Source organism: Phyllopteryx taeniolatus, chromosome 13 (assembly GCF_024500385.1).
Source record: "Phyllopteryx taeniolatus isolate TA_2022b chromosome 13, UOR_Ptae_1.2, whole genome shotgun sequence".
Classification (NCBI taxonomy): Eukaryota; Metazoa; Chordata; class Actinopteri; order Syngnathiformes; family Syngnathidae; genus Phyllopteryx; species Phyllopteryx taeniolatus.
Window position 1 is genome coordinate 21246795 of NC_084514.1, and position 104157 is coordinate 21350951.

The 104157-nt window shown below is 41.5% G+C and overlaps 1 protein-coding gene across 3 annotated transcripts; it reads left to right on the forward strand.

The window, feature by feature from the left end:
• Positions 1-32081: 32081 nt before the first annotated feature.
• Positions 32082-96862, forward strand: lingo2b (leucine rich repeat and Ig domain containing 2b). 3 transcript variants are annotated; one of them, XR_009791603.1, is made up of 4 exons: positions 32082-32335; positions 32415-32780; positions 36235-36534; positions 42860-43357. XR_009791603.1 is itself a non-coding variant. In XM_061795967.1 (4 exons), exon 4 carries the CDS (start codon positions 93693-93695, stop codon positions 95556-95558), a length of 1866 nt encoding a protein of 621 aa, XP_061651951.1. In that variant the 5' UTR covers positions 32082-32335; positions 32415-32780; positions 36235-36534; positions 93650-93692; the 3' UTR covers positions 95559-96862. The 3 variants fall into 3 exon arrangements, 2 of the variants coding, with proteins under 2 accessions (XP_061651951.1, XP_061651952.1); XM_061795967.1 differs by lacking the exon at positions 42860-43357 and adding an exon at positions 93650-96862; XM_061795968.1 differs by lacking the exons at positions 32082-32335; positions 32415-32780; positions 36235-36534; positions 42860-43357 and adding exons at positions 37607-37744; positions 93650-96862.
• The last annotated feature ends 7295 nt before the right edge of the window (positions 96863-104157 follow it).

Genomic DNA, 104157 nt, shown 5'->3' on the forward strand with positions numbered 1-104157 from the left:
AGCCGTTTATGTCTTTAACGTTATGCACATTTATTTTTCCCATTATGCAAGAACTGTATTTCAGCCACCATCATTTGTTCTGTCAATAAGGATTGGCTCCACCTCACCTGCGACCCGAGTGAGGATAAGCGGTACCGAAAATGGATGCCTGGATGGAACACAATTGACTTAGCATATTGCCGTGGTGCTGGACAATCATTTAACTGACCCCTTTGTAAAATTAATTTCCCATCTAGATTGTACAATTGTCCAATTACAGTACTTCTTTACATAGTGAAATTGCCAACTATAGGTGGATTAAACTGTATTATAGCAGTTTTAGTTATTTTTGGCTGTTCCATATGAACAGAATTGTTTGGACAAATTGAAGAGACAAGAAACACAATGCAGTGAAGCTGGATGCGTGAGTATTTTATACTCCTACTGTTCCTCAGCACAGGTCTGATGTTGGAGATGTTTGAGTCAGTGAGGAAAAAACATCACTGACCAAATGACTCATTCCCTCCATGACGCTCTGCAGCACCAACGTCCTTCGCTGCAGTTATTCATTCATTCCATTTTGTATACAATAGCATATATTGCTCAACAGCTCTCCACCGTTTGTGAGATGAGCTCACAACGCTATCTGTCCATATGCAATACATTGCATTATGTTAACCTGTACCTCAGATACAGCACCAAATCCATATTTGTGACACTATTGTAACTATGAGATTGACACTGTGGCACAATAAACCCCAGTATTCAATGGTTTTACAAACACAACTGACTGTGTGTCTATCCAAACTAAAAGTGCATTCGGCAAGCAGCTAGGATCAATGTGGCAATAGGAGACAATCCAATGGAATGGAGAAATAAATGAAGACAGGCACAACAACAGCAGTCGTGTGTAGTTACAGCACAGTGATATATACAGTAGAATACAGTGTTTCCCGACCTTTTCGGAGCCACGGCACCCATTTTAAATTCAGAAAATATCACGGCACACCACCAAACTCAAATCTTACAAAGAGTATGAATACTGAAGTCATGGCGATTTCACCTCAATTTACTCACAAATTGACTTACTCAATATGTAAAATGTGTCTGTTTAATTGAACATAAAGCAGATATACTTGCAGGGACTCATTTTGTATGAATGGCAACAGGTGGATGGAAGTTTATTGTACCTTCTGCCAGTGAATGGAATTAGGTGCCTTTAATTGTCCTGTCTGTCACTATACATTGCTGACATAGGTGAAAAAAAAGATTATTTGTAAATGATAAATAACAATTGTCTGGCCATATATATATACAGGGGTGCTTGAGAGGAGGGTCCGTCGGCAAGCTGAATCTCAGATTCAGGAGGAGCAGTGTGGATTTCATCCTGGCCGTGGAACAGTGGACCAGCTCTACACCCTTGGCAGGGTCCTCGAGGGTGCATGGGAGTTCCCTGTACGACCGATGCCAGAGTTTGGGCCGCATTGCCGGCAGTAAGTCGGACTCGTTTCCGGTGAGGGTTGGACTCCGCCAAGGCTGCCCTTTGTCACCGATTTTGTTCATAACTTTTATGGACAAAATTTCTAGGTAGAGGGGGTCCGGTTTGGTGGCCTGCTTTTTGCAGATGATGTGGTTCTGTTGGCTTCATCAAGCCGTGATCTCCAACTCTCACTGGAACGGTTCGCAGCCGAGTGTGAAGTGGCTGGGATGAACATCAGCACTTCCAAATCTGAGACCATGGTTCTCAGTCGGAAAAGGGTGGCGTGCCCTCTCCAAGTCGGGGATGTGATCCTGCCCCAAGTGGAGTTCAAGTATCTTGGGGTCTTGATCACAAGTGAGGGAAAAATGGAACAGGTGATCGACAGGCGGATCGGTGCAGCGTCTGCAGTGAAGCGGCTTTTGTATCGGTCCGTTGTGGTAAAGAAGGAGCTAAGCCGAAAGTCAAACCTCAATTTACCGGTCGATCTACGTTCCTACTCTCACCTATAGTCAGGAGGTGTGAGTCGCGACCGAAACAACAAGATGGCGGATACAAGTGGCTGAAATGAGTTTACTCAGCAGGATGTCCGGGCTCTCCTTTAGAGATAGGGTGAGAAGCTTGCTCATCCGGGAGGGGCTCAGAGTAGAGCCGCTGCTCGTCCACATTGAGAGGAGCCAGATGAGGTGGCTGGGGTATCTGATTCAGATGCCTCCCTGGTGAGGTGTTCCGGGCACGTCCCACCTGGAGGAGACCCCGGGGACGACCCAGGACATACTGGAGAGACTACGTCTCACGGCTGGCCTGGGAACGCCTCGGGAACCCCTTGGAAGAGCTGGATAAAGTGGCTGGGGAGAGGGAAGTCTGGGCATCCCTGCTAAAGCTACTGCCCCCGCGAGCCAACCTAAGATAAGCGGAAGAAGATGGATGGATGGATATTATTATTATTATTATTATTATGCGGTTGCTGGGTTCCCCAAAATGATCCAAGCGATCCATTTACTTACTGTAACTCAGTAATATGTTTGTTTGCAGCGTACACTCACACATACAATCCAACCACAGAGCTACCTGAAAATGTATCTATTTGGATATAGTCATTCACTGCGTGGCAATCGGCAGATACAATCACAGTTGCGCCCAGTTCGTTGTCCGTTTCCACGTTACTGCGATCAAGCCAGCCCCCCAAAAGATTGTCAATATCTGTTTATATGCTGCATTACAGTAGTAACACGCTGCCAATGCACAGCCAACACACTACAACTGCTAAATTCAAAATATAAGCCTAAAAACAAATAGAAGGTAAGAAAGTAAGTAAGTCAGTCAGTCACTAAGTTTGTTAGTTAGTCATCTGTTTGTGTGTGCAATCACGTTTGCGCCCATTTTTGCATGTGTAAACCTTTAATAAATCTAGCAGCACGTCACATTGGTGAACACAGTACTCTTGACACTACTGAGGTATTCGCTTGGTTATTGGGGGTCGAGAAATATGTTAAAAATTCTGATTTCAATCGATGCTTTTTGCTGTGTATGTAAATCTAAGTTCAACTTGCCTCTCACCCATTTCAAATGATATCAGACACTGAAATATCACGCTATGAAACCTTAAATTTAAGTTCCTATTTGGCCATTTTCCACATGGGTACTCATGGACATACTGACATTTTACGTGTAGTGTCTGAATTAAGATGGGAATTAGTTGCGTAAAATAGAATGAGCCTTAATCCTGTCCTCAGGGCTGAGTGTGCCTCTGCTAGTCTGTCTTACTACATGTCTGGTTAATTGCTTTTAATTAAATTCTGGTGTCTTATATAGCACTTGTTACACATTTTATTACTCCTCCTGGATAAGAACCATGCACAGTGTGAATGTTTATGTTACCATGTGCTTCCCTGCAACTTTCAGCTTTGTGATGTTCCATGTTGCTTGCACTCACACTCACATACAATGATGTCCTGCATTTAACCAGGGCTTTACGTTAAAACCCGCCAACTAGCCATTTGCGGCTAGATTTCAGCAGTGGCCGGTAAAACTACCTCTCTCACTAGCGGGTTAAATTGTATGAGTGATTTTGAGGCATACTATGTCATTCAGACGAAACAAAAGCATGGTGGTTTTGATGAAGATGAATTTTACTTTTAGAAGAAATATCTAATATGCGTCACCAGATAGCACAAGTGAGCGACAATGAGGCATCTCATTAACCACAACACAATTTGAATGTGATGTAACGTGTTGTAATGCATGTGTTTGTTGTGATCAATTTAAAAACGGCGATACCAAAATGCATATGATAACAGGTTTGTCCAAGTGGACCTGCCAGAAATAGCTGCTGCACATGTGCACAAAGGATCCACTAGTCTGCGCCGAATCCAAACAAGCATAGGGCACTAACAATAGAGTACATCACTATTCGCTACAAACTTTGGGAAACTAGACAGACTTAAAATAGCATCCATGCGTGTAGCATGGACGCGAACCAGACAGAAGAGAGCGTTTACGAGTCGGAAACATTAAACAACTCCACGTTTCCTTCCATTGATGAAGTGATTCTTGACAATAAAACTAAGCTAAAACTGGCTTGTCACTTAAGCCATGAAAAAAGTGCCTCTCTCCGACACACCAACTCTTCACCGATTGGAACTGTACTTGCAAATGATGTTGCAGGATAGCTTCTGGATAACCTGGGAAAAGCAGAATGTCTATCTTGGTGTGGACCAATCAACTGATGGTATAAACATGGCCCAGCTGAAGTGTAATCCTAAAATGCAGGTATCGTAATTTCTCGTGTATAATGCGCATTTCGCCCCCCAAAAATTGTCAAAAGTCAATAGTGCGCATTATACATAGGTATAGGGGAAAGTGAAAAAGCTTTCACATTTTATAAATGTTTGCCATCATCTAGCGGTTATGAAAAATCTGTACACTTCCAATGTCACCGCCACCGAGAGGTTATGAAAAAGGTGTAGCCTACACTTTCATTCCAATATGACAGGGGTATGTATGACTGCATATACTCTATGTGCGTTTGTGCTCTTAAGTTTACATAGCCTGGCAGAATTTGTGAAATATTGTTTATGGTTTTTTTTTAAATATGAATGAACAACAACCATCACTCATTTATTTATGGCTATATTTTGTTTAATGATAATTCTTTTCTGAAATGCTTGACAGTTTAATTTGAATCCCATTAAATCAAATGAAATGTGTTTCGCCTATCCCTTCATGTTTTTTTTAAAGAATTGTACACATCCTACAAATCCTGCCTGGTTAATCAAACATGAGCACAACTGTGTTTTCTCATTTACTAAATAAAAGTAAGGCTGTGAATTTCAAAATAAGAGCAAGGAAATAAAAAAAAAGTAATACATGTTCAAATAAAGTGCTTAACTTCAGAATAATTCTTTGAAAAAATACTTAATGTTTTGATTATATGGGTAGAAGCAAAATCATGCATTGTAAAAATGCATTATCCTTATGTAGAAAGGTTTTCCAGAACTTTAGGGGTGTGCATTATACATTGGTGCGCATTATACACGAGAAATTACGGTAATTTCTTTTTTTTATCCTATTCAATTTACCATTGTAAAAGAGATTCACAGAAGTCTGTGTGGCAGTGCAGGAACAAGTTTGATATGTATGGTGGTTCTTGTAACATAAAACATTTATGGAGCCTTGTTTTGAGTGTGCACAAGGGTAATTTGCATTTCAAATAGTTGTAAATCTAGTTCTTGAAGCTAGTTATATTCATATTAAACAATTATCCCACAACAAAATTGTGACTTTTGAAAATGCTGAGTAAGTAGTAACCCTGGGAAACCACTAACCACACTGGCTGGTGAGCAAAAGGGTTCATGTCAATCCCTGCATGTAATCATTGCATCATTCATCTATGTCGGAGTCTCTGTATCGGTATGTCATTTTCACTTTGAGAATGTGGCAATCCTTTGCGATTTATAATTGCACATGTAACTACTTTTATCCACAGTCGTGGAATAATGCAAGGACCTCAGTGATGGCAAATTACTTCCTGACTTCAAAAGAATACTGTATATGGCACCAGAGTAAGTACTGTATATAGTTAGCTTTGAAATGAGGCCGGCTCTAAGGTCGACATAGGTTTTAAAAGTGCACGAATAATTGATAAATTGAAAGACAAAACAAATTGAAGAGTGCTATATAAGCTGAACAATAAAAGGAGTACATTCATAAATGGTGTGCTCCACACGTATTGTAACATTGGTCTGTCCCAAAAAAAAAAGTGCAGTTTACAGTTAAGTGTCAGTTCTTACACAGTATAGATTGGTATTGGTAGAATTATGGGGGGAAAACTGAATTCAAATTTGTTTTGACTATTACATATAACATAGGCTTTTTTGGTGCACCTGTATGATGTTTTCAGGTGCACTTTTACATAAAACCAAAATATTTTCACACTTTGGATTTGTGGGAGAGGGGAAAAAATGTATATCACAAAAATTCAAGAAGCAAAATATAAATATAAAATTGAATTCTTACATAATACTGTTTTCCTAGAAAGTGACACATTAAGCGAGGCACAGCCTACCTTAAAATTACTTCTTGTTCTTTCCAGACCGATTGTCTTTATGCACTTGGCTTGCATGGACAAACTGATGAAGCCTCCAACTATTTAACGCCTACCTCTGAGCCATTTGCCACTTATTCATGGTTGCTGTCAGTAATTCTCTCACAAGTGGATTGTGCGGGACTGAATAAAGCACTCAGCAGACTGATTTAAATCTATTGGCATTGTTATTTGTTTATTTGTTCCTCTGGGTCATATAGAAAGAACGAGTTGCATGACAAATGCACAATTTATTTATACAATATTCAAAACATAACCCAGAATAATAAACAGCCATCCATCAATATACTGTGGATATACAGTAAATCATCTCCATACCCTGTTTTTTAACATTAGACTATTCAGTACACATGGGACTACAACTTAAAACTGTTTGAGCATGCAGTGTAATTACTGAATGGCATCTCACAGTTAAAACCATGGGCCACAAAGATAATAAAATGCATCAAAAGAATGTTGAAAGTATCAATCAGCAGATAACTATAGAATAACTTAACATTAGATATACCGTGATGGACAGTCTCACACAACAATGATATTACCAAACTAGATGTTCCTTCGAAATTCCTCAAAAGATGCTGCAGGAATTTCCACTTTGCGTACTAAATTTGAAGGCAATATACTGTATATCATATTCTCATTTCTGAACTATTACCTCCCAATCAAACATTACAGAAATAATCTGATTGACATTAGAAGGCACAATAACTAAATCTAGTCCTAATCCATAATGAAACATACATAAATGTTTCTTTGTACTGTCATTTCATGCAACACAAATAAAGCACAGTGCGCTTTTCTACCCTAGGTACTCAAAGCGCTTTCACACATGAAATAATTTATCTTTGTAGATATGTATTGTAGATGTTTCGGATCCACTGTATATTTGCTAAAGCCCAGCTGCCATGCAAATGCATTCTATTAACTGAAGGTTTGTGATGCCTTTATGTAGGTCAGTATGTGATCTCTGTCACCCTTTGTATTGTAAGTACTGGGAGACATTCAGAGCTTTGTTGTTTGGCTCTGCAAACTGTATATTGCCTGTTTATCTGCTAACAATGCACTGATCTGTTTGCATTTCTCACATTTCACCTTACATATTAGGACAAGGCCTTTTGATATTTACATACCAAACTTACACAGGTATCTTTAAAAACGTACTATATACTGCTCACAAAAGATATACGTCCAAGCACAACGCTGTTAGTAAAAAAATCTTTCAGTCCAGTAGACTGTTGTTGCAGATGACATACAAATCAAATTGATCACTGGTTAATTGCAACAAAAAACAATAGATACAGTAGATGAAGACAAAGAAAAACATATCAATATAACCTTTGGCCCCTGCAAATTCTATCAAATAACAGTAAAATATTTACTTTTTTTTGTCTTTAACATGGAGGTTTGATCAGTTGAATTATAATTTAAAGGTCTCGTATTTTGCCAAACCAACCTTTTCTAGTATTTGGGATGTAATATTGTCTCTATTGTGCCTCAGTGAACATGTGCAATTCATTCATTCATTCATTCATCTTCCATACCGCTTATCCCCACTAGGATCGCGGGCGTGCTGGAGCTTATCCCAGCTGACTCTCGGCGAGAGGTGGGGTACAACCTGAACTGGTCACCAGCCAATCGCAGGGCACATATAAACAAACACACTCACATTCAAACTTATGGACAATTTAGTCTTCAGTTAGCCTACCGTGCACGTTTTTGGGCTGTGGGGGGAAACTGGAGTACCCGGAGAAAACTCACTCAGGCACAGGGACAGGCCGGATTTGAACCCAGGTCCTCAGAACTGTTAGGCAGACATGTTAACCAGTCAGCTACCATCCCGCAACATGTGAAATATGAATTAAAATTGTCCACGGATTCCTGAGGTCCAGACGTTTTTTTGCCGAGATGCCTGAAATTTGAATTACTTGAGCTTAGTATCTACGTCATTAGTGAAAATCTCGGTCTTCCTCTCTGCTCCTGAGCCAGCGCTGTCAACATAACAAACACGTGTGCTCTCACAAGTGGGTCTCCTACATGCAGGCAACCAATCAGTGGAAAGGGGTCGGTCTTAGCCAAACATGGACAAAGCGAATACAAAACTGGGTCAAACAGAAGTAGCTGTCAGAGAGGCCTTTCCTGGACACCTGTATGACAAAACCAAGGTGTTTTTTTTTTTAATGAAATTGACACTTTTATACTAAGTCCATGTAAGAGATTCACTTTATGGAGGTCTAAATAGCCAAAATATGTGACCTTTAAATGCTGCACCCAAACCTTGCACTCTCCGAAAACTCCCTGTAATGGACCATATGCACGGCAAAACATTATGCATTTCCAGTGAAAAGGTTAGATTGTGTACGAGTGTCTGCTGTTCATTGAATTCAAGTGCCTGGGACCCCATCTGAAAGAAAAACTTGAACACCTTTTACTGAAGATTTGAAAAGTACACTTTCACACCCCACACCCACCCAGCAGCACCACCGACCACCATCACACATCTGACTCCCCCTCCTGCGTTGACCATCCACGAACAGGATGTGAGACATATCTTCAAACAAATTGGCAGGCCCAGACCTTGTGTCCCCATCCTGCCTCAAAGTCTGCGTGGACCAGCTCGCTCTAGTCTTCACAGAGATCTGCAATAGATCTCAGGAACTGCGAGGATTTACAACTACCTGACGGGCAGGACACAGCAAGTGAGGCTGGGGGAACACTACCTAATCTACACGGACCACCAGCACTGGTGTGCCCCAAGGATGCCCCACTGCTCTTCTCTCTCTACACGAACAACAGCACCTCAACGCACCCGGCTATCAAACTCCTGTAATTTTACACCACAGTCATCGGCTTCATCAAAGACTGGCCGACTCAACCTGGAGCTGAACACGTTCAAGACTGTAGAGATGATCGTGAACTTCAGAAGGCATCCTTCATCAGAGCTGCCCCTCATGCTGTCCATCTGCCCTGTGTCAACCGTCGAGATCTTCAAGTTCCTGGGAATTACAGTCTCTCAGGACCTGAAGTGCGAGACCAACATCAACTCCAGCCTCAAAAAGGCCCAGCTGAGGATGTACTTCCTGCGGCTTCTGAGGAAGCATGGCCTGCCACAGGAGCTCTTGAGGCAGTTCTACACAGCAGTCATCGAATCAGTCCTGTGTTCGTCCATCACAGTCTGGTTTGGTGTTGCCACGAAAAAGGACAAATTCCGACTACAGTAGACAATAATAACTGATGAAAAAAATTGTTGGTACCCCCTATCTACCCTTGAGGACTTGCATGTTGTCAGAACTAAGACAAGAGCATACAAAATCCTCTTGGACCCACCACATCCTGGTCACCACCTCTTCCAGCTCCTTCCTTCAGGTAAGCCCTATCAAACATTTCAAACTAGAACTAGCACACATTCCTACAGCTTCTTCCCTCTTGCCATTAACTCTTAAACAGTTAACTTACAATTCCATTGTAACATGCTGCCAATTTTGTCTTGAGATTTTTGTCACAGCTCTGTCGGGCCAATTAGACAGTATTCGTGCACTCACTGTAGACGTCTCGCTACTCTACTACTACTTGCATGCACCATTTGCAAAATTGTCACTGTTCCAGATTATCACACTACTAGTCACTTTAAACTGCATAATTTCTTGAAGTCTGCGCCATTTGCACAATGGTCACTGCACCAGACTATTGTTCTATTAGTAATTTCAAACTGCTCTAAATTGCTAGAGGACTCGGTATCATTTGCACAATTGCCCCCCCCCCCCCAAAAAAAGTATCGGAATTACCACATTACTGGTAACCTCTTTTTGGTCAGTGACTGTGTTTTTATGTCTCAAAGGTATTCACTGTTGCTGTCTGTTGTCGTACTAAAGCGGCTCCAACTACCGGAGACAAATTCCTTGTGTGTTTTTGACATACTTAGCAAATAAAGATGATTCTTTTTCTTCTTCTTTTTACTTCTTAAAGATGAAGGGATATCTCTGCCAGCCAACACTGCAGTGTGCTGCCGTTATGTTCAGTGATTCAACTCAGCTTTTTATTTTAACATGTTTAACAGTGACCTGGTACTACAAAGGAGATAGAAAGTTATCGCATAGACAAGTTCATCATCACAACAACAGCAGCTGGCGGTGGGCGAAGCTCCCTCTTCCTCTCACTCTCGCTCCCAGCTCAGAAATGCTTGGCTCCAGCTGGCCGATCCACTCCCAGCCGCTCACGTCACGATGCTCCGGTCACAGGGATAGAGAAACTCTTGAGCTGTGAGAACATTGATCCATATTATTTTTACTACTGGCTGTGTTTTATGATTTCATAACCGCAATTCCGATGCATCTAGGCCATACAATGACAACAAATGCTTTCTATTCTTTTTATATTTAATCTTTACGTACGGCACGTTGTTACAGATGTGGTTGTGCACAAAAAGGAAGTTGAGTTGAGTGTCTCAAAGATTAAGCCAAGCAAGTCCAAGTACACATGGACCTGCATGTACTGTGAAACTGCGAATGGCTCATTAAATCAGATGTGTATCCTTCGATTGCTTCACTGATATTAACATCAATCTACATAATTCCAGCAGACAGCGAGTATACGATAAAGAGTTTCACTTTGATGCTGTCATTATCACTCTGCGTTTGACTGGCAACCGGAATTTAGCGTGCCTCCTTACCAGAAACATGGAAGTGTGGTGTGCATTGGAGTCCATACCACTATTATTGTGTACACGTCATCAGAGTTGTAGCTCTGTTGATTCAGAGCAACTTTTGTGTAAAATATGTATTTTAGGGTGTGTCATTTATTTTAAAGGGTATCCTTTGGTTCTGCCTTTAGTACAACTGAGTAAAGGTGACTCTCCAAGCTTCCTTTCTTACTTGATTGTCCCTAAGAATGTAACATTCAGAAATGGGTAGAGTAGGCAAATATTGTACTCAAGTAAGAGTACTGTTTCTTTAGAATGATATGAGTCAAGTAAAAGTAAACTAAGTAGGTAAGTAGTCCTCCAAATAATTACTTGAGTAAGAGTAAGGAAGTACTCAGTGAAAAAACTACTCAAGTACTGAGTAACTAGTGAGTAACTTCTGATGTATTTTTAAATCAGAGCATAAATGTCAAATAAAAAAAAAAAACTAAAAATATAAATGTGAAAATTCAGATATTGCTGAACAATATCACTGAATCTAAAACATAATAAATCAAATACTTGTTGCATGAACTGATGAAGCCTGCTCGGTGGAGAGGCGAAACATCTTTCAAAACAACCAGAACAGTCCAGATGCGATCCATTCAATGGCCTGAGAATGAAATGACCTGGATTATTCACAGGCATAATAAATAAAATCTTTATAAAATAAAATCTTTGTAAAATAACAAATTAACACAAATTCAGCTCCATGAAATGATCTGATACTATATTGTTTTCACTTGTTAAACAGCACAATACTGTAGGCTCACTTGGCAGATTACAAAAACAGGAACAAGGCTGCTGTGGATATAATAAGTATACACACCCATTTGTAAATTGAAATTAAATTGAATTGTAAAAGAATGTTGTCCAAGATAAATCATTTTAAAAAACATTCTACCATTAATGTGACCTAGAATTTGTACAACTCAACTGATTTATTTTTTGTATCTTTTTGAGAGGGGAGGTGAAAACAAACAACTGAAATAAACTCGAATGTGATTAACTTGGACTTGATGTTTAACTTGCTGCCTTCCAGGCCAGGTCACCATTGCAAAAGAGATGTTCTGTTTTAAGTAGTCTTTTACCTGGTTAAATAAAGTTTAATTAAAATATATACGAATAAATCTGGTTGCACAAGTGAATGTAATGGAGTAAATGTAACTCGTTCCTACCCACCTCTGGTAACATTTATGTGATCTGTTACTCAGATATAATGTTGTTGTTCATGATTTCTGCTTTAGAGACATCCATGATTTATGTATTTTCCACCTTTCTACTAAAGCTATAAAACCTACGTATTGGCTGCTGGTTACTGGTTTTTGTTTCCCCATCATTCCGTCACTTTCTTGTTTGAATGTGATTTTATTTGGAGACAATTGTTTGCACTTAAAAAAGGAACTGATAAAACCACAGCAAGATGTTTTTTCCATCAAAAACTAAAATTGCTTTGGTAGTAAAAAGACATCCATCCATCCATTTTCTGAGCCGCTTCTCCTCACTAGGGTCGCGGGCGTGCTGGAGCCTATCCCAGCTATCAGGGTGTACCCCTGAACTGGTTGCCTGCCAATCGCAGGGCACATACAAACAAACAACCATTCGCACTCACATTAACACCAACGGGCCATTTAGAGTCTCCAATTAATGCATGTTTTTGGGATGTGGGAGGAAACCGGATTGCCCGGAGAAAACCCACGCAGGCACGGGGAGAATTTCTAAACTCCGCACAGGCGGGGCCGGGGATTGAACTCGGGTCCTCAGAACTGTGAGGCTGACGCTCTAACCAGTCATTCACCGTGCCGCCTAGTAAAAAGACATGGGATGCAAATGTTTCTTGAGTCATCTGAAAAGAAAACACCAAATAAATGGTAATGTCTTGATCAGACTGCAATATTTTAGCCCAGATATTGGGCAGATTAGCTATCATCGGGCCCGACAAAACTTGTCGTCATGTGACATAATCCTACGATAGCCCTACCACGCCAAAATTTAAATTCTAGCATGTCTTATTTTTTTGGATATCTTCTGTGAAGTGTGACATATCACGACAACTCTCCGACAGTGCACTTTGACATCGACCAATAGGATTGCGTAATTGTGACTGGCGCATCACCTCTCGTGCACGACGGTGTCAACATTTATTCACGTACACAAACCAATGTTAACCAAAGTATTAGCGCATGATTCGACAGAATGTCAACATGCTTACGTACAAACGTCAGTGCTAGCGTTGGCTTGCTAGGAACGCCAGCAATCTTTGGTGACTCCATTATGTGGAACGTTTTTTTTTTATTTTATTTTTTTTAATACTGTCACCAAATTTTACCCAGGCACAACAGTTCTCATTCTACTCCAAAAACTCCAAGAGCAGTTGGTGTCCCTCTGGCCCACTGTAAACAAACTGGTCATCCAAGTGGGTTCTCATGACACATCCCTCTGGCAATCTGAGACACATTTTAAAGAGCTTTTTTTCCCTTTTGATAGCAGTATGTCTGGATTTATACCCCACAGACCGAGTGATTTTAACAGTAATAATCTCATTTATGTTAACATGGAGGGTGGCACAGTGATGACTGGTTAGCACATCTGCCTCACAATTCTGAGGACCAAATCAGGTATTGCCTGTGTGGAGTTTGCATGTTCTCTCCGTGCCTGTGCGGTTTTTATCCAGGTACTCCGGTTTCCTCCCACCCCTCCCCCACCCAAAAAAAACAACAAAAAACATGCATGGTAGATTAATTGAAGACTGTAAATTGCCCATAGGTGTGAATGGTTGGTTGTTTCTAGGTACCCTCCGGTTGCCTGCCGACCAGTTCAGGGTGTACGCCGCCACTCGTCCAGAGTCAGCTGGGATAGGCTCCAGCACGCCCGTGACCCTAGTGAGGATAAGCGGTGCGGAAAATGAATGAATGAACGTTAACATGGAAATGATGGAAATACAGGAGTGCAGAGAGGATGTGGAGAAAGAGTTTACTTACAGTCCATTATCAAATATTTCTTGAACAACTCAAAACGTATAATAAAACAGTCAAACAGCCACGAATATTACATTTCTCAAATCTCATCATAGCTAATAAAAACAATCCCAAAATCTTATTCTACACCATAGAATTATTATTTTTTTTTTTAGCCTACCCTAATTTAAACAAATCCTCCAAGATATTAACTGACACCCTCTCTGAGGATTTTACAGTCCACTTCGGAAGTAAAATTACTGTTAAAAGATTCAGTCTTTTACCCCAACAATATGTTTTTTTAAACAGTCCTAAAGAGTCACTTTTATCAGAGGAAACACTGGAGATTTGTGCCCTGGTTGACACTAGTACACTTGGTCGAGCTTTTTCCCAAGTAAACCCAACAACCTGCCTCTTAACTCCGATTCCCACATAAATGTTTAAAACATTTTATAAATTATTTGAGGAACAACTGAACATTGTTAATTGCTCTCTTCAGACAGGGGTCTTCCCTGCTGCCTTCAAAACGTCGATGGTGATGCCCCTTCTAAAGAAGAGCAATTTAGATCCCAATGTTGTAAATAATTACTGGCCTGTATCCTACTGAGTTTTAGTTATAGAGAAACTGGTTTTTAACCAAATAAAATATTTTTTAAACAGAAATTATATTCTAGAGAAATATCAACCTGGTTTTAGAATGAACCACAGTACAGAGAGAGCTCTTGTACAGATTTTAAATGACATCGGTGTAATGCAGATTCTCTGAAACTCACAGTCTTGGTGCTACTGGACCACTTTTGATACAGTAGATCACCACATTTTATTAAACAGATTCAGAAACCTGATCGGCCTCTCTGGTACAGTTTCTAACTGGTTCAGTTCTTATCTCTCAGATTGATGTTTCTTTGTAATTATAAGGAACACATGAAATTAAATGTAGGGTGCCCCAAGGGTCAATTTTAGGTCCACTACTTTTCAATCTTTATATGCTTCCCCCAGTTATGCAGATGACACGTAGCTGTATATTTGCGTGTCTCCTGATGACCGGATGTTCTGCTATTTCAAATATCTGTTTTTATCTCTGTGAAGCACTTTGTGTTGCATTCCTATGTATTAAAAGTGCTATATAAATAAAATGTTATTTGATTGTAAAAGACGGGATACAGGATTCATGTCGCATAGTGTTGCCACTATCTGACAAAGATACGGCAAGATTTGATGGCAGTAGTCTGACATAGTGCAATCGTGAAAGACCAAATTTGTCTTCTAGTCTCATTCAGGCATAACAATGAAGTGACTTTTACTTCAAGTTACATGATTACTGTCACCCAGACTAACCCGGGCATACCACTGGAGACAGAACTGCCACTCTGAAATTAAGTTTAGTCTCTTCACCTGACATTTTGAGTTAGAAAATGCCATCTTCCTGAGGCTGATGACAGAGGGATAATCTTTTCCTGTTTATCAATCCAAAATGTCAAGATGGAAGTCGCTTATGTTTATGGCTTAGCTTTCGTAGTTATTTGCAATTCACCAAGAGAATATTTAACATATTGGCAGAGGTCAAAGATTGCACCGGCGTGAGGAGACAGCTTCATTGCATCCTGCCCATGATCATGGAGCGCAAACTGAATTGCATAGAATAAATACATTCAGCTGCCTTAATTCACCAGTAACTCCATACTCTTTATGATCCATGGTTATATTTGTAGAATTGATTCAGAAAATGCAAAATGTCCCTTTCTTATTCCATACAAAACAGCTCAAATAAAGGGAACACATCATTATCAGTGTAACTCGGAGTCAATCACACTTCTGGGATATCAACCTGTCAGGTTAGTAAAGGGTTTGAATCCATTTTAACAGATGTTATGCAAATGCACTGACGACCAGTGGAAAGGAGAAGCAGTTGAGCTTTTGCTACGCAAAACACAAAATGACCAATCACAGCACAAAACGGGCCTCAACAGAGGTCCAATACTTTATCAGCGACGCTCTGTTGAATTTGATCATTTTAATTTTAGGTATTTTATTTATTTATTTATTATACATTTATGTATTTTTGAACTTTAACAATATATCTTTGCTTTCATCTATCCATCCATCCATCCATCCATCCATTTTCTGAGCCGCTTCTCCTCACTAGGGTCGCGGGTGTGCTGGAGCCTATCCCAGCTATCATCGGGCAGGAGGCAGGGAACACCTTGAACTGGTTGCCAGCCAATCGCAGGGCACATACAAACAAACAACCATTTGCACTCACAGTCACACCTATGGGCAATTTAGAGTCTTCAATTAATGCATGTCTTGGGATGTGGGAGGAAACCGGAGTGCCCGGAGAAAACCCACGCAGGCACAGGGAGAACATGCAAACTCCACACAGGTGGGGCCGGGGATTGAACCCGGGTCCTCAGAACTGTGAGGCTGATTTGGATTTTCTTTTCACTACTTGTGTTTCAACATGTACTGTATTTGGAACTCTGCACTTTATGCTCATTACTCCACATTGTCCTGATTCTGTCTTAGTTTAACCTGCCTGGATAATGTTCATATTTGAATTTTTTTTATTCATGTGTTACCTGCACTACTCACAAGTGTGCAAAGAGAGGAACTGGTGGAGAGGTGTTTTACTGTGCGTTGTTTGTTTAATCATTCAACAGTCTATTTCTCCATATCATTAGTGAGCATTAATGGCTTAAACATAAGGATTAAAGTTGTAATGATGCCTCACTTTTGAGAAACAATATTATAATCACTTTACCATACAGCAAGGGAACTTTTGTTTGATGAGACAAAGCATTCAAAAATTTTTTTGGTGTTTGTTGTCTATCTATCTATCTATATACATCCATCCATCCATTTTCTGAGCCGCTTCTCCTCACTAGGGTCGCGGGTGTGCTGGAGCCTATCCCAGCTATCATCGGCCAGGAGGCGGGGTACACCCTGAACTGGTTGCCAGCCAATCGCAGGGCACATACAAACAAACAACCATTCGCACACCCATTCACACCTACGGGCAATTTAGAGTTGTCAATTAACCTACCATGCATGTTTTTGGAATGTGGGAGGAAACCGGAGTGCCCGGAGAAAACCCATTCAGGCACGGGGAGAAAATGCAAACTCCACACAGGCGGGGCCAGGGATTGAACCCCGGTCCTCAGAAGTGTGAGGCAGACGCACTAACCAGTCTCCTACCGTGCCGCTTACCTTGTAGATGTCATTAAATATACTATAAAATTCTACTCTTGGTTGTATTGTGTTCTGAGTTTAAGTAAACCTCTGTCATCTCGAACTCAAAATTTCATGAAGTGTAGCAACCTTCAGATTACGAGACTGATAAAAAGCTCTCTCGTCACTTTCCCTAAATTTTATCCACATAAAAAGTGACACTGCCCCTTTTCAAGACATATTAGTTTGATTTTAACGATTAAACTTAGAATTAGGCTAAACCGGAAGTAACGCAGGCGTCGCTTCCAGTTTATTCCTTTCTCCTAAATTAATTACAGTTTTACAGAACACTAACAAAGCGTTGTTGTATATGCTTCTATTATATACATCTGGGTTTGGTAGTAGCAGTATGTTTCCATTGGAGGACGCTCATTGTTGAGGTCAAATGACAGGAGCCACGTGCTGCTTTTGCAGATTGTCACCTGATTCAGGTAAGATAATCAACACGTATTGAGCAAATAATGATTCACAGCTTGTGTATAAGTACGATGTATCAAGTGGTGCATGACTCCAGAATCCAATTCAGATGACTTACCTCCCACTTTTTTAAGCATTTTTTTTATAGTAACTTACTGTAAATCCTACGAAATGTGTTTTTAGTCCCAATTAAAAAACGCTGATAATGTGGATAACGACTGCAGTTGCTTTCTTATCATTATATCCTTAACAAATATTTCAGAGAGCTCATTTGAATCCCCACACAATACAATTGAACTTGGCACTTTGATTCAAAGAGCTGCCTTAAAAAGATAAATTCCTCCTAATAAATGTGTTATCATTCTCATTCAGAGATGATCAATGTAAAGAAGATTTTATGTGATCATTATAATATCAATTCAAGTGATAATTCTTCAAAGAATTAAATTGACGGAGGTGGAGGCGTGCACAGCTTGAAGAGCGCTCATCAACTGTTGGGTTGGGTGCAAAGAGTGGTGGCTGGCTGCCTTGGTAAGGGCCTTGGTGGTCCAATCTCCGGCTACAGAAACTGGTTCTGGGGACGTTGAATGTCCTGTCTCTGGCAGGAAAGAAGCCTGAGCTAGCGTCTGAGGTTGAGAAGTTATGACTCTATTGTCGGGCTCACCTTGACACACAGCTTGGGCTCTAGTACCAGTCCTCTTGAGAGGGGTTGAACTCTTTTGCACTCTGGAGTTTCCCCCGGTGAGTGTCGCCGAGCAGGTGTGAGTTCGAGACAGTGCTAACCTAACCAAGCCCAGATGAATGCAAAGAGTTTGATCAGGAAGTGCATCCAACATGGGACTTTGCCAAACAATTGTGTGCATTCATCCTACGAATTTCATATTAGATCTGTTGCAGCCCAGGTTAAAAATGTTCGGCATCGACATCAACCTACAGGGTGCCGGTGGAAACTCAGCTACTTTGGGTCCAAAATGAAGGACAGGTGGAAAATGTGTCCACAGTCAGAAAGAGAAAATGAGATTAGAAAGATTAAAACTGAAAGTAGAGACTTTCAATGTTGGGACTATGTCTGGAAGAGCTAAGGAGATGGTTCACATGATGTTTCGGAGAAAGGTACATACAGTATACTGTGATTCCAGGAGACCAGGTTGAAGAGCAGTGATGCTAGAAGCTTAGGAGCAGGGTTCACACTGTTAAACTATAGCGTGGTAGGAAGAAAAATGGTGTAGACTCTACACCTGGCCAACCCGCGGCTCGCGAGCCTCATGCGGCTCTTTAACTTGTTTCATGCGGCTCTTCAGGAGCTGTCACATGACATGCGTCAAAAATGCTTGGCTGGCGCTGTCATTCACTCCCCCTACAGCTAGATGGCACACTGACCATGTAAGCCTGTTTGAGTGACGTCAAACGAGCGACGAGAGAATCTTTGGTGTGACATCATTTGTGTTGTAAACAATTTCCGTCAAGTTACCTCTTGAAATGGCAGGGGAAAAAAGCACAGCCAAACGAAAATATGAAGAAGAACACAGGACGTTTTTGCCAGAGTGGGAGAGTTTATATTTTTGTGTTAAACGTAATGGCAAGCCGATCTGCCTTATATGTCACGCAGCATTAGCGCATTTCAAAGCTTCAAATCTTCAGCGTCACTTCAGATCACTCCACCCTAACATCGAACAGGAATTTCCAAAAGGGACTGAACTTCGCAAGAACAAGTTGGTCGCTTTGAAAAGCAAGGCAGAAAAGCAGGTGCAGTTTTGCAAAAAATTTACAAAACACTCGGAGACGGTAACGCTTGCATCATATCAGCTGGCTTGGAAGCCAGACTGTTTGAAAGCCCCGCTCGTCACAGATGAGGCTGCGGCTGAGTAGGAGATGATCGACCTTTGTGAGGAGGATCAACTGAAAGCTGTTTTAAGGGAAGGGACCGTTGAGTTCTGGAAAAGTGTGTCAATTGAAAAATACCCCAACATCAAACGAGCTGCCCTTAAGATACTGTCCATGTTTGGGTCAACGTACGTCTGCGAGTCTGTGTTTTCTACCCTGAAACATGTGAAATCAAAGCATCGATCTGTTCTGACTGACACTCATTTGAAAGAATTGCTTAGAGTGGCAACAACAGAATACAAGCCAGATTTGAAGAGGATTGTTTAAGATAAGGAATGCCAGAAGTCTCGCTAAGCAGCATAGTAAGAGAAAGATGTTATTGAAAATTATTCTATTATTGTTTGTGGACTTGCTTGAACTGAGAGTTTGTGTGTGTGAGACAGTGCACACAATGTTAACTGTTGAAAATTACTGATATTATCATGTTGGTGTGGTTATTTTCATTAGATCTGGCTGAGCAGAGGTCTGTGTATGCGTGCATACATGATTAAAAGATGATGTTCATGTGTACCTGTGTATGTGGCTCTTTGCAGTAACATAGAAAAAAAAGTAGCTCTCTGACTAGTTGGCCACCCCTGGTGTAGGGGTTATCCTAAACGAAACGTTTTTAAGAATGTCCTTGATATCCCATCATGTCCAGCTGAGTGAACACAGGAGTGCTGTGCTGCCGCTGCTCACGGGCTTCTTTTAAGATTTCTTTTAGTTTGTTTTCATATTTTAAACTCATTTTAATCTTTTATTGCATAATCACACTCGATTTTAGGGGATTTTCATATACAGGAGCCCTTACCTGTTGATACGAGGAGCCTGGCAGTAGATATCAGTCTTCAACCTCTTTTCTTTCATCCTAGAGTTGTCGTGTTATTTCAACCATGTGATCCATGTCCACTCTCCGGCGACTGGTCTCCTCGAGGACTGCTGCTGAGCCTCTGTGACTCCTCTTTCAGCAGTCCTGGCCGTCCACCATCGGCGCTTAGCCACGACCTGGTCATCGTTAACTAGCCCCGCCGAAGGTACATCCACCATGGGTCCTGTCGAAACCTCTATCTCAATGACACCTTGACAATAAAATCCATCTGGTCCAAAATATTGGCCTGAGAGTCCACCACAGTTTTAGCCAGCTTGTCTAGGCTGGCTAACCTAGCACTCACGGACAACACCACCATAAGCTTTGGACTTCTCAACAACTGGTCATTCACGACCAAGCGACATGTCATCCAGGATATCCTCCTATATATACAGTGGGGCAAAAAAGTATTTAATCAGCTACCCATTGTGCAAGTTCTCCCACTTAAAAAGATGAGAGAGCCCTTTAATTTTCATCATAGGTATACCTCACCTGTGAGAGACAAAAAGAGAAAAAAAAATCCCGAAAATCACATTGTCTGATTTTTAAAGACATTATTAGCAAATTATGGTGGAAAATAAATAACCTACAAACAAGCAAGATTTCTGGCTCTCACAGACCTGTAACTTCTTCTTTAAGAGGCTCCTCGGTCCTCCACTCGTTACCTGTATTAATGGCACCTGTTTGAACTTGTTATCTGTATAAAAGACACCTGTCCACAATCTCAGTCACACTCCAAACTCCACTGTGGCCAAGACCAAAGAGCTGTCAAAGCTGTCAAAAATTGTAGACCTGTACCAGGCTGGCAAGACTGAATCTGCAATAGGTAAGCAGCTTGGTGTGAAGAAATCAACTGTGGGAGCAGTTATTAGAAAATGGAAGCCATACAAGTCCACTGATAATCTCCCTCGATCTGGGGATCCACGAAAGATATCACCCAGTGGCGTCAAAATGATCACAAGAACCACACAGGGTACGAGTGAATGACCTGCAGAAAGCTGGGACCAAAGTAACAAAGGCTACCATCAGTAACACATTACGCCACCAAGGACTCAAATCCTGCAGTGCCAGACGTGTCCCCCTGCTTAAGCCAGTACATGTCCAGGCCTGTCTGAGGTTTGCTACAGCGCATTTGGATGATCCAGAAGAGGATTGGGAGAATATCATATGGTCAGATGAAACCAAAATAGAACTTTTTGGTAAAAACTCAACTTGCGTGTTTGGAGGAGAATGCTGAGTTGCATCCAAAGAACACCATACCTGCTGTGATGCATGGGAGTGGAAACATCATGCTTTGGGGCTGTTTTTCTGCAAAGGGACCAGGACGACTGAGCCGTATAAAGGAAAGAATGAATGGGGCTATGTATCATGAGATTTTAAGTGAAAAACTCCTTCCATCAGCAAGGGCATTGAAAATGAAACGTGGCTGTATCTTTCAGCATGACATTTTTTGTCTTGAGTTTGTTGTCACATTTCTGTTGGGGCAATTATACATTACTCGTGCACTCACTGTAGTCGTCACGCCACGCTGCACTATTTGCATATCTGTTGTTGACCAATACTGTCCACTGATATGCCTGAGTAGCATCTGCAACATTTGCACAATCGACATTGTCCCAGATTATCGCACTACTAGTCACTTTAAACTGCTTATATTTCTTGAAGTCCCGACGAACTTTGCACAATGGTCATTTCACCGGACTATTGTTCTAGTTGTCATTTCAAACTACTCTAATTGCTAGAGGACTCTCCATCTATTTGCGCAATTGTTAAAAAATAAATAAAAAATGTACCGGCATCATCAAATTCCCGGGAATCTTTTATTACTCAGTGACTGTTTTTTTTTAAATGTCTTTATGTCTCAAAAGTATTCTCTGTCAATTGACTGTCTGTTGTCGTACAAGAGCGGCTCCAACTACCGGAGACAAATTCCTTGTGTGTTTTTGACATACTCGGCAAATAAAGATGATTCTGATTTTGATGACAATGATCCCAAACAACGAATAAGTGGCTTCTTCACATCCCTCAAAGCCACTGTCGTTCCCTGTAATGATTGCCAGCACATCATGAAGGCTGTATCAGATTTTGTTACTCATACTAAATGATACATAAAACTAAATGACATTAAAATGAGACAAACATGGGCCACTATAAGCACGTTGATTGGTTTTATTTACAGAGAAGTGTAACGCTGTTAAAGCTGCGGTGCAATTTCAGCACTGAAACACAATGTATACATGATTTAATCATTGATTTAATTTAATGTCATTTGTTTCCATTTGAATTATTTTTAAGTTGAACAACAATGTATATTAACTAAAAATAATTGCATCAACCATTATAATTTAGCAGTTTATTTTTGTCCATTTTTCTTGTTGTGACACACGTCCCAGCACTTTTTATGACTACTTTACTTTAGTGCCTGATGTGACATACAGTACATGTCACAATGATATTTTAGGATGCAATGAGTTGTTTAAACTAATTTCTTTAAAAATTGAGGTCATGTTACAAAACAGGGTGTTGTCTTAACTTTCTTGACCAAAAGCAAGCTCCCAAGCAACCTCTGTGACATGCACTTCCCATGATGAGCACCATGTTTGAAATGATGTCTTGCATACACAGACTCACATAGATTCACATGACGGCACCTGAATGTGAGTTAAAAGTATCCACATAACCATGTTTAAGCCTTCCAGGACATTTGAAGACTGTGTGACATCTATGGCCGTGTGGGTCCGTAGTTAGGGTCAACAGTCAAAAGCAATGGTGAGTGTGGAAATGAGGTGAAGAAACCACAATCCATTCAGCCTGGTATGGGTGGAAACTGTCAGATGTGTTATGTGATTGAAGAGTCTCTGCTGGGATAAAGGGAAAGGGTTATACGACTGGTGAGGCCAGCCATGTTGTACGGTTTAGAGACAGTAGCACTGAAGAGACAACAGGAACCAGAGGGGGAGGTCGTGGAAATGAAGATGTTGTGGTTCTCTCTAAAGAGTGACCGGATTGGATAGGTTGAGAAATTATCTCTGAGGTGAGACGGTTTGGAGACAGAATCAGAAAGACCGGACTTTGATGGTTTGGAAACATTCAGAGGAGAGATAGTGAATATAGTGGAAAAAGGATGATGAGGATCGAGCTGCCAGGCAAGAGAGCTAAAGGGAGGCCTAAGTGAAAGTTGATAGATGTACTGAGGGAAAAAATGAGGGCAGTTGGTGTGAAATAAGAGGATGCAGAAGATAAGCTTAGATGGAAAAGGATGAAATTCTGTAGTGACCAGGGCTTAACATTAACACCCGCCAACCCGCCATTTACAGGTCAGTTTCCACCATGGTGGGTAGCACAGCCACTACCAGTAGCCACTTTGGCAGGTTGAATTGGATTAACTTTTTTGTACTGCGTGGAGTGCCCGTAGATTCTGCCGCTCTGCTCCTGTCTGCCTCATCCACTCTGCCTGTGCCCAGCCCCTCCTCCTCCAAAGTCCTCACGGGCACACACACACACACAAACACACACCGCTCCCCCGATCACACTCTGGCCGCGTGAGCAGAGAGTGAAGCACTTGTCGGGCAAGTTTAAGGGTGTATTCACACCTGCCACTTTTAGTCCGGTTTAAATGAACCAGAGTTTGTTTCTCCCTTAGTCTGGACCATTTGTGAAGGTGTGAATACAAACAAGCAAATCCTGGTGCGCCTCAAACAACCGCTCAAAAAGGAGGTCTCGGTCCACTTCCAAAAGAACTTGGTGTGGTTTGTTTTTGGTGTGTTTGTGGTGTGAATACGAACTGGCAAGTCAATATCCCACAGCTTATAACGATAGTGAATGTTGTACGTCATACGTGATCCGGCGTAGTATGACAGACAGCCCTCCAACAGTGAACCTTGACATCAACCAGTAGGATTGCAATTTGCAACGGCGCATCGCTTCCCTTGCTTGCTACTGTCAACATTTATTTATGTGCACAAACCAGTGTTAACCGAAGCTTTAGAGTATGATTCGACAGAACGCTTAACACAGGAACGACAGACGCTGCATGTGAGGTGACGTCACGAAAATATTAATAAAAAAGAAATCCCGCAAGCTTGTCTCTTGGATATTTATAAATTAGAATTCACAAGAAGAGATGTTTGTTTCTCGTAATCTTTACTAGTTTAAATTCTCATCTAGCATATTTATGAAACTGAGGAAAACGAAGGCTCATTAAGGTAGAGGTACACAAGATGTGTCTTCATTATGCTTCATGTAATTTAGAGTTCCCCTGCGACTTACTTGCTGGTGAGCAGAGGTGGTCTGCTTGTATAATAATACTGGATAAAAACATAAAAGCTGACGTTCGATTAAAGTAACAGAGTAAAAGTAAAGGCAAAGAAGATATATCAAATGAAGCAGAGGGGAACCCATAGAACCCATCCCTTGCTGAAGCTGATATTCATTCATAATAGCAGAATTTTACTTGGAGTGTGCAAAGCTAAAAACAGTATATTACTTCCTTTAAAAAAAAAGCTTTCAACACTTTAAAAGAAATCATGCATTATATTTTCAGACTACAAAGTAATGTGCCCTATATTTTGAAATCTTACATTAAACTCCACTGTGAATAATCAGTGGAGTTTGGGGATAGGGATTCATTGGGGATAGGGATCAAGCCTGGCCACAAATAGCGAATTTCCACACGAAAAATTGCTTCCCTAAAAATTATTAGAACTCCCTGTATTAATAATTTGAACCATAAATATATCACAAATTATAAAATGCAGCCTATGGGGGGCACAATGCAGCCCTATGGGGGGCACCAGGCAGTGCTAACTGTAGGCCGGTCCCAAGCCCGGATAAATGCAGAGGGTTGCGTCAGGAAGGGCCTCCGGCTTAAAACTTTGCCAAACAAATATGAGCGTTCATCCAAAGAATTCCATACCGGATCGGTCGTGGCACGGGTTAACAACGTCCACCACCGGCGCCATCACCCTGCAGGGCGCCGGTGGAAATTCAGCTACTGTGGGTCGAAGTCGAAGAAGAAGAGGTGGAAAGCGGGTTCTTTGGCATAAAGAGAAGAGGAAAGCACAGAGCCTAGAACTGAATGTGGGGACTTTGAATGTTGGGAGTATGACAGGAAAATCTCGGGAGTTGGTTGACATGATATTTAGGAGAAAGGTTGATATATTGTTTGTCCAGGAGACCAGGTGGAAAGGCAGTAAGGCTAGAAGTTTAGGGGCAGAGTTTAAATTATTTTACCATGGTGTAGCTGGGAAGAGAAATGGAGAAAGGCACACCCGCGTTGGTTACGAGATTCGATAGGTTGTTACGTAGCAACTTTGGCTACTATGGTGTTGGTTTTGTTTATGTGGTATATGGGACGTCCCACCCTGAATGATACCAACTGAGAGGTGTAAATCATGGGATCCTATATATCCCGTAACAAAAGCAGACAAACACAAACCAATGTTTTCTACTTTAGTAGCACCGAGTAATTTTACTTGTATAAACATGATTAGTAAAGGCAAGAAATTAGGACCACTGTATACCCTATACCTGTTTAAGATTTAATCGAAAAAGCACCAATGTTGTTGTCAAATCTAGAACATAGACAAAAAAGTGATTTATCCTGGCAGAGGCAAAATTATCCAACATAAAACATACATCGACGCCATAGGTGTTCCTCGTGGGGTTCCTAATCAATACAAATTAGCTGACCAAGTTGCAGGAGGATTTCAGTACCTCATATGCTGGTGGTGTATGATTAATAAAAATGTTGATGGGATAAACTATATCCACTTCAATGTACAGAGATTAGGAAATTGGACGCAGAGTGGGTTGGAAGCTGTGCATGAGCAGCTCAAGGCTACCTCTTTAATGACGTTCCAAAATCGCATAGCTGTCGACATGCTCCTCGCAAGAGAGGGAGGTGTTTGGGGTATCAAACATACCCAATGTACATACATTCCAAACAATACTGCTTCAGATGGCAGCTTGACCAGAGCCATCGATGGTCTACGGACCCTCAATCAACACTCTGGTGTGGACACCTCCTTGTGGGACAGCTGGATGGACGTTTTTGGTAAATACAAAACCCTAATTTCACCAATATTGATATCAATTGCTGTTTTTGCAGCCATTCTGACATTGTGTGGATGTTGTTGTATCCCATGCATTAGGGCTTTAATCAGTAGATTAATCACCACAGCAATTACCCCCATGGATAACCGTATGGAGCAGATGTATCCTTTACTGGATGTTGATAATGATGACGATGATGATGATGATGATGTTGCTTTACCTGATTTGTTTCCTGATCCAGGTGATTACGATGTTTAAACTAAAACATTCATGTATGACAAGTTTACTCTGAGTGTAAATATATTTGTTTCATAACAATCATTCTACAGGTAAAAATCGAAGTGAAGTGACTGTAAAATGATATGAGAATTTGTGCAAATACATGATAAACAGGAGGGAAATGTTAAATAAATTGTAGAAGTTATCATTTATTTGCTTAGCTTGGATTAGTATTATGGACGATTTTGATGATTGCTTGCTGACCGTGAGAGAAAGGAAGATGTTTCGCCTTCAAGAAGATGACTCAGCAGGAATTATCCGATAGAAGGGCGCCTTGACCAAGGACGTGGCCGGGGACGTGGCCGGTGTTGGTCTCATGTCTTCACCTTGAAACCCTCCACTTAGTGTGTTGTGTCTTGTAGCTTAGTATGTTATGTCTTGTAACTTAGAAACCTCCCTATTTCAAATAAATACAGGAGCGACGGGAGAGATTGTTTAGAGCGTGATGGGAGGCTGTAATCTGAACAATCTCCCATACGTCTTCCTCATGAGCAAAATAAACCAGCGTCTTCATTCCTTTTTGTGTCTATTTTTATAGGTGTTGGGCGAGATAGATCCAACACGGGGTTATTTAAAAAAAAGAGTTGGCTAAGAATGTTTTGGTGGTGAAAAGAGTATCAGATCGAGTGATGAGGCTGAAACTTGAAATTGTTATGTATCATGTGATTAGTGGCTATGCCCCACAGGTGGGATGTGACCGAGAGGTGAAATTCTGGAAGGAGCTAGACGAAGTAGTTCTGAGCAACCCAGACAGGGAGAGAGTCGTGATTGGTGCAGATTGTAATAGACATGTTGGTGAAGGAAATAGGGGTGATGAAGAAGTGATGGGTAAGTACAGCATCCAGGAAAGAAACTTGGAGGGTCAGATGGTGGTAGACTTTGCAAAAAGGATGCAAATGGCCGTAGTGAACACTTTTTTCCAGAAGAGGCCCGAACATAAGGTGACCTACAAGAGTGGCGGTGGAAGCACGCAGGTGAATTACATCTTGTGCAGACGACGTAATCTGAAGGAGGTTACCGACTGTAAGGTAGTGGTAGGGGAAAGTGTGGCTTGACAGCATAGGATGGTGGTGGGTAAAATAACTCTGGTGGTGGGGAGGAAGATTAGGAAGACAAAGGCAGAGCTGTGGTGGAAGCTTTTCGGGAAGAGGTGAGCCAGGCTCTCGGTGGACAGGAGGAGCTTCCAGAAGACTGGACCACTGCAGCCATGGTGATCAGAGAGGCAGGCAGGAGAGTAATTGGTGTATCTTCTGGCAGGAAAGGAGAGAAGGAGACTTGGTGGTGGAACCTCACAGTACAGGAAATAATACAAGGAAAAGGGTTAGCTAAGAAGAAGTGGCACACTGAGCGGACCGAGGAGAGGCGAAAGGAATACATTGAGATGCAACACAGGGCAAAGGTAGAGGTGACAAAGGCCAAACAAGAGGCATATGATGACATGTATGCCAGGTTTGACACTAAAGAAGGAGAAAAGGATCTATACAGGCTGGCCAGACAGAGGGATAGAGATGGGAAGGATGTACAGCAGGTTAGGGTGATTAAGGATAGAGATGGAAATATGTTGACTGGTGCCAGTAGTGTGCTAGATAGATGGAAAGAATAGGAATTGATGAATGAGGAAAATGAGAGAGAAGGGAGAGTAGAAGAGGCAAGTGTGGTGGACCAGGATGTGGTAATGATTAGTAAGGGGGAAGTTAGAAAGGCATAAAAGAGGATGAAAAATGGAATGGGAATTGGTCCTGATGACATTCGTGTGGAGGTATGGAAGCATCTAGGAGAGGTAGCTGTGGAGTTTTTGACCAGCTTGTTCAATAGAATTCTAGCGGGTGAGAAGATGCCTGAGGAATGGGGGAAAAGTGTGCTGGTGCCCATTTTTAAAAACAAGGGTGATGTGCAGAGTTGTGGCAACTATAGAGGAATAAAGTTGATCAGCCACACAATGAAGTTATGGGAAAGAGTAGTGGAGGCTAGACTCAGGACAGAAGTGAGTGTATGGTTGAACTGTTATGAACAGTATGGTTTCATGCCTAGAAAGAGTACAACAGATGCATTATTTGCCTTGAGGATGTTGATGGAAAAGTACAGAGAAGGTCAGAAGGAGCTACATTGTGTCTTTGTAGATCTAGAGAAAGCCTATGACAGAGTACCCAGAGAGGAACTGTGGTACTGCATGCGGAAGTCTGGAGTGGCAGAGAAGTATGTTAGAATAATACAGGACATGTTCGAGGGCAGCAGAACAGTGGTGAGGTGATCTGTAGGTGTAACAGACAAATTTAAGGTGGAGGTGGGACGGCATCAGGGATCAGCCCTGAGCCCCTCCCTGTTTGCGGTGGTGATGGATAGGCTGACAGATGAGGTTAGACTCCCCGTGGACAATTATGTTTGTAAATGACATTGTGATCTGCTGTGAAAGCAGGGAGCAGGTGGAGGAACAGTTAGAAAGGTGGATGCATGCATTGTAAAGGAGAGGAATGAAGATTAGCTGAAGTAAAACAGAATAAATGCGCATGAATGAGAGGGGTCGATGGGGAAGAGTGAGGCTACAGGGAGAAGAGATAGCAAGGGTGGAAGACTTTAAATACTTGGGGTCAACCGTCCAGAGCAATGGTGAGTGTGGTAACGAAGTGAAATAACGGGTCAGAGAAATTAGAAATTAGAAATGAGCTCATCAGAGGGATGGCTAAGTTTAGATGTTTTGGAGACAAAGTTAGAGAGAGCAGACTCCGATGGTTTGGACAAATCCAGAGGAGGGATAGTGAGTATATTTGTAGAAGGATGATGAGGATGGAGCTGCCAAGCAAGAGAACTCGAGGAAGACCAGAGAATGTTGATAAATGTAATGAGGGAAGACATGAGGCAGTTGGTGTTCGAGAGGAGGATGCAGGAGATACACTTACATGGAAAAGAGTGACACTCAGTGGCGACCCCTAACGGGACAAGCCGAAAGGAAAAGAAGCGCTTCTCATTAACAGAGATTCAAGGGATATTTTTTCCAAGAGCCTGATAAAATTACCTGGAATCCTGTTTGTTCACCTCTGACATTATGAGTCATTCCTTTCAACACAGATTGATAGGCCAATTGATCACTGCTTCATTATCTCACAATAGAAAGGCCTTTCAGTGCATGCTAATGTGACATTTGATCGGATTGCACACGCACACAGGCGCACACACCCAACCATGCATGCTTTGAAGATAAGGGTAGATAATTGATAATTAATTACATTAAAATAAAATCTTGATCAAGTCATCTTAGTCAAGTTCAAAGACATCTAAATGCTAGGTTAATAAAAAGAATTATAAAAGTGAACAATGTGGAGTAAAAACAATTCATGAAAATTATCTTTACAAATGCCCCACGGAGTTCAGAAATGTGTTCAAATATGACATTACAGCTGAATCCCAGAGATCCATTAATTCTTGACAGTCGATCACCGCTTGAAGTCTGGAGCAAAATTCTGAGTTTTTATGTTTTGTCAGGCCCTCTGGGCAGCCACCTTACTTTGGTGCTCATCTATGGGTCTTACTGATTAAATTTTTTAGTAAAAAAAACCAACAAAAAAAACATTTGCTTGAGATCAGCAGACTGACTATGATGTTGAATAATCCATGTCTTCAAAAAGTATAGTTCACAGGCACTCACAGCAAGACAATCACAGTGTATGATTGTAGAATATTTTCCTTGTTGATTTATTTCTCTGGTGAAAGTAGATGTGTCAATATCGACAATCTAGAGACCCCTTCATGAATGTAAATACAGAGGGTTTGCAAAACACTGCTAACATTAGAGAATGGAAACCAGATCCAAGCTTGTCAAATTCAACTTGTATCACAATGATGGAAGGTCAAATAAGAAAATTACACAAAAGGACAAGAACAGCTCAAGAGTCAATGCATACCACATCACGATGAAACATCCTGCTTTCAGTCAGGATTCAAAGTATGAGAATTTATACCTACAAATTGAACAACTCACTGAAATCACTGGATTTCTTAATTTTAGTGACTGCTGACAGAAGTAACAAGAATCGTGAGGTGTTGCGGGCTCTGCACTGCTCACAGTGGAATGCTATAAAACCTATAGAATGTATAAGTGTTTCAAAGTGCAGATGAATAACGACCCTAAACATACGGTGAAAGCAACTCAACAGTTACAGAAGTGAAATATTTTTCCAACGACCTGAGAAAGGATTTCAAGAAAGGAAATTTGGCTGCCAACGATTGAAAATAATTTTCTCGTATTAAACATTGTGACCTTTACAATTATGTCAACTACTACCGAGCCTTTGAAAATTAGGTGCTTGACATAAAATGGCTATAAATCCAAAATCTGTCTCCACTTTCATTACATCTTAATTGTTTTATTTGCAGCTGCACGAATCCATGAAGACCTCTCAGCCAATCACTTGCCAGTCGGCTCCCACGTCAAGCAGCCATCCAGTTGCTCCCTGGAAGTATCCTTCAGTTGCTTTCTGCTCACACCTGCAGTGCTGTGTCCGTGTCTCCCTCCTGCTTTCCCTCATCAACTAAAGGGATTTAGTTTTCATTCACACCTCCTGAACCTGTCTTCAACTAGATTACCTTTTAAACATTTCATAGGGTTTCTACAGTAAATTACTGCCAAGACTGTTACTGTAAACCTGAATTTAATGTTACTGGTAACACTGTTGGTACTGTACAGTAGGTTATTGTAAATTTGTATTTACAGTACTGAATTTACAGCTGTGAATCATTAGTTGATAAGCATACCTGAATCAGGTGACGCTCAGTGAAAGCAGCAACAGGTCAAGAGACAGGAGCCTCTTAACCTCTACAATGAGCTTCCTCAAATGGTCAATGAAAGTGGACCTAACACAGGACCCTGTGGCACACCCTTTTGAGCAAATATAATATCGGGGCATACACCATCATATCTAATGCAGGACTGCCAAGGTAGTTACAAAACCAAGCCACAGCTTCTTCTGAGAGCCCAGAGCTGAGAAGTCTAATTTTTAATACATCATGGTCAACTGTGTCAAAAGCTTTGGACAAATTATTAAAAAGTGTAGCACAAAGTTATTTTCCTGTCAAGTACATGACAATAAAGTGGAACCTCGATTTAATAGACCCCGATTTAATGGAAATCGGAAGTAAATAACTGTTTGCACAGTACATGTGTCAAAAAATAGATTTCAGTTGTTGTTTACTGGCACTGTGGGGCAATGTAGGCAGAGACTGGTACAAACTGTACAGATTTCCGGGTCACAGATATACAGTACAATATGATGAGATTCAGCCAACGGACATGCCCGTGCCTATGTTGCGGCTATGTTGAATGTGGCGACATTTCCAGGCAATGCATTAACTTGCTGGACATGATGGCAGTGGTGTTAACTTGAAGAGGAATATGACACAAAGGTCTCTGGACTCTGGAACATGCTATTTCATCAAACAAACTCTACTTTTCCTACTAAAAAAATTTTTTTTCCCCTCATTTATACTATTATATCATGTACAAAAATGTAGTTTAATGAACTTATTAATTTAAAAGTAATGAATTTGCCCAAAAAGCTTCATCCTTGTGCCTTTTTCTCCCGTCGCCTGTCCACATCCGAGCGAAATTATAATGTCGGAAACTGTGAGCTGATAGCCATCGTTTGGGCCCTAGAAGAGTGGAGACACTGTTTGGAGGGGACCGTTACACCCTTTATAAGATGGACTGACCACGAGAACCTGGCTTATCTCCGTTCCGTCAAGTGGCTGAATCCGGCAAGCTTGTTGGGCTTTATTTCTTATCCGGTTCAATTTCTGCCTCTCCTTTCGCCCTGGTTCACTCAATGGCAAGCCTGATGCCCTCTCCCGGGTGTATGCAAAACCCTCCAGCCCAACTGAACCAGAATCTATCCTCCCTTCCTCGTGCTTCGTTGGAGCAGCCACTTGGAAAATCGAACAGGTGGTTTAAGAGGCTCAGAAGACTCTCTCGGATACCAAGACCGGACCTCCTAACTGACTCTTCGTACCCGATTCTGCAGGCTCTGACGTCCTCACAAATCAAAACCTGGAATACACTCTTTGTTGCGTTGCTGCTCGCCATCCTGCCTCCTGGTGCACCTTCCTCCCATGGGTGGAATATGTCCACAACTCCCTCACCAGCTCTGCCACAGGTATGACTCCCTTTATGGCATGTTATGGTTTCCAACCTCCATTGTTCAAAGATCAGGAGCATACAGTGGCGGTTCCTGTGGTAAAGGAGCATCTTCGACGGGTCCAGTATGTGTGGAAGGACGTCAGGGCTGCTTTAACTCGCTCGATGGAGAAAAATAAGCGGCTGGCGGATCTTCTTCGATCTCAGATGGCTTGGCTCCCCTCCCGTGATATTCCACTCCAAACTGAATCCCGTAAGCTCACTCCTTGCTACATTGGTCCATTCCCTATCACCAAACTCATTAATGCCACCTCGGTTCAGTTAAAACTCCCCCAATCCCTCAAAATCCATCCAACGTTCCATGTGTCTCTGCTTAAACCGGTGTCCACCAGTTAAGCCCTCCGGCCATACCCCTTCCAATCCCCCGTGTCATCGATGACCATCTGGCCTTTACGGATGTGCGGCCCCGGGGCAGAGGATTTGAATTTTTGGTGGACTGGGAGGGATATGGCCCTGAAGAGCGATCCTAGATTTCATGCAAGCTCATATTGGACGACTCCCTTATTAGAGACTTTAATGCGGCTCACCTGGGGAAACCTGGTGGGACGCCACGGGGCGTCCATTGAGAGAGAGGTACTGTCATGATCCATGCCCTGCAGTTCCTCTTTTGGAGCTTGGGTGGCCTTGTCTCTCCCTCTTCCCCTCTACCCCCCTAGAAATCAGCATCACCTGTGCAGCGCACCTGTCTTCAAGCAGCACTGATTACTGCCTGCATTTAAAGCCTGTCAAGATCTACAGCCTTCACCTGAGTATTGACACTTGTCTGTGACTCACCAGCCGACTCTCGTACTTCCGGGGTTTTTGTGGTAGGACAGTAACTATCCTATGACCCGCTACCGTCCTCACCCGATTGTGTTCTTTCCCGTCTCCAGCGTTCCTCCCGTGCCTTCCTCGCCTCGCTGCCTGCTCCAGCCGCGCCGCCAAGCAACTTCACCTGCTCCCATTCCCGCTTCTTGCTCGCTCCTTGTCCTGCCACAGTGTCCGCATCACTGCAGACGCTGCACTGATCTGCCTGTTGATCTCCCGTTCCATTTTTCCCTCACTCGTGAACAAGACCCTAAGGTACTTGAACTCCTCCACTTGGGAAAGGATCTCATCCCCGACCCGGAGAGGGCACTCCACCCTTTTCCATGGTCTCAGATTTGGAGGTGCTGATATTCATCCCAGCCGCTTCACACTCAGCTGCGAACCACTCCAGTGAGAGTTGGACATCACGGCTTGATGAAGCCAACAGAACCACATCATCTGCAAAAAGCAGAGATGCAATTCTGAGGCCACCAAACCGGACCCCCTCTGCGCCAAAAATTCTGTCCATAAAAGTTATGAACAGAATCGGTGACAAAGGGCAGCCTTGGCGGAGTCCAACCCTCACCTGAAACGAGTCCGACTTACTGCCGGCAATGAGGACCAAACTCTGACTCTGGTCGTACAGGGACCGAACAGCCCGTATCAGGTGGTTCGGTATCCCACAGGACTCCACGAGGGAGAACGCTTTCTCCAAGTCCACAAAACACAGACTGGTTGGGCGAACTCCCATGCACCCTCGAGGACCCTGCCGATGGTGAAGAGCTGGTACACTGTTCCACGGCCAGGAAGAAAACCACACTGCTCCTCCTGAATCTGAGATTCGACTTCCCGACGGACCCTCCTCTCCAGCACCCCTAAATAGACCTTACCAGGGAGACTGAGGAGTGTGCTCCCACTGTAGTTGGAACACACCCTCCTTTTTAAGAAGGGGGACCACCACCCCAGTCTGCCAATCCAGAGGCACTGTCCCCGCGATGCTGCAGAGGCGTGTCAACCAGGACAGCCCCACAACATCCAGAGCCTTTAGGAATCTCATCCACCCCCGGGGTCTTGCCACCGAGGAGCGTTTTAACCACCTCGGTGAACTCAACCCCAGAGATAGGAGAGCCTGCCTCAGAGAAACCAGACTCTGCTTCCTCAAGGCTTGGCGTGTCAATGGAATTGAGGAGGTCTTCGAAGTATTCTCCCCACCGATTCACAACATCCCGAGTCAAGGTCAGCAGAGCCCCATCCGCACTATACACAGTGTTGAGGGTGCACTGCTTCCCCCTCCTGAGACGCTGGAGGGTGGACCAGAATTTCCTTGAATCCACCCGTTCTCATTCACCATGGTCTCACCGAACTCCTCCCATGCCCGGGTTTTTGCCTCAGCGCATTCTGCTTGGCCAGCCGGTACCCATCAGCTGCCTAAGGAGTCCCACAAGCCAAAAAGGCCCGATAGGACCTTCAGCTTGACGGCATCCCTCAGTGTTGGTGTCCACCAACGGGTTCGGGGATTGCCGCCACGACAGGCACCGACTACCTTATGGCCACAGCTCCGGTTGGCCGCCTCAGCAATAGAGGTGCGGAGCATATCCCCCACCTCCCCCAGGACATGGGTGAAGTTCTGCCGGAGGTGGGAGTTGAAACTCCTTCTGACAGGGGATTCTGCCAGACATTCCCAGCAGACCCTCACAATACGTTTGGGCCTGCAACGTCGGACTGACATCTTCCCACACCATCGGAGCCAACTCACCACCAGGTGGTGATCAGTTGACAGCTCCGCCCCTCTCTTCACCCAAGTCTCCAAGACATGCGGCCGCAAGTCCGATGACACAACCACAAAGTCGAACGGCGACCTAGAGTGTCCTGGTGCCAAGTGTACATGTGGACACCCTTATGCTTGAACATGGTGTTGCCCACGGTAAGAGGCTCGGCGCCTCTCACCGTGGGCAACTCCAGAGTGGAAAAGAGTCCAACCCCTCTCAAGAGGACTGTTACCAGAGCCCAAGCTGTGTGTGGAGGCGAGCCCGACTATATGTAGTCGGAACTTCTCAACCTCACACACCAGGTCGGGCTCCTTTCCTGCCAGAGAGGTGACATTCCACGTCCCTAGAGGTGTGGCCTCTAGAGGTGTGTCCTTCTGTAGCCGAGGATCGGATCGCCAAGGTCCCCGCCTACGGCCCCCGCCCAGCTCACACTCCACCCGACCCCTATGGCCCCTCCCAGAGGTGGTGAGCCCATGGGAAGGGGGACCCACGTTACCCTTTCGGGCTGTGCCCGCCCGGGCCCCATGGGTGCAGGCACCAGGTGCTCGCCTTCGAGCCCCACCTCCAGGCCTGGCTCCGTGTCCGGGCTAGGGAAACCTAGATCCATATATTTTGCTCTTCATAGGTGTTTTTGGAGCCGTGCTTTGTCTGGTCTCTCACCTAGGACCTGTTTTTCATGTTTGACAAAATATGTCATGTTTGAGACTGGAGCCGAATGGTACATGACAAGCCCACCTTTAAAAGGAGGAAGTGATATGAAAAAATCTGAGCTTTTGCTTAATAAAAATTATAATCGAAGACATTTCCTGTAATTTAATTATACATTTTCTCCCAGTAATGTAATGGATTACAATTATATACATTTTGTCATAAAAATACATAATCTCGCTACCTGTAATAAATTACTCCCCAATACTAGTTGTAAAAATATAACTTCAACGTAAGCTATTGTGCATTTATGAATGGACTTTCATTTGAAATTAGGCTTTTACTCTGAAGGTATAAACACATCAGTCTTCCTGCTGCTGCTGGTTTGATAATTCTCTCTCCCCCTCTCTCTCTGACTCTCTCTTTCTCCCCACTGCCATCCAGCACTGTGTGGAAACCTCGCAAAATGTGGAGCAGCCTCCGGGAGGGATGAGCTGCAGGGCAACTGAGGAGAAGACCACATACGAGAAAATAAATCCAAGAAAAAAATATTTTTGTGCAGGTAGTTTTTCCAAGGAAGTGCAAGGAGACCAATTCAGACAGATGATTGCAGTCTGTGCAAGTGTGTGTCAGTTACAGTGTGTGTGTGTGTGTGCGTGTGTGTGTGTGTGTGTGATGCGCGCCTTGGACTCTGCTTCTGCGATGTAAAGGTGGATTTCGACATGTGAAGGAGCAGGTAACAAGGTAAGACTCGTGAAACTCTTTGGACTGTGTTCAATTCTCTTCATGTCCTTTCAGAATTTGTTTCAATATTCAAGCCAAGATAAATGACAATCGTGTCCAGCATGACTCATTGTCAATGGACTGTTAACTCACAGGAAAAAGATATCAGCAGTACTAATAATACCTTTAGTCTTTCTCTGGCCACAAGGTGTAATTCACTACATAATAAATAAATGAATATTATCATAGCCCTGATGAGTTTGGAAGAGAATGCAATGCATTCACCGTGGGATTTTTAGTGTGTGATGACACTTTTCTTTTTCAGGCATCTCTGGCTTGAAAAGCAATCAGTCAGGGGAGAAGAAGGTTTAAATGTTGGCTAATGGACGAAGAGAGATAAATGTGAGGGGAGTCCTCAATGATTAGTGCAGCTAATGGCGTGATGACAGCGAGAATACTCCACAAGGTGGTCCCTAAGATGCACTGCCAGATAACACATATGAACTTGGTGCCGTGGTGTGAGTCAAAGTGGCCTTGCAGCACAGTAGCACTGTCCTTTTTTTGTAGCACCCCCCCCCCCCCCTGAGTGCACCACGATCTAAAAGCATTGGTTTAAAAAAAAAAAAAAAAAAAAAAAAAAAAACTTACCTCAATGCTGACTTTAAGCAGGAGAAATAGGACTGAATTATACATGAGTTACGTCCCAGCTGAGGGACTCAGCTACTGCCTCCCGTCTCACTTCCAGAGCTTCAATTGGAAACGGAGTGCTATGAGTAATTGTGTGTAAGTTCAGTCCAATTGTTCTCCTCTTTAGAAGGCAGAGCAACGCTTACATTAGAAATAAAATGGATGAATTAACCGTGATAATAGTGTGCAAACATGTAGCTTTTTAGCTCCTTTTTTTTTTTTTCCCTTTGGCCAAATGTATTCAAGTGCAGGGACTTTGTGGTACATCAGGGCTTTGACAACCTTGCTGTCTCTGAACGACAAGGATCCTAATGGAGGAGAGTGAGGATGCAGGCATTACCGCTGGAAGATAAAGAGAGGGAGTGGGGGCCGTGAGAGCGTGTGTGAGGCGTTTCCATGGCAACCTGACAGGGGTGTGTTTGGTCCCCGGAGACGGTGCGAAACCAGAGGGTGCGAGAGGGAGAGATGAGCGGAGAAGAGAAAAGTCTCCCTTGTTCAGGGGGAAAGGGGGATGGGAAGGAGATGATGGAGGGAAGAAGGGCAGGTAGGCGCGTTTCCCTTATCCTATTGTTTGTTTTCTCCTCTCCCCGCTGCGCTTGCCTCGCTCTCTGGTTTCCTCAACCTTCACACGCAACCTTTTTTTTATTATTATTCTTTTTTTTAAATTTCCCATTCCCAGCAACTTATCTCCGTGGTTATATTTCTGTCACGAGAGGCTGTTCCCACTATCATCAGACACGCATTAGAACTCATTGCACGACATCATCCTTTAGTTGTTCTTGAATAGATTCTTTGCGTCATTTGCTTATATTCGATGCAGCCTGTATCCAAATAAAAGCACTTTATGGCTGAACTAATGAGCTACCATCCCTGCCAAAAAGCTGCACTCAAAGCTGCTGTTGTCATCTTGGTACTTTTTCTGTTCTCAGATGGTGCCAGTGTTGGAAAATAAAAAGGAAATCAATGCCACTTTTTACTACGAGGGGTTTCGCCTATTAATCATTGTATATTCATTTTCCAAGAATTATACCAGTAATTCAATGAACTTGCAAATCTTATTTCAACAATGGACCTGCCACACACTATTCCTGTGAATATGCAATATAATGTTTATTAACCATCTCAAATAATCTAAATCATATCACACCCCCTACCCCCAGAAAATCACCATTGACTTTTGTCAACACGTGTGATTACATAATATCTGGCTTGATCGAGAAATATGAACTCTAATCTTACAATTGTAAAATAATAATAAAATTTAAAAATGACTTTTTGTGAGCAGACCATTTTCTATGTTTGCTTCTCGTCTGGTGTTAATGCAGAATACACGAACAGAGGTTTCAAATTGTATTCTGTTTAGGGATAGGCAAAATAATAAAGTGTGCTGATAGTTTCTTTTGTATTCTTATGTAGATTGTCAGAGTGTTAAGCATTCTATGTGACAAGCACCAGCTATTGCAAAGCAATTTGGGACTTATTGTATGCTGTGTGTGTTCTGTTTGCTGACTGGTCAGTTTAGTTTTCAATGCAATAAAAGTGCATCTCGCACTCTGTCTGCTTGTAAGGGTTTGAAAACAATATTACAAAATAAGGATGAAATATATTATAATTACAAATATTACCAGTAGTATTTTTTTTGTGGCTGCTGATTTGATATTTGAGAATACTTGATTTTTATTTTTTATAGTAATTATGATAACCACACCCAGTCTTTCTTGAACAAAACAATGGTTCTGATTCACTGCAAATACTTGTTGAATGCGTGTCAAAAAACATTTTCCCAGATAATAAATTCACAAATTCCATTGATCCATTTTTTTTTTTTTGCTGTACAGCTTATCCTGTTCAGGGTTACAGGGAAGGTAGTAGCCATCTGAATGCACACGGGACTAACCACCAGTCAATCACAGGGTTTATGAATATGACATTATGTGGGAATTGATCCCACATCAGCACCATGCAAGTTATCTATGTGACGCACTATAAATTTCTCACAAATGTATATTTAGAAAACCGTTGACTGGATTTGTAATGCAATGATTTAAGTGCCAAAGTTTCCATTAATGGGTGTATAAGTAGCTATGTAACTAGTGTGATAGCTGATCAATTGTGCGCAGTGTAACACACCAATGACCAATGACAAATAATAATTCAACACCATGAAACAATATACAGTTATGGTGAAGACCCACCATTTTTCATTTTTGCTCAAGGTAAGCTAATTATGACAAGATGACGAAAAATATTCAACAGACCACAGTTTGTCTCATCCACCATTTTGATACCCAACCACTGTGTTATGGTACCGCAACTGTAACATAATCCAGTCTATGGTACTCTCCATGCAAATGCAAAAAGTTTGAAAGTGTACTGAATTGATGTGTGCAGAAGAGACACAGATCACAACCCTAACCCAAACCAAAGAGAAAGACGAGGCAAGTTAACAATAACATGGACATAAACGTAGGCTGCCAGTAATTGTCTAGACACGTTAGGGCCTGACTGATGAGACTAGCTGAAATCAATTCACATCAGAAAACAAGAAGCACAATGCAAGGACAGGAAAAACAGGATGGATCGAACCAAAATGTAATTGATAAACAAAACCTAAACAGAAAATCAGAAGTCTAGACAGGTGTGCTTTAACAGCATTTCTTTTCTTTTTTGTGTGTGCATCTTGACTGTTAGAAATCCCCTGCAGGTCTGTGAGCAAGGACAATGTAAACCCTCATTTTAATCGATCATACTGTTTTGCAGAGAAAAAAAATGTGCTTCCACCCTGAGAATCATATTGACAAAACTGTCAAGAACTACGGTTAAATCAGAAGAGTTCAATTAGAATACCGACATGGCTTCTGAAAAGATGAAATCCAATCAAAAAATACCTACATCACTAGCGCAACTTCCATTGAAGACAGAAAAATGAAATAAAGTGGAGAGAAAATAGATTTCTGAATTGGTATGGCTTATTGGGTGATTGTAAATGCTTTCTAGAAGTATTCTCAAAATAGACCCCAAAACAGTGTTGGCCTGACGGTTATGATACGGAGCCAAAATAAAAACTCGTAGCCATGATGGCATTCAGTCAAATACAGTGGAATCTCTTCTTGGATAAAAAATAAAATCAAAATCTGTTTTCACAAATGACTGGACCCCCACTATTAGGCACAAATAAACGGCACTCTCCTGAAAGTGATTTTAATTACCAATATTAATAGTTTAAACTAGGGCTGCACTATTATGGTCTAAATAATCAATATTGTAATCAATATTGAGATCAATATTGTAATCGTGATTATTAATCAGGATTATTCCTCATGTTAGGGAAAAAAGCTTTATTTTTATTGGACGGCTTTTCAACAAACAATACATAACAGTTTTCAGGGCAAAATGAATCTTTAAATAAGAATAACTGCTAATCATAAAAGATAAATGTACACCCAAAAAAATTTGACTCTACCAAGTGCTAACTGAATAAATATGCTATTATAAAGTGCAATCACAAATTGCAAACTAATGGAAGTACTGTAAATACAGTTAATGCATAAAACGCAATAACATTAGGCTGTAAGTACTGACTTTTCATTTGAAAATCCCCGTCGTCAATACAGTGAATTGTCAAGGGCGGGTACGTTTTTGTTGTTCTGCTTGCTCATTGGTCAGTCGTGCACGGTCACAAACTGCAAAGAACTCGACAGTTGTGATTTTCCTCTGTATTTACGTTTTTTTTTTGTTTTTGTTTTTTGCTGCCTGACTAGGTTGCGGGCATGGCTACAAATGAAACACATTTCATATGCAGCAGTGCCTGCATTTTAAAGGCAAAAAATCGCTGACGATCAGGCTCATTTAAACGTGGCAAACAAAATTGCGATCACGGTTAAAATTCCATGAATTGTGTAGCCCTAGTTTAAACCATTAATATTCGACAAACTGTGATGCCAAAATAATTTCATTGCATTTCAAAATCTTGCAAACATTTTGAAACATTTATGTACCCTTAAAAATACAATAAACATCTTACAGCTAATCCATCCAAGTGTGTTTAGTCCTAGTTTGGCAAAACTGCAATGAGCCAAAGCAGACATGGGCGCCGCCATTACATTAGCCCTCTCCCTTTGGCTGTCAATCACACATCTAACCCGGCTGCTTATTGGATGAGCAAATGTGTGTATGAAGTAAGAAGTAAATCTTTTGTTAGCCATCAATTTCTGAAAATATGCCTGCAAGCTAGCCATTCAGAATAGTTTCAGATTGTGACAGTGTGGTTAGTTTACATGAGACTGTACATTGATTTTTTTTCCACCCATGACTTGGCAGCTAGGCTAGGGGAAGATCTGGGGTCAGGCTGCTTGACGACACAGAATCCACAATGATTGAACCAAGGCAACTGTACTCTTCTTGTTTTGTTGCAGATTGTTGCACTTGATCCAAAAGGCTTCCTTAGTTCTAACCTTTTAAGTGGAGAGTCTTCCTATTTACCGTTTGGGCTTTTTTTTTTCATAGATGGCGCAGCTGCGGTCGAGTGTAAAAACTGACGTATCTTGATTTTCATGCAAGCGCAAGACACGCTGCGTGTTTTGCCAATTTGGCAGACCACATGCGCCATACTGTGCTTTTCCCTTGGAGATGGTGGATGGTGGAGTGAAAAATTTGTGTCACAAAATCCATCTAAACTTATGCCGACAAAGACCCACATCTATGTTTTGGCACAAGCGGTCTCGTGATTTTGGTGAATTTGATTGGGGCGCATGTTAATCATTGCAGAAATCCATTAATGGAAACCATTATTGTTTTTATTATCATCATTATTATATGGGATCACATGAACGATCGTTGGAGGGGATGTAGATAAAAGAGGTCCCCAATCATATTTAAGGCATTAGCGGTTTTCAAAAGCTCATTCTGTATTTAATAAGGCTAACGTTCAATGCTCCAGTCATGACGACTGCAACTGACTGGTTGGTATGCAGAACGGTAGATAGTTCACCAGCCATACCTAGCAAAAACAACAACAACAACAACACCAAAAACAACAACAACCCTATTGTAACCCCCCCAGGGAACACACACACCATAGGCATAAATGAAAGGGAGATTCCACACTTCACAATCATCTTTTTTGGCCAAGTACTGAATGGTCAAAAGACACAAGAAATTTGTCTCTGGTATTTCGAGCCACTCGAGTGCTACAGCAAGCAAGCCACTATCACAAAATATGCAGTACATTTAGGACATAAACACATAAGTACAAAGAGTCGTTATGCAATATAAGGTGACCATTCGTGCAGTAATTCTGATGCAACAACCATTGTGTAATTTGCACAATCAACAAAAGTGCATATGATGAAGCGTCGTCAAGCAATTTAAAGTGACCAGTAGTGCGGTAACACTGCTCAACAACAGTTATGTAAGTAACGCAGAGTGACGAGGTTACAATAATAAATGCAGTATTATAAGTCAACTGTCTAAGACGTTAATGGCAAGGGGGAAGGGGCTTTTGGCGTACCTGAAGAAAGGAGCTGGAAAAGGTGGTGTTCAGGGTGTGGCGAGTCCAGTTCTTGTTGCATGCAAGTCCTCAAGAGTGGGTAGGGTGGTACCGAGGATCCTCTCAGCTGTCTTAACTGTCTGTTGCACTTGGATTTGTCATTTTTTGTAGCAGCATCAAACCAAAGTGTGATGGATGAACACAGAACGGATTGAATGACCGCTGTGTAGAACTGCCTCAAGAGCTCCTGCGGCAGGTCTTGCCTCCTCAGAAGCTGCAAGAAGTGCATCCTCTGCTGGGCCTTTGTCAGGATGAAGTTCATTTTGGGCTCCCACTTCAGGTGGTGAGAATCTGCAATTCCCAGGAAGATGAAGGTCTTGACGGTTGACACAGAGCAGTTGGACAATGTGGAGAGGGAGATGTGACAAAGGGTGTTTCCTGAAGTCCATGATCATCTCTACAGTCTTGAGTGTGTTCCGCTTCATGTTGTGTTGGCCACAACTTTAGATGCACATGAAAGAGGTGTGTCGTACACATACATTTCTCATTTTTATTCGTGAAAGATGGGTAAAAATGAGAAATCTGTACAATCATCAAATGTATGTTGACAATGTTGGTCTAAATCCAGATTTTGTGAGTAAGAAGATGTTTGTGTTTGTTCAGATGTCGCCCCACTGAGCACATTAAAGATGCAGCAAGTAACACACTGTTCAGTTGTTATAGTAGATGAATTTTTAGTTTGACAGAGAAGAAGCGGCTAGTCTGTGGGGCCCTTTTGCTGCCGTGCGATTAGCATTGCAGATGTGGGTTTTTGTAGGCGTCAGTTACAACAAACTCAAGGTTCCCCCGTCTCCAATGCGTGATTAAAATTCATCAGTAATGCGTGGGAATTTCACAGCACAATAATGCTCCTACATTTCGAGTGACTATTTTTTGTCCAGGTATGTTGCAGCTCCTTGTGCACAAGCTCTCTTTTTCTCTTTCTCACATACGCAAGTGCTCAAGAACCACAGGCGAAGTTTAATGTTGAATACCGCCCCCCCCCAAAAAAATAATTTCTTTCCCTACAGATTTTGGGGGTCAATATTTTGTGTGGAAATTTGATGGAGGAGGCTGCTGTAAAGGAAACTGCCTAATTGAAACACAGTCATAACCATAATAACACTTTTATTCTACATGTTACTATCATTATAATTATCTACAGTAATGGAAAGTAATTAATTGAGAAACATTTATTAAAATCTATACAATAATTCCGGAGTCCTAATTAAGCAATCTGACTCAAATGTGACTCATTACAATCGATGTGCCTAAATCCTTAAAGCTCCCATAAATAAAAACATTGACTGGCTTTACTATAATTTGGTGATCACTCAAAATGAATCATATCCATTACTGAAGACAGTCAGGATCGAATTGTTAATGAAAGTATCAGCACCATTTATCTAAAAAATCAATATGCTATAGTGGTGCTATATACACTTGCACACAGACACACGCGCGCACACACACGTCACCAATTTGCCATGTAACAGGCTGTCATGTTTTATTACGATAATGAGGTTGTTTGTTGCATTAATAAAAAGCAGACAAAAAGCGACACTCCCTTTGCCTTGGGGTTGTTCCCTGCCACATACCCTGACCAGCAACTTTCCCAGACTTTTGTCTTGTCACTGTATTAATTATTGTTTTTTTTTTTTTCTCCATCCATCCATCCATTTTCTGGACCGCTTATCTCACATCAATATTTTTTTGCTCTTACAATTTTGTTACAATACTGCTTCTTTGTGTGTTGTTTCGAGTGTCTGTTCTGCATCCTATGCTTTGACCCTGGCAGGGTCACCCATGGCAAACAGGTCCTCGGTGAAGGACCAGACAAAGCATGGCTCAGAAGACTCCTATGATGATAAAAACGGAAAATGTTTTCCCTTGCCCGGAGGCGGGTCACCGGGGTTCCCCTCTGGAGCCAGGCCTGGAGGTGGGGCTCGAAGGCGAGCGCCTGCACCCATGGGTCCCAGAGGGTAATGTGGGTCCCCCTTCCCATGGGCTCCCCACCTGAAGGAGGAGCCATAGGGGTTGGGTACAGTGTGAGTTGGGCAGTGGCCGAAGGCAGGGACCTTGGCTATCCGATCCCCGGCTACAGAAGCTGGCTCTAAGGTCATGGAACGTTGCGTCTCTGGCAGGGAAGGAGCCAGAGCTGGTGTGTGAGGTCGAGAGGTTCTGACTGGATATAGTCAGGTATGCCTCCACACACGGTTTGGGCTCTGGTACCAGTACTCTAGAGAGTGGTTGGACTCTCTTCCACTCTGGAGTTGCCCAAGATGAGAGGCGGAGAGCAGATGTGGGTATACTTATCGCCCCCCCAGCTCGGCACCTCTACATTGGGGTTCATTTCAGAATACACACCCTTTTTGGTTTTTTTCCTCCCACATCCCAAAAACATGCGTGGTAGGTTGATTGAAGACTCTAAATTGCCCGTAGGTGTGAATGTGAGTATGAATGGTTGTTTGTTTCTATGTGTCCTGCGATTGGCTGGCGATTGGCTCAGGCTGTACCCCACCTCCTGCCCAAAGATAGCTGGGATAGGCTCCAGCAGCCCATGACCCAAATGATGATAAGCGGGAAAGAAAATGGATGGATAGATCGACGTTCCTACCCTCACCTATGGTCACGAGTTTGGGTTCCCTTAGAGATAGGGTGCATCGCCGCTGCTTCTCCGCATTGAGAGGAGCCAGACGAGGTGGCTCCGGCATCTGATTAGGATGCTTCCTGGTCGCCTCCCTGATGAGGTGTTCTGGGCATGTCCCACCGGAAAGAGACCCTGGGGACGACCCAGGACACCCTGGAGACACTTTCTCCCGGCTGGCCTGGGAATTCCTTGGGATCCCCCTGGAAGTGGCTGGGGAGAGGGAAGTCTGGGCTTTCCTGGTAAAGCTAATGCCCCTGCGACCCAACCTCGGATTAGTGGAAGAAAATGGATGAATGGATGGATTATTATTATTATTATTGTTATTATTATTATTATGTACTATTTATTTTGTGTTGTATATCCTGTAGCTCTGTTTCACTAGTACAACTAAATGCTTGTCTTTTCATTTGTTTTGTCCATCGTTGCCCCCAGGACAAGCATGCCAATCATCTTGAGAGATACAAAAATCTCACGATATGTATTTTATTATTGTGTTGAAAAATGTCAATTTACTTTTTAATTTTTCTAAGTACATTTGTAAGTGTGTACTTTCATACTTGTACTTAAGTAAGGGAGTGGCATCAGTACTTTTACTTTTACCAGAGTTATTTTTTTGCATGATCAGTACTTTTACTTCAGTACTGAATACCAATATTTTTTACATCTATCCCTTCCCCTGACTGTTATCATTCATCAGTGAAGATGCACTCAGTTTTACCTTTGGTGGTATTTTGTTGTTGACATCCTATAATAACTGTGCTTGTTACTGGATTTTAGCCGTCGTGACTGCTCCTCATGCCAACTGTCAAGATGCTTGATAACCGGAGTACCTGCTTCTCGTCACCTCTGTGATCTTTACACTGGAGACTATTTGATTGGTTCACATCAATAGTCTGCATCTTGTTTCAGAAAGCTTAACATCCTCCTTTTTAACACCTTATAGGCCAAAATTATTTGCACTTGTCTTCCAGGATGCACATTTTTTAAATAGATGCCACAGACGACATTCATCCCAAATTCACAGGGTCTTTTGGCTTTTATAAAACCAACACTCCTTCTGTGTGATGGATATTTAACTCATCCAACATTTATTTTGTCTGAATTCCCCTATTTGGCAAATTTTTAGTGTTCGCTGTGGAAAGTTGGCATAAACAAGTGGAACATTGAGGGGATTTCATTTTGCTGATGATACATGCTGATGGGGTGAACCTTATTAACCTTGCAGTGACTGAAATAAGGTAATAGTACTGGAATTTAAATATGCCTCAATGGATATGCTATAATACAGCTTTTCAGTATTAGTAGCACAACGGAACATCTGAGGCAGGGTTACTTAAATACAAATAAAAAGATTTTTTTTTCAATGAGTCAAAGGTCCATTTATTGAGGTTGCTCAGGCCACATGCAATAATACTGTAATATTAAAAACAAAATATCCTTTTCAAATCAAAACAACAAAAATACAAACTAAAATAAAATGTCATTTTACATGAAAATGAATAGCTGGATGAAACAAAAAACGACCCCTGTCATAAATCCAAAACAAATACTATATCAGGAGGGACTTAAGAACACGTTTTTAATTGAATATCAACACAAAAACGTAGTTCTGTCCAAAGGGGAATCAAGTATCTCGGGAATTCCAAAACATAAAGGCATGCTAAAATCAACCCAAATGTTCATTTTGAAAAATATATTTCATCATCTGAGAATGGCTCCTGGACTTTGGACCCAAAGTCCAACCCACTCTTCGTGAGCACTCTGTCGCTATTTGTTATTGTGTTACAGATGTGACAAGAATCCTGCTTGCAGATTCATATGACCATTTCAGTACATTTATTTTTCTTGTTCTTCCCTCTGAATTTTGAGGAAATGTTTCTTCAAATTGGAAATCTTTATTATAACGATAATCGACTGGCATATTAAGCACATGGGTCTTGTGCTGTTTGGAGGGACAATGACTGCAAATGTTGCAGTCCATTCTTTGAATTGCCAATTTTAACTTTCCACCTTTCTTTTAGAACACTCCATTTCCAAGCAATCTAGGCTCCTACACCTGCCAAAGTGTCAATAATATCCTAACTGCTCCAAAAACAAAGATAAAAATTGTACTTGCATCAGTGAACTCTGAGTGACCCAGTAACAGTCTGTCTGTGTATAGTTGGCATGGAGACAAGTCCTATACGCTGAACCAACCTAAACACGTACAATACACCTATGACAGCGGCCTTTTCGTGTGCCATAAGCTTCCACAGCACTGAGCTGCGTAGTTGTGCCGACAATGAATGGCTTGGCCGACAGTGCTAAGTGCAGTGTTAAACGCCCTTAAAGGGAACGGGAGTTTTCAAACTAACAAAGCTAGCATGGCTTATTCATGATGGAGTATTGCCAAACATCAAATGTTACTGGTTTCATGTTGTCTCTTTTGGAACGTACAATTAATTAAAATATAAGAGAGGTGATAAACTTGCCTGACGACCCGGTGAGGATGATGATGTTGGCAGTATGTGTTCCATGCCCAGTGATGCAGCCGTCTGCCTCGGACACCACCATTACATGTTTACCCTTGATCGAGAGCTGTCCAATTCCGTCTTTTTGACTTTTGTTGCTAACCAGCTAAATAATCCAGCCAAGAAACTCAATGCAATCCTTTTGTGAGAGGCTGCTGTGTGCAGCAGATAGAGTGTGCATATGCGTACATGGCAAATTACTCTTCTGTCCCTCCCTCTGCCACAACAGTCTCTGCAAGGCTGTTCTTGTTGGGACGTGACAAATTTTAAAATAATAATTAAAATAAAATTAAATGCATAAGATGGGGCCAGAGAAGGATTAGTTTTCAAAAGATCATTTATACTGTCAGGTCATACAGACAGTTTTAACATATATTACAAAAAGTGTGTATGATTTTTTAGAATGTAAGGGAATGCTTTTGGGGGATTTTGCAATCATTTTTCGTATAATAAATAATTTAAATACAAATAATTTGTTGCAGATTCCAAACCTTCAGCATGTTTTTTTTTTGTTGGTTTTTTTTTTTGCGTAACCAAATTTTAAGTAACATTTGATATTCTTAACGATCCTACAAGTGATAAAATTTGCGGTGACAGAAGATTACTGATTATAACGCAACACGCTTCCATCCATCCATTTTCTGACCCGCTTCTCCTCACTCGGGTCGCGGGCGTGCTGGAACCTAACCCAGCTATCATCGGGCAGGAGGCGGGGTACACCCTGAACTGGTTTCAACGCACTTTACTTTTGTTTTTTAAATCTATTATTTAGTGTCAGTTTAGCTATATTAAGTAGTCTGGACAATTGTTGTACATACAAAGTGTCATAATGGGGAAATTCCTGCCTTTACAATCCAGTAAATTTTAATGCCTCATACACCCATCGGTGGAGAGAGGGCAGTGTCGGGCTGGGGAGGACACTTGGCCAGGTGTTATGGCACTCCGGCCTGCTCTCTGGCCCGCCATGCCTTTCACCCGTGGATTTTTAATGCACCACATACATACATTCGCACATCCTCTGGGGAGCTGGTTGGCCTGGGTTGGGGTGACGGTTGCGGGTCATCATTGCCCCGTGACCGTCTCACCTCACCCCCACCAGCCTCACCAATTTTAATGCACGACAACCCACCAGGTTACAGGGATAAGGGTTGCCAGTAGGGGACCTGGTAACCATAGTAATGGGGTAGGTAGTGGATATTCCCATTTCCCTTGGCTTGATTTGACTTGACACCCTCCCCTTGGGTCCCCGCCTTCCTCTCCCCTCTCCTGGTCTCCTCGCCCGGCATTGCTCGCAGCAGGTGCTTGACATAGGCTCGCTTTTGGTGGGCTGTGACCTTTTTCAGGTGGGAGCTGGCTCCTGCGTTGGGCCCTGTTGGTGGTTGGGGCCACTCCAGAATTGGTAGGGGTGGTGGCAGAGATGGGGAGTGCTGGGTGGGGGCTGGGAGTCCGGTACCCTTGCCCCTCCCTTTGGGACTGGTCAGGGCGCTTCAGTTGGGCTGGGAGACTGCCCTGGGTCCTGGGGTGTGGGTGGCATCCTCCTGGCTGGGTCTCCCACAGGATGGCCCACCCTTGACCCCCCCTTGTGGGTAGAGGTGGCCGGGCCCACCCTTCCCCAATGTGCCGGCTTAGCAACTCCATACACCAGTTGACTCACATGCATGTGATATGGTGTTCATTCATTAATTCATTTTCTATACCGCTTATCCCCACTAGGGTCGCAGACCTACTTGAGCCTATCCCAGCTGACTTTGGGCGAAAGGCGGGATACACCCTGTACTGGTCGCCAGACAATCACAGGCCGCATATAAACAAACAGCGAATCGTGCACTCACATTCAGACCTACGGGCAAATTTCAATTAACCGACCATTCATGTTTTTAGGATGTGGGAGAAAAGCCAGGCAGGCACGGGGAGAACATGCAAACTTCACACAGGCGAGGCCGGATTTTAACCCGGGTCCTCAGAACTGTGAGGCAGATGTGCTAACCAGTTGTTCACCGTGCCGCTCGATATGATGTTCATTCACTATAAATTCCATAGACACGCTATAGGCTTTAATTGTTTGTACTGGAATCACTAATAATAATACAGATTATATTAAGATATCCTTTCACAGGTTCTTACAGGTGTTTAAAAGCTATAAAAGCATCCCACCGCACCACTCATCAGTAGCACTGCCTCGTTCATTCCCCACGTCCTGTCCTGCCTTGTGCTTTTCTGTCCTCTCATCTTGTCCTATTGGTCAGTTGTTGGATGTCCTCACCAGCTGTCCCCCGTCCACAAATAAGAACACGATTTGACTGTTGTAAAGTTACTTGTGGTGAAATAGCTCGACCAGGGGTGGGGAAAATATGGGGCCACATCCGGCCCATTGATCATTTCAATCCGGCCTGCCAAAGATTGGTACAGAATCGCCCAGATCATATGAAAATTATGACTATATTCATTTGACCTTGTTCTGTAATGCCGAGTGGATCCGCCAGGTTGTCCTGTAATGCCCAGCGGTTCCATCAGGTAGCGCAATAGGTACAGTGATACATTGACTTGACTTTGGCTGTTCTGATTTTACTCTGCTACTGCTCTGAACCCTTCTTCAACCATGAGTGGGCCAAAGAAAAGAAAAGTCGACAGTGAGTGCCGAGTGTTTAATATAGAATAGACTACGAAATACTTTTTCACTGAAGTCCGGTCAAAGGCTGTATGTCTAATTTGTTAAGAAACCATTGCGGTTTTAGAGGAATACAACATCCGCTGTCACTTTTCTACCAAGCAGGCTGATTATGCTAACAGCAAATCAACGCAGGAAATGATGGCTACGGCTCAGCGGTTAAAATCCAGCTTGCAGGCTCAGTAAAACACCTTTATCTGACAAACTGCCATCCAAGATTCAGTCACACAAGACCCTGAAACAGAGCCACGGGAGCTGCAGATGGAACTGATTGATCTCCAATGTAATACAGTCTTAAAAGAGAAGTTCAACTCTCAAACTGGATAAGTTTTATGCTTCATTAAGCGCAGACAAATTTCCAAAAATCTGGAAGATGGCACAGAGGATGCTGGTGGTGTTTGGCTCTATATATGTGTGTGAACAGACTTTTAGTGTGATCAACATCAACAAAACATCCTACAGATCCCAGCTGAGTGATGAACACCTCAGATGTGTTCTGAGAATTGCCACAACAAAACTGACACCAGACTTTGATGCACTGGCAAAAAAAAGTTGGTCAACAAAACAACACTGTTCCAATTAAAAGTGAATCTAAGTATTAACACTACAATGCCTTTTATTATTATTATTATTATTTATTTTTTATGTAAGCATCTGGTCCTGGCTTGGACCGCCTGTCAATTTTTAAAAGTCAATGTGGCACCTGAGCCAAAAAGTTTGCCCATCCCTCATCTGGATTGCCTAACTATTGTTCTGCTTTGGTTTGTACCCCTATTCCCTGTGTCCGTTCTGTCCCTCTGTCTTTGCTGTCCAGCTGTCCAGCTGCATTTTCAATAAACATCAGAATAATTAAAAATTTTAAAAAGTAAGCAGAGGGAGTATTTCAAACTCCCTTGTTGCACAACAAAACTGTTCCAGCACAAAAGCCATACAGATCCACCATTCTGCAAGGCCATGCAGCTGAACGGGAGAGGTTAAAAAAAACAAAAAAAACTGTAAATGCAGTTTGGGGTACTATGGTAAGCATCACATTTTCCGTTTTTGCTATCACCAGTACCCTTCTGAGGTCGAACAAGATACAGCAGGGGCCACCAACAAGTAGCCCCCTGGGAACACATGAGTTTCCTGCGGTCCTATTCGAAAAATAGCTCTCCAGTTATGGGACATTGTGATTTCCTAGAAATGTTGAGGAAATTATCATTTGAAAATGTAAAGATTGGCAGAGATTTCTAGGACTAAAGTGTTGCATATTGATATTTATCTGTTTTCTACCTTGTTAAATAATCACTGTGATGATCAGTGTCTTCACATACATGAATATTGTACTATTCATTATTATTAAAAAAACACAATTAAATAAATGACATTTGAGCATATATTTTATATTTTTTAACTCTGCGTTTTGGTGCCACATTCAACAAGTTTTTTATTTTTACATTTTTTTTAATGTTTGTCACGTAATTGTACGACGAATGTTTTACTGTGATAGTTCATACAGGCTACTGTGGTCATCTTATTCCCTGGAAGTGACTGAGGTTTAAAACCCTCTTCAAAAAAGGCAAATATGACTTAATTTATCCCAGTGTGCATAGATACCCTCATCATTTCTGACCTAAAGACACATTTTACACTTGCTGATACTCCAGCAAAAAGAACAAGGTGGCGCATTATTTCAACATTATCTCAGAGAATGCTGACTCAGTAGGGGACCGTTGAGTCCGGTGCAATTAAAGGATTAGTAAGGGTCACAGCAATTTCCTTTGTTCTCACCTTAATTAAAAAAAGACTATAATACACTAGACAAGAATGTGTAAATCTGCAACAGGCCAGCAAGTCATTGTTTTACTGTGGGAAGGTGCAAAAAAAAAAAAAAGCCAAAGGTGGAGATTTTTTCTTGGTTTGGTCCTTCTGACTTGACTGAACAATTGGAAAAAAATTGTATTACCAAACATGAGTGAGAAGTACAGTAATATTAATTGGTCAAATAGGAAGCACTGCAGTTCCAGAAAATGCAAAACAAAACAAACAACAACCAAAAAAAAGCAAATGTGTGACTCACCTGTGCACAGGCAACCTTCTGCAAACTGCGCCTATTGCACCATATGGACTAAATAGGTCGCTTCAGGCATTCCCATCTGGAAATCCAAAAAATATGCAGAATTGAGTTCCTTTGATGAAGCGCAGTACCCTAAAATGATACTTAAATGCAGTGCATTGCTGCCAGAGTGGTTGAATGCTATGCATAAAACATTAATATGTGTAATCAAAATGATGTTGAAGGTATTCCCTTTATAGGTGGCATGCCAGTCGGGAGGTTAGCATGTCTTCCTCACTGTTCACCAAACTCAGCCCCTGCCTTTCTTGGTGCACCTCACCATCATTTGCTCCTCATAAAGAACATCAAAAGTAAAGAAAATTGGAAGAAATGCATGAAAATGAACAGAATGATGGACAAATTATGTTGCGTTGTGGAATTGGAAGAAATGCATGAAAATGAACAGAATGATGGACAAATTATGTTGCGTTGTGGAAGTAAAGATTCTAAAAAATATTTCTAAAAAGTCAATAGTGTGGAATATTGGAATGGAAGTCGTAAACAGCATGGCATCAAATTCATTCATTCTCAACACCGCTTATCCTGGTTAGGGTCACAGGGCGCTGCAGCCTTTCCCTGCTGACTTTGGGCGAAAGGCGGACAACACTCTGAACTGGTCGCCATTTAGTTGCAGGGCACATTTAGACACGGACAACCATTCGCACTCACATTCACACCGTCACTGAGTGGGAACTGAACCCACACTGCCCACACCAAAGTCAGGCGAGTGTACCGCTACACCATCAGTGATGGAATCAAACTTAACAAACTCAAATAGGAAAATGGAAAGCTAAGGAAGTTAAATGGATGTTAAATGAGATTCTTACAGCCCTTAATATAAAAATGTATTGCAGTGTAATAACCTCTGCTTGTTAGTACAGCGTACTTATTTATTGTGCTGTTAGTTACCATCATAGAGTCATTAGTTAGACATCACATGCAATATATTTGAATACTTGATGGGCCTTAGATCATCGAATATTTGTATTCATACAACATAAACAGTATTGGGAAATAACGAATTATAACTAATGACGTAACATAATTTAATTCCAAAATTCACAATTTTAATCCAGTAGATTACTGAGAGAAAATGTGTAATTGAAGTCGAGTTGCTTTTGGAAATGTCCATGTTTACAGCGTTAGTGACATTAAAATTATTATTACTTTTTAAATTGCTGTAAAAACTCAGATTTTTTTTCAAATCACTTCATTCTTCTAAAGCCATCACTCGTGATTGACTCTCTTTGGTCATGTAGTCTCAAACATGACATGTTTTTCCAAATGCGACCTGAACGCACCACCTTGTAGTGCAATTCATTCTTTCTTTCTTTCATTTTCCGTACCGCTTTGCCTCACTAGGGTCACGGACATGCTGGAGCCTATCCCAGCTATCTTCGGGCGAGAGGCAGGGTACACCCTGAACTGGTCCCCAGTCAATTGCAGGGCACATATAAACAAACCATTCTCACTCACATTCATACCTACGGGCAATTTTAGTCTTCAATTAACCTACCATGCATTTTTGGGGATGTGGGAGGAAACCGGAGTACCCGTAGAAAACCCACACAGGCACGGGGAGAACATGCAAGCTCCACACAGGCGGGGGTGGATTTGAACCCGAGTCCTCAGAACTGTGAGTCAGATGTGCTAACCAGTTGTCCATTGTGCCACCCCTTGTAGTGAAATCTACCAGTTTATCTGAGATTTTTAAAATGTTAGACTCATAGTTATACTTTTGAACACATAAAAATACGATGCTTGGTGAATTGTTCTTCACAATAGTAACGGGGGTGCCTGTGTGGGTTTTCTCCGAGCACTCTGGTTTCCTCTCACATCCCATAAACATGCGTGGTAGGTTGATTGAAGACTCTCAATTGCCCTTAGGTGTGAATGTGTGCGCGAATGTTTGTTTGTTTATATGTGCCCTGCGATTGGCTGGCGACCAGTTCAGGGTGTACCCCGCCTCTCACCCGAGGATGGCTGGGATAGGCCCCAGCACGCCCGTGACCCTTGTGAGGATAAAGCGGCATGGAAAATGGATGGATGGATGGATGGGATGGGAGAGTTCAGAGTTCAGGTGGGCAGAGGACAGAAGAGGTAGAGGGGGCAGAGCGGGCAGAGAGTTCAGATTCCTGACACCGTGATGAATAAAACTGCCTTTGAGTCAGCTAGTCCTGGACCACAGACTCCGCAGTCTCCTCCCGGATGGCAGTAGACTAAAGAGGCTGTGTGATGGATGGGTGGCATCCCTCGCTATGCGGAGGGCTTTGCGGGTGAGGCGGGTGCTGTAAATGTCCTGCAGGGAGCGAAGAGAGGTTCCAATGATCTTCTCTGCTGCCCTCACTATGCGATGGGAGTCGGGCTCTGGCTCTTCTCAGCTTGCGCAGGAAGTAGAGGCACTGGTGAGCTTTCTTGGCCAGTGATGAGGTGTTGCTGCTCCAGGGGAGGTCCTCGGTGATGTGCTCTCACCCTCTCCACTGCAGCACCGTTGATGTTCAGGGGAGCGTGCTGGGAGTGGGCTCTCCTGAAGTCCACAACAATCTCCTTGGTTTCTCCACATTTAGGGAGAGATTGTTGTCCGTGCACCACCCGGCCAGGCGGCTCACCTCATTCCTGTAGTTTGTCTTGTCCCGGTTGCTGATGAGACCCACCACAGTTGTGTCGTCTGCAAACTTGATGAAGAGGTTGGAGCTGTATGTTGGTGTGCAGTCACAGGTCAGCAGGGTGAAGAGGAGGGGACTCAACACACAACTTTGAGGGCCCCCGTGTTCAGAGTGATGGTGCTGGATGTGTTTCTGCCGACCCGTACAGCCTGCGGTCCACCTGTCAGAAAGTTCAGCAGCTAGTTGCACATCGAAGTGTTGAGCCCCAGCTGGTCCAGTTTGTAGATCAGTTGTTGAGGGATGATGGTATTGAATGCTGAGCTGAAGTCTCTGAACAGCAGTCTGAGATATGAGTCCTCAGAGTCCAGGTGTGTGAGGGCAGAGCGGAGGGCAGTGGAGAAGGCGTCTTCGGTTGACCGGTTGGAACGATATCCAAACTGGAAGGGGTCCAAGGAGGGGGGGAGGGAGGACTTGATGTGGTGCATGACTAGCCGCTCAAAGCACTTCATCAGGATGGGAGTCAGCGCTACCGGAAGGTAATCATTGAGGCAGGAGGGAGACGACTTCTTCGGGACTGGGATGATGGTGGTGGCTTTACTTTCAGAAAGTAATTAAAAGTTACACTACTATTACATTACAACCGGATATCTTGTAATTGTAACCAGCTACATTTCCAAAGTAATCTTCGCAACAGTGATGTACACAGATGTTGAACACATTAGACTTCCTGAGCCAGCTCCAGAGTAAAATAATTACAGGAACTTATTGAGTATCACATCATCAAATCATCCTGATGTGTTGCATCGTAATAAAACCAGCTCCTGATTGCTTGTTGTATTTGTGATTGGAAGAAGGGGAGTGCTGATTGTTACACATTTGAACATGCAGGAGGGCTGAAGTGTTGAGCACAAATGAAGCCATCAGTGCACAAATAAACAAGTTGTTTGTTCAGGTAGGGAATGGGGTGCCCCCCCCCCCAAGAAACACCTGCTACACTAAAGTCACCGCTGTGATGATTCCATTGGCCCCTGAGCTACGTTCTTAATGCACTCACCCTTCTACATTATAAAGCTCTTGAAAGAACATAAATCCCACTAAAAGCAGCATTCTGGCCTTTGTGATTCCTGTTGTGGAGCCAGTGGCCTCTCAGCTGTCCTATTGTGTGGACACGCTCTCCCTGTGTGAGAGCAGACTTCTTGCTGAGGGGCAACACATCTGCTTGATGGCCCCAGCCTTGGTGCTTGTTAAGGATGAACACGTCAGTTTGTCATTGGACGGGGTGGGGGAGTTGGCGGCTGGTGGCCACAGGTTCCTTTTTATTAATGTATTCATTCAGTCTTTTTATGATCTAGTCTATCCCATCTGATGTGGACCAGAGGCAGGATACACCCTGGACCGGTTGGAAGTCAATCGCAAGGCACAAATGGATAAACAACAATTCACATTCACAGTCGTACCAAGAAATGGGCAATTTAGAGTCTTAACGTAACGTACGTATGCTAGGTTAATGTACGTAAACATAACGTGTTTTGGGAATGTGGGCGTAAGAGCGGTGTAAAATTACAGTTGGAAATTAAAATAAGGCTGTGTTCACATTTCTCAGTATTGGTTTGGTTAACATCTTGAATGAGTGTGAATGCCGCCATCTGGTAAGCATCGAAAAACAGACCGATACCCATTGGTAGTCCTAGCTATAGCAAAAGTAATTTACGACTACGTTTAACTTAATGTCCCTCAAACAAGATTCCAAACTAAAGGTGATAGAGCCTTTTTTTTTGTCTCATTCACAAGTCCAAAGATTTATGCATCCATCAATTTTCTAACAAAGCTGACTTTGGGGAGGGGCGGGATACAGCTGAGAATGGTCACTTGACAATCGCTGGGCACATATAAACAAATAACCAATCATCCGCACTCACATTCACACTGTCATCGAGGGGGCACTGAACCCACGCCGCCGGAAAATAAGCCAGGCGAGTGAACCACTCCAAAAAATAGCATTTAAAGCATTAAAGCACAGGTGTCAAACTCAAGGCCCGGTGGCCAAATCTGGCCCGCCATGTCATTTCATGTGGGAAAGCAAATCATCTGTGTCAACTTCCATAATTATTGCTCAAACTCTCATAAAATATTAAAAATAGAGAGTAGCGTTGAGACATTGCAAGCATTTTCTGTTTATAGTAACTTGAACAATAGTTGAACAAACTATTATCCTTGACTTCTGATTTCAAAACTAGGTATCCATCAATTTGTATGTAATAATGAGGTGACTAAACATTTATATGGTTTCACAGTCAACAGCCCTCTAAGGGAAACCGTCACTACAATGTGGCCTGCGACAAAAATGAGTTTGACACACCTGCGTTAAAGAATCCAAAATCCCAAAATGTGTGAGCATCCATCTATTCTCAATACCGCTTATCCTGTTCATGGTCACAGGGCACTGGAGCCTATCCCAGCTGGCTTCAGGCGAAAGGCGGACGACACCCTGAACTGCTCGCCAGTCCGTTGCGGGGCACGTATAGACATGGCCAAGCATTCGCATTCACACCATCATTGAGTGGGAACTGAACGCACGCTGCCCAAAGTCAGGCGAGTGTACCAATACAGGCGAGTGTACCACTACACCATCGGTGACAATATGTAAGCATTTATCTTGACATTGGATCACAACTCTGTCATTTTTTTATTCCCCAAGAGGCATCTACTGGAGCTGTGCTGACCCACTTGTCCCTTTTGCCAAATCATTGCCACTCAGTGTTCAAAATGGTCTTGTGGTTACCAACTGCACCACCTGTTGCTATGGCACTGCACATGACAGCCTTCAAGTTTAATGTTGACAGAACTTTTTTTCTTTTAAAAGCCAATAGTGTGAACAAAGAGGTTTTAAAACCTTGAGTGGAGAAACAAATGTGTTTTTAAAAAATGTCTGTGTGTGTGTGTATACAGCAGGACAGCACGGGACTCCTTTTGAGAATCAACAACAAACTGTCCAAGACATATGGCCTTCTGTTAAGTGTTAAGGTTTAACAAGCACAGCTTTATCAGATTACATAAGTAGTAACCCACTCGACTGAAACGCAGTCATCTGAAAGTGCTGCCTTTGTTGTTTTCTAGCTTGCCTCTACAAGATTTCGACTTTTCAGCAGAAACATCTCGACAGATGTGCTCAATAGATCAAAAATCCACTGAAATTACTTTTCATAAATTATTTTAACTCATTATGTGAGTATGCAGACTGGAGCACAAATTCACTTTGTAAGACAATCAGAGGCTAGGACAACAAAGGAGCCTATGCAATTCTTGTTTTCACTCAGATTCCATTCAACTGCATTCAACTGCAGTATTTCAAATGATGCAAAACAATTAATTTGTGATGTGAGATATTTCTGGACTTTGTACATCGAGATGAACGATTGAGTTCCAACAGATTCACAAACTGACATGCATCCTTTATTTTAATTTTATATTTATCCTGTATTTTAAAACATACAGCCATCATCCAAGGTCTAACTATGTAAAATAAATGACTATTATCAGAACTATTAATGCATTCCCCCCATCTCGATGAAGGACAACAGTAACCATGTTATAACTGTTTACTCCATCACCAGAGACTATTCCTGTTTAGGAAGGTGTGCACAATGGCTTTGGTTACTATGGCAACTGTACAGAAGTCTTCGTTTCCTCACAGCAACAACAAAGAAACATTGTAAATTATTGTCCAAACTTCATTGCTTATTGTAGGAACAATTATACAATGTGTTCTTTGAAGTTGATGACTTACAACCACTTTAGGCATTCATCAAGTTGTGAGTTAACTGTAAAAACAAAGTACGCTTGCTAAAATTAGCCCATTTGAGAGGATGGGTCCTGTCTCCTGCAAGTAAACCAACATTTATCCCATCTTACATACTGCTGGGCCAATGTCGAGTATGGATTTTGTTACCATGACGACTAGGAGTGGAGTAGGGGTGGCTGCACTTAGAGCCCTGAATCTAAAAAAGGGACCGCGAACTGCAAAGCACACACGAGCCGCCACAAAGCCCATGGATTCTCTTTTCCCTCGTGGAGGCAGCACCAAGCTGCTCAATTGCACTTTGTATGGATGGAGCAGCAGATACATCGCCAAACTCAAATAAGACCCCACCCCACCATACTGACAACTTCACCGAGCAATCAAGTATTAATGCTAATGCTAATCAGTGCAACCAACATAAACACAATGCTACTCTGCTTACGTTTTATCTTTGATGTAGTCTTTCCCACTCTGCATCTGAACTGCAAATTAAGGGCACTATGACTAATAACGTATTTGAGAGTGATGTAAGACTTAAAACTTATGAAAATCAATATCACATTGAGTAACAAAATGGTTTATCAGTCAGACACTGAAGAAATCCATCTATGAGTTAGGGTTAAGATGACATACAGTAAGTAACATACAGTATGTTACCTCAACACGTGTTGACCCATATAATTAATTTTTTTTTTTGCTGGGAATTATTCGAGAAAGCGACAAAAGACAGGTTGACAATGTGTTGAGATAATAAAGATTCTATGGATTCTTTAATGCGTTTTTAGTACAATTCAGCATAACGTTTGTCCAAAGAGTCATAACCTTTCTTGATTATGTGAGAAGTGAACAGGATCCTTTAGCATTTCATCAAAAGTAATATAAATTTTGAGAAAAACATCAGATTGTCAAGATGCAAAAACATAACATACACAACAAATAAAATTGTACTGTAACATCAAATGTGGCCAGGGTATGAATAATTGCAGGCTTAATCCTATACTGCATATCTATATAATGTTGTCATTATACACCACTGAATAATAGACAAATAGATGTTGTAGTAGAATAGTGGAGTTGTTGGAAGCATCTACAAAGTAATGTATCTTGAACCTTTGGAAGAACTGCAAAATATATTTACATTTCCAGTAACCACAATTTGAGTTCTAGCCCAAGATCAGAATCAGATTCAGAAGTGGAATCAGAATCAGGTTAACTGGCCAAGTATTTTACAAAACACACAAGGAACTTGTCTGCGGTAGTTGGAGTCCCTCTAGTATGACAACAAACAGCCATGATGACAAAATGGTGTGGGAGGTGTGGGGGGCGTGTGGGGGGGGTTTGGCTGGGGCATGGTATTGGGCCCCTGCGGCCTCCACCGGGTGGCCAGTTGTCGAGGCACCTCGGTGGGGCCGGCGGACCGCCCTGGGTCCCGCGGTGTGGGACATGTCCTGTCCACCAGACTTCTCTCGGACCCCTGGGCCCACTCCCGCCCCTCGATTGATTGGGTTGGGTCCTCAGCCTCCGCGTTACAGGCACAGCAATTACAGGGCACTTCTGTCAGTCTTTGTGAATGCAAAACGGTGTCAATTCACTTGCATGTGTCCGCAGGCACACACCCAAGGACTCTTTCGCTGGGTGTGGGGCCAGTCACTTATTGCGACAAATGACTCATGAATATGCAAATTGTTTGTGTACCCCCTCACTCACACTCTCGTCCCATAGACTTTTATAATTTGCATATTCAATCACACCACACTTCAGTTGTACGGCCGGGTTTTCTCCGGGCACTCCGGTTTCCTCCCACATCCCAAAAACATGCGTGGTAGGTTAATTGACAACTCTAAATTGCCCGTAGGTGTGAATGTGAGTGTGAATGGTTGTTTATATGAGCCCTGCGATTGGCTGGCAACCAGTTCAGTGTGTACCCCGCCTCCTGCCTGATGATAGCTGGGATAGGCTCCAGCACGCCTGCGACCCTAGTGAGGAGAAGCGGCTCAGAAATTGGATGGATGAATGTATATTTTAAAAACGTGGAAAGTCAATGAGCAATGAAAGTGATCCATTACTGTGGTAATGGTAATTGTGCAAATGATGCAGGGTCCTATGACTAGGTGACGATTGTGTTCTCGAACACAAAAGTGGGCAGTAGTAATCAACAACCGTATACAAATAGTGCAGTGTGATAAAACAGTGAGTGTATGAATCATGTAGAAGTGTCTCGACGGAGATGTGCAGAATTGGTAGCATGGTGACATTAAATTGTGAGTTTACTGTTTAAGAAGTTAATTGCAAGAGTGAAGCTGTTGGAATGTCTGCTGGATTTAGCTTGCATTGTTCGATACTGCCTACCTGATAGAAGGCGCTGGAATGGGTGGTGACCAGGATTTGGAGAGTCCAAGAGGATTTTGCATGACCTTGTTTTAGTCCTGGCAGCGTGCAAGTCCTCAAAAGTGGCTAGGTGGGTAGGGAGAAGTTTTTCAGCAACACTGAAACAATTTTAGACTGTCTGTTGTAGTCTAAAATTGTCCTTCTTTGTGGGAGCACTAAACCAGACTGTGATGGATGAACATAGAACTGATTCAATGACCGCTGTGTAGAATTGCCTCAACAGCTCCTGTGGCAGACCGTGCTTCCTCAGAAGCCGCAGGAAGTATATCCTCTGCTGGGCCTTTTTGGTGATGGAGTTGATGTTGGTCTCCCACTTCAGGTCCTAAGAGACTGTAATTCCCAGGAACTTAAAGGTCTTGATGGTTGACACAGTGCAGCTGGACAGTTTTCCACATTTTTCTATGTTACAGACTTATTCTAAAGCTGATTTGAGTATAGTTTTCTTTAAAAAAAAAATCTTCCGGTACATAAAATATCCAATAATGACAAAGGAAAAACATATTTCAGACATTTGTGTGAATGTATCAAAAATGTAAACATTCAAACATAACAGGTACATAAGTATTCACACACTTTGCTATGACACTCAAAGTTAAGCTCAGGTGCATCTTATTTCCACTGATATCCTAGAGATGCTTCTACAACTTGAATGGTGTCCACCTGTGTTAAAGTCAGTTGATTGAACATCATTTGGAATGGCACACACCTGTCTATATAAGGTCTCATTGTTGGCAGTGCATATCACAGCAGAAACAAAGCAATGAAGTCTAACGAATTGTCTGCAGACCTCCGAGACCGGATTGTGTCAAGGCACAAATCTTGGAAAGGATACAAAAAAATTTCAGCAGCATTGAAGGTCCCGAAAAGCACTGTGGTCTCGATTATTCGGAAATGGAAGAAGTTTGGAACCACCAGCACCTTTCCTAGATCTGGCCATCCGACTGAGCTGAGTAACGGGGAAGAAGGGCCTCGGTCAGAGAGGTGAACAAGAACCCTATGGTCACTAAGGTGGAGCTCCAGTGTTCCCTTGCGGCGACTGGCGAACCATCCAGAAGGTCAACCATTGCTAATGCACTCCCCCAATCAGGCCTTTACGGTAGACTGGCCAGATGGAAGCCAGTTCTCACTAAAAGGCAGATGGCATCCCACTTGGAGTTTGCCAAAAGGCACCTTAGGATTCTCAGACCTACAGAAACAAAATTCTCTGGTCTGATGAGACCAAAATAGAAACTTTTTGGCCTGAATTGCAAGCGACATATCTCGAGAAGAAGAGGCACTGCACGTCAACTGGCTAACACCATCTGTACTGTGAAGCATGGTGGTGGCACCATCATGCTGTGGGGCTGATTTTCTGCTGCAGGAACTGGGCGACTAGATCACGTAAGATCACACGTAAGATCACAGCTGCCAAATATAGAGAAAGTCTTTGAGAGAACTTGCTCCAGAGTGCTCTGGAACTCAGACTAGGGCATCGGTTCACCTTCTAACGCGACAATGACCCAAAGTACACAACCAAGATAACAAAGGAGTGGCTCCAGGAGCAACCTGTGAATGTCCTTGAGTGGCCCAGCCAGAGCCCGGACTTGAATCCAATCGAACATCTCTGGAAAGACCTAAAAAATGGCTGTCCACCGACGCTTCCCTTCCAACCCGACTGACCGTGAGACGGTCTGCAGAGAAGAATGGGAGAAAATGCCCCAAAACAGGTGTGCCAAGCTCATAGAGTCATACCCAAGAAGACCTGAGGCTGTGATTGTTGCCAAAGGTGCTTCAACAAAATATTAAGCCAAGGGTGTGAATACTTATGTCCTATTATGTTTCAATGTTTACATTTTCAATAAATTTGCACAACTGTCTGAAAATATGTTTTGACTTTGTCATTGTGAGATATTTTATGCAAAAAAAAACATTTCAAAGAAAACTATACTCAAAACAGCTTTAGCATAACTACCTTACATAGCAAAATGTGAAAAAAGTGAAGGGGTGTGAATACTTTCTGGTGGTACTGTATCTGGATTTATATTGATAGCATACAAAGAAACATCTTCCCCTGTGCAACAGTAATACAAGATACAGGTTGTGAATTTTAAATTCTTTGCCAAAATAAGGAGATTTTTCTGCACCCAGAGAACAAAATGTTTGGTAAGAGTCCATTTCTGCATAAGTAGAGTGCCTCACTAATCTCTCTGCAACATTCAGGAGCAGATGGATGCCGCTGGGAAAGTGACAAATCAACAAGAAACCACACGGACTCTGTTGCATTTACCTAATCTTTCAAAATTTGCAAGCTTTCTTCCTGTGTTTATCAGCTGCTTTGCGGATTAATTATCAGGAAACCCATCGTTAATTACATTACAATTAGAATTGGAGTACCTTTCGTGCTATTTTTGGTGCCAGCAAATATACCTTCAGTACGATGTTCTTTTGTAGTGAGTGAGAAATAAGTGCAGGTTGATATGTTATGGCATGTGAATTGGAATCCTCTAAGTAAAAAAAAAAATAATAATCCTCACACCTATATTTTAAAATAACAGTGATTAAATTAATGAATTCACTTTTCCATTCTAGCACATTTCATAAAATCATGAGGAAATGATTGGTAATTACGGGAACAAAAAGACAAGTTGTCTTTACAACATTCACATGTTCAAATCTTTCTTTCTTTATCACTACGTCCAAAATAAAAAGCTTGTGATGTGACAGGAGAAATAGAAATACAATTGCTAACATAAAGGAAAAATCTTATGCATTTTGTTTTAAAATTTAAAACGGTTGCAAGTTGTCTTCAGAACATGTCTAGCATGCAGTCATCAAAATATCATTAGATAAAAAATTATCTTGTATATTACACACAATTTTTCTCGTCTTAATATAATCAAACATTCTAGTGCCAACTATCAGAAGCTAAAGCTGTTATCATGCTAATCTGTGCACCGAACATGCAATGCAGCTGTTTATCTTGCACAAAGCCACCACTGGCGGATTTAACTGTATATCCCCTACCACTTGTCAATTAATGTAGAAGTCTCCCATTTAAAATTAAGAATTGACCCCAGAGGACTATAACCCCGTGATTTAATCTCAGCCAATCAGTGAATGCAGGTAATTAAAATATGAAAAATGCCAATAAAATATGACATAAGTCAAATATAATAACAGTCTGGGCTTGACTTTTGGATTAGAAAGGGTTATTGACATAAATTCTAACTTTTGTAAAGATTCGTTAGGCAACATATCGGTTACATTTGACATGTTTAAATGGAATGAGATTGAATGAATAATCTGCGATTGGCTCGCAACCAGTCCAGAGTGAACACAGCCTCTCGCCCAGCTGGCATTTAAAACAGAGGTATGATTGTTCATAGAAATGTTGTTACATTTTGCACAATTTAAATATTGCAAACTATACAAATTTTAGTATCAGCTACGTCCTACATTTGTAGACATGACTTTTTTTCTCTTTTTTTCATTAAGGAGAGAAGAGTTACTGGCACTGTAAAATGTTGAAATCTTTTCTTGATTTTTGTATTGTCTGACTTCCGAAAAAAGTACCTTTTAAACCCTCACTTGTATTGTATAGTGTACTGTACTGTACTGTACTTGTACTGTAAATGAGTGGTTGATATCTCTTGAGTGACTGAAGTTGGGACATTGTGTTAAATATATAAAAACAGAATACAATGATTTGCAAATCATGTTCAACCTATATTTAATTGAATAGACTACAAAGATAAGATATATAATGTTCACACTGATAAACTTTATTATTTTTAGCAAATAATCATTAACTTAGAATTTTATGGCTGCAACACGTACCAAAAAAGCTGGGACAGGGTCATGTTTACCACTGTGTTACGTCACCTTTTCTTTTAACAAAATTCAATAAACGTTTGGGAACTGAGGACACTAATTGTTGAAGCTTTGTAGGTGGTATTCTTTCCCATTCTTGCTTGATGTACAGCTTCAGCTCTTCAAAAGTCCGGGGTTTCCGTTGTCGTATTTTACGCTTCAAAGTGCGCCACACATTTTCAATGGAAGACAGGTCTGGACTTCAGGCAGGCCAGTCGAGTACCCGTATTCTTGTACTACGAAGCCACACTGTTGTAACACGTGCAGAATGTGGTTTGGCATTGTCTTGCTGAAATAAGCAGGGGGGTCCATGAAAAAGACGTTGCTTGGATGGCAGCATATATTTCCCCAAAACCTGTATGTACCTTTCAGCATTAATGATGCTTTCACAGATGTGTAAATTACCCATGCCATTGGCACTAACACAGCCCCATACCATCACAGATGCTGGCTTTTGAACTTTGCGTCCATAAGAGTCCGGATGGTTCTTTTCCTCTTTGGCCCAGAGGACACGACGTCTACAGAACACTTTTCCACTTTGCATCAGTCCATCTTAAATGAGCTCGGGCCCAGAGAAGCCGGCGATGTTTCTGGGTGTTGATGATAAATGGCTTTTGATTTGCATAGTAGAGTTTCAATTTGCACTTACGGATGTACCGCCAAACTGTATTTACTGACATTGGTTTTCTGAAGTGTTCCTGAGCCCATGTGGCGATATTCTTTACACATTGGTGTCGGTTTTTGATGCAGTGCCGCCTGAGGGATCGAATGTCACGGGCATTCAATGTTGGTTTTTGGCCTTGCCGCTTACATGCAGTAATTTCTCCAGATTCTCTGAACTTTTTGATGATATTATGGACCGTAGATGATGAAATCCCTAAATTCCTTACAATTGTACGTTGAGGAACATTGTCCTTAAACTGTTCGACTATTTTCTCACGCACTTGTTCACAAAGAGGTGAACCTCACCCCATCTTTGCTTGTGAATGCCTGAGCAATTCAGGGAAGCTCCTTTTATACCCAATCATGGCACCCACCTGTTCCCAATTAGCCTGTTAACCTGTGGGATGTTCCAAGCAGGTGTTTGATGAGCATTCCTCAACTTTTTCAGTCTTTTTTGCCACATGTCCCACCTTTTGTGGAACGTGTTGCAGCCATAAAATTCTAAGTTAATGATTATTTGCTCAAAACAATCAAGTTTATCAGTTTGAAAAACATAAAATTCTAAGTTAATGATTATTTGCTAAAACAATAACGTTTATCAGTTTGAACATTAAATATCTTGTCTTCGCCGTGTATTCAATGAAATATAGGTTGAACATGATTTGCAAATCATTGTATTCTGTTTTTATTTATGTTTATCACAACATCCCAAATTCATTGGAATTGGGTTGTAGTAAATTGTTTTAAAAAGCCTCATTATCAGACTGCATTATGGATTACTTTTGCAAGTTACTGGCAAAGGTTGATTATAATCATAGCACTATAAATGTCTTGTTAATTGGTAATGTTTACTTTGTGATTGTGAATGATTGGTCCTAAAAGTGTAAACACAACAGGCATCAATGTTTTAAATCAATTTTACAGCTTCAAATGCGAAAGAAAAAACATCTGCATGCCATTTTGTGAAACACATTCCAGATAGTATGTAGCTTTCTTACTTACTGGTCCCTGAAGGGAAATAATTTGGTATAATATTGCTGATCATGCAGTGAAAAGTAAGACTAACACTAGCACAAGTAACTATAAGTGGTTGTAATGTTTCCTGCCATTTATCTGTTATAATGCCTCCTCGAAGGAGAGGAAAATAGCATGGTGCTCTTCGGTTGCCAAGATGTGCTAAAGTGCACTCAACATCGCCACATGGTTAGGGAAGAGCTTTGTCATATTTGGAGAATAATTTGCAGAGCCACTACTCATAAATCATAATCGCGTCATGTTAACACCTATTACATTTTCAACATGGTGCTTAGATTTATGGATTCTCAAAGGATTCTGTATGCACATTTGCATTCAAATGAGGGTGATTTTTATGATATATATATATATATATATATATATATATATATATATATATGTGTGTATATACAGTATATTATATATACTGTGTATGGGTTCCGTTGCTTCTCTGCTCACAGAAGTGATGCAATAGCAGCAAACATGCAGCAAACTCTTCTGGTGACTGGTGTCACAAAAGATATAGGGCTACAGCACAGCGGATAAAATGGGAAACTTTAACACTGCATAACTTTATTTTAATTCACGTAATCCGTTTTAGCTTTGATTCAACATGAATATTTGATTTAGTGTATTCTGAAAGTTGAACCTGAAAGTTTGACTCCACATAAACCATGTTTGGATGTTGGAACAAACATTACCAGTGTTAACCAAAACACTGGTGGTGGCCTAAGACTTTTAGGCCTTGTATTTGATTCAACTAATTCGATGTTCTTCAGTTAATAAAACAAATTTAAACGTTACGTCGGACAAACTGTCATTGATCTGCCCCCACAAAAATGTCATCGTGCCAGCGCAAAGTCCACATGAGCTTGGAGTTTGTCAGAGGAGGTCAAGGAAAATAGCTCACTCCCTCTTACTCCAATGTCACCTTGACTCCCACACTGACATGAATTTGTTTGGAACAGGAGTAAATTCTCTCGAGTGACAGTGGAGATTGCTAATCCGTCAAAATCATTTGATGACACGTGAAAAGTGTTAATCCCTCCTGTGTTATTCAATGCCAGGGAGGGCTGCCTAATCCCTTGCTGAGGGTCTAATGTTAAAGAGATGACTCGAACTAATAGTCTCTTTGAAAAATGATGTGACGCTCCCGGAGGCTATTTGCATCACCGATATTGCTGAGATTTTTGTTTTTGTCTTACATTGACTCAAAAACTCGTTCCAATATGTGTTTTATATTTATTACAAAAAGTCATTGGTAGTGTAGTGGTTCACTTGCCTGACTTGTGGAGGCAGCGTGTGTTAATACAAAGCAGTCATACAGCTGCCATGTTGAAACTATCTACGTTGTTCAATTTTGGCCGAAGTGAATTATCGTGTGCTATCTGTGTCATCATATTCTTCTAACTTTTCGTATTAACTATTTGTGTTGAATTATGACAATGGTCCAGGTGTTGCACGTCTCGTTATAAAGCGAGATTAAGATGCAGACAACATTGCTCTCTTTTGTTTTGAATCTGCAATCAAATATGCAATTGGTTAGAAGCTTCTTTTTCAAGTTGGCGAGTCATCCGCCTACATGTTGTATTATGAGATATAGAGATGAATAATCATCTATGACTTGTCTTAACCTGGGAGAGTTTTGTCATTAAGCATAAAGATAAAAAGGGGGAACTGATCGCCGTCAGTAATTATCATCATTGAACTGTGATGCATATGTGGCTATTGGACAGCTCGAGCCTGATTTTTTACAATACAGGATAAGCATTTATAGCCCATTTTTTTGGGACCTCAAGCACCCCTAAATAGAATCCTACCACCCCTAAAATTTGAGATATATTTTTACTGCATGTTCTTTATAAACAAGCTCGAAAAGTGCATAACCATACAATACTAAAAACATGTATTTTCACATCAAAAATACATCACCATCCCCCACCTCGAAAATAGTTTGTCCCTCCCACCTTTCCCTGACCTGGCTCTAAGTGTGCAATCTGCACCGAGCAATTCACTGCCATCCAGTGATGTACAGTCGTCGTGTAAAAGCCTAGTTTTAACCAGCATATGTGGAACATTTCTTAACTTCTCCCACTCAATACCAACACACTATTATTATGACCATTCCTCATTCTTGCTATATTTAATCATACCTTGGTGTTTATGTTTTTAGGTAGGAGCTAGCTGATGTTTTTTTTTTCTAGGTAGGAAATGATTCATGTGGTCAGAGACAGCGATACTGTCCTCTGTTTGAATTGGAATGAGAGAAGCTAGCCGATTTGACATTAAAAGCCAAGGTGCTACTGACAAGCTAAAGACTTGATATCCTTATCAGATTTGATGGTTTAGTCACAGACTTATTATGCTTCTCTTTCATAGAAATTGTGTTAAGACAGTTCCATTGACTGTATCTTGCCTGGCTGGGAGCTCAGCACCCCCAAACCTCTGATCCTAGTATATTTAAGGTCAAACACAATCAAGGACACTGGACACCTGTTTGTATTAGTACATAGAATCCAGAAATAATGTCAATAGAATTAAGGCAGGGGCTCAGAGACAAGCCACTGCTCCTCCACATCGAGAGGAGCCAGATGAAGTGGCTTGGGCATGTGGTGAGGTGTTAAGGGCACGTCCCACCGGGAGGAGGCCCCGGGGATGACCCAGGACACGCTGGAGAGACTACGTCTCTCGGCTGGCCTGGGAAGGCCTCGGGATCCCCTGAAGAGCTGGACGAAGCGGCTGGGGAGATGGAAATCTGGGCTTCCCAGCTTAAGCTGCTGCCCCTGCGACCCGACCTCGGATAAGTGGAAAATGGAGGGAATTAGGGCATTCTAGCATCAAACTGTAGGTCAGTCAGTATGGTTATTTTCTTCCAATTTTCCTTATTAGTAACGTGTTAGACCAGGGGTGAGAAACGCAATCGCACACGAGGCCAAAACTCAAGGCACACTTTAGGTTGCGGGCACACAAGATAAATATTTATTGAACAGTCTGAAACTAAATATTTTTTTAACATAAATGAACTGAAACAGACAGAATACAATATTCTTCCAAAATAAATCAACTTGAAAAAAATATTTTGGCAAAAAAATATATATATAAAAGGTGTAATATGCATTCTGCATTAAAATATCTAAAAATTATACAAATTCAAAATATGAACATGCTACAAAAAAAATAATATAAAGAAACGTGGTGCTTAAGTTCAAATAACAAAATGTTCAAGTTTCTTTGCTCTTATGCCATTTTTTCATAGCTGGATACTTGGCATCTTTTCTTGGCAACAAGTTTGTTTAAATTGTGAACAGGTTCTCAGGATGAACTGCAGGTGTTCAACAGTGAGGGAACTCAAATGTGATGTTTATTTAATATTCATCACAGAGAACAGTTGCTCGCACAGACAAGTGCTATATTAGTAAATGTTTAGATACTACCTTACCCAGAAGGCTGAGGGTAGAGACTGGAAAGAAAAGTGTGGCGACTGTTGTTTGTTGATGAGTGAGTCCGGGAGTTGTGCGAAAGGACAATGAAGAGATAAGATGTTGCACGTTGCTGTTCTTGGCTTGTTTAAATTAGAAACAAACGGAACATGTGCTACCAAAGCTACGCAAGATTCCAAGGAATATTGTTTGGCAAGGCAGCTGTTGCACTGCTTTCTGGGATTTGTAGTCCGTGTATCATTGCCACTTAACATCCCGACATTAAAAAGCTATCGTGGCCCCACTATATGCCCCACTATATATCAAATATTTCTGTGGGGCAGATATAGTTGCGCACTGTGATGTGGCCTGCGTTGGCCTCCAGTTGACACGTGTTCTAGACTGTCAGGCAAGTGTTAAAAAAAAAAGGAAAAAAAAAAGAATACATATAGTATTTTGTTTTCATGGGCTATATTTTTAGAGACAGCGCATTTGCGGCGGGGCACAAATGCGGGCGGAATCTGATTTTTGTACAAAGCTTGCAGGTGTTTTTGGCAGACCAGTCTGTGTCCCTGTGTCTGTCTGGGCGTTACGGCGCACCAATGGTGTGTTCTTGGAGATGTGACAATGGTGACAGAAAGTCGGTCTAAACTGTCGCCTGCTCAGACCATGTCTAAATCTTGGCTGACCTCTGGTGTAGCTTGATTTTGGTGAATTTGATCGAGGTGGGGGCATACAGATACTGAGATCCACGGACATACTTACACTCACTACAACTTCACCATCTCAGTCTGTATGTAATAAGGGTACCTGCTCGCTACGCATTATTCTCTTCCGCACATAGAGGTCTTCGTCGAGACTGTCATTGCGCCACATTTAAAGGGAATGAGAGGAGCCGCTTGTATTGGGAGCGATTGTAGCCGGCTGTAAACACTCCCACAGTGGCGCAGTCCGCCCACTCTGGGATCCACCGGGCTGCACTGATCTACGAAATTAACCCGTCCTGTTGTGCCACCCGCCGTGCCAGATTGACCCCTGACATGAAAATGGGGCCCCATGTTTTTTTCTGGGCACACCATGGAAAAGTTCACAGTGCAGAATGGAAAAAGTAGTTAATCCTCAACAGATTGTAAATTAGCCACTTAAAAAAAATACCACTTCAGTGAGCTATTTAAATTGTATTTTAATCTTTTTTTTGTTGTTTCACTGCCAAATTACTATAAATTGCCGATCTTTGCAAAAAAACTTTAATTTCCATAGGGGTTTAAACAGTGAAACTGTGGCCATGTGTCAAAAGATGAAATACTATCATCGAATGGTTTCCATATTTTCAAATGTTCATTTAATCATTGTTCTAAATGTCTTTTCTAAATATTTGGACTGTGGCTGCCTCTTAAATATGGTCGTTTTTGTTGTTGGCATTGCTAAAGGTTACTGATGTAGTTAATAATGCAAAATAAGTGATATTACCTGTACTATTAGAGATTTGGCCACTTGAGTGGCATTTAATCTTTTGGGTATTCAATTAAATACAGGGATATTTAAAATTCTAATGATACTGTATATTAAAATAATTGATTTTTTTAAATTTAAAATAATGTTATGTCAGTATTATTGCGTTTGTTAATTGTATTTAACTATGAAACTGATCACTGATTGGCTTGGGGTAAAGGGAATGGTTCGATTAGTGTATCTTGACGTTTGTGGCTGGCATTTTGAGCGAAAGTGACCAACCCTGGCTCCTCGGCCTATAAAGGACTACAGTACATCAATAATAATTAAAGCTTGTGTTTTGACAAGTGCAAACCAAACGCAAAACAAGGCAATTAACGATGCTTAATTAAGCCTCTTAGTTTTAAAAACTTTATAATTTCCAATGTTCTTTTATTTCTGCTGCAAAAAGGGCCCGTTGAATGTCAAAATGAAGCATAATGCAGACTTCAATCAGTACTCTTGATCAATATGGGCACCGCATAATCACAACAGGGCCTCGACTTAAGTCAGTACAAATGATTTCGTGCCAAACATAAAAATGCGGAAAATATACCCCATCAAACATAAATGGGATCATCTTCTCTTTTGCCTTTAATTGTCAATTGGCAGATGTGATTTCAGATTTGGCATTGTGGCTTGGCTTTGTGTTAAAGTTTTTCAAACAGTTGAAGGGAGTCTCATCACATCTACAAGTACTTGTTACAATTTCACACGAGCTTAGAAGTGCAATAAATCATTACGACTTGGAACGAAACTAAACGTATATTTCTTAAACCCGCTTTATTGACAAAAAGAACATTTAAAAAATCTGCATGAAAAACAAATGTAATCCAAATTTGTTTCAGGAATAAGTCTGTGAATGGGTGCTTGTGATGAAAAATGGATGAGATGTAGCTTCTGAGAGTAAAATTAGACAGCAATCTAATATGGTGAGTGTCCTTCAAGTAACACCCTAATTTAGAAATATCAATGAGAGAAACAGTAGCTAAAGACTCTCTGCAATCCTTTTCTCAAGTTGGGCAGGGAAGCAAAATGCCATTCACACCTTGGGCAAAATCTTTTTTTTTTTTTTTTCATTTGCAGAACATTTGTAGAATGGCATTGAAATGAAGGTATAACATCTTTTCAAGCAATTGCTGCACACTTTATGTAGGAAGTGTCAATGCCCTTGGACAAATTTGTTGCTGTTATGAGTGATAAAGTGGCACAAAGGATCACACACAGTAATAGTGTAGTATACTGATTGCCATTTGCTACACATTTCTCGGTGAGGTTTAGAAAAATAGCAAACAAGCGGGATCATTCGGTGAGACAAACGGCTTTTTATTCTTTTTGCATAATTTACAAATGAACTTTGATGCACAGCCTGGTTGTAAAGTTTTGGCAAAAATGTCGCTTTTAATCCGCAGTAAACCAAGCACATGAACACAGAGTGAAGCACAGATTTGGGGAGTAACTATGGTAATTACATGTAACTATAGATTACATAATTTAATTACAAAATGTCTGTAATTGTAATCCATTACATTACTGGGAGAAGCTGTGTAATTAAATCACAGTTGGTTTTGGAAATTCCCATGATTACAATTTTAGTTATATTTGTAAAATAGGCAAAAAACCTCGGCTATTTTTTCACATCACTTCCTCCTTCTAAGGCTGACGGTTGTGATTGGCTCCCTCTGGTCATGTGCCATTCTGCTGTAGTCTCAAACATGACATGCTTTTACAAATATGAAAAAGTTAGGCTCATTATGTACAGGTGCCTGTGAATATTCTCATTCATCAAGGTCATTCCATTGTCGAGGGACTGAATCGATCGCAACTGGACTGTTCTGTTTGTTTCAGAAGACAAATTATGGAAGGTTCACTTCTCAAAACAAAAACAAAAAAGATATATCGGTTATAATGAAACAAACATTTTTTTTATTATGTATTTGCATTTTGTTATCAATTTATTATTTCTGGAAAAAACAAATATGTGTTTAACTCCAAATTAAAAATCAATGGCTTGAATCCACTCTTTCAAGGCAACATCCAAGAGTCCTGTTTTCAAATTTAAGAAAAGTAATCAAAATGTAATGTCAATGTTGAGAAAGTGACTGAAATAGTTACACTACTATCATATTTTCAACAGGGTAACATACATTGATTGGTGGGACCAAGTCCTTGCTATGCAAGTCACAAGTCAAGTCCCAAGTCCTACATTTTGAGTTTCAAGTCTTTTTGAGTCCTTTTAACAACCAAGTAATAATATATTATCATATTTATAATATGTATGTATTTAATTAACATATTATATACTTATATATTTAAGATATATAATATTTATATACCCACGACCCTTGTGAGGATAAGCGGCTCAGAAAATGGATGGATGGATGGATGGAATATTTATATATTGAATATATTTTAAAATCCATCTTCATTTATCAAAACCAATTTGATAAACAAATGCATTGAACCTTAATAAGAAAATGAGGGGACCTATCCAAATTTTTGCACCTACAAAGCCAATCGTCAAGGGTGGCAGTGGGGCACCTTGCCCCTTCAAAACCCGATCGATAGTAAGTTTTCAGTTATTCTATGAAAATGCTATGCTATGACTTACTTTTTCTCACTTTATTTCTGAAGTTACATTAAACACACCTGTCACAAATGAGAATTTGCATCCAGTAGTGCTGCAATTAGTAATCGAGTATCCTACTGAATAATCAGTTATCCATCCATCCATCCATATTCCACACGAGGGTTGTGGGCATGCTGGAGCCTATCCCAGCTGGGGGGATACACCCTGAACTGGTCGCAAGCCAGTTCCAGGGCACATATAGACAAACAATCATTCTCACTCACATCCACACCTGTGGACCATTTAGAGTCTTCAATTAACCTATCATGTATATTATGTGGGGGGAAACCGGAGTACCCGAACAAAACCCACGCAGGTTGGGGGAGAACATGCAAAGTCTACTCAGGCGAGGGCGGATTTGGACCTGGGTCCTCAGAACTGTGAGGCAGACGTGTAACCAGTCTTTCACCGAGTTGAATAATCAACTGATTGGCTAAAACGTATTTTTGTTTGGTTAAAGAGCAATTTTGAATACACGAGAAAATGAGACATTGCACTTAATCATGAAAGACCAATTTGTTTCCTCTTTTAGATAATCAACAGTATTTTTCTGAAATTCACATTGTGTATATAGCAGGAAACGGCATTTTCTTGTCTACAAACATTTCTAGTGAGGCAATTTCAAGCAAAAATACAAAAAATAAGACACAAATTTTCAGTTTAAACTTGGCATTTATTTTATCAAGAAAATAATGCATTAATTGAAATAAGAAATACAAGTTTGTCATCTTGGTAGAAAAGCACAATTTTATCTAACTTAGGTATGTCAGTCAGAACACTAAGGGGCACTGCGTAAAAATATTACGTCAAAAAGAGGCAAAGAAAAAGAAAAGGACGCAAAGAAGAATGTAGCTTCATGTCGAATAGATGCTAGCTGTGTGCTGATCGGTAAATAAAGTGGATTTAAAAAAAAAAAGAAATAAAAGACTGATTCTTGAGAACACTACACTAAACTAGACTATAATGAACAGGTGGCCGGACCGCTGTGAAACTACAGTGGGTACGGAAAGTATTCAGACCCCCTTTAATTTTTCACTCTTTGTTATATTGCAGCCATTTGCTAAAATCATTTAAGTTCATTTTTTTCCTCATTAATGTATACACAGCACCCCATTTTGACACAATTGGAATTGTTGAAATATTTGCAGATTTATTAAAGAAAGAAAAACAGAAATATCACACAGCCATAAGTATTCAGACCCTTTGCTGTGACACTCATATATTTAACTCGGGTGCTGTCCATTTCTTCTGATTATCCTTGAGATGGTTCAACACCTTCATTGGAGTCCAGTTGTGTTTGATTATACTGATTGGACTTGATTAGAAAAGCCAAAGACCCTACCCTTTCTTTGTTCGGGCACACTGCTCAGTAACCGCAAAGGCCGGGATGAGGACAGACTCGGCTTCCCAGTCTATTTGCGGGCCACCGCTAGGCTATTAGGGCAGCTGCTACTAAGGTACCAGGTACGCTTGCAGCCAAGTGTGATCGCTCTGAAATTGCCAGCGAACCACAAAAAAAGGCAACAAGGCGTGACGAACAGCAATTTTTCTTCTCCAGACTCTTTTGTTTTGTTTCATTTTTGTGCATCTTTTTCTTCTGCAACCAACCCTGTCTCTGTGCTTCTGAGACGTGCCCAGAGAGAGACCACCACCCACCAGCTTGAACCTAGGCTCGTGAGTCGACAAGCATTTGCCAGACTGTACAATATTAGTGCCTACATTTTCGGCGAAATTACTTGTCACGTTCGTGGTTTGGGCGAAGGTGAGGAAGGCAAGGCAAGAACATGGAGCACCCAATTGCAGGGAAGCAGGGAGGCAAGGCAGGAGTGCGGGAGTCTCAAAAAAATAATATTTAATCTTTCAAAAAGGGCAAACAAGGATATTGGATAAAGCAAAACTAAACGAAGTCACACAACAGATAACAACCAAACCAAAGTAACAAAGAAACATTTGAATATCTAAAACTGGAACCAAACTATGACCTGTGAGTAAGATGTGGAACAGATAGGGACAATGACACTTGACAATGACATACCACAATGATAACGACAACTGGCGACTATGACATGGCAAAGACGTGACAACGACAATGAACCGACAAGAACTGAAATAAACCAGGGAAATAAATACAAACAGATTGACGAGACAACGAGGAACACCTGGACAAGACACGGGTGGCTGGAGAGAGCTGATTGGTCGACACAAGGTAGACGAGAAAAGGTGGACACAACAACCGAATGAGCACACGACAAACATGGAACACAGGAAAACATGGAACAAAACTAAACACAACCCAAACCAAAACACAGACCATGACATGACTAGCTTGAGACAAAATCTCAACTTTGTCCACTCTCTCTCGCTCTCTCTCTCTCTCTCTCTCTCTCTCTCGCTCGTCCGGAATGGACATGTTAAACGCTCGCGTTTTCCACTTTAGTCCAACACAAGATATTCTATTTCCCTTTTCGTCTGCCTATTTTCCTTCTTTTTACCACTATTCGTGTTGTTTTCTTTCTTTAGTTAGACCCCTTTGTGTGTTTCCCTCTAGATCCCTTGTAGATGTAATTAAATATACCATAACATTTTCTGTGTGTTCTGAGTTTAAGTAAGCCTCTGTCATCTAGAACTCAAAATTTCATGAAGTGTAGCAACCTTCAGATTACGAGACAAAAAGGTTTCTCGTCACTTTCCCTGAACTTTATACATATAAAAAAGTGACGTGGTACCCCTTTACAAGACATACTAGTTTGATTTTAACGATTAAACTTAAAATTACGCTAAACCGGAAGTAACGCAGGCGTCACTTCCGGCTTATTCTTTTCTCCTAAATTAATTACATTTTTATTCAACCAATATACGCTACACTGGCAACCTCAGTGACTGCTTTTTTGTTTGTTTGTTTTTTTGTTTTTATTTCTTCATGTCTCAAAAGTATTCTCTGTCAATGGACAGTCTGTTGTCGTACTAGAGCGGCTCCAACTACCGGAGACAAATTCCTTTTGTGTTTTTGGCATACTTGGCAAATAAAGATGATGCTGATTCTGATTATGTATTACAATTGTATTCATGCGCCCAACATGGAGGCTGTGTTATAGAATGGAATACTATCGGTGGACCATTTATCTGAGCAATGATTAAGTATTTCTGTCTAAATTTAGAGACTGCAGGATAATTCCCTGTTCTGTGCTAGCCTGAGGCACATTAGACATACAACAAGCCACATGGCAGAAGGATCCGCTGTTGATGGCTCAACAAGGCACCCTCTGAGGAAGCAAGGCCAGTGGTGCAGAAAGGAGATGTTTAATTGGTAGAATTTGAATGCACATTCACTAATTAGACGAGAAGATGCAACACCCGAATCCCAGTAGCATCCTGAAAAAGCCACTGACATTTTGTACTCAGCATGGTGGTCATTTGGAGTGTCACGAAGACCACGATGTAAATTTTGATTGTTAGTACTTGTGGTTAATACAGAGAAAATTTTGCATTAAACTGAGACTGTTGTTGATGGTATGTGAAAACTATTAGTTACTTTTTAATAACATACACATATAATGGAATGAAATATGAACTCATCATGTTTTGTAATTGCATTAAATACTTGTTAGTGCCATACACATCAAAAGGAATGAAATATGAAATCATTATATTTTGTTTATTCTGCGTATTTGAATTGGAAATTACCATCAAATTCCAATTTAAAATCTGTTTGTGTGTTATAAAGATAATTTACACTCAAATAGTGTGTGCATCAATGAGGAGATCCCAATAAATGAATGTTTTAACAACATATCATCTCAGGTCATAATCACAGACACTTCAGTATATCGTTCACACTGCAATTATAATCACCTGCATGGGAACCCACTAATGTGCAATAATTCCATTATTCATGCTGCTGTTATGTATGGAAATGAGAAAAGCACATAAATCAGACATCAGTTCAACATTTGAAGGGAAAACAATAGGGGTGTCATGTTTTTATGTCTCGTGATACATATTGACAAAAGGAAAGAAATACACACACATGCACAAGCAAAAAACTGGAACAAAGGATTTATATATCTTTGAGATGGTGGTCAAAGTCAGTCGACTTCGATGTAAACTAAGACAAATAATGGAGCTTAAGTGAAAAATAATTACAAGCATGCAAATGAATTCAAAGCCTTGTGTTAGCAGGGCTGTGGTAAGAGGAGAGAGGATTTATAGCAGAGATTATTATGCACAGTGACCACAATAATGCACCAAGCTTCTAAAGCTTTGGATCAAGACTGAGTATAAGATGTCAACATTAGGGTTGCTCAGCACTCACAATTGACAATATAGAAACTTTCCATTAGTATATTCATAAAATAATAATGTAAAATGAAACGCTTGGCTCCTAGAAAAACAAACAAACAAAAAAAAACATTTGAAAGCACAAATTATTGTTTTATTATGTGCCAGAGATTATTCGTGGAATATTTTCAGTAAAACTCTACATACCTAATCTGAATAAATAAGAGCATATTTCCTTATCATACACCTGTTTTAGGCTCAGCCCTTTGAATGATGGGACAGGCAGTACCCAAATGGTAGCTTCTTCTTTTCCTTTCGGCTTGTCACTTTAGGGGTCGCCACAGCGCGTCATCCTTTTCCATGTAAACCTATCTCCTGCATCCTCCTCTCGAACACCCACTGCCCTCATGTCTTCCCTCACGACATCCATCAACCTTCTCTTTGGTCTTCCTCTAGCTCTCTTGCCTGGCAGCTCCATCCTCATCATCCTTCTACCAATATACTCACTATTTCTCCTCTGGACGTGTCTAAACCATCGAAGTCTGCTCTCTCTAACTTTGTCTCCAAAACATCGAACCTTGGCCGTCCCTCTGATGAGCTCATTTCTAATCCGTACATCATGGCTGGCCTCACCACTGTTTTATAAACTTTGCCCTTCATCCTAGCAGAGAGTCTACTGTCACATAACACACCTGACACCTTCCTCCACCCGTTTTAACCTGCTTGGACCTGTTTCTTCACTTCCTGACCACACTCACCATTGCTCTGGACTGTTGACCCCAAATATTTAAAGTCCTCCACCCTTGCTGTCTCTTCTCCCTGTAGCCTCACTCTTCCCCCTCCACCCATCTCATTCATGCACATATATTCTATCTTATTTTGGCTAATATTCATTCCTCTGCTTTCCAGTGCATGCCTCCATCTTTCTAACTGTTCCTCCACCTGCTCCCTGCTTTCACTGCAGATCGCAATGTCATCTGCAAACATCATGGTCCACGGGGATTCCAGTCTAACCTCATCTGTCAGCCTATCCATCACCACTGCAAACAGGAAAGGGCTCAGGGCTGATCCCTGATGCAGTCCCACCTCCACCTTAAATTCGTCTGTCACACCTACAGCACACCTCACCGCTCTTCTGCTGCCCTCGTACATGTCCTGTATTATTCTAACATACTTCTCGGCCACTCCAGACTTTCGCATGCAGTACCACAGTTCCTCTCTGGGTACTCTGTCATAGGCTTTCTCTAGATCTACAAAGACACAATGTAGAACCTTCTGACCTTCTCTGTACTTTTCCATCAACATCCTCAAGGCAAATAATGCATCTGTGGTACTCTTTCGAGGCATGAAACCATACTGTTGCGCGCAAATAATCATTTCTGTCCTGAGTCGAGCCTCCACTACTCTTTCCCATAACTTCATTGTGTGGCTCATCAACTTTATTCCTCTATAGTTGCCACAGCTCTGCAGATTACCCTTGTTCTTAAAAATGGGCACCAGCACACTCCATTTCTCAGGCATCTTCTCACGTGCTAGAATTCTGTTGAACAAGCTGGTCAAAAACTCCACAGCCACTTCTCCTAGATGCTTTCATACCTCCACAGGAATGTCATCAGGACCTTTTCATCCTCTTTAATGCCTTTCTAACTTCCCCCTTACAAATCATTGCCACTTCCTGGTCCACCACATTTGCTTCTTCTACTCTCCCCTCTCTCTGATTTCCCTCATTCATCAACTCCTCGATGTTTTCTATCTAGCTAGCACACTGCTGGCACCAGTCAACATATTTCCATCTCTATCCTTAATCACCCTAACCTGCTGCACATCCTTCTCATCTCTATCCCTCTGTCTGGCCAGCCTGTATAGATCCTTTTCTCCTTCTTTAGTGTCCAACCTGGCATACATGTCCTCATATGCCTCTTGTTTGGCCTTTGCCACATCTACCTTTGCCCTGTGTCGCATCTCAATGTATTCCTTTCGCCTCTCCTCGCTCCTCTCAGTGTCCCACCTCTTCTTAGCTAACCTTTTTCCTTGTATGATTTTCTGTACTGTGAGGTTCCACCACCAGGTCTCCTTCTCTCCTTTCCTGCCAGAAGATACACCAAGTGCTCTCCTGACTGCCTCTCAATCACCTTGGCTGCAGTGGTCCAGTCTTCTGGAAGCTCCTCCTGTCCACCGAGAGCCTGTCTCACCTCTTCCCGAAAAGCTGCACTACACTCGTCCTGTCTCAGCTTCCACCACATGGTTCTCTGCTCTCCTTTTGTCTTCCTAATCTTCCTCCCCACCACCAGAGTCATATTACACACCACCATCCTATGCTGTCCAGCCACACTCTCCCCTACCACAACCTTACAGTCGGTAACCTCCTTCAGATTACGTCGTCTGCACAAGATGTAATCCACCTGTGTGCTTCTACCTCCGCTCTTGTAGGTCACCCTATGTTCCTGCCTCTTCTGGAAAAAAATGTTCACTACAGCCATTTGCATCCTTTTTGCAAAGTCTACCACCATCTGTCCCTCCAAGTTCCTTTCCTGGATGCCGTACTTACCCATCACTTCTTCATCACCCCTATTTCCTTCACCAACTTGTCCATTACAATATGCACCAATCACGACTCTCTCTCTGTCTGGGATGCTCAGAACTACTTCGTCTAACTCCTTTCAGAATTTCTCTTTCACCTCGAGGTCACATCCTACCTGTGGGGCATAGTCACTAATCACATTATACATAAGACCCTCAATTTCAAGTTACAGCCTCATCACTCGATCTGATACTCTTTTCACCTCCAAGACATTCTTAGCCAACTCTTCTTTTAAAATAAACCTGACTCTATTTCTCTTCACATCTACACCATGGTAAAATAATTTAAACCCTGCCCCTAAATGTCTAGCCTGCCCCTAAATGTCTAGCCTTCCACCTGGTCTCCTGGACAAACAATATATCAACCTTTCTCCTAATCATCATGTCAACCAACTCCCGAGATTTTCCTGTCATAGTCCCAACATTCAAAGTCCCCACATTCAGTTCTGGGCTTTGCACTGTCCTCTTCTCTTTCTGCTGAAGAACACGCTTTCCACCTCTTCTTCTTCTTTGACTTTGACCCACAGTAGCTGAATTTCCAACGGCGCCCTGCAGGTTGACGGCGCTGGTGGCGGACGTTGTTAACCCGGGCCATGACCGATCCGGTATGGAATTCTTTGGATGAACGCTCATACTTGTTTGGCAAAGTTTTAAGCCGGATGCCCTTCCTGACACTTTGCATTTATCCGGGCTTGGGACCGGCCTACAGTTTGCACTGGCTTGTGCTCCCCACAGGGCTGCATTACCCAAATGGTAGCAATAGTTAAAATTGTTATTCACTGCAGCAACCAAAATGTCGCAAAACATTTTATTTGACGATGTCATGATGACTGTATGTTTTTTTTAGTACAATATTAGAGAGCGCTATTTTTTTGATTTTTTTTTTGGGGGGTATGGAATGGATTAATGCCATTCCCATTAATTTTAACAGATGAATGGTGATTTGAAATAGTGTTTTGAGTTATGAGCATGGTCACAAAATTAATTGAACTCATATCTGAAGGCATGAAAAGTATTCTTAACCACATAATTGTGTCATAAAATGACTGCTTAAGTGCTATAACTAAGGTCTATAATTCTCCAATTCATTCGTAAATCTTTTTGTTATGCACTTGGGCTCGCGCACTTTTCATCTACGCATATTCTCCTGTCCAGATATCTCACGCACCCACAGCTTGTAAACTGGGGATCAGTGCACAAACACCAAACATGCGTGATTTATTGACTTCTGAGGCTGGCTGTAAATCATGGAGCATGGAGCTTTACTGGTACTTGTGAATGTCATTGAAATTCATTCATCCATCCATTTTCTGAGCCGCTTATTCTCACAAGGGTTGCGGGAGTGCTGGAGCCTATCCCAGCTATCATCGGGCAGGAGGTGGGATACACCCTGAACTGGTTCCCAGCCAATCGCAGGGCACATATAAACAAACAACCATTCGCACTAACATTCACACCTACGGGGAATTTAGAGTCGTCAATTAACCTACCACGCATGTCTTTGGGATGTGGGAGGAAACCGGAGTGCCCGGAGAAAACCCACGCAGGCACGGGGAGAACATGCAAACACCACACAGGCGGGGCCGGGGATTGAACCCTGGACCTCGGAACTATGAGGCAGATGCTCTAACCAGTCGTCACCGTGCCGCCGTCATTGAAATCTGTGAGAAAAAAATAGGACACATAAAACATGAAAATACCTTACGTAGCAGATGTGTTGTTGCCCAGTCGTGTATACTGCTCTGGTTCACACTCTACAGTTTGAAGAAGAGCATGTGTTTTTTTATTCTGTGTAAAATAAATCCATTCATCCATCCATTTTCTGTACCGCTTATCCTCACTAGGGTCGCGGGCGCGCTGTAGTCTATCCCAGTTAACTGCGGGCAGGAGGCGGGGTACACCCTGAACTGGTTGCCAGCCAAACGCATGGCACAAATAAACAAACAACCATTCGCACTCACTTTCTCAACTACGGGCAATTTAGAGTCTTCAATTAAACTACCATGCATGTTTTTGGGATGTAGTACCCGGAGAAAACCCACACAGACACGGGGAGAACATGCAAACTCTACCCAGGCGAGGCCGGGATTTGAACCGCGGTCCTCAGAACAGTGAGGCAGACGTGCTAACCAGTCATCCACTGTGCCTAAAATAAATCCTGTAATAGTAATTCAATCAGAATAGTGTGATTATGTCTGAATGCGTGTCCATCAAGAAAAAAGGATGCGTGGGGTTGATCTGCAGATCAGCGGTGCTCAACCTTCCTTGCGTCACGGACCAGGTGAGTGACATTTTGATGACCGACACAGAAACAAATAGAAAATAAAAAGATTAAATATCTAAGCCCTGCTACACATAAACACAATTTGGCTGTTTTTGTCCCAAATTTGCCCCTTCCTGACCAAGGACGTAAAACGCCAGCCCATTTTAGGTTTTATCAGATTAGCCTTTAAGATTATCCTAAGGTCTAAAGCATGTTTGTCAAACTCAGGCCCGGAGGCCAAATTTGGCCCACGATGTAATTATACTTGGCCCGCAAGACCATATTAAATGTGTATTAGAGCTGCCCCGCCAGTATATAGCACATGCGCCACTAATATTGCAAATCCCAGAATGCTTTGCTAGTGTGTTGGCCCATTAGTCTAGACCGGCGAGCGCTCCTCCCCTTTCTGTTGCAGTCGTTAACAACTATGCTACCAGTTTCCTCGAGCAAATTTACACTTCCACTTCCCAAAAATGGCCAAACGAAAGATGGAAAACAGTTAACTTCCAAGACAGGTGGGAGGCAGATTATCTGTTCACTAAAGTAAAACACAGACCTGTTTGTCATGTGCCGAGCAACGTGGCTGTAACAAAGAATATAACATAATTGAATTAATGTTTTTTTTAATGCCCTTTATCAACTCCAAGGCAGGGACTGTTAATAGTTTGATAAGTGATATTCCTGCCACTTGGCAGCTGTTGAAAGTAACTAAAAAGTAACTTTTTTCTAACTTAGTTACTTTTGAAATCAAGTAATTAGTAAAGTAACAAAGTTACTTTTAAGCTCAAGTAATCAGTAAAGTAACTAAGTTGCTTTTACAAGGTAACTGTGGCGACACTACTCGTGGGCTAGCAGGCTTCTGGACGCCACGGACCAGCGGTGGGGTTGTACAATACGTCACTGCCTCGCTCAGTGTTGTGTCGTGTGCAGATCCACATAACAGGGATACATCATGGAAAGCTGACCGTTTATTAATCACACCGACACGTTATTCAGCCTGTGCCTCACACTGACGTACATTTGAGCACATACTTCCTGCTAGATAGAAACCCCACAATGCTTTGTCTTTCAACTTATTATTGTATCCCGAATAACAGAAAATACATAACACTTGGGAGTTTAAATAATGACACCAAGCTGTTCTGTAAATTGTGGCATCCAGGAAAGATGCATTTTTCAGGTTGTAGGCATAGCTTGGTAACTAACTGCAAGCTGTAGTAGCCGAAATGGGTCAAGTAATTCAATAAATCGATATTGTGCAGGAAAATTACTCATGTGAGAAGGCGCCTAAGTATTTATATACTTAGTAGGGGAGGGCTGACTCATGCAAGAAAGCCCAAGTGCATCACTGGGCTTTGTTTTAGCCACTCCCAAAAATCCGGACAACTGAAATGGTGAAAAAGAGTCAAATGCTATGGGCTCTATTTTTGTGGACAGCGCATGTGCGGTGGGGCGAGAATGCCAGTGGATCCTGATTTTCGCGCAAGCACATTGATTGCTGCATGTTTTTGCCGATTTGGCAGACCAGTCTACACCAAGCTGGGCGTTCTGGCCGAGGGAAGTAAGGAAAAATGAAGGGGTGGTGGGGGTGGTAGGTTGTGGGGTTTGGTATTTTTATTTTGGGTTGGTTTTGTTTTTGTTGTTTTTTGGGTTTGGGGTTTTGGTGGGGGGGGTTGATGTTTGGGGTAGTTGTTTTGGGATATTTAGGTTGGGAGATATGAAGGGAAGGGATTGGGAGAAGATGTTGAAGATTTTGTAGATAGAGGGGTAGTGTATAATATAGGGGGATATATGGTTTTGGAGGATTAGATGTTTTTATGGTTGAAAGGTTTTTTGGGAGGTGGATGATATTATGAGATTTAATTTGATAAGGTGATATTGTTTAAGTATATGATTTATTGGTAAATTAATTAATGGTTAAAATAGAATTAATTGATATGTGAGAGGAGTTGGGTGTGTTAATTGGGTTGTTTTTTAATATTAAGGTTTATTATTGATTTGTTTAAATTTTAAATTTAAATTGAAATAAAATGATAAATTTTGAATAGAGATTTAATATATATAAGATTGGAAATTGTTGAAGATTTAATAATGTGGTTGATATATGGCTTTCGCTTTTCATGCAAATCAAATGTTTCGCCTGGATGCAGTTTTAACTTGCAAATTCTTTGAAATTTTATGTTGAGAAACGTTGTTCTTAAACTGTTGGACTGTTGGATGAGTGGCATTTTTCCTGACCCAGCCTGGTTCGAATGGCATATGTAGAGAACTAGACCGTTTTTTTTTGCTCCATTCAGGCTCAGAACATATTTTTAGAAAGAGTTGGAGCGAAGCGTGGCATTGGTGAAATGGAAAGCAAACACGATACCTTAGAATTCTGGGTAAATGGTAATGGTGAGAGGGGTCATTGATAAGGGCAGCCAAAGGGTTGAGTGTTTTTGGGATTTGGATCTGAATTGGATTAGAGTCACAGTAAAACTGCTTAGAATGTGACAGTCGAAAAGGAGCTGTAGGGTGATGCGTGAGTCACTGTGAAAGGAAAAGCGAGCTGAGGGAGAAAAATAAGGGACAGGAGAAGAAGAAATACATGAAGCGATGAGCAGAGTTTAGTTTATAAGATTATTCATGTTCTTTGAATATTTCATTTCAAACAAATCCAAATAATAAAAAAAGGAAATAATTCCCATACTTAGAAAAATATAATACAGTATCTGATAAAAACAATAAACAAAGCTAAAAACAGTTGAAAAAAAAAACAGCAAAAAATAGCTCTTGAAGAATAAAAATAAACCACACAAACATATGTTTTTGAAAAGGAGTAGTAAGAAGTATAAAATATTTATTCCAACTTACTACTCCATTTCATAATAAATATTGCAACAATTAGATATTATATTAGTGAGTGTGTTGATTCCAATCTATATGTCGATCTGTCATGATGACCAGCATTAAATCCCTGTTCATTATCAACACTTCGCAATCTATGGCTTTTGACATTAGCGGCGTAAATTGATCTTGACTGAAGAGAATTTTACTGGACTAAGCCAATTAATTTTTAATAACTACTCTCAGATACAATATCGATCTCACAAGACAAACGCGTCTATGAATTAATAATGATGGCTTTACTGATATTAAGTGTCTGATCTGCAAGTGTTGTTATCAGTCAAACCAACATACACATAATGGGCATCCAGTATGTAAAATCTTTAGCACCCCTAAAATGTTATCTTACCACCCTAAAATTATGTCTGATGACATAGTAATTGTATTGTACAGTTGTGCTAAAAATAATAATAATAAAGCAAATAATCCTTATACGGTAATAGCTTTTAGTTTAATGGAGAAGTGTACATTTGATTCCAACGCCTTAAAAATAAATGTATCAAAGTAGTTATTCCTTCACAGAAAGTGATGAATAAATTGAAAAATTTAATGCGTGCTGTTCCTGTGAATCACTGAACTAATAAGACGTTGTAGAACTACTGTTTCCAATAACTGCTTCACATCTGTGTTGCATGAAGTCTACTAATATATGGCACCTGTTATTCCAGCCCAGGAAGGTTGGACTACATTCAACAATTTCTTTGCATAGTTTTTGGAATGTGGGAGAAAGCCGCACTAGCCAGATAAAATACACCCAACCCAAGCAGCGCTAATCTGCGCTTTTATGGCTACACAGATTTTCCTGCCCACTAAAGTCTGTCATTTATGCACCTTCTTGCCAGATACACAGTCTGGGTGGAGAACCCCCTAAAATGTGGGCGTTCCCTGTCAAATCTGTTCGTCCACGAATCCCCCCCGTCGACTTACGCACTTTTCCTCTAACGCGCTCCAATGGCTATAGTAAATTCAGTGCCGCGTGAAGATAAAACATCATAATGCACTTGAAGTATGAATCCAGTTACACAATATGTCACCGCACTTTGCAGACAACTTCCAGAAAGACTGAACGAAAGATATTTTATTGAGCGGACGAAAGAGGTACTGTGAGTCAGCTATTATAGCGTTTTAGTCATGATGTTTATAGGCAAAGAATATCGGTACCAGCTGACTATTTTTCACAAGTGTGAAGAGCGATTCTGCTTCAAGTATGGTGCTGATGGCTGGCATTAAAAGAAAAGCCTTTTTTTTTTAAAGTGCATTACAACAATTTAAAGTCATCGTAATGAAGCAATAGTGAGATAGGCCTGGTCCACAGATCACACTTCAAATAGTAAAAGGTTTTCTATTCACATGACTAGAAACCCTTCACATGAAGATAAAAAATAAGACATTGAACAGTTTTTGTCGTATTGTGCGTGGTGTGCTCTGATAATCTCATCACAAAACACCACGCGCATAAAAATTCCGTTCTGCCGCTGATCTCGAAATCTTGCATGAACACGTGATTTAAAAAAAACTAAGATGAGCAGACACTTCCGGGTATATGCCGATGTTACCCGAGTGTTTCTGAAGGTGTGCCGGTGACGGCACCATTCTAAAATGGAAATGTCGTCTTAATTTGCTCTGAAAAGTATTTCTTGCCGTCTGGGGAACCCACTTTTATAATTAAAATGACATCAGGTCAGGTGTTTGTTTTTGTTTAGAGCAGCTTTCGTCGTTCAGGGCGCTTCTACACTCTGTTTGATATCACAATACACAGCGTCATGACTCAGGGAGGGAGGCACAGTGTACAACTGGTTAGCACATCTGCCTCACAGTTCTGAGGACACGGGTTCAAATCTGGCCTGCGGCTCATAAAATGGATGGATGGATGGATTATAAACACGAGAAATAAAATTTGCAATAAAAGACATCAGTTGTATTTCTTTGTCGCTTTGTATTTAAATAGATAACATGAGATCTTCGGTCTCTCTATCGTCTATTTATCTATCTCCAAATACCTTTCTTTTTGATGTAAATCTTTTTTTAAAGGCCAACAACAAAACAACCCAAAAAAATAAGAATGTGCTTCGATAAACCAAACCTACAAAAAATAGCATTAGTTTAACCGTACAAATTACTTGGTACTGTACGCCACACAAGTTACAGAATGGTGTCACCAATATGAACCAATAACTTAAATATTAGTGTTGTTGAAGCCACATTAAATCAGCAACTTAGTGCAGACTTGACATGACAACACAATACAGTAATACCTAAATGTAAACAAGCACACCGTCGTTCTCAGTAAACTTCTCTAGATAGATGGATGCCGATTGTGGTCCATGAAGGCGTGTGTGTGTGTGTGCGCGAAAATGTGAAAGTGAGTGGCGGATATTGGATGCATGCAAACACACACACACCATTTCTCCCACCAAAATTTTGATGCGAAGAGCAAGAAAAGGTGACAAGATTACGCAACTGTTTAACTAGCAAAGCTGTGAGTGATTGACAAGGAAGAAGCACTTACTTGTGTGACGTGAGCCATGCAGCGCGTCACACCAGCTCACAGTCCGGACTACAATGAAGTTGAAAGTTCTCACTTTTCATTGAAAATATTATTTACGATCAGTATTGTAAGTCCTTCCGTGAGGCAGTCCTTATTGTATGACGATTTATGACCGCGCATTTCGGTATGAATAATTAACACATAATGCATTGCACGACAGTAAAACTGTATTCTTTATGTGTGTATAAAAAAGCAACAACAATCAAATACATTTTTTTACAAAGGAAAATAAAAATGTGTGGCAATAGTGAAATCGTGCCTTTCGTTGCACTTTTCTGGTACTGCACCGTCACTGTGCATTGTAGAATCAACTATCACCTCCCAATCGCTTTCTTCCGCTTCTTGAGAAGTCAGCGGTCTCCGTGAACGGTTATATGCTTTTGAATGGCTGGACTGCGGTTTTTTGAGTCACCAGCAGCCAGAAATCAGTACTTAGTGAGAAACATTGATGACTCAAAAGTAACTATCGCTGTAACCCCGTGATGACTCGGTGGAATGTATTCCAGCCACCAGAGGCTTTTAGCGGATATAATTTCGTGGTGCAAACATGTCGGGATGTGTAAGCATGTGCTCGATGTAGTGTATTTGAGTGACAGTTGAAAGTTGTGCGAGGGGTGTTTCAGCGCATTCAGTGGACACGCTCACAATGTCTTAGAGTTGAGAGAGCGTATTGATTTTTCACCCTTTTGAAACCTGAACCCTGATTTGTCATTGCTATCTAGCTAGCAAACCTAATTAACTCACAATTACACTGATAGCTACTGTTACGAAAAAAGGCGCTGAGTTCTTATATGGTGGGGGACGGAAGACTCATGCCTGACTCCAAACGGCATCATGCGATGCCGTTTTAGCCAAGCCCAAAACGTCAGGTAAAAACTGAAATGGTAAAATCGTCAGTACAATGTAGGTCTCAGTTTTTGCACATTTTCAGCAGATATTTTTAAACATGTATTATGTATTTAGAAGCAAATCTCTGAAATCACTTTACAGGGGCTTTCAAGTTCTGCAGCATTTTATAGAAAGAACGTCAAGGCATCAATCAAACATGGTCATGGCAGTATGATTGCTTTTCATATAGGGAAAAATAGGTTTGACCCCCCCCCCCCGTCCCCGTTAGTAAATAAAATCATTTAACAACTTTTTGATATTTACTTGGCTATTCTTTGTGAGATATTACATTGGTTTGATGATCTGGAACATTTAAGTTTTGAAAGAAATAAAAATAAAAAAATGAAATCACGAAGTGGGCTAATTTCAACTTTCACAGTATTATTAGATTATTTGGGAACTCATCTTTATTTCATCAGTGAAACATCATGGGCCAGAGCAGATTAATGATATTTACTAGGAATATAATTTATAACAGTTTTAAAAGGTTTAACTGGAGCTTTTTCATTATCTTTCACACATATTTTTTATTTGTTTTTTTTTCCTTTGGTCATATTTTTGGGCCTCACACCAATTCACTGAACAGAGCTGTAGCTCTCAGACAAATCACCTGACCAGTTGCTCCCTGCAGCGCCAGACAACTGGCCTGTAATTATTAAACAGAGAGCCTGGGAGGAACACTCGCTGACGGCTAAAGGCAGACTGATAAATACACAGAGACAGGAGCAGGCTTGTGGATGGATAATAAGGTGGACTGACAGAGATAGTTACTGGAGCACAAAATGGATGGGCAAAGAGACAGGTGGACAAATAGCAAGGCAGTCTGAATGACAGCTTGGGAACACCTTCCAAGTAGGCTTGGCTAAAACCAGAGAACATGAATGAATGAGATTTTGATCAATTTGTATGTTCTGTCAATTCCAGGACTAAAGAAATATGAATAAAACAACACTCCTCTTACTCTACTTGTCCAGCGTTTCATTAATTTGATTGGCAGAATGCATGGGGCAGATGAGAGTAATGGCTTGTAGTTGCTGTGGCAACAGCCTGCTCTTTGTTCCGTGCTGCATTCCTGGCATCTGATGTTTCTTATGCTGCGATCGATGAAAACCCCGCCCTGCTGAGACTCTTGCGTGAACTGATGTTTTTGCCATGCCAGGACCGTGAAAAGGAAGGGGGTTCGGTTAGGAGGGGGAAATGGGAACACCACAAAAGGATTGGAAAAGACGGAGCTACAGCAGTGTAGCTGCTGAGCTGGTGGAGTCATTGGCAGCTTGATGCCTTCTGTCTCATCAAAGCTTTATTTTTAATGTCACTCACATCACTATCAAAGTATGGTTTGTGTCTGCCAGGATGATCATCTGCTTACCTTGCCAGGATTGCAGTGGTTGACATAGCCCTTTGAAGGCACAGCTCTGTATTTTATTTATTTATTTATTTATTTTTTAACTCTGTGCATTAACATTTCCGGCACTCATGGCTGAAGCTTATATTTTGCACTCCTAATTGGCAAATATAGCCACGAGCAGAATGCAGATACTACTGGTAATGATGCAATTATTGTCGGGCTCGGTGTGCTCATAGGCGTCTCTCAGTTCAACAACCTGTGGCTGCTGGAAGGTATTTTTTATGTCAAGGTCGATGTCATTCCAAATTGTAAAGAGGAATGTCTCCCATGTTTTTTTTTTTGTTTTTTTTTTGGAGGGGGGGGTCGAATCTGTATTCTTACCCTCGTTACTCTGTCATGATGTCCTAACGCTGTACTGTTTAGTGACAGTGAATTCCCAGACATGTTTCGACATCTAATGAAAAATAAATACACAACTGAAAAAGAAAATCAACATTTAAACGTCATGAAAAATGACAGCATTTTAGCATTACAATTGTCATTAAAATCAGCTTTATTGTCCAAAAAATATCATATCCTCAAGAAAAATTGTGTATTCTCACAGCACCCGTGCAGCTACTGTATTACACATACATTTTATTCCTTGGCCTTTACAATCAAATTGGGATGCCATCTAATTTAGAACCTATTCACTGTACAAGCAATTTTCTTAAGTTATCTGCTAACCCTTCACCACAGTACAAATAAAAGTGTCTTAGAAATAAAACAACTTGCACCTTTTGATGACAAGGTAGTAAGGAAAGAGATTTGGGGAAGGCAAGTGAACTTAATGCTCAACCACTGTTCAAGAAAACCTTTCAACAGCTCATGTAACCGACCTTAACACTGATGACATATGACGACAATAAGTTTCATTTCCTGCTCATTACAGTTATGTGGTGACATCACAAAAAATACAAAGAGCCAAAAAACGCATGTGGTCTAAACCCCTCATATAAATTTTGATTGAATTCCAAATTGTAAAACTTACCTTTGACTTTCAAGACTCCACTGTATTCAAGATGAATACAGTACTGATAGGAAACTACATTAAGAAAATGCAATTGTACTTAAAGTAATAACACAAGAAAGCACAAATGGATTACAACAAATACAAAAATGAGTAAATCTGAAAATATTAGCATTGATGTTTGCCTAAAAACTTGTTTTCTTAAAAATTTGATACTTTCTGTTGTGTATCAAACAAGTAATATGTGGATTTTCAACAGGGCACAGGAGTACACTTCAATATACACGTACAGTACGCAAATACAGTCATGTAGTGTTCCTTGAAATGAGGCCATGTGTGCTTGAAGATAAGCATTATAAAGCAGGGCATTATGGAAGCAAACATTTGCTGCCATTTAATTTTTGATTATCTGAGCCGCGGTTAAATAGTCCATCTGAAGGACCATGAACCTGCAAAAGCAAGATAGAATACATGCACATGCGGGCACAAACTATTACCACCCAGGCTTTTAGCTGCATCACCCTGTAATGAGAGTCATTTCTCGCCACTAGGCTGAAATATCCTCCATCCTCAGAAAACATCGCCAGCTAGCCTGCAACCGTTTGTGCTACCCAGTGATAAACATTTTCCTGCAAATGATATTTCTCATGTTGTGCCTAGCCCTGCTCTAACTTCAATTCTATTAATTCCAGCGAGCCAAGAAAAGTGAGCTTATTAAAGGGATGGAGGACTTTTAAGATAGTTTAAGGAGATTTCAGGTGTAAAAAGGAAGAGGGAAAACAAATGAAGAGTCTGAGTAGAAAATGTAGTACAGTGAATCCTCGTTTATCGCAGGGGTTACGTTCCAGAAAACCCCCACAAAAAATGAAATATTGTAGTTACAGAAACTCAAGCTAAACACTGCTCCTCACTTGCAAATATTTGTTCCTGGAAATATTGTTAAGACTATGTGCATTAGCTATTCGTAGGGCAAAGGTTGGTATTTGTGAATTTATTTAATAAAACTCTGAATCTGGCTTGTTTTTTGGGGGGGCTTTCCAGTCATATTGTTTGTTTCCTCAGGAAATTTAGTGAGTTAGCAAATGTATGACTTGAGATTATCAATAATGTTTCTTTTTCTACCAAGAATAAGAGCTCCATTGACCTTATGTAAGTCATTGCTGCCACATTAAAATTATATAGCTGATAAAGCTAACTTTATGAGAGATGTGCAGGTGATTAACTGCACTACATTGTGCTATAAAAAAAAATGCAATGCACTGAATCCGCAATAAGTGAACCACGATATAGTGAGGGATTACTGTATTGTAACATTTCTTTTCTATATGCTGCGTCTTACAGGGCCTGATCGTGATGGTGTTCTGGACGTATAACGAGCTGTGTGATGAGAGTGGGCAACATGGGTAAAAGAGTCATGCAACGCCCAGCCCCACACTACCACATCCTCCTGGGTGGAGCGCTGCTGCTTCTTCTGGCCAGGTTGACCATGAGCTGCCCTGCTCGATGTGAGTGCTCTGCCCAGAGCAAGTCAGTGAGCTGCCACCGCAAGCGTCTAAGCACCATCCCTGAGGGCATCCCCATCGAAACTCGAGTCCTGGATCTCAGCAAAAACAAGCTACGCATAATCACACCCGACAACTTCTCGTCATTCCAGCTTCTGGAGGACCTGGATCTCAGTGACAACCTCATCAGTGTAGTGGAAACTGGATCATTTCGTTCTCAACTAGCTCTCCGATCCCTAAACTTCCGCAGTAACGTGATCCAGCTGGTTCCTGCAGGCGTGCTGTCTGGCCTGACCAACCTCACTCGGCTTGACCTCAACCACAACAGACTTGTGGTTCTACTAGACCATGCCTTTCAAGATCTGCACAAGTTGGCATCCCTCGAGGTGGGTGACAACGAACTTGTTTTCATCTCTCAGAGGGCGTTCATGGGATTAACTGGACTTCAAAATCTGACGCTGGAACGTTCCAATCTCACTGTGGTCCCTACTGATGCTTTGGCACATCTGCACAACCTGGTCGAACTACGTATGCGCCATTTGAGCATTAGTTTTCTGAAGCCTTTCTCTTTTAAAAGGCTATTCCGTCTCCGCCGACTAGAGATTGATTATTGGCCCTGTTTGGACACACTACCCCCGCTGTCACTACATGGCCTCAACCTCACAACATTGTTCATAACCAACACTAACCTGTCTGCTTTCCCTGGTGCAGCATTGCGCCACCTGCCCTACCTCACTCACCTCAACTTGTCGTTCTCCCGAATTCGGCATATCCATCAAGAAGAGCTTGGGAACCTCCCACATCTGAAGGAGCTCTGTCTCCAAGGGGCTCAGCTTGTCTCTATTGAACTCTTTGCATTTATTGGCCTCATATCTTTGCAACTGCTGGATGTGTCACAAAATCGCCTGGACTCTCTGGAGAGGGGGGTTTTTGCATCACCAGACAGCCTCCAGAGGCTTTGTCTGGGTGGAAACCCATTGGTGTGTGACTGCAGATTGCTTTGGTTGCTGAATAGCTACAAGCCCCCCTCTCTTCATATTCTTGATATGCAGCCGGAGTGCAGTGCCCCTGAGTACCTGCTGGGGAAAAAACTGCGTGAACTCAAGGAACCACTGGTCTCGCAGTACATGACCTGCACCAAGCCTCGAATTGGACCAAGCATAACACAGCTGCTGATGATTGACGAGGGTCAGCCTGCCCGTTTGAGCTGCCTGGCAGAGGGAGAACCAAGACCCTCAGTGGTCTGGATTACACCTCACAGACGCTACATCACAGCCAAGAGCAGTGGCAGGGTGGAAGTCCAACCAGATGGCACCCTGGAGATCAAGGCTGCGGAGTTGCATGACAGCGGGGTGTACTTGTGTATTGCAAGTAACCCTGCTGGCAATGCCAGCTTGTCTGCCTCTTTAGCTGTGAAGAGTCTGGGCATTAGAGACAGCTCTTACAATAGCAACAGGAGCTCAAATTATTTGACAAACTCTAACAGCACTGGTGGGAATGGGACTGTGTTGTACAACATGACAGTCCCCATAGACATTAAAACTATTATTATATCCACAGCCATGGGCTGCCTGTCCTTTCTAGGTGTGGTCGTTTTCTGCTTCCTGCTTCTGTTTGCCTGGAGCCGAGGGAAAGGACGTCATAAGAGCAACTTTGATATTGAATACGTCCCACGCAAAACCAATGGGACCTCAGCTGAAGTGACAGAAACAAGTGGCCCTCGACGAGTCAATATGAAAATGATTTGAACATGAAGCAGACTGATGCACACAATACCAACAACAACAAGTTTTTTTCTATGACACAGTGGAATTGTGACAAATGATGTACTAATATAGTGGCTGTCGATGAATGCGATCTTGTGATCATGTGAATATCAAAGTGAAACCGTGAACGTGTTTATATGAAATATGTAATTATGTCCTTACATTACATTAATATAATACTATAACCAACATATCAATATGGAAGTGATCTAGTGTTGCACTTGGCATGTGTATCAGTGGTGATGTGATGAGTAATGATGTTGTCAACTATCCCTAACATCAAAGTGAAGGACGGAGCCACTGGGGGTTTGGGGGATATTCGGAACGCAGTGATAGCTATCATTGCTGCAATATGTCAGGACTAAATTGTCTTGTACCCATCTTAGCTGCAGTGTGAAAGGTGTGTGCTGTAATCAGGTGTGCGTGCATCAGTGTATGCATGTTGCATTTGTCTTTCTTTGTGCATGTGCACGCATTGCCTTTTTTATGTAAGAGAAATATTAAAAAGATGGGGCCCAGGCCTTTGTTCTTGTTGAGTCATTGTCACTGCTGGATAAAACAGGATGTTATATGTTTTGTTTGGAAAACTCCCACTTATTCTCAAAAAGAAATGCTGCATCCATTTAGAAATAGTGGCCCTCATGCAATGGAGTCTAACATATGGTGAATTAACTCAGGGGAACATTATGCTGTAATTTATTGTGAGGTGTGAGCTTTGTATTGTCCGTAGAGTTCACTTTCCAGCAGGACAAGACACTTCTCCTTAGAAATAACACGAGTCAAAGGCGTTATCACAAGAGAAAAGCTTCCAGCAATAGAAATGGCATGTTAAAGCTGTTTGATAACATAATAAATCACAGGCAGTTTTTGCTGCCAGAAAAAAAAACAAAATCCCTTGACATGATATAAAAGACTCTGTGGCCGGACACAATGGCAAAGATTTACTGGCTTGTGCCCTCTTTGGGACAAGACAAAGTTAAGCCTCACAGATTTATGGCTTAAATTTCTCCTCATATTTCTTTGATCATACCTCTTCAATTCCTCACTGGGGTGCCAAGGGGCTCTGGTCATTTAATAGGTGTCAATTTCGAGTTTGTAGTAGAAACTTGTAATGTTATGTTTCTTTGTTGGGAAACATTTTCAGTGTTTGTTGTGTGGAGTTTTGGCAAACCAGTTAAGGGCATATCTTTGTATTACAGGGATGTGGGTGTTTATTTGTGTAATTTTGTTGTGATATAATATTCAAAAGTTGTATAATTGTTTTCGTATGACAAATTTATGGGTATATTTTCAAGAGAAAATAAATAAACATAACCCTATAATTGGAATTGCATTTTAAATTCACCTAAAGATGCTCTAATAGCAACAGAATAGCTGTACAGTATGTCTGGTATTTAATATTTACTATTAGCTTGAACTGCCTTCTATCAAGCAAGAAAGACACAATGCACGCACTTCACGAAGATTCACTTTGTGGTGTTTGTGACCACTGCATGAAGTCCACAACATCCTGTTCTAAAAGCATCCCTTTTCACTTAATGTTATTGGCAAAGGGATATTGGTTGTTTGTGTTAAGAGTCCGAAAGCCTGCAGGGAATATAAAGGCTGCTGCTGTGACACATGAAGACACATTTGAAGATCCTCAAATCCGCTTTTACTCATGTTTTACTCACAGGTTCCTTTTCATTGTCTACAATTTCCAAGTAGCAATTTTCCTCTTCCAACTGTGATACTGCATCTTATTTTTATTCCTGTTTGGTGGACCCTACTCTCATGAGCAACATGAAAAATAGCCGATAAAATTTAATGTGCTGCAACACTGCAATCTAACCAGCAAAAGGATCACGGTACTCCAAAGTCAAACACAATCTGTTGCAGGATGCTGATTGACCTCTGATTTGTATAACTTTACTTTTTTTCTGAAATAGTCAGTGAAACTCTTAACACATGCTACAGTAATTCTCCATTATTGGGTGGGTGTGTCATCCACGCTATGTGGAGACAGCGACTTTGTAGTGATTAGCAGTCGCCTATGCCTGCTCTGCTGTGTAGAGCGCTTCCATTTTTATGCTGTGCACCTTCAGAGTAGATCCACCCTTCCTCTGTCCAGCCTGCGTTGGTTTTATCTTTTCTTTGCATTTGTCCATATTAACCCATTATGGTTTTAAACTCTCATTTCACTCGACATACAGTATAGTGAATTGAAATATACAGTACATTGCTTTAAGTTATATATATATATATATATGTAAAAAGCTTTATGTCCTGAGATTGCCTGGCGACCACCCAAGTTAGCTGTGATAGGCTCCAGCTCAGCAGCAGCCCTAATAAGGATAAGCAGTATGAAAGAAAAAAAAACATACACAAATAGATGGATGGGTACAATTAATACACACTGTTGCACATACATTTTTTACCGTTTACTCTTATTCAAATACATGGGTAATCACTTTTGAACAGGGGCATTATAACATTGTGTTCCAATAACTCAACTGAAATTAATATATGCATAACATTGTTTGACACTTTAAAAGGCAAGACAGAAATTGTATTTTGACTTCATCAGAAACTGTCTATGAATTTGATATTTTGAAGGAGAAATTTTTGTTTCACCCATGAGGTATAATGGCAATGAAAATAATCTCGCCTTTTGCCATCATAACATTTGGAAAATTAATACACAGGATACAGTGCAAGTAAAAAATGAAATCTTAACTCTGACAGTGAAACAGATTTGATGATGAAGATTCACAGGAACAATTATTGCATTGAAGGTAAGTGAATCTTGCATGCGGACTTTCAACAGTCCCTTCTTTCAGTCACACTGTACTCACCAACCAGGACACATAGTGTACTGTATGTGTATACTGCTTGCAGTTCTACGGTCATAATTGCATTTTTCCTCTTTGGTTTTCTATTACTGGTACCATTCCGTGGTGGCATTTGGAATTAATATTTAGGAAACGGTGCGAAAAAGGAAAAAAAATAAGCTAAACACAAAAAATTACATTGAGTAAAATATACTACAAAGACACTTATAAACAAGCACAAACACACACACTAAACATAAACACACTTAAGATAATCACTAAATTGAGGTATCGCAGGATATGATGAGGACATAAAGAAGCATGACAGTGGTTTGGTCACAGGACTTTTGTACGGCTTTAGTTTAGTTTATTTGGGTGAAATACTTAAGTCTTGAATGGCATACTGTTCCACCTTATTTTTACTCATGAATAAAATAGACCGCAACAGTATTGCTATAGAAACTAAGTTAAGGTAGCAGAAGGCTGTCAGTTCAAAACCCCTATGGGACATTTGGACAGGAGGCATATGACCACATATTACAGTATAAGATCTTAGATGAAGATCAACATACCTGCATCATCTTGCACTTCTGCACTAACTGCTTGAGTGGGGAATAAGGGTTTAACTGGTGCCTTTTTCATCACCTGACAAGTCAGATGAAACAAAATGCAGATTTGGCAGACTGCTCGAACAGATAGTTGAATTTTTAGACAGCGCTTGAAGTTATCATCCTGATGGCAAAGGAAATGCAGGTCTTCTATGTCCCAAAGCTCGAGGGAATATTAAGGCTGTTGCTGTGGCATGATGAAGACAAGATCAAAGTCCCTGAAATGCTCTTTTATTACTTTCATTGTAAGTTGCCTGTTACTGGGGAGGTGCTGTAAACGGGCAATGAGATGCAATGAATATATTAAGTTATATGTAGGGTTTCTGGTCAAGCTTTTAATGATACAAGCTCATGCAAGAATAATGTGCAATATAAAGTACAATATAAAAACGGTTTTCTGCTGCTATCAAATCAAATTTATTTATATAGTACTTTTCGTAGATTAAAATGCAACACAGTGTGCGTTACAGAGATAAAAACAGAAAATTAAAAGAAATATAGTATACAAAAACCCACCACTCCCATCCCCACATATAGAAGCAAAACACACCCACACGAACATCCAGACCTGCACGTACATGTGCACATAGCACATATTGATTAATAATATAGAGACATGGCAAGGCACTGAGGATCCAGGTCAGCAAAGACAACCTGTGGGAGCCATCCACACCAAGAGGTGCCACAGCCCACAGCACAGAGGATGCCGCCACATAGACCACCTTGACCTGGGTAGACCGGGATGGACTCAGCACATTGTGTAGAGCCCCCAGTACCCCGGGTCCAGGCAAACTGCAGGGTGACATCCCCGCAGGCAGACCAAGGACATGTCCTAGTGTGGAGGCTGCCATGAAGAGACACTGCAGTTAAACACTTTTGTTCTAGCTAGTGGAATACTTAAAAGCCCAGTGCCAGAGGACCTCAGGACTCACGAGTGTTGATATGATGAAAGCATATCAGATATACAGTATATGATGGCCCAAGACTGTTAAGACATTTATGGAACCAATGCAGTGATCTTAAAACTGTGTAATGTGCTCTCGGCCTTTGGTCTTCGTCAGCACACGAAAAGAATAGAGATGCTCTTTTTGGAAAGACGAGAGAGCAGGGCATCACAATTGTCGAAATGACAGGAGATAAGGGTTAGCAGATCAGCTAAGGAGGAGGAGCCGTCATGCTCTGACACCAAGAGGAACAGCAACATTTCCCAGACGAAGCTTGGCGGCAACGCTGCAAAATCATATTAGCAACCCCAAGACTTAATTTCCTCCTAATCCACTTTTTTTCCTCTTTTTACAGGGCTGATTATAATTGACTACTTTATTCAGATTCCTGCTGGCGCCAAGATACCATCGAGGAGATCACTCGAAGATTTCATCGACGGATCATTCAAATGCTTGCAAGCTCGCGATCCCACCATGACGACCGCAGCAACCTGCTGAAAAGACGGAAGGCTAATTCGTCCACCAGCACTGGAGATCTACTACCCAGCTCACCCAACGCCCATATTCAAGTCCTCTCCTCCATTGACAGGCAGCTATCACTTCTCAATTTATTGCACCAGGAGATTAAGGAACACAAAACCAGCTTGGAGTTCACGCACCAGCAAGTCAAAAAGCTAAAAGAAGAAAATGCCGAATTTCCTTTCAGATGTATGAACAAATTTGTCATGAGTTCTAAAAATACATGATATTAACCTTGTGGGGTGATCATAGTCAGCCACATGTGCTCCCATCACCCATGAGAGATCAGCATCACCCACGATCGCAGCGATTCTCTCCTCGAACGGGGTGAGGCCCTCTGCGACGGTTCTCCCGCCTTTTTTTGGCCACACTGTGGCGGTGGGCAGCTGTCCTCTGCTTTGCTTCACATCCACCTTAATGTCTGATCACTTCTTTTTTTAGTGCAGCATGTGTGCGCTATTAAAAATGATTCAAAATAATCATTTTTTTATCACAACAGCACATGCGCTGTCCCATTCACTCCTCTTTCGCAGGCCAAAGAAGATTCTCTTGCGCACCTCCACTTCATTGAGCAACTTCACATTCAGAAAAATAATTGTTCTTAATTACCTTGCTCATTTTCCTTTTTTTCTGATCATGCAGAGATCGACATCTCAGGTGTAGGGTTCATTTAAATGTGATTTGCATATTCAAATGTAGGCGTCGACAGGGAGTATATATATATATATATATATATATATATATATATATATATATATAAAATATATATATATATAAAACTCGATATGACAATATTCACAATACCACGATATCGCAAAATTAAAAGTGCCTTGATATCGTCGTAGTCTTGTCTCGGTATAAAATAATGAGCAGTTGTTTTTAAAATTTAGTTTGGGTCCAGCTATACGTAGCCACAATGTTTAGCTACGCTGCTACAGCCAGACTACGGCACTCTACTTCCTGATGAAGAGTATAAACGCACCCGATTAGATGCGTAACCCCTATGACCATGTGGGTACGTTACAAAAAAATACACTGGTTGGCTGACTGGCCCATGTGACCAAAAGGCTGCGTTGGGAGGGATGCAGAAACAACTTGGTGCCCCGAGTCCCTCCCAATGCTACATCGTAGCCGCTATGCCGGTCTGAGCGCCGCGTCGCAATCGATTGGGGCGAGAGGCGCCTTGTTCACCAGACTGCCAGCAAACGCTGACCCACGGGTCGGGATCGGCTGCCAAGCCTGTCGCCTGTCCTCGCTACTGCCTGCCACAAGTCCCTTCCTCCACTGCCCGCCAACGTACCTCAAGGACCACTTCCATTACCTTCTCTAATAAACTATTCATCATAATCTATCCACCTCCGCCTGCTCGTGGGTCCAGCTTCTCTCCATTTGTGACACTCTGACTTCTTTGTTCTGGTCAGAACCCGAGCTGCAGCATTCTGAATGAGTTGCAGCTGTTTAATGCTCTTTTGGGGGAATCCAGTCAGAAGACAATTGCAATCGTCAAGTCGACTTGAGATAAAAGCATGGATGAGCTTCTCCTGGTCTGCTTGGCACAAGAGAGTGACTCCAGATATTTACTCACAGCAATCCTTTTTTCTCCAAAAACTCAGTTTTGTTGTAGTTTAATTGAAGAAAATTTTGGCTCATCCATTTATTTATCTGTTTTAGACAGTGACACAACACCTCAATTGGATTATAGTCATCTGGAAACACTGCTAGGTATAACTGTGTGTTATCTTCATCGCTATTATAGTAAAAATTAAATTGCTTGAGTTGATTAAAAACAACGTTCTCAACAATCTTGGCAATGAAAGGGAGATCTGAGATGGGGCTATAGCTTGCTAACATGGAAGCGTTATTTATATATTTATTGTAAATATATATTTTTTTAGCAATTAAGTACACAAGTATATACAGTAAATCATCAAAATCAAATCAAAAAGTCATTTAAATAGACACATTGCTCCATCTTGTGATCAGATCGGTGATCGGTTATCGTTTTTTTAACTCGCTGATCGGTGATCGGCCCCAAAAATCCTGATCGTGTAAAGCCTAATATATATATAACACACAGTGGATACGGAAAGATTTCAGACCCCCTTAAATTTGTCACTCTTTGTTATATTGCAGCCATTTGTTAAAATCGTTTAAGTTCACTTTTTCCCTCATTAATGTACACACAGCACCCCATATTGACAGAAAAAAAGCGAATTGTTGAAATTGTTGCAGATTTATTAAAAAATAAAAACTGAAATATCACACAGCCGTAAGTATTCAGACCCTTTGCTGTGACACTCATATATTTAATTCGGGTGCTGTCCATTTTTTCTGATCATCCTTGAGATGGTTCTACACCTTCATTGGAGTCCAGCTGTGTTTGATTATACTGATTGGACTTGATTAGGAAAGCCATACCCCTGTCTATATAAGACCTTACTGCTCACAGTGCATGTCAGAGCAAATGAGAATCATGAGGTCAAAGGAACTGCCTGAAGAGCTCAGGGAGAGAGTGGTGGCAAGGCACAGATCTGGCCAAGGTTACAAAAAAAATATTCTGCTACACTTAAGGTTCCTAAGAGCTCAGTGGCCTCCAGAATCCTTAAATGGAAGATGTTTGGGACGACCAGAACCCTTCCTAGAGCTGGCCGTCCGGCCAAACTGAGCAATTGGGGGAGAAGAGCCTTGGTGAGACAGGTAAAGAAGAACCCAAAGATGGCTGAGCTCCAGAGATGCAGTCGGGAGATGGGCGAAAGTTCTAGAAAGTCAACCATCACTGAAGCCCTGCACCAGTCGGGGCTTTATGGCAAAGGGCCTGAATACTTATGGCTGTGTGATATTTCAGTTTTTCTTTTTTAATAAATCTGCAAAAATTTCAACAATTCCGTTTTTTGTCAATATGTGCTGTGTGGACATAAATGTGGAAAAAAATGAACTTAAATTATTTTAGCAAATGGCTGCAATATAAAAAAAGAGTGAAAATTTTAAGTGGGTACTTTCCGTACCCACTGTATATATATGTGTGTGAGTGTGTGCGCGTGCGTGCGCGTGTGTGTGTGTGTGTGTGTGCGTGTGTGTGTGTAAAGCTAAAAATCTGTAATTCAAAACCCTAACTTTGTGTTGCTGTTCAAGACTGCTGCCGCATCTGACTGCTTGGTCGCTATTGGGATGCATGCTTCATAGTAACACAAATCAATAAAAATATATTGGTGTCAGGTGCAATGGCTATACTCTCAGTGTTCTGCAGCTGACTAATAATGAAAGGTCAGGTGCTAATCGAGCGGGCCTTCAGAGACGGCAAGTCCGCGTCACACAAGACCCCAAATCACCCCTGAAGGCAGACCTGTAAAAAGTCTAATATTAGCAGTTGGTGGCTTTGATCATGCCGCTATTGTACGGTGGCAATGTTGAAACTACTTTTCTCTGTGGAATTGATTTTTCTCAGACCAGCTGTAAATATAAAATTCCAGGCTATTTCCAATTGTAGAGAACAGGAAGTCCGAGGGCCGAGGTTGTCCTCCTCGGGGTTAACTCCCTTCTCTCGTTCTACAGCTGAGCTGGGTGGCGGCAACAATAAAGGCACAAAGCACCGATTTGCTGCTTTAATGGCTTTATTAGCTCCTCTGCACATTCAACGTCAACGGGTCCTCCGCTAATCGCTACTCTTCCCCGGTTGCCGTCACTACACTTGCCACTGCAC

What these genes read in the sequence shown, in the direction of transcription:
- lingo2b (XM_061795967.1), top strand. Translation starts at nt 93,693, where the DNA reads ATGAGAGTGGGCAACATGGGTAAAAGAGTCATGCAACGCCCAGCCCCA.